Source organism: Aythya ferina (genome assembly GCF_964211825.1).
Source record: "Aythya ferina genome assembly, chromosome: 3".
In the NCBI taxonomy this organism is placed as follows: Eukaryota; Metazoa; Chordata; class Aves; order Anseriformes; family Anatidae; genus Aythya; species Aythya ferina.
In genome coordinates, this window is record NC_140298.1 from 97,554,546 (window position 1) to 97,698,724 (window position 144,179).

Here is a 144,179-nt window from a genome sequence, read left to right on the forward strand (position 1 = left end):
CCACTCCATTTTAGATCCAAATAGACTATGCATGGTGTGGTTTGGATATGTTTTCCTTGTTCTCTTTGTTATCCTTAAAGCAGATTGTACCCAACTACAAGGGTTGCATTAACTGACTGTTTGTGAAAGGGCCTGGGCCTCTGACTTCATCCTGTGCCTTGTACTTACAAGGTCTTTGCCATGTACTTGGTGCTTGCACTTTTGGCGATCTCAATTCCTTTTACTTCTCAACAACCCTCATCCAGTGGTTTCCTGATATTGCAAGTAACACTTGTTAATACAACACTGTTAGATATACAACACTGTTAGATATTTTAAAAATAATTAATTCTATAAAAACAATGGTATATCTGATTATATGAGCAGACACAATGCTTTGATAGTAGCTTTTAAGCAGTGCCTGATAGTTACAGCAGTAGCATTGGTGTATTCTCAGAATTACTCTACAAGAGCTAGTTATCAAAAACTATAGTCGTTTTGTGTTGATGTGAGTGGAATTTCACATCGTGACTTTAATAAGTGTGGAGAAGACATTGACATGCACTGCTCTCAGAGTGACATTAAACCTTATGCCACTTTGCAGGAACATGTAAGGTGTGACACTTAGAGACAAAATTCAAAGCTGTATCAATGTAACTTGATGTGAAAACATCTGAAAACAAGTTATGGTAGAGCAACAGTTAGATCACCTGTTTGAAAGGATCGCAAAGACAATTCAGATATCCTGCAGTGCCTGAATTCTTTTCTGTGTGAAAGTATTTCCTATCATATATCATCATGACAACTCTACAGTTCAACCCACCAAAAATTATGTATATATGTATCATTATGATAGACTTAATTTTGTATGACTGTGATTCTTATCTGATTTATACAATACAAAATATGACATTTCCATGATAAAGTATTTTGTTATGAAATTGCAAAAACAATAAGAAATCAAAATCTGCACTTATAATTTGCACTTAAATATCTGCACTTGATAATTTGGAATTTAACAGTGGATATAAATTGGAAGTTTACTACTGCTTACTTTGTACAATGTACTAATATAAAAATAGATGGATGGAACTTTCAATTTTTCAAAGTATCAACGATCAGTTGCCCTAGATATGATTTTCCAGTCAAAAGCAAATATAAATAATTAATGGTACTCATGGTAAAAGAACAGTGACAAACTGTCACTGTTAGTGTACAAGTCAGCTTCTCTTTTGTTCCATAATTCTGATAGTTTCATCTTTGTGAGACTGATAACTATGTTCCCTGCTGAGTCCCTATCTATGAGATCCCTATTGTACAAGAAGATTTGATTTACATTATTCAACCTCTAAGAGGTTCTTTAAAGACACAAAAGGAAATCAACTATAACAAATGAAAAGAAAAGAAAGAAAAAAAAAAATAAAGATTTCCAAAAGAAGTATTTCTCTTTCAGACACAGAAAAGTAAGTGGGTTACTCTAATCAGTTGGTCCATTAAAAAAAAAAAAATAGTGCTTAGCTCTATTTATTAAAACAAAACAAAACAAAACAAAAAAAAAAAACTAAACACCTTTACAATCTTAATTTTTTAAGAAAATCTTGGTATTGTTATTGTATAGGCTCAGCCGCCTGAACATGAAAGAAATATAAGAAAAATGCAGGCGTTTGCAACTTGTATTACAGAGTGCACTATTCTCAGATTCATAGAACAAATATAAATGAATGCACTCTGCATACTAATGCTTCAAACTGGTAAATAGTTTATATGAAATAGAGGAGGCAAGTGGCTGAAAATATTGTTTCCTTTGTCTGTTGTACGAAAACAGCCACTGGCGATACAACTCCTATATGTGCAGAGTGAGGGAACATTTGCTCCAAAGCATCCAAAATCAGCATCCAGATTATAGGGATGGATTATAGGGAAACACACACACACACAAGTTTCAAATGGCACCTTTGGTATCTCATGAATTTATGAGGTATGTTTAATTACTCCTCTGAATCCTTTCAGAGAAGAGAATTATTTGAGGTCAGAGAATGGGGAAAATGTTAATAATTATGATCTCATATACTCTGAGTGCAAATGATCCCAATGTTAGCACTGAAATCATTAATATGGATATTTATTTTGTAACAGCAGCTCATTTACAGCAGCTATAATTGTCCCTGGTATGTATTTAGCGATAAAGTGATGTGAAATGTTTCTTTGCAGAAAGTGTTGGTTATAACGTATATGAAGCTGGGAAAAGATATTGTTACAAGAGTTTGATGTATACAAAACTGAGGACGTGGTTTCATGTGAAAAAAAAAAAAATCAGAGGAAAATACATTTATAGTCGATATATTTTAGTCTAAAATAAAAAAAAAAAATACAAAGTAGTTACATCACACGAAACTGTGAAAAAGACATAGTGCACTTTCATAATTTATTAATTAGATTAGTCTTTTCTACACATATAAAATTCTTTAGGTGTAATCTGCACAGCTAGAAGATTTCTAGAAGGTGTCATCAATCATTTATAGTCACTGATAATGATAATATACATGGAATATAATCTTCAGTCAGAGTGAAATTCTCCATAATGATTTGAGATCGAAAAAAATGATATATTTTTTGGTTGTTTGTAAAAGAGAAAGAATTTAATCACTCTATAGGATTTTTTTTTTTTTTCAGACCAGGTTTTAAGTTCTCCACAAAGAAAATTTGAAATAGGCCTAGTGCATTTTATCCCACCTAACAGAGCCTGAACCTACTTTTTGTCATACATTTCTGTAGGGGTGGCAGTTATAACGGAGTTGGTGAGTTTTGTTCCAATCAGTCTGAGGTAGGCCTCTGACCACGGGATTTCTGCTTCTCCACCATGTCCACCAATATGGACACTGCATGCGCTGGCACCAAAGTGCCATGACATATTAGGACAAGAGGCACACAATTACTGCCCAACAACCACCTATGGAATAGGGGGATCCTATTGTGCACTTTCAGAGCCACTACTGCATTTCTGCATCTCGAACAAAGAAAAACATATGCCCTGAGGACAATAAATTTTGGACGGGCTAGAATAACCTAATTCCACCCATAGACTTAAATTCCAATACAGGTAACGGGGCAGCAAAGAATTGCACAGTCTTCACACACGTAAATGAAATAAGGTATTAATATATTTTCAGCTCTAAACCACAGTGAAATAATAGACATCTCTAACTCATTAGCTGTAATTACCTCAAAAAGAAAATTTGTATCTAAAAATTTTATCTTCCATTCTCCTATTTCTTACTTTCATCCTTATATTTCTCCATTGTTGCATCGTTCCATTTCCTTTACCACATGTTCATCACTTCTCTTCCTCATCTCCACATTTTTATTTGATTCTCACATGTCAATTGTAGCATGGGGTTTTGGATTTTTAAGTTACTCTGATATCACAGAATCACAGAATTTCTAGGTTGGAAGAGACCTCCAAGATCACCTAGTCCAACCTCTGACCTAACACTAACAAGTCCTCCACTATCACTACGCTCTACCTCTAAACGTCTTTTAAAGACACCCAGGGATGGAGACTCAACCACTTTCCTGGGCAGCCTATTCCAACACCTAAAAACCCTTTCAGTAAAGAAGTTCTTTCTAATATCCAACCTAAACCTCTTCTGGTACAACTTTAGCCCATTCACCCTCATCCTGTCTCCAGGGAGAATAGACCAGACCCCACCTCACTAAAGCCTACTGTAAGGTACCTGTAGAGTGCGATAAGGTCACCTCTGAGCTTCCTCTTCTACAGGCTGAACAGTCCCAGCTCCCTCAGCCACTCCTCGTAAGACTTTTTCTCCAGACCCCTCACCGGCTTTGTTGCCCTTCTCTGGGCTCGCTCGAGCACCTGAAAGAATCAGAAAAATAAAATAAAATAAAATAAAATAAAATAAAATAAAATAAAATAAAATAAAATAAAATAAAATAAAATAAAATAAAATAAAATAAAATAAAATAAAATAAAATAAAATAAAATAAAAATAAAATAAAATAAAATAAAACAAGTCTACTTTTTCTACAGAATTGGGCCTAGAGCCCTGTGTCAAATTACCTCTGAATAAGGTAGGAATAGAGTGCTGAGAAGAGGGAAGGGGAAGGGAGGGGAGGAGAATTACTGAGTCTATCTTACCAAACAGAGAACTTGATGTCTAAGAACATCTATCAAAGGTGGGATCATTAACTAGGTTAATATACCCTTTAAAAATTAAGAGATAATGCCTTTGACTCATTAAAACAGAACTTTAGATTAGATTTACTGAATATATGCCACAAGTGAATACTTGTCTTAGGGTTCCCAAAGTTAGGCCAAGGAAAGAAAAAATATTTTATATTTTTAAACTAATCTAGAGGTAATAGTCTACTAATTCTTCTCAAATTATTTGCTCTTGGATTTTGTTTAAATTTGCAGGGTAAAGTCATAATGAAATATCATTTAATATTGTCTCGAGACCACCTAATTTTCTAACACATCTGTGTTTTAAAAATACATTTTTCTGGTATAATTATTTGAAAAGATTTTTTTTAAGTTATTCTACTAAACGTATCAGTAGTGTATATAGAAACAGAATATTAAAAATTATCTATTTGACAGAAAATCTGAATAGATTTTTATAGCTTTCTTAGCCTTTTAATTTGAATATTTCCTAACCTTTCATCTTTACTAAGTTGATCACTTCTGCAGGTAATGAAATGTATTTAGAGGTTTCCCAATTTATTTCCTCGTTGTCCTGTTTACCTAAGCCATCTTGCCTTCAAAACTGTTTCTCTGAAGCAGCTAGTGTTCTCTTGAAAAAATATTGCAGAAAAGGAAAAGTTCTCAGAGCCCAGTTAGAAGGAAGGGTCAGTCTAATAGGCTCTTATAAAGAAAGGCAAAGTGTCTTATAACCCTTACAGGTGCTTCAGTTCTGCAGGTTCTTAAAGGATGTTCAGCAGCCTCTGAGAAAATGTTCCTAATTTGTTCTGTCTTGGGCTTTAGCAAGGTTAACATTTGTTCATCTCCTTCTTATCCATTTTGTTTTTCTTTGTATATATACTCCTGGCTTGAATGAATTGTTTTTGTTTTTTATTTCCTTTTGAATATAAACCTTAAGAAAACCTAACAAATGTTCTTCATCATGCCTTTAAGACAGGAGTTTCTTACCTTTTTTTTGGAGGGAAGTCTAAAAATATAAGCTCTTTCTTGAGAAAAAGGGTTATCTTATTTATTTATTTATTTTAAATAATTGAAATATGCTCCCATTTCTGTAAAGTGTGCACTTTTTGAAATGTTCTAAAAAATACATGAAAGAACATAATATTTTTGTTCTTGGCCTGTGTTATCCACTGCAAAGAACAAAACAGCACAGGGGAACACAAGAGAGACCTTATGATCAAATTGCTCATACTCAAAATCAAGATATTTCAAGAAAAAAGCTTCTGCAGAAGGAACTTTCATGTCAGTGTTGGAGTGAGAAGACAGTCAGCAAGGGAACTAGGTTTCTGACAGAGCAGCAAAGGAGTTTAGATCCCAAGATGATACTGCAATGCGCAAAAAGACCATACTGAAAATCATACCTGGAGGATTGCTAAATATTAATGGTAGGGACTAATTTGAAAGAATTGGCACTCTAGCAGCACCCAATTCTCTCCCTTCCTAACATTGTACAATTTAATTGGCTAGTCCCCATAAATAGAGGAATACTGAGATAAGGAGTTCCGGCCAATTGTATTGGTTTTATATGTCAAGGTTTTTGGAGTGGGTGGGCTGCAGGGATGGCCTCAGAGCCAGCAGCTGCCCCATGTCAGACCAGACCCAGCTCCAGACAGCTCCAAATGGGACCAGCCACTAGCCAGAGCCGAGCCAGTGAGTGATGTTCGGTGGGCCTCTGGGACAGCAGATTGAAGGAAGGGAAAAAGCTGGTATGCAACAGCAGCTAGGAGAGTGAGGAGTGAGAACCAGCCCTGCAGACCCCAAGGTCAGTGCAGCAGGAGAGTAGGAGGTGCTCCAGGCACGCAGCAGAAATTCCCCTGCGGCCTGTGCAGAGGCCCCTGGTGGAGCAGGCTGTCCCCCTGCAGCCCATGGGTCCCACATGGAGCAGATCTCCACACTGCAGCCCGTGGAGGAGCCCCCGGTGGAGCAGGTGGATGTGGCCTGGAGGAGGCTGCAGTCCATGGAGAGGAACCCACGCAGGAGCAGAGGGTCTGGGGGGAGCTGCCGCCCGTGCGGGACCCGTGCTGGAGCAGTTTGCTCCTGAAGAAGCGTGTACCCATTCCCTGTTCCCTTGTGTTGCTTGGGGGAACAAGGTGGAAGAGGGTGGCTTGGGAGGCAGGTGTTTTTAGTTTGCTTTTTTGTTAGTTTGTTTGTTTGTTTCTCACTGGTCTAGCTTGTTAGTAATAGGTTACAAATTCTGATAATCTCCCTATGCTGAGTTTGTTTTGCCTGCGATTATAATTGTTGAGTGATCTCCCTGTCTTTACCTCAACCATTAAACCCTTTTCCTCATATTTTCTCCCCCTTTCCCTTTGAGGAGGGGGAGTGAGAGAGCAGTTTTGATAGAGCTCTGCTGCCCACCCAAGTAAAACCACCACACCAGTCCTTATTCGTACAAAAATCTTATTAAGCTTCTGGATTTGTGGACAGCTGAGCTATAGAAGCTGTAAGCCATGCCAGTACCAAAAAAGTTATGTGGAAAAATAGCAGAACACTTGAAATTTACTGTATTTTCATTCTCTTTATGTGGTCAGAAAATACACAAATAAGCATAGTACTAGGCTCAGACAAAGTCATTTTGCCCTTCTAGCAGGTAGGGAAGAATACATTTTGGGGGATTTTTCATCTTTCAGTAGCAACTGAATGTTGGTTTGTGATTTTTCTTAAGGAATAGATCCTGAACTCTCTTCTTTCAAAGAGTTTTATTGTTAGGAATAACCATGAGAAAACCCTTTAATTTATCCTTTTAAATTTATTCAAATAACTACATGAAATTTAAAAAGAAAGAAAGTATTTCTGTATTTATTTTGGTCACCCGTGACATAGCAGTATGCATACTTAAGTCATTTCTTCTGCTGTCTAAGAACAGATTTACAAGCAGGCATGTGGTATATATGTTCAAACCTTACCTTTCTGATATCACAGGTAAAGCAGAAGTTTTACAAAGTGTCATGGGATCTAATATAGTTGGAGTGTCCAAATGAACAATGACTTTTTAATTTGATGGGTTTTTAGAACATGTTGAATTCTACCAACCTATAGCACATTACAATCAGTTGTTTTTCTGGTGTGAAAACAAGAATCTTTATGCTTTACTCTGTGTTGTGGTGTGACACTACCTGATGAGATCTCAAAAAGCTTAAAATAACAGTTGATAGAATTTATAACCTCTCATACTGGGTGACATTTCATTTCAGCAGGTGATTTCACTTCATATATGTTCTAGAAATGCATTTGTAAAATTAGAGATGCATTGATGGTTAATAAATGGTATTTGTAGAGTGAACAAGTAACGTTAGTCTTAACTACAAGTACAGTAAATAACTTTTCTCTTTCACGACTGTATCTGTATCAAATGTATTATCTGCAAATCATTAGCTTCCTAATCATGAGTTCCTCTTTCTCTAATCTCTTTTCTTCCATCTGTTAGTACATCCTAGGATCCTAAGATCTCTGGGAAACTCATGGAGTGGGTCCCAATAGAACATATTTCTGGGCACAGGAAAGATGATCAAGATCAGTCACCATAGATTTACCTATAGTAAATTTGTAAATAGTAAAGTCGTTGCCTTCTGTGATAATATGGTGATATTGACCTTGGCTAGCTACCAGACTTCACCCAGCCATTTTCTCACTCCCAGCAGGGCAAGGGGAAGAAAAAAAGAGGAAAAAGCTCATGGGCTCAGATAAGGACAGGGAGATTGCTCACCAGTTGTATGCAAATAAGACTTGATGCGAGGAAGAATATTTTAATTTATTGTTAATTAAAAATAGAGTAAGATAATGAGAAAAAAAGGCAAGCCTAAAAGAACTTCCTAACCTTCACTTCTTCTTAGGTTCACCTTCACTCCTTCATTCCTTACTCTTCTACCTCCTCCTGCCCCGAGCAACACAGAAGGATATGGTGGATAGTGGTCAGTTCAATGCTTTGGCTCTGTTGCAGCTTCCTTCAGGGCATATCCGCCTTCTGTAATGTGGATATCTGCTCCAATATGGTCCCTCATGGGCTGCAGGGGGAAATACTGCTTCACCATGGTCTTTTCCACAGGCTGCAAGGGAATATTTGCTCCATACAGACAAGGCTCTTCACAGCAGTGCATGGTGAGAAGAGACAAGAGGCATAAATTGAAACAGGGGAGATTTGGACTGGACATAAGGAAAATCTTTATCATCTCACAGTCAAACATTGGAACAGCTTGCCCGGTGAGGTCGTTTAATCAATGTCATTAGAAGTTGTTACAATTTGCTTGGACTTGCTTACTGCTTGAAAGGGGATTTGGACTATTGAAGGTTCCTTTAAGCTTCAGTTCTATGATTCTGTGATGTATAAAGTGTTTCTGTGATAGGTATAGCTCTGCCTATCTCCAGATTTCTGTCTACGATATATCCTGTGTTTTACTGGCTGAATACCTACATCGTTTAGGATCTAACTGTGAACTACATAGAATCATGGAATGTCCTGGGTTGAAAAGGACCTTAAAGATCATCTAGTTTCAACCTCCCGGCTCTGGGCAGGGTTGCCAACCACTAGAGCAGGCTGCCCAGAGCCGCATCCAGCCTGGCCTTGAACACCTGCAGGGATGGGGCATCCACAACCTCCCTGGGAAACCCGTTTATCCTACTTTTTCTCCTGAGTTTTAGTACCCTGTGCAAATTTCATTGGCATTCAATGAATGTGTTGATCATGCTTTCTATATAATTAAGATAGTAAATAAACTTGGAGAAAACAATGTCCTCAATATTGGCAGAAATTTATGTCCTTTCAATTTTTCTTCATGCAGACTCAGCAGACAGACATGTTTCAGTTGCTTCAGATGTGCCTTCAAACACAAAAAGAGTGAACAATGCTGAATATTAGAAGTTGTGTTTGAATTCTCTGTTTATTCCCTGTATCTGCTATTAATTAGAATAAGTTATAAAAGGAAGTATCTGAGAATGATCTAATAGTGATATATGTTTTTCTGGTGCCACTGAAGTCTGTTAAATCTTTCCTGTGTACAGCTAAGAGATCAAGAGAAGGAAACTTTCACAAAAACACCTTTCTAATATCTGGGAAATGTTATTTCTGTGTTTGTTTTACAAGCCAATGCTTCAGTGGAAGAGAGGCTAATGGAGCTTATGTATCTGCGTAAAGCTTTGAGAAATGTCACAGTACTATCTGTATGAAATTAAAATTGAGTTATAACACACCTTAACAATCCTGCAGATAGATTTCCTCTTTGAAGCTTATTGCCAGTTTAATTTAAGCTGACAGTTATTAAAATTCAAGTTGCTAGATACACTTTTCTCATTGCAAACCTAAACACCATGTCATTAAGTTGTCTCTTATGCCTTGCAACTGAAGCTAAAGCATAAATATCTTAATTTGTCTGATGAAGATTTGCATTGACAATGAAACATTAGATGTCTATAATGAGCTATGGCTTTATCCAAAGACCTCTGAAGTCAATTGGATTCTTTCCATTGACTTCTTTGACTTTGGATTAGACATTTTGTGTACTTTTACTGTTTGCTTAAATTAGAAACTTAGTATGTAAGAAGCCTGACAGACAAATATGTTCAAACAAATCAGTACATGAGAATATAAACCATTATCTTTCAAGATAATTTTGTACAATTGCATCAATTAATAGAACAAGTCAAATATTTCAGAGGATTAAGGAGGATACTGTGCATTAAAGGAACAGAAAGTAATTTGTGAGTCAGAAGGATTGAATAATCCTGCTACAGTTTCATGCTATTTTCTTTCCAAATAAATAAATAAATAATACTATATCGATACCAAGGGGAGAAAAATGTCATTGTTCAAAAATAAAAAAATTAAAACCAAAACAAAACATAGCAAGTTTAAAGAGAAATATAGTTGCCCATTGAAATATTTTCCAGGAATACCTATGAATGGCATCTGAAATTAAGCCTCTAAAAAGATCTGTCCCAGGTTTCAGGGTACTTGTTCCCATCAACAACTGGGGTTAGAAAGAAGTCGGTAGCTTGGAAAAATCAGACCTAACTTTAAGAAAGAAACTCTAGATTTAATTTTAGTTTTACTTTTAAAAGGTTATTATTTGAATTTTTTTATTAATTTTACTGAAATCAGAAGGCAATTTCTTAGCAAAAATAGACGAAATTATCTAATCATGGATTGTATATTTCATAGAAGATCATGTCTATGTAAAATGTCAGAAAGAGGTAGGACAACAAAACTAGGTAAGAAGTCTGGATTAGGAACCAGACAAAGAAAACAGAAAGAAGTATGAAGTGAAATTAGGTTGTTCTTAGCTCATGTATCCAAACTCTGGATCATGGAACCACATGCTTAATTATATTTCCTCAAAGTAAAGGAAATACAATATTAATATGTCAGTCATAATTTCATATCATCTACTTAGATCAAGACCCAAAAGGTACAGCATTGCCTGGTAATTAATCAGGTTTACTTATTTTGTGTAAAGATTTGGGATTTTGATTTTACATGTTTCTGTTCCTTCTTTCAGGTTGAAAATTAGGAGAAATTTCTTCTCAGAAGGAAGTAGTTAGGCATTGGAATGGGTTGCCTGGGGAGGTGCTGGAGTCACAATCCCTGGGGGTGTTTAAGAAAAGGTTGGACGTGGTGCTTAGGGACATGGTTTAGTGGGTCATAGTGGTGGCGGGGAGATGGTGGGACCAGATGATCTTGGAAATCTTTTCCAACCTTAATAATTCTATGATTCTGTGGTTCTAAGATTTGTTTTTCACCTGCATGTGTGACTAAGACATGGTTGTACATGGCTTTGTGAAATAAATTTCATATCTCTAAGATAAATTCACGTACTAAGTCAAAAATGAACTTTTTTTTTTTTTTCTTTGACTGGAAGCAGAGTTTAAGTTTTTAGTCTAGGAATCCAAGTTCAGTTCCCCTTCTCAATTAAAACCCACTGCCCTTGATGACTCACATCAAATCATTTAATTTTTCAGTGTTTCGTCCCCATCTGTAAGTGAAGGATAATAATATTTCCTATTTCTTGCTCTTTTCCAGGGATTTTGACTACACTATGTACTGTAATACTATTCAGTATTCGTCTAATTTACAGACTTCAGTCAGTTTTCATTGTGGTTAATCCCTGAGAGTAGAAGGTGATCATTGCAGACTGATGAGAAAATCTTGGATCAGGCCTAGTTAATAGAAAAATAAATAAATAAATAAATAAATCACCTTCCACAGAAGTGATTATTGAAGTGATCTGCTACTTATACTGCTGATTCTAAGGCAATAGGGAGGGCTTCTGATCAGAAGGACCTCCCCTCATCATAAGAAACCATTACTGCCTTTTTGCAGATTAAGTGTTCCAAAGTGAGTGCTGCTAAGTGACAAGCGGGCAAGTGAGCTTTTAAGGTGTTCTTCACACAATTTCATAAGCAACTATAGTTTATTCCACACTGTGCTTTGCTAGGAGTAATTTTAAATTAATTATTCATGCCTGCAAACTAAATGTATACCTATCTGAAAATTCATATCTTCATATCACTTTTTGTCATTGGTTAATTTAAATTGAAGAAAGGTAAAAAGGTATATCCTGAGAATGTCCTCAGTTAATAGACAAACACCTCTTCTGTTTGTCCAAATCTGTTAAAGTCCAACAACTTTTATACCTTCAATTGTTCTTTATACATTCTGTCAGGGGAAGAAAAAAAAAAAGGAAAAAAAAAGGATAGTGCATTTCTGCCAATCAGTATTTAATGTGGTACAATATACTGCCACACTTGTTCATTGTCCATCTGTCATTGGATTTGGTATTCTGTATTGACTTATAGAACTCAAACTAACCACCAGCAGTTTGAAAGTATAACCTGTCATGACATTTAAATCTAAAGTCACTTTGTCTAGGATCATTGAAAAAAAAAAAAAAAAAAAATTACAAAAAGTATATTTATCATGAAGATACCTACTTTAATCTGGTCATCACAGTGAAGAAAGTGAACTGAACTTTGCTGATTTTTAGTCTTCCAGGTGTTCCAGCATGAAGCTGTCTTAAAGCCCTGTACATCAATTACTTCTTCAACAAAAGTTAGTAAATTAAACAACTGAGCTTTGTAATATCATCTTCAGTTTTGCTGTTTATACAGGTTTGGCTTTGTCTATGCTGTTTTTGTGTATCAAAAATGGAGAACGTTGACCTCCAAACCAATTAACATAACCTAACATGTTCTTTCAGCTTAAAGTAAGTACTATTTGGAGTAGACTACCCGTATCTCCACTAAATAACACTTGGCACAGATTTTTCTGCAGAATAATGCTTTATTCTATTAACCTCAAGACATAACTCTGTGTATATAATTTCCATTTCAAAGTATCAGAATAGTCTCACATCAAATATTACAAAAATATATTGTGAGTGGTTGCAAAGGGCATGTTTTTCTTTTCCTGATGCATAGAATGAAAGCATGTGGAAACAAAAGTCTTACTGGGACATTGCTACAGAACTGTCCCTAGGTGCCACACCTAGCAAATGCATATCCATTAAAGTGTGTCTGAAATTAATTGCAGGGCAATTAATTCAGTCGGACATTGGTTTACTTTTAGAGGAAGGTAGTAAGTAAGGGAGCAAACCAGCATGTCTGCAGCACTGGAAAGTCAGTGGTCCAAAATCCTGGAACAAACTGCTAAGAAAGTTCATAGACAGAGAAAACCTATTTAGTCTTTACCCTTAGCTGTATTTGAGATTAGACAGCTGCCCTGGGTGACAGCTGAATGCCAGCTCCCACTATACAGATTAGACCTTGTTTGTGAAGATCAGGTGTCTCTACAGAAATCCGTGACTTCCAATGTAAGAAAAAATCTAGGGTGAAGATGTTTTTATATATGGGAATTACCAAGTAGACTTTACTATTCCCAACAATTTGAATATCTTTTTGAGAAATTAAACTGTAATTAATCAATAAGAACAAATAACCCACAAAAAAAAATCAAGATGGAAAATAAAGAATAGATAGTTGCAAATGTAGAAACAGAAGTAAATGCAATTAGCTAGAAAAGCTAGTGAATATTTGGTAGCTGAGTTGTTTTATGTTGTTCAATTTGACATTATATGCCATAATAATTTTGATTATGATAAATAGTTAACAAAATTAAATGTCAACAAAAATAAAGAGGTTTTAAAAATAAAGAAGTAAAACTATAGCAGTGATGGCACATCTATTTATATGCTTTTAAAATTAATTAAACACTTTACAATGTTATCTATCTATGTTATACCAAAGTTAGGTATTTTAGTCTGTTATTTCCGTTACTGTGAGTTTAAGACCTATTCTTGACAAATAATAATCTCTTGATGAATGAAGTTCACAGACATTATGGACAGAGGAACAGCTGGCCTGTGTACTCATACTCAGTATACTGTAGATGTTTATGTTTATATATAAACCAAAATAGGATTCAAACAGATTGCATCATTCGTGTTTAGTTTCTCACTTGTGTTGTTTGAACTTAAAAATTCAAGTACATCTATTCTCTTTAATATTAGCTTTTAATATGATTGCTATATGAATGTGCTTTTTTAATACATAAAATATTTGTTGACATTTCATGTTTGCAGAACCATTTTAGGACAAGCATAAACATTTTCAAGATGCTTATAATATTCAACAATGTAATGTTGGGCAACATATTTGAAATCTTTATTCAGAATGGACACTAAAGTAGCTTCATAGGTTTGTTAGATATGATCTCAATGTAATAATTATGAATTTGCCATCTAGCACATTCTGCACAGAATAGATACATGTAAGTTAAAATGATAATAAAGGGATCTTTTTCTCCTCTTTTTTCCTCTATTTAGACTTTATGAAAATCAGAATTTCATATGATAAAATCTTGTTTAACTGAAGTCCTAGATTAGCAGATTTCACTCTTACATTAAAGCACTGATTATCTAGTATTTCAAAGCACAAAATACCATTTTTTATTTTAACTTGGATTTTTGTTTTGCCTATATTTAAAGTTTTTTTTTATCCTGATTTTGACAAAAGACATAGCTTATTCTAAACTTTTAACAATATAAAATGTCCTGGTAAGAAAATGAGTTCCTGTTTTATTCTTTTCACATCTGCTTGTAATTCTAAACACTTTTGGTTTTGATAGATTATGGTTTGTATTCAAAGCTCATTGAAGTTCTAACAATAAAGTTTTCATATATTTGCATATCTGAAATGGCTTTTTTAAAGCATGATTGTTAAATTCAAATGGAAAGCATTGATAAGGGTAAGAATTAAGCATGTAAAGTTGGTCTTATTGTACCGTGACATCAGGTATCAGAAGTACATTAGTAATTTTAAGAATTATTGTTGTGTCAATGATTTTTTTTCTGTAATTGCAATTGAGGAAAAATGACAAGTAATATTGTTAAGAATAGTTGGTTCTTTTAATTTTGCTGCTATGCATAGACAATGAGAGAAGAATGGTTTTGGCAATCTTTTTCACGCTCTTTTGTCCTGTATACCAAGCTGTCTCTCTCTCATCAGCAGACCACTTATTTATGAGAGGTATCCTTTCAATAAAAGCATTTTTAGTGCCTAAGCTGCTGGTTCTTGGATAAAGAAAGAGGTATAACAAAATCATGAACTGAGTTTCTGAATGTAAGGTAAGTAATGTCTCCCAGAGCACAACCTAATTGAGCACTAGATTGTGGACACTGGAAGATTTAAGGTAATACTTGACATGTGAGCATTAGAGAGAGAGCTTTTCAATTCCTTATCCATCTGGTAGACTCTTCCTCAAAGAAACCACCTGCATTGCAAAAATGCTTTATTTATAACCAAAATTTTAATAGTGTCTGGTATTCAGGACTGACATGAATGTTCAGTCCCATGACATGGGTAAGGCTTACAAGCAATTTAGACAGACTAACATTAGGAATTATGTGATTTGACTGCATTGAAGATTAGTTCAGAAAGTGGAACTAAAATAGGGAACATTTTTATAATTATCTCATTATTCTGAGTATAAACTGGCCTGAAAGTTCTTATTTCATATTTTTATTTCAGAATACTCAGGAAACTTAATTTTCTGGAGGCTTGAAGTGATAATCTTATGGCTGCTTACCTACAAGATGATTGAATGGATAAATAATAGAAATTATCATTAAATATATAAAATAAATACTTTGGAAAATTATCTTAGATGCTTAAAATTAGCGTTCATCTTACATTTTATACTTCTTTTTGGTCTAAATTCCCCAGGTTTAAACACTCATATATTATATTTTTACTTAACCAGGTTTTGTATGAATATACTGCATGTATGACATTTTGTATGAATATACCGCAGTAATCAAGAGCCACAGGTTTACAAGAAAATAAAATACCTATTTTCATAGAATGCTTTGAATACCTGGTTTTGGTTTGAATATGGTTTGGTACATTAAGTGGGGACTGGGTCTTCAGCAGTGGTAAAACAAACTATTTCAATAACTTCTTCTGAATTAGGTACAACAAACTATGCAAGAAGCTCATCATGAAACCAAGTATCCAGAATCATTTCACAGTGAAGTTGCACAAGTTTTTGCCAACACTGGGTGGAACAGTACTGGTCAATGAAGGAAAGAAGTATTGGGAGCTAAATAGCAGCAAGTTAAGGTGAACAGAAAACATATCTGACATATGTAAGCATCATATTTCATGAAAATGCAGAGGTCTAAATGGCAGCTACTGCCCCTGTAAGAACAGAAAAAAAAAGAAAAAAAAAAAAAAAAGAAAAAAAAAAAAAAGCAGAGAGAGAAAACAGTCCAGCAATGTCTCCTCTGGTTAAAGATATGCTGAGCTTGATCAGTGCTGTTGGTTGTCTTCAATATTCCTTTCCATTTTGGTAGAGAAGGAAGCACTGCTTCTTGATTTGCCATTCACTGCATTTTACTATAATAACTCACCAGTGATAGAAAAGCATTTCTCTTTACTTCTTTGGATTAAGCAAACTCAAATTTTACGGAGTACTGTGTATGTATGTGTGCTTTTTCTGTTCCACTCTTCCCACACAATTGGACTATTACTTGAGTGAGAGTAAACCCACATACTACACAAATAGACACTTATGGATATGGAGTAATAGCAGTAATGCCCCTCATATGGTTTCAGCAACAGATGACATAAAGTAATTTTGTACTTTCTCATGAAACTGAGCAGAGAAATGAGTAAACAACTTACTGAAACATCCAAGAAACCCCGCTGTTCTAGAAATTGCTTGCCCACTAGCTGAAGAGATATGTTTCCTATTACCATCCTTAAATATAAAATTAGAAGCCATACGGAGAGATTTAAGAAGTTTGTATTGTCATCACTTGCCATCATTTAGGTGTGGATCCTGCAAACTAGAAGTGGTCTGGTTATTTTCATTATTTGCTAGAGATTCCAGAAAGCTATTGTGTTGAAGATATTATGACAATATCTTGCCCTCAGAGTGTCTGGCAGATTCTGACTTGAGGTGAGTTCATAGAGGTATCAATGGAGTGCAAAGAGGTCACGATACAAAATTGTTATTATCAGTTCTTATATAACAGTAACAAAATTCAGAAAGTCAGGGAAGAAATGAAGATCAATGCATAGTTCTCTTGATTTTTATATTTGTTATCCCTCAGCTATCTTAATAAGACAATTAAGATGTTCTAAATTGCCAGTTAACATTTCTTTAAAGCATTGTAAAATCTTTACATTGATTCTCTTGTATTAGGGTTTATATTAGGCAAAATGGAAAGTGAAATGGAGGATTTTTATTCTTTGTCATTCTATAAAGCAAACCAGCTGTAGGATAGTCATTGAAGAATTTACATAATAGTAATTCGTAAAAATCATCAGTGTTTTAACAGCTATTTAAGCAATTAAGGAGGAATTCTGCTATGCAAGGTTTTCTTAAGAAAAAGTGCATCTTCTACAAGAATATGCAAAATGGCTGTCTAAGTAAAAGGGCATTAGTGAAACAAACTTGCATCTTGTATTTTAAGCATTTCTGCAGCTGTTTAGCTGTTCTGTTGCAGCTCTAAGATGTCATATAAATATTGAAAATGATTCTTTCCACACAAGTTTTAATTATTAATCACTTTATTAATTTTTTTCCAAGCCTCAGAGTACTTCTTCAGCTTAATGACTCAGTATTTATTTTGATCTTTCTATGCTCTAAAAAAAAGTACATATAAACCAGATGTATCAGTTGTCTCATTTTTCATTAGAAACTGCAGATAAATTTATATTGGGTAGTCACTCCTCTGATACCAAGACAAAAAAGTTTATTTTTCTTCCTTTTGGCTGTGCTGAGTGTCAGGTTATGGAGCAGTGTGTGTTCATGCAGACTTTCAGAATCCCTTGAAATGGAAAGTGCTGTGCTAATATAAAATATGTACCATTAAATGCTACTTTCATGATAAAACTATGGTTTTCTTGTCCTGCAGCACTTTTGAGTTACAAAGCACTATTCTTTCAGCCCCCCAAGCAATGCATAGTCAACAATGTTTAAGTAAAAGTCTAGTTTTTGAGTACTTCAGCTGTTTCCACCATCAAAAACAAAAACAAAACAAACAAAACCACAAACACATTTATTTCCCCCTGGCAGCAGAATTAATTACCAAAAGTTAAATAAAAATGTAATTCTCCTGCCCTCAAGCTGGTTTAAATCTCTTTTTGGATATTTATTTCACTGCTGTGTGATTTTTATTTTTTTACTTTTTTTTTTTTTTACATCTATGATGACATGTGGCAATGCCTTAGATTTGTATAGCTGTAAACAAGCACTCTGAGCTGTCACCTTCCCCAAGAAACACATTGTTGGGAAATACTGCTCAGAATAATGATAGGGAGCCAAGTAATAAATTTTTATCATGTTTTATGAAATGCTTAATGTGCCAAACTTCTTCTGATCATTGGGACTTCACAACATCCAGAAACTGTCATAAAAAAGGGAAATGTTGAGTCTGAAGAAAGAATATCTTGAAGGTCACCTATCAGAATGCAGTATGGTTAACCATACCTGTACACTCTTCACAGACTCTACATGTATAGATATGAAACTGGCTAAACAATTAGTTTTATCAGGCATTCAAATGAAATTATTTTAAAATCCACTATGCAATATTGTAAGCTTTTGATCCTTCAGAGGTCGTCTATAGCAAATCAGCAGTGATTTACATCATGAGGTTAGAAGTTTAGACAGATTTATTTCAAGCCTAGGGTCATTGAAAATATCTAAATATAACATTTAAATTGTTACAGTTTTCAGAATTTCTGGTAGGCTTTAACTGGCTATGTTTCAATTTTTTTTGTTTGTTTGTTTTTCTTTTTTGTTTGTTTTCTTAATAGATTTTAATATCTGAATATTATTAAATTTTCTGAATATTACGAAATTTATTTAGAACCGGTGAACCAATTTCTTCCTTAGTCCTTTGTATGTGTTCTGTGGAAGTAATAGAAAAAAAAATAATTGGAAGGAACTTTTTTGTTTTCAGAATTATTCAAGACAAGGTGTTTATGCCTATAAGTATGGGACACAGAGCTTCTCTGCAGAAAATTACAGTCCAAGACCCAATCTACATGATATTTTCAGATTTCCAAAATTCTTCACGTTAATCCAGCTAGATTTGGTGCCTTTCTTGGAGCTAAATTAATATTCAAGCTATTTCTAAGTCTTTGTAGGACTGGAGACTAATATATTACAGCATATAGATCTACAGGTAGTTAGTTAAAATTTTTGTAGGACTCTACATCTAACAATTCATATTTACTGATGTGATGTATTTACTTGACCAGGTCTTTACCCAATCAATATTCTATCTGATAAGAAAAAGGAGCTATTCACAGAACAAGGAAGTTAGGAATCATGACAGAGACATTTTAAAGTGTCACTGAGGATTTATTTTTTCTTTAGGTACCTAAGTTCATAAATCATCTTCTCCCTAGTATTTGCCACTAAATCTGTTTCTTTGAAACAAAACTTTATTATACAAGTTGAAAGGTCATCTTTAGGTAGAGCTTCTAAATTGTTCTTCTGAAGTCTAATCTGAAAACTTTGTTTAATAATGCTTAAAATGAGGGCATGGTAAGTGTCAATCCTCTTGAAGGCATAATCCAATTAATTAACTAGAGCATGAGAACTCTCCTTTTTATATAATGTGTACAAGTCAAGTTACAATGTCTAACAAAGTTTTTCTGTGCAACTTTATGAAGTCTTATGAACAAAATCATCCTGAACTGCGTATTTGGAACTTCAGTTACAGAAGGATGTTCCATTTGCTTTCTTTTCTTATCTGAAAGTTAAATCTGGTCTAAGATATGTTTATTTTAATAGATAGCAATAGATATATCATAGTCCCCTGATAGTGAGCTGACTAGCAATCAGCTAAGAGACAATAAATAAATAAATAAAATCCTAAAGCTTTTGTTTGTGTGTGGTTCATATTTCAGAATTTAACTCACTTTGGAAAGCTACGTGACCCAATGGGATTCATCTAAGGGTACCCAAAGAGCTGGACTGTGAGTCCTCTTTAAAATGTTTTTGAGAGGAAGGAAGGCAAGGGGAGAGGAGAGAAGGGGAGGGGAGGGGAGGGAAGAGGAGGTGAAGAAAGGGGAGGGAAGAAGCGGGGAAAGGAGGGGAGGGGAATTTCATGAACTGTGATAGATATATAAGGACAGGTTAGATGATTGAATTGTCCCTTCTGTCTTTAAACTTTATGAATCTCTGAAGTTACGTTTTCCAAATAGTTACAGTAACTGTTATCCATGACTTCGTATTAATTGTCTGAAGTCTTATAATCTTACACTCACCATGTCTGTTGTGTTATAACTGATAAAACAACTCTTATCAAAGTAATTCATATCTGAATATTAATTAAAATGTCTGTTGAGGTTTTGTTTCTTATCTCAGAATGAGTTAATGATTTTTATAGCCATTTTCTTTAAAGAAACAGGTTTGCATTAGCATATTAATACCATCTACCAATAGATATTTTCAAGCAGTCAGCCAGAAATATGGACAGAGGAGAAATTGACTTAAATGTTAGAAAGTAATATTTAAAATGTGTATTTATTACAGCCTGACATGTTTTGCTCACAGACACCCAATGCCAAAGAGAGAGATAGTATTGTTTTCTGAAGAAACATTATAAATAGTATATAATGTAGTAAAAAGGGAAACCTAGAAAACAGTCCAAAATCTAACTCTAAGGATGATGTTTTCTTTAGATCAGGAGGCTGTTTCCTGGGCCCCATGATGTTGCTCTGTCCCTATCTGACCTCTGAACAAATTAGAGAATAAATCCATTTAATGTAACTTTCTACTGTTTCATACAGAGGTTACATATTTTCTACCTGAGAGTGATAAACCATTAGTTTCTGTTTTGAATAGTAACACATATGATATGGCTGGGGGAAAATTTCTAGGTATATATGAAAAAGGAGTTATTAGAAAAACAAAGTATTGTTCTTGTGAAACCTACACTGCAAAAGTATTTTTCTCATATTTTCATGCCCTCAAATGTTACAAATACAAACCAATGTATATTGGAAGTTCTCAGAAATTAGATAAAAGCCAGGATAAACCAGAATCCAAAACACTTGATAGATTTCTTTTAAGGGGAATATGCATTGTCAATTGCAAAGTGTTAACTCTAAAGTTGCACAAGGATAAGGGATGAGCAATACAAAATAACTGTCCCTGGAAATGGTCCTATGAATTAGATGAAAATAAAAATGAAGAATGAGACCATATTTTCTGTGCTGGATTTAGCTAAATTGATTTTGTTTGGGGAAAATCAAATACATTCAAAAGAAGGATTCCTGTTATATGATTTGCTATTAAATCATAGTATAATATCTCTGTATGTGTATATGAAGAAGATTTCTATTATGATTTAAATCACATCTAAATTAAAAGAAATGGAGCAAATGTCAATACATCTATCAGTACTTTCCCAGAAGAAAAATATCTTGGACAAAAACAGTGCACAGAAAAGTCATAATGTTTACTCCATCCTATCTCTCTTGCATGTTTCTTACAAGCCCACTAATGTCACAGACATTACAAGCAAAAGATTCTGTAAATCATCTAATCTCACGTTTTATAGGAAAAGACATTTCTATCCAAATATTCTAAACCAAATGAAGAATGCAAATTAAGCCAAACTTCAGTAGATCAGTGTTTGAAAACTTAAACATTTTTGCATGTAACAGCTGAGTGATTGAATAGAAGCAAAAAGTTCTGAATATTTCAAGGTCAAAAACACCAAGACACAATTCACTGATCTACTCATAACATGTCACAAAAAAGAATGCCAGTTATTACTGATTTATTTCCTCTTGGACACTATTTGTCTGTCAGTAAGTTTTACTCAAATATTTTCCAAATATAATCCAGAGAAGACTTCAATTTATTTCAATATGTTTTGGATTGTGTCCCAAAGTACATAAATTCACTCTGTCAGGTACACTGCTCAACAGCTTCTCATTTCTTCTTTCATTATAGTAATATGCTTCAGAGTTGGTAATTACAGCAGCTCATACAGCAATGCATGTCTAAGATCTAATGAATGTGATGTGGCCTTTTTCAAAATTTTCCTGTAGTAATTTGTTATACCCTTTCTGTCATTTGTTATAACTAATTATGAGGGTGGTAGGGGAAGAAGAGTAAAGGTTATTATAGGCATCTCAGATCCTATACATGTTGATACTGAGGAGAACATAGCTTCTAAAGAAGTCAGATTCTCTTTTAATGACTACTGAATCATTATTGAGCTAATTAACTTTGGAGAAAAAGAAAGAAGTCTGTGAACAAGTATCGGAAAGAGGAAAAGATGGAATTTCTCACAATAGATCTTTCAAGTCTGTCTTTTGCAATTGCAAGAGCTCTGTAGAAGACCCAGTAAGGTAAATTTAGAACTTTCATATCTCATTATTAAGAAGATGTCAGACATCTTTTTGGTACACTTTATCGACAAGGAATTATAACATTTAAGGCTTTCTGGGGGCAACAGGCCAACTCTGTCCTCTCATAGGCTCATATTTAACCATTTATCAATAGCTTTACCAAACAAAGAAAAAGAAAAAGGAAAAATATCAGAACAGTGTTTTTGAACGTGGATTCTCCTTCCACTCATGCAAGCTCCTGAATGAGGTAGCTTTTCTTGCATTTAATCTCTGTACTGTAATGGACACCCATCAGGATTAAGCAACAGAGTAAATTAAGAAATATTTAAACTCTAATCAGTAAAGAAAGTTTTCAAATATGTGTGTTTTGCTATAAAATGGTGTAGTAACTGATTATAGAGACAAAGATGTCTGCTATCAGAGCATATCTCCATTCCATATATACCCTTAGAGTACTTTGGAGGGCCCGATCCACACAGTAGTGGTGCCGTAACTTTCTTAAAATCAATAAATGTGATTATTCCAGAGAAGACAACACAAAATTCCATATCAGAAATGTATTCATTTTTAAACTTTGAGTTATTTTCTATTTCTCGTTCATGTGCATATATATTTAAACAGGTAAATTACTTTTCAAATATTCAAATAATTCCAGCAAGGAAGGAAAAATTAAGGAAAAACAAACTAACATGCAAACAAAAACTCTAGGATTTTTAATACCATAAGAGAAAATGTAGTGCAGTGCTGCTACTATCACCATTAAAAAATACCCTATTTACATATAATAGGGTATTGAGTGTAAGAAGGTTTTCCAATTTTTAATAGGAAATATGCTTAATTTCAGCACAAAATAACAAATTCAGTCATAGACATCACTTACTTATTAAATGCTGCATTTTTACAGTGTACAATGTAATGATATTTTCAAATAGAATTGGGGTACTGCTGAGGGAGGGATGTGAGCAACTAAAATACCAGATATATGTGGTTTCATTTTTATAAGGTGCTGACCTACCTCTCCATTATGTCTTAAGGTATTATTTAATATTGAGCATTTCAGAAATGATCCATGTAGTCCGAAAATATGCTGAAGGATATTTCTTTCATATCAAAACTTTGTAGGACATCCCTTTGTTAGTCATGTAGAAGATCCCATCAATTTGTGAACCTCAGATGCTTTCTGTTTCTGTGTCGAATGGCTGAAATGACCAACGTGATGTTTTTCAGCCATAAGTAGAGAAGATGTTGCAAACAATTTTTCTTGGATCTGGACAATACTTCTGCGGTCTTTAATTGGACTTCTGCAGTCCTTAATTAGACTTCTGCAATGTGCTTGGCCTGACACTACAGCTACAAGCAAACTGCAGAAAAATGTCATTAATTCATGGTAAGTGGAATTACTCTTCCACAAGTGTTAAGGTCATTGACTGAGATGTGAGAAGGTCTTACAGGAGTGCATTTTGGAGTTAGTTGAAATGCTAACCCATATTTCTGGATAGTAGACCCCTATTTATCAAACATATATAGACAACCTGTATGTATAAAATAGAACACTGGCAACAGGCTTCCCTCAAGCATCTGTTTACTTCATGGGAATTTTAAGAGCACCTTCAAAATTGAATAATGAGTTATCGTAATGTAGCTGTCATGCTGTGAATCATCAGTACATCAGGGTCTCAGATTACTATTGCTTTTACTTTTATTGCTATTACTATTACTTTTTGTTTGTAGGTTGAGACAGACTTATCTAGTTCATTATTTCCCACTTGGATCCTTAGAACAATCTGGTCTTCTGCACTTGCTCTGTAAACTGGGATTCTTTTGATCCTTCTTAAGCACCACTGATAATTAATCCATCCTCTTGTAAAAGTAGGAACGTTAACCAGGTTAACAAATAGGATATACTTGTGGAAAAAGTTTTGTAGTCTTGCTAACAAGATAGCATCCACCTTTCTTCTTTTAGTCTTTTAATCTTTAAATTTTCTTGATTCCAAGGTAACATGCATTTTGTTATTTTTATCTTTATCAACATTTTTTGAAACAGAAAAATGGATTTCTTTCCAAATCTGAATTTTAGTATGTAGCTTTATAAAGACCTAGGTTTTCCTCTGACATTTATGTGAACATCTGCAAAGATTGGGGTATTTCAGCTGTTCTCTTTCTAGTCATAATCAGATAGTGAGATCATGTTAATTTCACAAAGAATTATCCTCAGGATGTAAGTGAAGGCAGTTAAGGGGGGTGAGGGGGAGGGATTTTAATAAAAAATCAGCTGCCAAAGTGACCCAATCTTACCTCAGATGTGGATTTAACCTTATACGTCAAAGTAGTCCCTTTGAAGCAAGCATATGCTAGATCTGAGCATGCATCTTTTTATCATGATAGCCTTAATAACTGCTGACCTCACTTGCTACTCACCCCACTGCTAGGTCTCCTAAAAGATCACAAATACTCATTCAAACAACATAGCTATTTCTGAAAATATACAACATTTGTTAGGGCAGGATTGTGTTACCAGGGAACAAAATTAGTAGACAAATTTGAGTAGACAAAAAAAATAAATAAATAAATAGTGCTATAAGGAGTTGCTTGGTTTATTACATTCCTGGGACAAGGAGTTTTCCTTTCCATTCTGCTCATTTTGGAAGAAAAGAATGGCTTTATAATATATAGTGAGATTTCAGGAAATCTCAGGGACATATTAGTGAATTCACATTTCAGCTAATCTCATTTGCATTCCAGAATAAATATTTTTTACCAGTAAAAATACCTTGTAAGTCTACCCTGAACTATAAACAGAATATGTCAGGAAGAAAGAATACTAATTCATTTTTAAAAAGGATTATTTCATTATAGCGGGACTTTTCTATTCATAAGGAATAATACACTTGCTCTATATAATATACTTGTTAGGGTAACAAGAAACTGACATTCTTCATTACAAACCACTGCACAAGTCAATAACCTGTTACTGAAATATACAGCCCTACTGATTTCAACTTCTGTCTTACAGCATTTTCTTGACACCCTAAGATTCTTTTCTTGATATTGTCACACTAATTATAGCGCTATTTTTAAAATATCAAATGACATTTTTCATGCTCATATACATGATATAGACCCTTTACCATTTATTATTTGATATGGGAATCAATTTATTTGTAACAAGCTTCATAGGTCATTTTGGAAAATCTGTGAAAGCCTGGATAAATTAGTTTGCCTGTAAATGCTGACTTGAGAGCTGCTAAAATGGTTTGAAATATTAGGTTATGTTCCTATCTGTGCTCATATATAAAATCTTACAGGAAGGCAATCAAACAAACTGATACTTAGTTCAGAACAATACAGTGAATTTATTGGGATATGAGTTGTTCAAAAATATTCAAGAGAAATAAAAATAAAATATTATTCTTTGTTTTCCATGGTTGCTTTTTAACTGGAAGTACAAATACATGATGCGTCCCCTCCTAGAATCCAATCAGATTATGGTCAACAACTACTAGCCAAACTGAACAAAACTGCCTTCTGATCTTTCTTTCCCCTTAAATTTCAATTTCAAATTTTAGTGTACTTAAACAGAGAATTAGATTTTTGACAGAGTTCTATTCTTCTATAAACAAGTGTGAATTTCCTCTTGAGAATAAGAAAATGATAGGTTTATTGTGAAGAAATCTCTTACCTCAAAGAAATTGGTACATGGGAAAGGGTTTCTTCTTTAAATATTTATCATCAGAATATCAGAATATATAATTCTGTACAAGAACTGTTATAGATGTTATCATGGAAGAACTGTTATAGATGTTATCATGGAAGACACACTTTATTCAAGTACAGCTTTCACCAGTCTTGAATTACTAAGCTGAATATGGGCTAGTTAAGGGGATGGTAATGGCTTTTGACATGCAGGTCAGAGCAGATGATCCTTAATCATTTCTTATGGTCTTGAACTCTATGAATGAATCACATTGCACAAAGGTCTGATATAGTCAGACTAATGCTGAGTCATTTTAAGCAGGAGTAATGAGCTGTGTGCCATTTTACAATCTATGCATACCCTAGTTCTTTGCCCAAGGGTGGCAAACCTGTAATATTTATTATAGGCATATAAAGCCTAATGAGAAACAGTAAGTGTATAAATGAAAACTACACGTGGATTACCTTTTTATCAAGTTGTGCTGATCTTTTTTCACTGTCATTCAGACATTCCAAATTCCAAATTCCCAGTTTAGTTCTGATTTTCCTTTCACTCTCAGCATTGTTTCCTGCTATTTCTCTGCTTTTACTGTAATGGCTTTTACTGTGATTAATGAAAGAAGCTAGGAAAAATATAAAGAAAATGAGACAAATGAGCAAGTATATATATATTTATTATATATACATTTCTTCTACAAAGTTTCAGTTATTCAGTAAAACTGTAGACTTAAAGAAACATTTGAATAAAATATCTAATTATTGAGTCCTTCTAAATCCTGTCATCAAAAATGACTGAGGTTAGATTTTCAAAGATATCTAGATTACTAACAGTGCACAACAGGAGATATAAAAAGTTAGCAGCTGAGACCCCAGAAGTGACAAGTAGTGTAAGTGTGACAGAAAGATGAGAAAAGTATTATAACATAAAAAGAATAGTGAAGAGACATCTATTTCAGAGATATGATTTGTTATAGTAGCTGTAATACAACTGACAATAAAGGTCATATAGCCCATCAGAAGCTTTCAATTGCTAAAGGAAAAAAAAAAAAAAAGGGGGGGGGGAAAGAGGAGCGGGTGGGGGGGGAAGGGAAGGGAAACATATTCAAAGATATAAAAATATAGTAAGATTGTGGCCCTTGAAAACATAATGCTGAGTATGTTTCAAATCATGAAAAAATGCAAGGGGAGCCTAAGTCTATGCTACTGTTAGATGAAGTAAATTCTGTCTGTCTGCCTACAGTGAACTCTCTCCAGAGAGTTATAAAGTTTTGTTAGCAATTGTCTGAGTAATGGAATGACAAAAAGAAATATAGTTGTCATTTTGGACACCAACAGTAGCAAACTAAGCTTCTTTGTCATGAACTACTTTTCTTGCAGTCAAATTCTGCTGTCAGATACAAATAAGACCTTTTGTGTGATGGTAGTATTTTGACCAAAAGGAAAGTGAAAGAAAAGTTTAACAGAAACCTTAACACAATAAATATCATAAAAGACCACAACAGAAGAATGTGATCTTTCTGCTACTTTTAGAAGTGCACTTCCTCCAGAAGGACATGTTACTTTGGTCCAATAGATGAATGGAGTATATTTAAACTATTTACTTGAAATATTATGTTAGAATAAATGTCAGTAATGAAATTTGGTGGGGATACTGCATATAAGGTTAGATAAGCTGGTATCTCCATTTCCAAAATCTGTACATCTTTTTAATATACTTTTTTAGTATTTTGTGCATTTGTGATGATTATATAAACAGAACTGCCCATTTTATGGACAAGATGAGAACTTCTGTTACCTAGTAAAATCAGTAAAAATACAATGAAACTGTTGTAACAGTGATTTTCCATTACTTGGAATGCTCATCTTGTCATTCCTATTTCATATAGTAAGAAAAAGCAGACCAAGGTAGTAGATGCAAAAGATCAGAATTGTGGAAATGCACTGGGTTTATGTCACAAGGTTTTGGTAGCAGGGGATGTTGGGAGGAATGGGTTAAAAGCAGAAGGCCGGAGGAGGAGGATTCTAAATATGCTCAAGTGAACTTGCAGCTGAGAATACGTAAAGCCTGGAGAGCAGTAACATAGGAAAACACATATATCATACTTATTGCTGTTTATCCTGTGTGTGTTTGACAAGTAGAACATCTGTGTATAGATAAAGTAGCTATTTGGTAGATTTGAAGGTTCTGGTGCAGCCTCACCTCAAGTACTGTGTTCAGTTTTGGGTGTCACAATATAAGAAGGACGTAAAAATATTAGATATTCTCCAAAGGAGGTCAACAAAGGTGGTGAATGGTCTAGAGGGGATGATGTATGAGGAGCAGCTGAAGTACCTTGGATTGTTCAATGCAGAGAAGAGCAGACTGAGGGGAGGCCTCATGGCAGCCTGCAGCTTCCTCACACAGGAGCATAAGGGCAGGTGCTGAGCTCTGCCCTCTGGGGACAGCGACAGGACCCAAGGGAACAGCATGAAACTGCAATGTGGGAGGGCCAGGTTGGATATTAGCAAAAGCTTCTTCACTAAGGAGGTGGTCAGACAAAGGAGGAAGCTCCTCAGAGGAGCGGTTACAACATCAAGCCTGCTGGAGCTCAAGTGTTGGTACAATGCTCCCAGGCATACTGTTTGACTTCTGCGTGGTCCTGTGTGGAGCCAGGAGTTGAATTCGATTATCCTTGTGGGTATCTTTCAGCTTGGGATAATCTATGATTTTATGATTCTAGAAGTTCCCCTTCAGCCTGTGGACAGGACCACAGTGGAGCAAGCTTTGTCCCTACAACCCATGGTGTACCCTGGCGGAGAAAATCTCCTCACTGCAGCCCATGGAGGAGCGCATGGTGGAACAGGTGGCCTGAAGGAGACTGCAGCCCATGGAGATGCCACACAAGAACAGACCACTGGACAGTACCAAAACCCATGGAGACAAGCCTCCACAGGAGCAGGTGGTGTGACAGTAACTGCAGCCTATGGGAGACCCCATTTGAAGCAGTCCATTCCTGAAGGATGGACCCATATGGTATGGACTCATACTGGAGCAGGTCTTATAGAACTGCAGTCTGTGGAAAGAACTATGAGAAGCCACATAGGATCAGTTTGGGAAAGACTGCATTGTGTGTGAGGGACCCCATGCTGGAGTAAAAGAAGAGTGACCATGAAGAAGCAGTAGAGGTGAAACGTTAAGGACTGACAGCAACCCCTTTCCCCATTCCCTTGCACTGCCTGGAGGGAGGAGGTAGAGAAAGGTGAATTGGGGGAAAGGTGGTTATAATTTGCTTTTTTTCCTCACTGTTCTAGTCTGCTATGAATAGGCAATTAATTGTATTAATATCCCTGTGCTGAGTTCGTTTTGCCCATAACAGTAACTGGTAAGTGATCTCACTGTCATTATCTCAACCCACAAGTGTCCTTTCATTCCATTTTCTCCCTCTGTCCTTTTGAGGAGGGGAAGTGAGAGCAGCTGTGTGGTGCTAGGCTACCTGTAGCGGTCAAAGGATATCAAGAAAGACTGAAATGAAAGACATCTAGGAGAAAAAACAATTTATTTAAAAATAATAAAAAATAATGACTATACAAATATTTATTTAATTTAACATATATATTTATACCTTCTAATAACACACACAAAAAAAGGTAGTTAAAATATTTTTATTTTTGTAGTCTTACTACAGATAGGAGTAACTAAAAAAAACTTTCATCATACATACTACATTTATTATATATAATGTAATGCATAGTGTTACAGAATAATTCAGACCAAAAACAGAGTGGAGAGGAAATTGTATTCATAGCCTGAGGATACATGTAATTTTTATATATATTTGTTCACTCTGATGGAGAAAAAAAAGGTTGTAAATATTTCCTTTTACAAACTAGTAGAAGTGTTTCTCTGCTTTGCTGGAGAAGCAAATGAGAGATGGATCAGAGAGAATCTCTCAGTAGTTGAGAAGTTACTTAATGTAGGAGATGGATCTAGATTGTATTTCCCTGAAAAATGTGAACAGATTAAGCCAGAGAAAGGAAAACTCCAGTAGCATTCTGCACAATAAATGAGGCAGATGGCACCAAGATACTAGATCTAGTCACACAGATACTCCTTTGTTTTTGCTTTGCCATGAGTGCCAAAAGAACATCTCATAAGCAGGCTGATATAATTTTGCAGAAGTCAATCCTGTTAATGGTCAAAGACAAAATAATGGGATATGTGTACATTTATTTTGCCTCTCTGTGGTAACATTATGATATTACTTCATTTGCATTCTAAATTAGAATATACTGTCAGTCATACAAAGTAAAAAGAGGTTTGTTTGTGTTTTTTTTTTTTCCTTCCTTTTCATTTAGAAATTCCATCAGCAGACAAAAAAGTGAGTCAAGCAGTTGTGTACAAATGTAAATTGTATTGAGTTGAATTCCAACAAAAGAATCAAAACATTGCAACTAAGTGCCTCTGAATATAGTTCAGTGTTTCCTTTTAAATACCTGTCTTATGGTAGTACACAACTGTGCTAAACCTCTTCAAGAAACATATATAGGTAAGCTTTATCCACTTATTATTTAGTTACAAAATAATTCATTTTGTTTCAAAACTTTTGACATGGCTTGAAAAATTGATCTCAATAAATGTCAAGGTACGTAGAGATAGAAGTTATTTGTCTGTAATTAATTTTTATGTGCAATGGTGAGAAATGAATTTCTTCAGTAACACAAATCATTCTGAGAGACAGATAGATGTTGTAGATATTCTAGGCCTGTATGAATATATATATATATATATTTAGCGAAGAAAAAAAAAAAAAAAAAAAAAAAAAAAAAAAAAAAAGCAGTGGCAATTATTACTTTTCATAGTTGTAGAATATATGCTTTGCTTTTGTCTTCTTTTACACATAGTCTTTTCCCAAGGACCTGTCCTTTTTATGTTGATTTGCAGTACTCAAATCTTTACAGTGTACAACTGAATTACTTCACAATGTGTGAAACTGAAAACTTAGAGAATATTATTTTTCCCCTGGTGTTTTTCTTTCCATACACTTCCACATATGACACTTCAACAGTTTTGGATCAGAAAAAAGTCTTTCCCTCTAGACCCTTCACCATCTTTTTTTTCCTCCTTCAGACACTCTCTAATAGTTGTATGTCCTTCTTATATTGTGGCACCCAAAACTACACACAGTACTCAAGGCAAGGCTGTACCAGCACAGAGTAGAGCAGGACAATCACTTCCCTCAACCAGCTAACAATACTGTGTCTCATACACCCTCACCTGGTGACTCACTGCCTTATAAGAGCAATGACATACATGTATATTCCCTTCCCTCATTCTGCCTGTGCCATCTACTTCAGTTTGGGTCATCTGCTCCAAGCTCAGCAACTCAGTAACACTGCTGCAGTGTCACAGACAGACTCATAGAATCATTTAGGTTGGAAAAGACCTTTAAGATCTTCACATCCAACTATCCACCTCACACTACCTAGTCCACCACTAAATCACATCACATGCCTTTAAATACCCCCAGAAATAGCTAATCCTCCAGGCAGCATAACCACACTTTCTATGAATAAATTCTTCCTAATAATCTAAATCTCCCCTGATACAACTTGAGGCCATTTCCTTTCTTGCTATTGCTTGTCACCTGAGACCAACACCTTGATTGCTGCAACCTCCTTTCAAGTAGCTGTAGTCATGAGTTCTCTCCTCAGCCTCCTCTTCTCCAGACGAAACAAACCCAGTTCCCTCAGCTGGTCCTCATAAATCTTGTTTTCTAGTCCCTTCAGCAGTTTTTTGCTCTTCTCTGCACGTTTGAGCAATCAATATTCTTGTAGTGAGGGGCCAAGAACTGAACAAAATAGTGGGATCTCACCAGAGCCAAGTACAGTAGAACAGTTCTAGTTCTAGTTCTAGTTCTAGTTCTAGTTCTGCTGGGTACACTGTGCAATTCAGGATGCCATTGGTCTTTTTGGCCCTTTAGGCACACTGCAACTTTTCCGCATGCCCATACAGCTACATGAGGTTGATACGATCCAAATACAGCACCTGTCATTTAGCCCTATTGAATGCCACACAATTTGATATGGCTCATTGATATAGTCTATCCAAATCCCTCTGCCTGCCCTCAAGAAGATTGACACTTCCAGCTTGGTGTTATCTGAACATTTACCAAAAGTGCACTCAATCTGCTCATCAGTAACACTGATAAAGATACTTTTTAAAAAAATGGCCCCAATACTGAGCCCTGGAGAACACCGCTTGTGACCAGGCACCAGCCAGATTTAACACCGTCCATGGCAACTCTTTGGGCCCAGCCATCTACTTAGCAGCCAGTACATACATCCAAGCCAAGAGCATCCAGTTTCTCCAGGAGAAAGTTGTGGAAAAGAGTATTAACCAGTTTTTACTTGGAGGTTAACAGGAATCATGAATCATATGAATCATAGAATGGCCTAGGTTGGAAAAGATCATCTAGTTCCCCCTCAACACACAGTTTAGGCTTTCAACAGCTGTTACCATCCTGGTATTGGGCCTCTCTGTGTGTGTACTGAACGTAGGTGGCAAGGTGTTGGTAGCAGGGAGGCTGCAGGGGTGGTCTCTGAGAAGAAACATCAGGAGCTACCCTGTTCTTGTCAGAGAAGATTCCAGCTAGTTCCACATTGGACCCACCACAGGACAGAGCAGAACCCATCAACCAAGCTGGTGGTGCCTCTGGGAAAACTGTTTAGGAAAGAGCAAGATGCTGCACTGTCAGCAAACACATTTTTAACTAACTATATGCTAATTATAGAAAACTAAACCAGGTGCTCTTGCCTACCTAAATTTAATACCATCTCATCTTAACAAGATACTTGATATAAGTCAAATTATTTATGCCCTAGAATTCAATTTGTTTGTCTTCATCAACTCGGATTTAGTTAAAACTAGATTAGCTGAGTTTAACTGTTAATATAGAGGTAGAAGTAGACATTTTTAACCAAGTTCTGTGAAATAGAAGAAAATGATGAAATCAACTACTAGAAGCAGTTTTTCAAGGATTACTTATTTCAGGTTTTTTGTTTGTTTGTTTGTTTGTTTTATTATTATTATTAATAGATGCAGAAGCTCTCCCTCCTTAAGGAATAATCTTGAGACAAACTAATACTATCTGTGGACAATAACTTCAGATTAAATCCTAGTTTGTTTTTATTTAGAATAGTTATCAAAATTCTTCTCTCTATAAGAACACTAAGTTTAAAAGGAAAAATAGCTACCACTTTCCAGTAGTGCATTTCTAATACACTTAAATCATTTCAGGAAAATATTAAATGTAGTCCCTTAGTACTCCATCTCATGCTGGATGTGAAAATTTCAAATAAGTCATCACATAGCAGATTCAATACCAGACTGTGAACTACATTTTTTTTTCAAGTTGTTTTACACTTTTCCTCCTTGTCTTCTTGGCTACCTTATTACTGTTTTTCCCATGCTTGGGTGAGATGTAATGAACTGGCTGTTCTGGGAGAAGACAGTACCTTTGTATCACAGTGGGTTGAAAATGTACATTTTGCAGATGTTCCCTGGATCCAAATATTAATCTCGATGTATTTTCATTGTTTCCATAGCTATCTGAAGGGGCTTGGGGGAATCTTTGTGTCATGAAAGTGCCATTTCCTAATGCATATGTAGGAGACTGTTCATTCTTTTCCAGCTTTATGACTACACTATTTTTACCTTTATGTGAATAGATTTTTGGAGTATCTTTAAACGGAATGTTTTTTCCCCCTCCCATTCTTGTATCACGTTCTGATGCATTTTATCTTCAGGAATTAATAGCAGTGGAAATTCTGCTACCCCTTACTACACAAAAATCTTCCAGTTTTGAAAGCATTGCCTATGAAAGGATATATTTAAAGTGCTTTGGTCAGTGTTTCTTATTTTCTTATGGTTACTGAAGTTGCTTAAGCAATGCTAGAAAACACGGAATGTCTCAAAGAACATGAATTGTTGCATGTTCAAAATATCACAGTGACTGGGAAACTCCTGAAGACTGAAAAAAAAAAAAAAAAAAAAAAATCACCCCTATCTTCAAGAAGGGCAAGGAGGATCTGGGGAACTACAGGTCTCAACTCAATCCCAGGAAGATGCAACAACTACTCCTGGAAGCCACTTCCGGGCAGGAGAAGGACAACAATGTGACTGGGAGTAGTCAGCATGTATTTATGAAGGGAAAATGGTGCTTGACCAACCTGATAGCCTTCTAAAATTAGATAAGTGGCTTCGTGGGTGAGGATGGATTAGAACAGTGGTTGTCTTGATTTTAGTAAGGCTTTCAACACTGTCGTCCATAACAACCTCATAGACAAACTACTGAAATGTGAGGTAAGTATGTGGGCAATGAGGTACATTGAAAACTAGCTGAACCATTAGGCCCAGAAAATGGTAAGCAATGACATTAAGTCCAGCTGGAGGCCAGTCATTCATTAGTGAAGTAATACCAGAGGGGTCAATACTGTTTAACATGTTTGTTAATGACTCTGGGACAGAGTCTACCCTCAACAAGTCTGCAGACAACACAAAACTGGGAAAAGTGGCTGATAAACTAAAGAGTTGTGCTGCCATTCAGAGTGATGTCAACAGAGTGACTGCAGAGTCAGTGCAGGCTGACCAGATGAAAACCAACTTTACTGAAAAGGTCCTGGGGTTCAGGTGAACACCACACTGAACGTGAGCCACGAATGTGTCATTATAGAAAAGTCTCTGGGTCTGCATTAGGAAGAGCATTGCCAGCAGGGCAAAGGAGGTCCTCTACTCAACACAGCTGAAACACATTTAAAGTGGTGTGTCCAGTTTCAGGCTGCCCAGTGCAAAGGGCATGTGGACATGAGTGGACATGATCAAGCAAATCCTGAAATGGACCATGAAGAAGAGGGGGCTGGAGTATCTTTTGACATATGAGGAGAGGCTGAGAGCTGGACTTGTGCCATCTGGGGGTTGGGGGCGGGGGAGAGGGGAATTCTCATGGTGTACCTGGCAAAGTGAAGTAAAGAACCAAAAAATATGCAGCTAGGCTCATCTTGGTGGCATTCAGTAACAGTACAGGAGGAAATACAGGAGTTACTATGTAAACGTGAAAAAAAAAAAAAAAAAAAAAAAAAAAAAAAAAAAAAACTTTTTACTATGTGAGTAGCCAGACACTGGAAGAGGTTGCCCTCTGGCTGAGATTATCCATGCTTGGATTTAAAACCCAACTAGACGCAGCCCTGAGCAATCTGCTCTAGCTGACCTGCCTTAAAAAGTGTGTTGAGTAAAATGATATCCACATGTCACTTACAGCCTCAACTATTCTGTGATTCTGTGATTTCTAACATTTTTTCTCTTAATTTCTTCATTCACTTGCAATACGTCCATTTTCCATTCTTTCCACTTGCTTTCCTCCACATTCTTTCAAACTTTTTCTGATTTCCTAGGGTTTGTCTCCTACATTGTGTAAATCTTTCAGAAGTTTCAGATTTGTCCACTATCTCTGTGCAACGTCTTTCTATTGTATATGTCTCCCAACCAAGCATGAACTAAGCTTCCTGGCAGAACACAGCTTCATAATGTGGCCTACATCATTGGGCCTGTGCCCAATGATGTAGTGTGCCATCAAGCTGTGAATCGCCTATGAAGCCTACAGCAGCCTCAGTGCCCCGGTTAATTGTTTGTTCAATTTCCAAAACAGAGCTGACACCTGTGAAAACTTGGCTTGCATTTCTTTGTCAACACATATGCATCATCCATAAATGCCTTGTTGATGTTTAATAGAAGAGATTCATCCATGGCATATTTGTTACATACTTGACTATTAGGTGCTTTAACAATACAGACTGCAGCACAGGAAAGTATCCTTCCTTATGAATTACAGTATGTCTGTTTTATGACAAAAAGCTGTAAAATTGGTATCAGTGATTGATCAGTGTTATTTTATCTGCCTAAGATTTAAACTACACAGCTTGAACAACAAGAAAGAGAATTATCTGACTGGTCTAGGCTGTAAAATCATCTTCCATAGTGTTATCTCCTAGTGCATTCTAATATTTTAATAAATTTGTTTACCTCAGAATTTTTCATTATTTACCTCATTTACCACTGTGACAATTATTACTTCATTATTCTAAGCTCCATAGGCATATTTCCATTTCTTTTATATATGTAAGGTCAAAGAAAACAGTTTAAAGCTGAAAATTTTGAGAGGTACAAAAGGTGAGATGAAATCTTTTTCACAGTAAACCAAGTGACAGCTCAAAAAAAGCTTTTTTGTTGTTGTTGTTGTTTGTTTTGTATAACTGTCTGTCAAAAGAAATATTGTGAACTTATGATTGCTAACTGAATAAAGAAGAGGAGAAAAATCTGAGTATGATTGAAAACCATGAATTTTTGAGTTATTTTTCTTTCACTAATGTGGCTTGTTAATGGTTTTCTATTGGCATGCACAGTGTTTTACAAATATCAGCTGATCACCATGAGATCTTATAGGTTGTCTGTTAGGTAAGAAGCCCAGCAATGAGAATTTTCAACAGTAGGCCTAAGGTAGATTTCAACAAAAACAATTGTGTAGAGGACATGGGATAAAATAAAGCATATTATCTTTCAAAAGTAGCTTGAAATTTTGTTTCAGCTGAGAATGCCTGCAGTTCTCCGGAACACCTCCACGCTGTGGTTGTGCTGTTATGCAAGAACTTTCCTAGAAGACAATCCTCTTTTTCTTGAGCATGATTCTTAATGTGAATTAAACTAGTCATTAGGCCCTGTGTTTATGTTCAGCTAATGGTAATTGCCTTTCTGGATAGAGGGATATGTGCTGTTTGAGTTCTTCATTTCTGTGTTTATTTTTTTGTTTGTTTGTTTGCTTTTTTTTTTTTTTTCGTTTTTCTCATTTTAAATATGGTAAAAATGGAGATCTGATAGAAAAAATAATTTATCAGAGATCACAAACTGGCTTAATTTCACAGCCATGATTTGATGTGAACTCAACATTCAATTTATATGTAATGATCTTTAGATTCATCATTTTTTCTTTTATCTTATTTTTTTTTGACTTAAAACTTTCATATTGTTTGTATTAAAGTCAAAGGACTGAATTTCAGTTGCTCCTGTCTTTAGCTATTTAATATTTCCACTGAAGCAAATGCTCTCAGCATTTCAATCCTTCAAGGCTTGGCAGGCATATTTTTAAGGGTTCTGACACTTTTTTTTTTCTCCTTTTCATTCCCCCCCCCCCCCCCCGCCTTTTTTTTTTTGGTGTTTCAAATTCTTCTACTTCCAGAGACTCTTAGAAGAGTGAACTGAAACATAAGCCAATGCAATGATGCAGTCTGAGACCAAAAATAGCCCAAAACAAAATTCATCTAAAATCATCTAAGTCAATTTATTGATGTGGAATTAGATATTTTTCCATAATTCAGTATAAGGGAACTTTGTGGTATGACTTTGATGATTTTCTTCAACCTAATGCTCAACATGAATTAACTGAAGTAGTTCTACAGAGAACAATATGATCCTGTTCTGTTTTTCATTCCCCTTCACCTTCCCTTTTTCTCTGTAGCTGCAGCAAGCAACCTGTTTTTCCTATGTGTCTGACAGCAAAAATGTATTTTGGAAATTCAGACTGATAGAAGGGAAATTTCAGATGAAACATAGCTAGTAATAACTGTAGGCTATTTGGTTATCCAATGAAGGGAAAAATTTCTAAATACTGTAGGTCTAAAAATCCCACTTTATAGAAGAAACACCAAATTTGTAAAGAGATTATTTTAAAATTAGAAGCAAATTAGATGATTAAGGTGTTCTCCTACATTGTGCCACTAGAGATGGAAAATATCTCAAAGGTTCGATGTAACTCAAAAGTCATGGATAATGCTATAAAGTATGAATAGAATAGCCTCATTTTTTTCATTTTTTGCTATATCCTTATTTTTCTTGCCACTGAAGATTTTTCTTTTTTTGTTCTATTCTTTCTCCCAAATGAAACGTAAATAAATAAATAAATAGATAGATAGATAGTTTCACTAGGGGAGGTGGGGGAGAGAAACAAAAACGATAGCCAAAAAAAAAACAAAAAACAAAAACAAAAACAAACAAACAAAAAAAAAATAATATGAGAGGCAATTAAACTTTTTTTTTTTTTTTTTTTTTTTTTTTTTTTTTTTAGTAGTTGCTATCATGCAGCTTTCATATACTTTAAATAAAGATATGGGTGTTCATCACCAGACTTCCTTGTCCGCCAAACAGTTGTTAACTGCCTTCTCACAATAGAAATGCTGCGTTTGAGCCCAGAGGCCCACCCACCATCACTCCCTGGCTCAGCTCTGGCCAGCAGCGGGTCCCTTTGGAGCCGTCTGGAGCTGGCTCCGATCCGACAATGGGGCAGCTGCTGGACTCTGCTCACAGAGGCCCCCTACTACCAATGCCTTGCCACATTAGCCCACTATATTTCCACCATTTGCCTTTTTGAAATAAATAAATAAATAAATAAATAAATAAATATTATTAAAATATATTCTTTAAGATTCATCATAAAATCTTGAGAAACTTCACTTACATCAGTGAAAAGAATTCCCCATAGCAAAATCAGCATGGCTGCTTCCTTAAGAACACTTTGTTTCCCAGTAGTAGTTTTTTTTGTTTGTTTGTGTGTTTTCCAGAGACATTCTTTTCAAGGGTAGAATTTAAAAGTCATTTGTTCCTTCCCCATACCACCAATTTTATAACAAATATATGCAAAAGAGTTACCAGGGAGCCATTTCACACATAAAAGTTTGAAAGTCACTGTGTTAGTTGTAGTCTTTCTTTACAGAATATTGTAGAATGGAATGACTTGTATTTTTCTGCCAGTGTATTTGATAGAAGCAGCTGAAAGTCGATTGCTTTGAGAAATGAATGAACAGTGAAATGTATATAGAAAATGTGTTGCTGCTAAGTGGCTGTAGACAAGAATAAGAACTTCTATAGCTAATAATCCTTAAGGAATGCATAAAACAAAGTGCCAAAAAATTGCAATATGAGTAGGCTGACATGAAAATATGAAAATATGAAAAGATTCTGCAGAGCTTTAATGTGAACTAGAAGGAATTTGGTATTTGAATAGGGCAATTATTTGGCAAATTAAGCATAAAATTGTTCTATTTCTGCAGTTTGACATGATACTTAAGCATAGATGTCAGATAGAAACTTATTTTACCTAATGGTAATATTTCCTCCATGTATTTTTTAGCACTTAATTTAACTTACTATTGATCCACTATGTTTCTTTCCGGTAGCTTCCAGTCATTCCTTTTCATCTTGTATTTTGTCTAATGGCCATGCCACAGTAATACTGTATAATATAATCATAACATGTAGTAGTGCGTGATGCATGAAATGTTTCACCAATAGCAACTTGAATGTAGAGTGCCAGAATCAAAACAATTATAAAATGAGTGTGTATAGATAGATAGATAAATAGATAAATAGATAAACAGATAAACAAACAAAAAACAGTAATGGCAAGCAATAGTAAATTATCATGAATTATCCCTTCTCTTTTAAAACAGAAAAAAAAATGTTTAAAGATATTAAAAACATGTAAAAATATGATTCTTTCAAATTAAAGGTTCCCCTAAAATTTTAAAACAAGAGTGGAAGAAAGTTTTTACAGTGCAGAGATGGAAGGCAGTCTTATGACTGCAATTAGCACACCAAACTTTTGATCTAAGCCGAATACTTGTAAGGCAAAGGAGTTTCAGACTGTGTCATTTTAAACAGCTCTTCTGAACATGTTGCAATTTGTATAACTTCTGACATTATGTCCTTCACTCTCTTTTTATTCCATTTTATTCCATTGCTTTTGAGGTTGACCTAACACAGGTTTATCTGTTCTCCTGCAGAGTCCTGTCTGTATTGGTTTGCAGTCTTTTCAATTTGCCTCACAAAGAACAAGCTTACTTTGTCACTCTATACCTACAATTTTACTTTAGTCCAATCTAAAAAACAAACAAACAAAAAACCAAAAACTTCTTGGCTCTTTTTTTCTTCCTATGGTTGCAGTCATATATGTTTATCGTTTCATTTAACTTCAAAGATTTTGAGATGCAACGTTGTATTCCCATTTTATGTTTATGGATACATGGATTTTATGTTTATGGATGAATCCACATGTGTTCACACTAACGCAGGTCTTGGTCTGTGTTTTTTACAAAAGGCACTGTACCTACTTTTGGCTTCTGAGTCATGCTACCATTACCTAAAACTGACTTGGTCATTCTTGATTCACTGTCTGCTCCCCTCAGGAGACTACTTTTATTCAGCATTAAATAAATAAAAACAAGATATTTTGTGATAGACTGTATGATAGTCATGAATTTAGACCTTTTCTAGTGGTGAATTTACTTTCCTTTTTACATTGAATATACTTATATTAACAATATAACCTAACATACATATATATATAACAAGATATTATTTTTTTTTAGCATGTGTGACACATAAAACAGTAAATATGTGGAGAATCTCAGGACAAAAATCCTCCAAATATTCATGACTGTGAAATTTAGTTTTGAAAATCTAGAATGAAATCTGGGATGATACAGTGTACTCTAAGAGAAACTTTAGGGTCTTGTCTGTAGTGTGGAAAACTTAAGAGAAATACCAGTTCTCTGATTACAAGATCTCTCTCTGCAACACAGAATATTATGTTCCAAAGAGAGGAGAAAAATCAAATTTCTGTCCTCATATAAAATATTAATGCTGCTTCCATGGGATATGAAAAATTATAATTTCTTGGAAGCTTATTTTCACCTTTCTTCATCTTGGACTAGAGAAATCTAAAACATACATAGCTCAGAAGCAAGCAATGATGAGGGGGGTCATTTAATGGGGAAAGTCAGTGAGAAGAGAAAGGCAGAAAAAGTGAATTAAAGCATAATAAGGAGACACTACTCAGAGTGAGGGAGATGAAGCATAAGGGATTTTTCATAGCTTCTTGGACAGTTTGGATACTCTAGTTTTAGTGAGAATGTGTGGTGGGTTAACCTTGGCTGGGCACCAAATGCCCACTATACTACTTACTCTCACTCATTCTCCTGAACATGACAATGCAGGGGGATGAGGAATGGGGATTTAAGTCAATTCATAATTCTTTGTCTCTGCTGCTCCTTCATCCTCACTCTCTTCCCCTGCTCCAGCATGGATTTCCTTCCGCAGGACGTAGTCCTTCACAAATTGATCCAACATGGATTTCCCATAGGCTGCAGTCATTCAAGAACTGCTCCTCAGCCCTTCAGGTACAGACTACTGCATTGTGGGTTCCCCACAGTTCCTATCAGACAAGCTGCTGTGAGAGACAAGCTACAGTCAGTCCTTGCCTGGAGCCTGCTCCAATATGGTCTGTCCATAAGCTGCAGCTTTCCTCAAAGCATATCCACCTGCCATAGTGTGAGCTGTCCATGGGCTGCAATGTGCATTATCTCCTCTGGCATGATCCTCCACAGGCAGCAGAGGGACAACCTGCTTTACCATGCTCTTCTCTGTAGGGGTACCTCCTCCCTCTACTTCACTGATATTGACGTCTGCAGGGTTTTTTTCTCTCCTGATATATATATCTATAGATAGATAGATAGATTTTTTTTTTTTTTCACTCTTCCTGACAACTACATATACTTCAGCTCTAACCATTCATCAAAATTTAGTTTCTCTTAAATTTGACTGTTGTCTGTGATATTATTGGTCTCTGATAAACTTAGGCCCACAATCATCATATTTTACAACAGATTGTGCTCAAAACAGTGATATTCATAATTCATACAGGCAACATAAAAAGACTAGAGGGAAAAAAAAAAAAAAAAAAAAAAAAAAAAAAAAAAAAAAACCAAGTTCAGATATTATTTTTAAGTTTGTTGATCCATAATTAAATCAATCTCAATTCTGGGTCTAAGCAAGTCTTCAAATTTAAGCAAGATTTTCAAAATTTCTGATAGCACCTTCATCGAGACTAAGGATTCTGAAATACCATAGACTCAATATAATGTAATTAAAAACATATAGTTTTGAAAATTATTATATTAAAATATAATTAAAACTGTGGACAATTTTTGGTCATTTTTCCTTTTGATATGCCAAGTTTAGCCAACTGATGTGTTATATGTGAAGTAAAAGGTTAGCTCTTCTACTATCTAACAATGTTATTTCTGGAAGGATAGAGCACTTTAAATATGCTTTAAAAAATATTCATTGATAATTGAGCTTGTCAAAAAAAAATATATTTAAATATATTTGTGTGTAAAGTTACTGTTAAACTTTCTCATATATTTTTTTAAGTCGCCCAATTATTTTATATCAACAGGAACTGTAGCACTGAACTATGCCAGGAATCTGGATAGCACATTGATATTTCTACACTATAATATAGCTTTGCTTACTTTCCACTGACATTTTGTTTTTAAGGTTTATATTTAAAGTATAACATTCTGATTATAATTATTCTGAGACTTAAATGAACGTTTATCACAGTAAATTTTCTGAGTGATTTGAAAATGTCATTTGTTATATAACTACATTTGAGCTTCTCAGCTAGTCATTTGAGATATTCAGCTTCAAAATAAGGCTTGTTTGCTGAAATGCTCACAAACTTAAACTTGTCAAGTTTTCTGGATTTTTTAAGCACCTTAATGACATCACCCACAGAAGGAATTGTTCTTTTATTTTTCAATCTGAGATTTACATTTCCATGTTGAACTTGGCCAGGGTTTCAATTTTGTTATGATGCATGTAGATATCATGTAAGCTTATACATCTAGCAAAATTTTATACAGGATTATCTGGTTTTCTTCAGGAGAAGTATTTTAAGGGAAGTAATGAAGAGTTATTACTGTGACATCTCATGGCATCAAAGTGAGATATATTCTGTAAGTAAGTACTACCTCAAGCAGTTTCAGTTCCAGGAACAGCCCTCTGCAGATCTCATCTCTGTTTTCAATTTCATTACTTCATCTTTTCTTCAAAAAATAAAGCAAAGAAACTTATTTATTTATTTATTTAGGTACAACTTTTAAGATCAAACAAAAAATTAAATTATGTTCAACAGATACTAAGACCTACATTATAGTTCAGTAGCAAGCCCTCCAAAAATGTGTTCTTTCCTTCAGAATTCTACACCATATCACAGAATCATAGTTTGGAAGGTATCTCAGGAGGCCATCTGGTCCAACCCCCCTGCTCAACCAGGGACACCTAAAAAAGATTGCCCAGGACCATGTCCAGCCAGCTTGTGAGTATCTCCAGGAAGAGAGACTCCACAACCTCTCTGAGCAACCTGTACCAGTTCTCAGTCACCCTCACAAGTGAAAAAGTGTTTCCCGATGTTCAGACACCTTCTGTGTTCCAGTTTGTGCCCATTGTCTCTTGTCCTGTTGCTGGCCACCACTGAAAAGAGACTGTTTCTGTTCTCCTTTGTACATTGATAAGGTCTCCTCAGGTCTTTTCTTCACTCAGCTGAATAGTCCCAGCTCTCTTTGTATTTGAGGATGGTCCAACAAACACATATGTAAAAGCACCTCACTCACACCAACCCAAGGAGCACCAACAGCCTCGTCTTTTTCCCTTCTCAGGCTAATTTCCTTAGTGGAAAATATATATACAGCTACAGCAGCTGGTTTCAGGCACTCAGTCTCCCCAATAGCTGCTCAAAAGTCCCTCCAGTCCTTGTTGCCTGGGCCAACAGCAGTTACAAATATAGTTTAATCAGGAGATGGGACAGACTGCCATAGGCTGTGACCCCCTCCCTCAGTCTGTGAGGTGCTCCTGAGTTGTGGCTGAAACCAACAGGGCACCATGTTCAATTTTTAATGTGCTCTTGCTGTTCCAGTAATTTTATTTTACAGCATAAGTTTGGTTTCATTGTGTAAGGCAGTATAACTCACATAAGTTTACTGAGTAGCCTAATAATGCAATTTATCAGAATCTGACTGGTTTGTTTAAATGAGCATAAAATAACTCAGCTCTTGTGAAGTGTATTAGTCTTTTATCTGTTAGTGTGCATTACTTTATATTTGTCAGCTCTGCCTACAATGAATTTATTACAATCTCTCTTGTGTAGAGTTTAGCTTCAATAAATAAATGCTTTTTCTATCTTCCATAAAGTACTGTGTGAAAACCTTGATGACCTAGTTTAGTTATCTAAAAGGTTTAGATATTTAAGTCACAGCTTATAAATCTATGCACAAACAATGTAGTCATATCATTCTGAAATGTCTAAGAAACATAAGATGCCTTCTTGAGGTATTTGTATATTGCTGAAGTTATTTATGTTTTTCTTTTTGTTTGTTTGTTTGTTTGTTTTAAATAACCTAGCTGCCTAAATTACAGAGATTAATATCACATATTACATGGTAAATCCATAAGCCATTCTAGTTTTTGGAAAACTGTAAAAAGTGCTTTAAATACATATTTATATATTTTTTTTAATAAAGTAATAAATCATTTCTTTCCCCCCTAAGGCAGAATGCCTTGTTTGAACTGAAACATTTTGAAAAATCGTATATGTAGAAATATTATCTTATTGTGTTATATAGTATTCCCAGAAATATTTCTGTATGTTATTAAATGTACTGTCATGTAATACAATTAAGCAAATAATTAGTTGCGTTAATTAATTTTCTTATTCTAGTAATAAGAATAAGAAGAAAAGCACCCTTAGCTCCCCTTATTTTTCAGCCAATGCAGATGATGATGTAAAGCTTCTTATTTTCATTGACTAAATATACTCTCATTTAATACACTTGGGATTCCTTGATGGGAATAATTTTCGTCACACAGGAACTGCAAAATGATTGTGCTTTTACAGCAAGCTCGATCTACAACATTATTATGTAGAGTTTTTACAGTTTGTGTCAGTCAGTCCTCTTTACATGTAATGTGGCCAATGCAGCAGCATCTGATAAATAAATAAATAAAATAAGAAATATAAACTCTTACTGAGAAGTCTTGAGGAACCCATGTAAAAATCTGTAATAAAGAAATAAACAACACCTAAATTTCATTAAAAGAAAGGGAACACAATAAAAACTGTCCCTTTGTGGTCTGTTATTGATCTTTGAAATATTCTAACTTACCTCTAAAACAATTCTGGGGACTGATTCTGATTTTTAACTGAAGTTTCAGTGGGGAATCTCCCTTTGCTATAAATTTCTAAGAAGATTATTATTAATAAATGAGCGATGTTCCCAACTTAGATGATGCCTACTTATTTACTGGCTTCATTATTCCTTTGATATCTATAGAAATTAAACATATTTTCCAGCAAAATTAAATTATTTTTGGACAATGTAGATAAGTCTTTGCTTTATCCTATATCATAATCCAAAAATACAAGACAGTATGTTCATTTTATCTCTCATTTCTGCTTAAGTCTATAGTGATAAATAAGGATATGGTAAGCAATTTTCATTTTTATTTAATTGAGGACTGACAGGAATAAAATACTTCAATAATTACCATATTTAAAATACTATTTTTAACATAGATTCTGAAAATCAGATTATCATGGGTTTCAACCCCACCAATTCCTAGCTAAGCACCAATCTAATTAGCTGAATTTCTGCTTCATTTTTTAAATTTCTTTTACTGTATTTTTCTGTAATAAATTTAGTTAATTTGCTATCATTCACTTATGACAGTCACACAATCAAGCAAACATTAAGGTCTGATAATTTTATGTCAGTAGAGATGAATGCTTACAAATAATGTACTTACATGGCAAAGGGAAACACACATATACTGAACACCAAGACTTCTTGTTTTGGTTTACTTTTTGTTTACTGATGTCTTCATAACTATTGTACCAAACTTTAAAAGAAGTCTATTTCACCTCACCATTGTTAAAGCAATGTGATAATGTTTAAGAAAAAAAAATCTGCAGCATGCTAGTAAAGAGCATAGTGCCCAGCAACTCAAATAAAATAATCACTTTTACCAAGTTACCTGAGTATGATGTTAACTTTGTCTTCCTCACACATAGCATAGAATCAGAATCACAGAATATCCGAGTTGGAAGAGACACACACAAGGATCATGTTCAACTTCTAAGTCCAGAAAAGACCACCCATAAATAAATAAATAAATAAATACATACATCAGATTGTGTGTCTGAGAGCTTTGTCCAAATGCTTCTTGATCTCCAGCAGGCTCGGTGATGTTACCGCTTCTATAGAGGAGCCTTTTCCAGTGCCCAACCACCCTCTCAGTGAAGAGCCTTTTCCAGTATTAAAAAACAAACAAACAAACAAACAAACAACAAAACAAAACAAACAAACAAACAAAAACACCTTATCCAATCCACTAGAATATAGAAAATACATTTTTGGAACACATACTTTTAATTGATTATAAAACTGTATATAACATACTTAAAAAGTATGATATCAAAGATGTCTTGTGGACTAAGATATCCCTTAAGATATGTTATAGACTAAGATATCCCTTTCCTGCAGAACTGTATATAACATATAAAATATAGCTTGACATATATATTTACTGTTATATGTAAAGATTCACCTCAGATAAATCATATTAAGTAGGAATAATATAAGAATAGCATTGACTGTATGATAATGGTACAAATAACATGATAACAAGTATTTTTACTTAAAATTCTATACCATTCCCAGGGAGTAGACACAGAAGATATATCTGATAGCTAAACAGTAGCTTCAGTCCACCTAAAGTGGTTGGAGAGCTGCCAGGCAGAGAAGGACCTGGGAGTGATGGTTGATAGTCAGCTGAATATGAGCCAGCAGTGTGCTCAGGTGGCCAAGAAGGCCAACAGCATCCTGGCTTGCATAAGAAACAGTGTGACCAGCAGGGCTAGGGAGGTGATCATCTCCCTGTACTCAGCTCTGGTGAGGCTGCACCTCGAGTACTGTGTTCAGTTTTGGGCTCCTCGCTACAAGAAGGACATGAAGGTGCTTGAGTGGGTCCATAGAAGGGCGACGAAGCTGGTGAGGGGCCTGGAGAACAAGTCCTATGAGGAGCAGCTGAGGGAGCTGGGCTTGTTCAGCCTGGAGAAAAGGAGGCTCAGGGGCGACTTTATTGCTCTCTACAGATACCTTAAAGGAGGCTGTAGAGAGGTGGGGGTTGGTCTGTTCTCCCATGTGCCTGGTGGCAGGACGAGGGGGAATGGGCTTAAGTTGCACCAGGGGAGTTTTAGGTTGGATCTTAGGAAGAACTTCTTTACCGAAAGGGTTGTTAGACATTGGAACAGGCTGCCCAGAAGTGGTGGAGTCACCATCCCTGGAAGTCTTTAAAAGACATTTAGATGTAGAGCTTAGGGATATGGTTTAGTGGGGACTGTTAGTGTTAGGTCAGAGGTTGGACTCGATGATCTTGAGGTCTCTTCCAACCTAGAAATTCTGTGATTCTGTGATTCTGTAAAGCTATAAGTACAGCTTATAATAAGTAATAAATGCTGTACTTAGGTATCTTTATATAGCAGATATTTTGTATAGTTTGAATACACCCCTGTCACTATGCTCACAACAGGAAATTAATAAAAAAGCTATGGTCTTTTCTCTAGTCCTAAGGGTAATCAGTACAAATGCATATAACTTGTAACTATATAAATAAGCTCTCTGCCTTCATTTTTCTGTCCTAAAACAGGAAGTCTCCTTCCGTTACAGCCCACTGAGAACAGGGGCTCACTAATGCTCCAGAATTGCATGGGACAGGCATGATTTCACAGAATCATAGAATAACTTACTTTGGAGAGGACCCCGGAGATTGTCTGGCCCAATCCCCTGCTCAGTGCAAAGCCAATCTAGTTGGTGTAGTCTAATGAAGTGCTAGTGATCATGATAACAACTTTGCAGTTCAAATTGTTGCAACACAGCATTTGGGACCATCTCCTAACACTCTCTATTAGATATATAGTTTGTAGTCCCATGGCAAATGTTTTGGCAGGACTTGATGCATGCTGGTAAGATTTCAGATGCTAATACCAATGTCATCCGTATTATAGAGCAGAAGGTCTCAATTTCCAGAAAAAAAAAAAAAAAAAAAAAAAAAAAAAGCCAGCTGTTTTCAAGAGAACTAATTTCAGAAGCACAGTATATCTCTTATCTCTTTATTCACTCTGTCTAGTAGGCACTCCACATTCTGATAAAAAAAAAAAAAAAAAAAAAAAACAACTCTAGATATGGGCTCTTATCCTTTAGCTGGGACAGTCAGACTCTAGATATGGGCCCTTATCCTTTAGCTGGGACAGTCAGAATTTACAGTGGAGGGGCAGATATGATCTCCAGAATTTTATTAATAATTATTTCAGTTCTGGAATCATTATTTGATAATGGTTCAATTAAAACTTGTAAAATGAGAACTGAGTAATGCTATCAACATGTTTAGGCACTTCTATTATTTTGTAGCCAGCACAGAGCTTAAAATTGCTATCCTGTGATTCATTGCAGAATGACAGAGAGCTGAAATAGCTTAACAATATGTCAGCAACATCAGCTCTCCCCATTACATCTGAGATGTGCATGAAGGAGAAATAAACCAGCAATCTCACTCCATTCTGCAAAGATAAATAAAATGTCTTAGTTATTAAACATATGTCAAGAAAGAGGAGTTACTGTGTGTCCTGAACATATGCAACAGGTTAAGATTTCCTGAATTTTAATCAGGGTCAGATAATGAATCTGTGGAAATGCCACAATAATTATCTGGAAAATAGCAAATATAAAACCTGATTGTTGGTTGTGGTCTCTTTGAGAATCACTTGGTATATGTCAGAGAGTAAATCCCAATTTGATAACATGATAACAGCATGGTACTTGGAGGCTAAGGTGCTTAGGAGCTTTGAAGCTCAAAAATAAGTCAATTTACTTGTTGCTAAATTATAGAATTGCAAAAGGGTTATTCTGTCCTCACTTTCTCCTTCCAGAGGAAGGTTTGCTTGGCATATCTGTGTGCTTCTATATATTTTCCTTAGTGCTGGCCATTAAAAACACATTTCTCTGGAAGATATTTTTCATTTGTTCCTTTAACTTTTTCTTCTGCAGGGCACAGACCTTTACCAATTCAGATCAGATTAATCTCTGATTTCATTACTAATAACATTCAAAGTAATGAACAGAAGATGTATCTACATCACACATTAAAGAATGTTCTTGGTTTATATATTTAAGCAAACCCAAATGACATATATGCTTGCAATATTCCCTCTGTATGAAGATTTCGAAACAGTTATTCATTCTTTCAGTCTTTATTCTGAGAGTATATGTTGTTTGGTTGATATGATGCTTCTTTACATCAAAGTTTAGTTAGACAAGTTTTAACTTCTTGACTTATTTTTCCAAATATATATTTTTCCACAAATCCATCTGTCCTGATTCTTAGACCTTTTCTGACAATTTTAAGCTAAAGCTCCTTCATCCAGTTAGTCTAATATGAGATATTCAGAGGATAAAATGACAGATAAAGTTATTGTATCATGTGGATCAATAGAGTATCAATATTAAATTAATTAAAGTAATTTAATTAATTTAATTTAATTTTAATTAATTAATTTAATTTCAACTTGTTTCTTAGCTAAAAAAAAAAAAAGTCTAGGTAATATTTAAAAACATCAATTAACATTTAACCACTTATAATTTAATATCAAGTATGTGAATATCCAGTTTCAATATCATTTATTGTAAAGTGAAAATAATCATTCTTTGCAGAGTTATAACTTACACACCAGGCTTTTCCTCTTATCTTTCTCAAACATTTTCATCTACAAAGTATAAATATGTGAAATTCACAAACATTGATAAATTAGTGCTGTTCTATTGCATGTTAAATTAAGGATTTATTACAAAAATGTGTTTGCTTTAAGTTAGCGTATTCAACATGCTTTAAAATGCTTACAAATACTTTTAAGTGCTAGAAGCTATCAATGGATCAGTAATACACAAAAACAATTAAAAAGCATCATGAAAACGCAGATAGCTAATAGCAATATAATAACTCTTAGAAGCAATATTTACACCTAAATATATTCACATAACTGAATAAACTGACTTCATTACCAAATTTACTTAACACATTATTCATGTAATGGTCAAACCCAGACCTGAAAAAATGTAGCAAGAATATCAAAATATGTTATAGAAATTATAAAAACAAAACATATTAAATACATAAATATCTAAATAAAACCAAGTTAAATAAATTTTAAAATATTAATTTCAATTATCAGTGATCAATTTCTACTGAAGGATGAAATTTTGTTCTTAGGAAACAAACATAAAGTCCTGATCCTGTTTTATTATTATTATTATTATTATTATTATTTATTTATTTATTTATTTATTTATTTTTGTATTATTGTTGCTGTTGTTGCTTGTTGGATTTGTTTGTTTGTTTGTTTGTCTGTGGCATTTTTCTGTTTCCTTTGTTCAGTCTCCTAAGTCTAGCTTTGTAGTTTAAGTCTAGCTTTTTGTTGTGAATATATTATCCCTATGTATACCTCAACTATAAAAATGCTTTGAAGGCTCTGCTGGAAGTCACATTCAACACTGCCTGTTGAAATGAATAATAAGAAAAGAATAAGTTAGAGGAGTCAATGAATGGAAGATACTTCCATTGCAGATTGGAGTCCTGGGTTCTGATCCAGACTCCGGGCATTGTACATTGTCTCTATTTATTCTTTTATTTATTTATTTATTTATTTATTTATAATCACTCTATTCATTTAAGTAACAAATTAAATAATTGCAAAAGCTGTCCCAAGAACCTAGGGTCCACTGGCTTCCTAATCATCTTTATTTATTTATCTGGTTTATTCTATTGAACCACAACATTAGGTTTCCCAATATTAAATCTTATTTAATGTCATGATTATGATATTCACCATCCTTGTCTAATGTCTAACCTAATGCTTAGCATTTTGTCTGGTATGAACTAGCTATGACACAGTTATGTTTCCAGAAGTTCAGGTGAGCTAAGAATCCTTTATCTATTTACTTGGCAAATGCTGGAAATTGAAAATGGAAAGTCATTAACCTTGTAATAGATAAGAATCCCCTGATTTAAATGTCTTCTGGACCATTTCTGAACTGCTCAAACTTCTAAGCTCCAGCTCAAAATGGAATTCAAACTTCTAAGTTCAAATACCAATTTTTAATGGATGTACAAGAGCCTGTCCATAAGTACTTTGTTGACTTTGATGTCCAAAATGGAGATAGGAATATCAAGGCTTGGTGTATATTCTGAATGACAGCCTAAGCTTTTGCTTTCCACATGATGACATTTTTTTAAGCTATAAGAGAAGCCTAAATACTAGATAGGTCCCAGAGTTTTGATTTGAGCTAATGAATATATTAAAGTCATAGAAGGTAAAAAAAAAAAAAATCAATATGAAACACTTGCTTTCAAAATAGCCAAAATTAATAGATAGGAAATACAATAGGAAGTAATCTGTGTTCAAATTTCTACACTGGTTTACATAAAATGAAGATATAAAAACAAGTCCATGCATTATCAGATAGCAGCCATAATCCTGAGTTAATTCCATGGGGACAGTAACAGGAAACAATGCATTTGGACAATATCAAATTTTCTTTGTCCCTGAAATCACATCCCTCTCCTCTGCACTTCTAATTTTCTACATTAGTAACCAGGTATTTATTTATATTGCTCCTGTACTTGTTTGATTTCTCAAAATGTTGTACAGATGGTATAAATACTAGAATGAGCACCATGCTCTCTACTATCAAAAAGACTCCTGAAAGTGAAAGATTGCAGCAGTCAAATCATAACATTAGTCATTTTGTGACCTAGCACTCAATGTCTCTGTGATTAAGTTTCCCATGTGTAAAACAGTGATAATTGTATTTGCCTATCTCATAAAGGAGAGTGTAAGGATAAGAAGTTGAAATGTAAAGGTGCTGTGGTTAAGTATCAGACACAGACAGCTACAGAAGATGAAGAAATTCCAAAGGCAAAGGTCCTAAAATGATAAGAAAATAATGGATCACGAAGCAGTCACATTTAAGAAACAATGCAGATTTAGGAAACTACATTGATGTGCATTTCAAGCCCAGAGCCTAAGGGAGGAATGGTAGCACTTTCACATCAAATCTTATTTTTAAAATAGTCTTGATGCATGCCTACATAATGCATTCCTACCAAAACATGTGCTTAAATTAATACAGTACAAAAATGTTAAATATCTAAAAAAAGTGCCTGCACTTTTTTTCAGGAAAAAGGAATCCAAAAGCACCTACCCCTTTACCCCTTTCATCTGTAGACAACAGTTCTCTCTCTCCTTTTCTAAATACTAAAGAATTTTAGAAAGCATTGTTGTTAATAGCATTGATAATTACCAAAATAAATTAACCAATGAGGTGAAAAAAAAGCCATATAGATAAAATAACACCATGCACAGGACAGATGATATTATAATTACATCTGTGAACCTTAGATGAGGTAAACAAGCAATAATAATAATAATAATAATAATAATAATAATAACAACAACAACAACAACAACAACAAATGCCTAGATTTTTTGATGTAACCAATGGGTTAACTGATGTCAGCATTTTAAGCACTCTGATTTTAAGTACTTAAGGGTACTACCTGAAGAAATGTCAGTGATAAAGTACATTTATTACTTCAGTGGGGTAATATAGATTCTCTTGGATTTTTGAGCTCAATAGCTTTTACAGAAGCACAGATTTTACATAAATTATATATTTACTGATATATTTTAAATGGTTTCACCTTAATGAGTTTAAATAAGATGTCAAGATGTGCATTTTAGATGTTTGACCTTCTAATGAATTTCAGAACAGGAAATTACTTAAACATTTAAGGAGACAAAGAAATTGATTGTAAAGGAAAACATAAAAGCTTGAAAACATAAGAAGTTTGATTTTTTTCCACTTGTTATATTTATTTGGCTAGTGACTATAAGGAAAACCAGTAATCAGTTATTTCAATATTATTTTTTGCCAGTATTATCATGAACTCTTGGCACAAATTCCCAGTTATTCCACTGAGATAAAGCCACATTTGTTTATTTGAAAGTTTTGTCAAATCCACTTTTTTAGTAATTTGGGAAGAATATCATAGGCATATTTTCTGACACATGCAGAGCACTCTCTACACTTCTAAAGTGCTGAGTTTCTAAAATTTGCTCTACTAAGAATGTTTAAGACAAGCACTGAAAGATGATAAAAATAAAAATATAAAAAGGCAAGTTTGACAATTACAGTTATTAAAAGGTAAATGATTAAATCAATATATCTTGCTTTTCAGGTCAGAAAATAACTTGAGATGACTGGTACTAGTAAATGCGTAAGCCTGATTACCTTGAGATGAATGAGTAAAACTGAAGGAAATGACTTGATCAAACTCTTAATTGGAACATGCTTCATATTTCAAGAATTTCTTGTCATGGAGTAAGACAAGATGGTCAGTATTCCACTGGAATACTTGTGAGTGATTTGAAAGATGCAGGTTCAGGCTGAAATAACTCATGGGTCAAGGTAAGGACAAGGAGATCACTTAACAGGTACCATCACAGGCAAAACAGGTTTAACATGAGAAAAAAATAATTTAATTTATTGCCAATTAAAATACATTTGAGTAATGAGAAACAAAACTGAAAATTATTACACCTTACTACCACCTCCCTGTCTCCCCTACACTTTCTCAGTCTTAACTTCACTCCTACTTTCTCAACTCCACCTCCTCCCACTCTGGGAGCAGGGGGATTGAGAGTGAGTATGTAACAGCTCCACTCTGCCTCTTCTTCCTTCTCATCTTTTTCCCAGGCTCCAGTTTGGGTCCTTCCCACAGGCTGAATACCTGTCTTCTCATGTATGAGGTCTTTCATCAATGCAGTGCAGCTATGTGTTCGATCATGGTGCTCTCTACTAGCCGCAGGGAAATCTCTGCTCTAGAACTTGGATCACCTCATCCCTGACATTGGTGTCTGCAATGTTGATTTTCACACTTTTTTTTTTTTTTTTTTCACAAATGTGTCACCACCTTGGCTGATGGGCTCAACTGTGTTCAGAAGTGGGTCCATTTTGGAGCTGATTGGAAATGGCTCTGTCCAGCATGGTTTCAGCTCCTCATCTCTTCTAACAGAGGCCACCTATGCAGACCTCCTAACACTTTGCCTCTTGCATTCAATGCAATACCGATTTTAGTAATAACATATAAATTCAGAATTATAGTTTTGTGTGATTTTGATCAGTTGGCCTGCATCATCAAATATATATCTCCTACCTATTAACACACATCGTTAGAAATTCTCAGTACTGTTTATTTTTATGTTTATTTGATGGTTTTGCTAATCTAATATTAAGATGAATTTATTTATTCCAAGATTTGTTATTGTTTTATGCATGTAGAAATAACAGCCATAGGTAAGGATACTATAAATAGATGACAGTGTCCAAGAAAAGACATGAAAATTTATAGCAAGTAAATACATGTATATACAAGATCTTATGGAAATTGAAAATACAAATAAAGTGTAAATTTTTAACTCTATGGTTAGTTAAACATTGCAATGACTTATCACAGAAGAAATTTCTCTTACAGTAAATCTGTATATTGAAAATCAGACATCTATCACAGTAAGTAATAGGCAGGGATACCCAATATTTATTTCTATGTTATTTATACATTAAATATATTTTATTATTCCATTTCTTCTCTGAAATTAGTAAACTAGTCTGTACTTCAGGTATGGTGAAATACAATGGACTAAATATAACAACTCAAGTGAATGAAATTCCCTTTGAGAAAGGAACTCTGTTTTGTTGTTGTTTTGCACACAAACCTTCAATATGCATGGAAATAATCATGCATATCACTCCCCCTGCTCAGGAGGTACCAGAGCAGTGCCAGAGCATCAACAGTGTTACAAAGAGTTGTAATTCCTGATTAAATGAAAATTACATTTCAAAAGTACAAGCCAAGAGAGCATTCAACAGATGTGATAGCAGAAGCTTCTTGCAAGGCAAGCCAATGGAGAAATCGTACAAATTCTTTTTTCTTTCTTTCCTTTTTTTTTTTTTCCTTTTTTTTTTTTTTTCCTTTTTTTTTTCTTCTTTTAATTAAGAAGTGAGTGCTGCTCTTGGGGCACAACAACTCACAGCCACACCCCAGCTCACAACTCACAACAACACCCCAGCCATACTGGAGGAAGTGTGGCTGTAAAGCTGCCTGGTGGAAAGGGACCTGGGGATATTGGTCAATAGCTGGCTGAAAATGAGCCGTTAAGACATGGAAGTTGCTGGGGATTTGCTGTTGCCAGGCAAAATTGTTGACCATTGAACAGTTAGTGGAAAAGTACTTTCTAGAGAGCAAATGGTATAAGAAGGGAGCCTATCCTCAATAGTTGAAGTTATGTCATCAATAAATAAATAGTAGCAGTTACTGATCCTAAAAGAACCCTGGTGTCCATGTGATCATTACGCAACACTTAGGCCTTTTTGTTAGTGGTACAAGATCCATTAGAAAATCCTTATGCAGAGGACAAAGCTAACTCGTTTCCCCAAAAAAGGTTCAGATATTCAGAGTGAACTTGATCAGGTTTTCTTTCACCTCTCTGGTCATCTGTTTTATTAATACCAGTTATAAACATTGTGATATCAAAACTGTTATCATTTATAGGAAAAAGTTGTGTACCCTCACAAAACTGTGTACCCTCACAAGTCCATTGCAAATGTTTATAAACTGCCAGTTCTCCTACAGAGCTGCAGTAACTGTTGTCTGACACATTTATACCAGGAATATATTGCCCTAAAAATGCTTCAGGTGAGCTTCCAAAAAGTATTTGTGAAGTCCATAACCATTTATTTACGTAGGTTGAACATAAGGCTACATGGAGGTGTTTGTGAAGTGATTATTAGGAAGAATGTGAACGGCAGCAACACTTGGTAAGATAGCTTCAGATTGTCTGCATTATCACAGCCTTCCAACCACATACTAGCTGTACTCAAACTATTTACAATCATGATCCTTAATTCTAATTATTCCAAATCTTTTGTCTGAATTTCTCCACCAGAAATTTTTCCAGTCAGGTGCCTTACATGAAGCATGCAAGCTAGTGGGAAGGTAGAATGATAATCAGGGGCCTAACAGGAGTTCAAGACTAGTTAATATGCAAGAAAGTACCATGAGAAGGTAGGAAAACCCATATATAAATCTATATTATCATGGCTTCTATGAGGTCGCATCATATGATGTTGCTGGAACTGCCTCATCTTTGAAATGAAAGTAACTGATACAAAAAGATATATTTTTATGTAATATAAAAAAAAATAAAGAAAATAAAGTTGTCCATACGAACACACTGAAAAACTCTGACATCAGAATCATGCCAGTATGAGCAGTTAAGTGAGATACTAACACAATATAGAAATGGTATTAATATTACTACATTGTTAAGGTGAGGAAATATAAAAATACATTGGTTTATGTTTCTATATTGTTTATCTAAATTGTGAATTAACACAGTGCTCAGTGACAACAAGTCAAGGGGCTATTCAAGTATAAGCATTAGAGTACTCTGCGGAGACTTTTAACTTGCTCCTTCCCAGGTGCCCTTATGGAACAGGTATGAGGCACTGAAACTTGATGGACAGGTAAATGATGATGCGAGTGAAGGCCCATCCAGGTTGGAGCAATTGTCTAAAACAAATAATCCTACACCCTGTATTACAACTGACACTGTCAAAAAAAAATAAATAAAATAAAATAAATGTTGTCAAAAGTGACTCTCTTCTGGGGAGAATCCCTTCTGGGGGGAACAGAAGGTCCAATATATGAACCAGACCTAACCCATAGGGAAGTCTGTTGCCTCCCTGATGCTTGGGTGAGAGACATTATTAGAAAACTCATCAGCCTGGTATGAGGTATGAGACTCTGATTATTATCCAGTATTAGTTTTTCATGTTGACAGCAATGAAGTAGCAAAGAGAAGTCCAATGGGAATCAAAAGAGACTTCAGGGTTTGGGGGCAATTGGTTAAAGGATCAGGCACACAGTTGTCCTAGTTCATCTAGGATAAAGTTAATTTTATTCCTAGTAGCTGGTATGATGTTGTGTTTTGGATTTAGGATGAGAATAATGTAGATAACAGATGTTTTAATGTTGATGTTTTAATTGTTGCAGAGTGTATATGTTTTAATTGTTGCAGAGTAAACAATAAACAATATGTTTAATAATCATATAAACAATAAACATAAACAATATGTTTTAATATATGAAGAGTGTATGATGTTTTAATTGTTGCAGAGTAGCGCTAACACTAAATCAAGGACTTCTCAGCTTCTCCTTTCATCCTGCCAGCAAGAAGGCTGGGGATGCACAAGAAACTGGGAGGGGACAGAAACAGGACAGCTGACCCAAACTGGCTAAAGGGATACTGCATACCATGTGTTGTCATGCTGAACAGTTATAGGGGGTGGCTGGCCAGAGTGAAAGGGGACCACTGCTTAGAGATGGGATGAGTGTTGGACATCATGTGGTAAGAAAATGCATTGTGCATCACCTGTTTGTGCATAATATTATTACTATTAACATTATTATAATTATAATTATTATTTCTCTTTTATGTCCTATTAAACTGTCTTTATCTCAACACACAAGCCTTTACCATTTTCCTTCTGATTTTGGGGGAGTAGAGGGATGGTGAACAAACAGCTGTGTGGTGCTTAGCTGCCTACCAGGTTAAACCACAACAGCAGTGTTTTCCTGTACCCTTCCAGAAGTAAGGAACAATATTGAAAGGAACAGGCAGACCCAGCTGATCAATACATGACTCCAAGTCACCAGCAGAATTCTGGATTTCTTGATCATGGGATGGTCATCACCAGGCCTGCTGATGTATAATCAGTTGCACCTCTCTCAGACTGGGAAAAGGATTTTTGCACAGGAATTAGTAGGGATAAGTGACAGATCTTTGAACTAGATTTGAAGGGGGCAAGGGTTAAAACCAGACTCACTAGTGGTAAGCAACAGGGTGGCATGCCAAAATTAGAGGGACTGAGTGCCAGTAAGATCCTTCAGCCTGCTCCACAAGGTGCTGGGTACAAAGGAGCACATTTTAGATGTTTCTAAACCAATATACACAGTATGAGGAACAAGCAAGAGGAGCCAGAAGCCTTGTCTCAGTCCCAGAGCTATGGCAACACTAACATAAACAAAAGCTGGTGGGAAAGTCCTGTGATTGGTACATTACAATGGACAGCTGTGGGCTCATCAGAAAGGACAGGCAGGGCAGATGAGGCAGGGGTGTGGTGCTGTATGTAATGCAGGGGCTGGACTGCGTAGAGATTTCTGTTGGTGATGACATGGTTGAGAGCCTCAGGGTACGGATTAAGGGAAAATCAAATAACAGATGTTATTCTGTGTCATTGTGGGAGTCTTCTATAGACTATCCAGACAGGATGACGACACTGATGAAATATGCTTTGATCTATTTGGTGATTCTTGTGGGTCCCTTCCAACTGAGGTTATTCTATGATTCTTTCATAAAATCCAAACACACACTTTGAAGGCAATAGAAAAAAAAAATGTTGGAGTAGATGTCTGTAGTTAAAAGAGAATAAGAGGCAGTTATTGCTGAGGAATCAAGACAAAAATATTTAGAGAAACCATAGGAGGGAAAAAAAAAAAAAGAAGAAAAAAAAATTTTCTGGACATATAATCCTGATCTGGTTAAACCTTTATAGGGGATATATATGTATACCCTATAAATATTTCTTCAAATAACTGAAAGAGATTGACTTTCTTTTACTAATGGCATCTTACTGTGAAATGAGGAATATATATATCTTTGTATATGTTTTTAACCTTACTATGTAATGAATTATAAAAAATAAAATAAAACTGAATTTAATCAAAATTCTTGAAATGCTGTAAAACACTCTGACTCCAGTATTGTGGGAGGAGAATCAAACATATTACAGTTTTATGAAACCAATGTAGATAACAGAATTTAGTGTTGATCCCAGGGACATAAGAAATCCTTATTCAATCTTTCTCTAAAACACTTTTTTTTTTTTTTTTTATATATATATATAATGGAAGGAATTGTGCTGAAGCTCTAATTCTATTTTTTACTTTATAGCTAATCAATATTATTTCATTTAATCTTTTTCTTGAAGCTAAAATATATGTATATTTATATTTATACATATATAAATCTGCTGTGTTGTGAGTAATTACAATGGACAAGGCAATGGTGTACTGGTTTATTACTCAAAGAATAAAGAAATAAAGCAGTGTAGTAATAAATATTTTTACATTGGAAGTTCTTTGTACATTAAAAACAGTTTCAGAGGAAGGTTGATAGAAAATCAGAAAATTTAAAACTGATCTGAATATTCCCTGAAAATGAAGTTAGCTATATATATATAATACTTTTTTTTTTTTTTTTTTTTTTTTTTTTTTTTTTTTTTTTTTTTTTTTTGAAAAGGCTCTTACAAGGTCATCTAGTCCAATCTCTGAAAGCAGGACCCACTTGCTTGCTCAGGGCCTACTCCAAAGATCTGTTTATAATAACCAGAGATTTTTTTTCACACAGCAAACTGTTGTAGTATTTGACCACCACCACTGTGATTATTTTCTCCAACACCTAAATGGAATTTTTGTTGACATAACTGTGTCTACTGCATACTGACCTTTCACTGTGCACCTTCAAATGGAGGCTAGCTCTGTCTATTCTGTAACTACCTACTTGACTGTTAAAGACATCAGTAACACACTCCCACAGTACTTGTTTTTTTTCTACAGACTACAGAATTAATCTCAGTGTCTCTTAGTATATCATGCTCTTCACTCTCCTAATCATCTCAGTTACTGAACTCACTACAATTTACCAATAATTTATTTGTACTGCAGAGCTCCAAACTATATTTTAATCCCCTGAAATTAATAATTACACATTCTGAGAATCCTTGTTGACAATCATAAATATTTTGTTCTGGGAATTGAAGTAGCCTGAGTATTATTCTTCCTTTAGCATGTATGACTTATTTCTACTTTAAGTAGACCTGACCTTTAAAACTTCTGAAGCTGGAGATAAGCTAGAAATAATAATAATAATTAGTAGTTAGTTCTATGAAGCTGCATAGCATATAGTATAAACAATGCCTATCAGGAATATGTGTTTGTTAATATTTTTGTTATTGTTCAATAGCATATTTCTTAATGTTTACAAATTGCTTCAAATGCAACGCAAAATATTTTAAAAATATAAATGATGAGTTTATAATATTAATAATACAAAAGAAGTGTTTTGTTTTTCCTTCAGCCCCTTGCAGGGTTCTTTAGATGGGTAGATGGGTGTATGGGTTGATGTGTTTCAAAGTTGAGAGAGGTAAGCATGCCTTTTTGAGGTAACAACTAGTAGGATCTTTTAGAGTAAAGCAAGCTATATAGTAGTAGCTGCCTTTACTGCATGCAGCTCTTCTTCAGGTGAGTAATTTTTAGGGCATGCTTATAGATAGAAAGATGATGTTACTTTGTGTGTTTGCTTTGTGGTTCTAGATCTATTATGAGTTTTGCAGAATTATGGGGCTTACTGTGAATGTGACCTCATGCCTTCACTTGTATGTTAAATATTGTCAAACTTACCACCTTGGTGTTAAAGTGATGGAGTAGGGTTTAGGGGAAATGTATCATCCATATTCCCTGTGCCAATATGAAAACAGTAGAAGTAGACATGTAAGGTGTAGTCTTTTTCAGGGATAGGGACAGTTTCTTATATTTCTGGAGATTTTTTCTGCTGTTTTGCTGGCTGTAGAGTCTTTAGACCTTGTAGCCTTCTAGATATTAAGTGCTTGGAATTCCCTTAATAGAGGGATATTTAGCAGAGGTTGCCAGCTAACTTGGTTTTGGGATGTGATGGGGTATACTTCTGGCTTTGGCTTATATTTTGGTCTCTAGCTGTATCAAGGTATCTGTGTAACTCTCCATAGGATTTGCAAAGAGCTTCACTATATACCACAAGGGGCTTGACCACATAGGTGAAGTATTACCAAGAAACTGAGCAGGGTCACCTTTTTCATCTGTGAAGGGTAAGTCTGTGATTACACCTGCTGGGGCTGCTGTGCATTCTTCTCCTGTTGGAATTTGTGGACCTGAGGTTTTTGTTTTCTGGCTCTGGTCTCTGTGCTTGAGCCCTCTGCAAGGAGCTGTACTGTTTGTGTGTCCATCACAGATAAGACCTTCTCTTTTTGCTTCTTGCAGAAAGAAAATAAAAAAAATATTTTACCCCAAGCACTGCTACAGGCTGGTTAGAAAGCTGCCTGGAAGAGAAGGACCTGGTAGTACTGGTTGATAGTTGACTTAATACGACTCAGCAGTGTGCTCAGGTGGCCAAGAAGGCCAACAGCATCCTGGCTTGTATCAGAAATAGTGGGGTCAACAGGACCAAGGAAGTGGTTGTCCCTCTATACTTGACTCTGGTAAGGCCTCACCTCAAATACAGTATTAAATTTTGGGCCCTTCACTACAAGAAGGACATCAAGGTGCTGGAGCATGTCCAGAGAAAGGCAATGAAGTCGGTGAAGGGTCTAGAGAACAAGTTTTACGAGGAGCAGCTGAGGGAGCTGGGGTTGTTCAGTGTGGAGGAAAGGAGGCTCAGGGGAGTAATTATCACACTCTACAATTACCATAATGGAGATTATAGCAAGGTGGGGATCAGGCTCTTCTCCCAAGCACCAAGTGATAAGACAAAGGGAAGTGGCCTCAAGCTGCACCAGGGGAGGTTTAGGTTGGAAATTAGGAGACATTTCTTTACTGAAAGGGTTTCTTTACTGAAAGGGTTGTGTAGCATTGGAGTAGGATGCCCAGGGAAGTGATTGTGTTGCTGACCCTGGAGGTCTTCAAGAAACATGTAGATGTAGAGCTTAGTAGCATGTTATAGTGGTGGTGGACTTGTCAGAACTATATTGAAAGTTGGACTAAATGATCTTAGAGGTCTTTTCCAACTTGAATATTCTATGATTTTATAAGAAATTGGCAGAAACAAGTTTTTATGTTAGAGTGTTATCCACCGTGGTGAAGAACTTCTGTGCTAAAGCAAGACAGTTCTGTGTACTACACATGATAAAAAATGAAAGAATTTAAATGGTTTATGGAAATAGGTTAGGTCTTTCAGCAAGCACATCTGGAAAATCAGAAGTTCATGTGATTGTTTATAGCATATAAGGCTGATGACTGAAATTATATTCCTCAGCATGGACAGACAGGAGGAAAAGTGTTATGTAGGCAATAGAATTACTGAAAAGATTATGCTTAATATGTATATGTTAATAAGTACATTTAGGGAGAAAATAATCTAATGATTGTCTTCTAACAAAATAAATGCCCACTTAACAGAAGAAATTGAACTACCAAAACTGAGAATTCTAGTGCATGGTGAAACAGATATTCAGGTATTCACAAAAGACTCCTAGAAAATATTCATAAAGGAAAAGAAGCTGCATAATTAAGTAAATTTAATAATGGGAAAAACTGTAATGAGATGATAAAAAATAATAACATATTTGTATTAAAATACTGTTGCAGAAAATTTTAATAAAGTTAGTGGTGGTTTCTTGCTAAGAATTTGTTGAAGACGCATGATTAGATTTAAATACTCACAGATGCCTCTACAGAACTTACAGAAAAATGTTATCATGTACCAATACATTAAAAATTGTAGTTCTGTGGATGTGTAGCTCTGATTTCTCATAAGACACGGTAAATACATACTGCTAACAGCAGAGCATATTCTTGGAACAGTGACAGATGTATCAGTTTTAATTTGTCAGACATATTGTCAAAGAATCACCTCATCTACAAGAGATTATTTTTTAATGCTTTTTTTGGTGGTAAAGTGATAGAAATTAACACTGGATTGACAGATATCAAGCTTCTTATGTTACATAAGTTTACAGACCTATAACAGAGATTACTGATTTTCAAGTTCTACTTTAAAAAACAGTGACATTTAATTGTTATGTGGACTGAAATTGAAAGATGCAAACTAAATATTGAATTTGTAAGACAATTAAGAATTGTTTAGATCAAAGGTGCAAAATATAACTTCAACATATTTTGTGGGACAGATGAACTCTACAGCAAAACTTTTTGCAACTTTCTGTGTGAATAATAATCAGAAAACATAATGGAAATAAAATTATGGCTTTGAAAAAAATGGAACAATGAACTGATCAACACAATATGAAATTTAAAAGATCCTTTACTGACACAGGTAAAAAGAGCACAATAAATGTGATAAGTTGAAAGTAATTTAGGTGCAATTCCCAAACATTAAATGAAAATTTGATCTCATTACGTAAATAATCAGTACAAGATATCTTGCTCCCTTACCAACAATAATATGGTCACTCATGTCCTTATAAAGTGTGGGTAAAGTTAATCCACAGCTACTTTTCTTCAAGCATAAATTTCCTATACTGACATACTGGATTTAATAGTGCATTATACAGGAAATCAGGAAAGGAAACAACATTGGTAAAAGAGCTTTTTACAAAGCAGCAGAAATCAGTGACAACAGAGGTATTTGAGGTATTTGAGGGCTCACAAGGGCAACTTAACAAATGGCATGATATTATAAGATCATACAACATTTTTGTTTTATTGCTAAACAGGGAAAGTAAAATGTACAAAATTATATTTTCTAGAGGAATTTCAAAGAGAATAAAATTAATGATAATATCAAAATTAGTTATAAATAAATAAAGGCAAATGAAAGAAAATGTTTGAGCTTGGTCCAAAAAGTATAGAACAGATGGAAAATGGAATAATAAAATTTAGACTGCTCACTTTTCTTTTAATTCTTCACTGGCCTTAATAGGACTTTGAAGACTCACATAGGAAAACTACATGGGAAACATAAGAGGGGGGGGACGAGACAAAAAAAAAAGTTCAACCTCAATTAAAGGGTATGATTCCTGAATAAATGTGAAGGACTTAGATAAGAGCAGCTGGATAATAGTAAAAATTTGTGAAAGGAGACATGAATAATAAATGAGTGATTAACATAAGGAAATAAGAACACAATATTCAGGATTATATCAGTGCATAGCATAAGTATTTTATAAAAGGTTGTAATAGAGTCTCTGCAGATGAATAAGAATAGAGGAAAGGTTTTGTGTCTCTCCGGTGCCTTCTTTACAATGCTGGGTGTAAGTGAGTACTTAGACAAGAGTAAAAAAAAATGCAAACATATTTCAGTTTAATGTTCTATTTTCAGTTCAGTGACTTGCTAATCTTGACAGGGTTTCTATATATTTAGCAACATAAATCTATCCATGCAACTTCTTACTTCCACTGTATCCCTTGACAACTAATTCCATCTTTTGGAAGAACATTCTTATTTTCTTTGTTTTGTGCTGGCTTCATTTATTGTTCTCTAGTTTCTTTCTCGCAAGAAATACTGAAACCTCAAGCCCCATCCACTCATGTCTATGACATTCACACAACTTTGTCATATCCACCCTCTCTTTCCCAGATGTTTAAATTCAGCTGTTCTTTGAACTAGAGCTAGTTCACACTTTTTATCAACCCATGTGCTCTACAAACAGTTTCCAGTTTCACATTATACTCGTAGAGTTTGAGGAAACAACTGTATTTGAGGTATAGATTAACAGTCATATAATAAAGTTCTCTCATTTTTTCTTCCTTTTCTAATCATTTTGAATATTTATTTCTGATTGCTTCTGAGAAATAAATTGACAGTTTATGGAGTAATCTGTAGGGAAACAAGATCTACTCCTAAATGATATTGGTGATCTCAGAGCCTGCAATTTTGTGTAAGTTTTCCAGCTGCATATTTTCTCAATTATCTACACAGGATTTTATCTGCCATTTAACTTCCCAGTTACTCAGTCTCATAACTCTTCACATCTTCAGCTGACCCTTCTTATTACTGTAAATAATCTGATATCTTCAGCAAACTTTCATGCTTCTCTACTCTCTGCTTAACATCATTTATGAATATTTTGAACAACACAGGTTGTTCAAAACATAAAAACATAACTCTGCTTTCCTGAAATAATTTACTCCTCTTGTGTTTCCTGTTTAACCGGTTACTTACTGGATTTATGAGAACCTTCCTCTTTTCTTCTTCCTAGCAGCTTAAATTATGTTGCTGAGAGAATTTGCCACCTGCTCTTTTGGAAACCCAACTAGATTAATAAAATCCAAGTTAACAGTGACCCAGTCTTGCAGAATATGTGAATGTGTCACTTCTACTGTTTAGGAAGGTTTGAGCAGAAACACACACATACACACTACTCTTTAAAATGATAACATCATACGTAATGTAACTTTTTATGTATGATTGCTAAGTTGCAGAAAGAAAACATGGAGAATGGCAATACTCCCTTCTCTTCCAAGTGTATTGTGGTCTCCTGTAGATTAAAGGCATGCGGTGTTTTTACCCTGATGGACAGCTAAACTCCACCACAACAACCCTCTCACTCTCTGAGAGTGAGAGAGGAGGAAGAAAGTATGATGGAAAGGAAAAGGCTTATGGGTTGAGATAAGGATTATTTAATTAAAGGGAAAAGAAAGAGGGAAGAAAAAAATAAATAAAATAGAAAAAGCAAAGGCCAAATGGAAGCAAAGAGAGAGGGAAAAAAATATTCTCTACTTCCCATCAATGAGTGATGAGAGCCACATCCTGGGAAGCAGGGCCTCAATAAGCATGGCAGTAGCTCAGGAGGACAGAGGCCTTCATAACGAACCACACAGACACACAGACACAGACATACCTCTTCCCCAGCTGAGTATGACATATGGTGTGGAATATCCCTTTGGTCAGTTTACATCAGCTGCCCTGGTGATGTCCACTCCCCACTTCTTGCCCACCCCCAGCCTAGTGGTGGGGTAGAGGGCTGGAGAAAGTCTTGGTTCTGTGCCAGCACTGCACAGCAATAAAAAAAAACATTTGATATCAATGTTATTCTAGTTACATGTGCAGAGCACAGCACTGTATGGGCTGCTGCAGGGAAAGTTAACTCCACCCTAGCCAGACACAATACAAGGAAATTTACAGGCATGGCATCCTTAACAAGAAAAAACACTGCTGGACTAATTTTCCTCTCTGCTCTTCACTTTTTCCTCTTTTCATAGATTTGATATCGTCTTGTGCTTGTACTTGCTGCTGAATGATTACAGACCGTCTTGGAAGGTTTGTGAGTCAGGACTTCCCTTTTACAGAGGTCATTCTATAAAGGATTAGCAAGGAGATTCTATGATTCAGTTATGAGAATTAACACTCAGCACTGTGCTCAGCACCAGTCTCACAAAGGTAAACGCCTAATGGTAAGGCAGTTTGGTGGATAAAGTCATAAAAACTGGTGTTCTGTTTATCCTTGATAATCAGTCAGAAAGGCATGTCTAGGGAAACAATATAAATAACAGGAAAGGTATCTGTAGTTTGCATCTTTTAATTTCTAGTGATAGTCTTGTTCCAATTCATTGAACCAGTTCTGAAGAATTCAATTATTTCTAATTTCTGGCAGCCCCTTAACTTATATGTATGTACATGTATAAGTTTTATATATATATATAAAGTATTTCCTTTTGGCTTGATAATTTTATTGTTTCCACTGCATCTTGTATTCACTCTTCCCTATTCATTTCTCCCTTGTCATTTAGAGTTTTATAGATCTGAGAACTAGTTGAAAACTCACTTGTGGTGCCTTGAGTTTTCTATTCAGCTGGATTTTTGTAATTGAAATTACATGGGTGTGACAAGGATCCTGACTGCAATTCTCAAAATATGATATACCTACTATATTTGTAGCAACTATTTTCACTACTGAGCCTTTGTTTGGCTAAATATATCTAGATGTAGATATTGGTTCATTGGTTCTTATAAGCATGTTGCTGATATACATTTCTCTCATCAGAAACTGCAGACTTAACTAACAAATCAATATCTCTCTTTTTAAAAGTTATCCATATTTGCTTATATTTTATATGCATTAATCAAATCTTTTTTTTTTTTTTAACATATATTACGTTGAGTAGTGATGACTTCAGCAGACTTTTTAGGCAAAAATTAATATGAATTTAGGAGAAGCTATATATTTCAGCATAGCTCATATTCTACAGAATAATCTAACCACACTACAGATATGATTCTTCCTCTTGGATTGTTTGCTCTTTTCAGACTTGACATGAATATGAGCTAACTATTAATAGCCTACTGGGAGGGGCTGGGGGGTAGAGAGGAGGCTAAAATTTGTCCCTGTTAACTTAGGACTTAGTTCTGGAACTGAGATTTAGCCATAACTGACAACAGTTAGACTCTGAAACAGTATCCATTTAAAGCTCTGAAAAAATTATACAGGCTGCCCATGCTGCACAGCACTCTTCTTACCCATTATGACCATTCTGTTGAGGATATTCCTTCCATGAATGTCATGCCCTGGGTAAGCATACAGTTTTTGAAGAGAACAGGTATGCTCCATAAATTCTGCTGCCTGCCCCATCCCCCACACACATTCAGTCCTATCTCTTAGTCCTAACATGAGACTGTGAGTACATTTTGCTCCTACTGCACCGTTTTCATTTCCCAGCAACCTGACAGAGTTTTCCTGCTTCACTATAAAGTTCTTGTGAGGCCTATTCTAAGCCTACTGCATATTACTGCATATTCTCTACAAAAATTTCAGGAATTCCATTCCAAAGACAGTCTAACTAAAGACTGTATGCAGTCCCACAACTCCTGGAGAGGGAGACAGAGTTGGAGTCAATTCTTAGATTTCAGCACGAAAGACTGTTTTTATGTCTGAGAACTTGATATATTTACAAATCATCAAAAGAGTGAAAGATGAAAACACCCTGGGGAAAAAAAAAGGTAGGTAACTGGGAACATATAAATCAGTTTGACCTATTTTGTTTGCTTTTGATTCACCAGTAATGCAAGTAGTAATAAAACAGGATAAAAAGTAAAAAGGGTAATTATGCTTTTGTTCTAGGAAAAAACATTAAGTCAATAATTATCTGTGAATATGTATTTTAATGCTAGCAAAAGCATGTAGACTGCAGCCAGCAAAACATTAGTAATAAAGGCCTGATTGAGTTATCCTCTGTTTTTTTTTTTTTGTTTTGGTTTGTTTTTGTTTGTTTGTTTGTTTTTTGGTTTGGTTTGGTTTTGTTGTTGTTGTTGTTTTTTGTTGTTGTTGTTTTGTTTGTTTGTTTTTGTTTTTTGTTTTTAATGAAGATTGAGTCAATGAGAAAATACTACAATATTTTCTGAATCATACATAGAGTAACATAGATCCATGGTACAGCTGAACACTGACCAATCTACAAGACCATTAGCTTATGCTCATAAATAAAGACTATGTGTATGAAAGAGCAATGAAAACTTTTAGTCTAGAGATATCCATTAAGTCTGATCTAAGTAGATCAGTAAAGAAATGAAATTGAACTTCAAAATGAGCTTTGTGAATAAGGCTATTTTTATAACCTAGATCTTAAATAATTCACAGAATACTGTCTCTAGGAAAGCTGTTGAAATGTACAATGTACACCTTTTGGTGAACTTGTAAGATTATTGGAAGGACTTCTAAGGGGTACAGGGCTTTTTTGGAGGAAGGGGGTATTTTGCATATTGGCACTGCAAATGCTTGATGAATACTGCTCTAAAGGATCAATTGTATAGTGTGCACTAACCAAAACACTAAGCAAGGCATAAACAGGAAAGAGGAAGACAAGAATCTGTTTGAAGAGGTTTTGCACAAAGTTCCTGTTGCTAGGGAAACCACTTCCTTTATCTGTACTTCTTCCAAATGCATGTATCTCAGGGTCCCTCAGATAGTGCAGATCACAATTCAGTATCTAATGAAATGAGAAGAAAAAATCATCTATGTATATATATGTACATGTTATAGAATAATGTTTTTTAATAATCTATAGAAATTGTAGGAAATAATTTTGCAACATAGTTCAAAAAGAAACATAAACACAGCAGCCATTGCATTTTAATTTTGTAGAACTTCTCAATTTTACTTTACCTAACTGCTGCAGATTTCTTGACTATTTGTTTGTTTTGTACCTAGCATCCACCTTGTCATTGTAACACCCACACTCCGAAGTTTTAAATAATAAATGCATAACATATCCTACTTTCAGCAGTCACTGAATTTTTCAGCTTGCTACATATTCTTCAATGAAGAAGGTATAAATCTGACTATATATCTAGCTGTCTAGCTTGACCTCAGAATTTGACCCAGAGATGCAATAGACTTACCATAGTTGTGTCCACGGCAAACCAACACCACCAAGCCTCAACAAGCACCTCCTGTCATCACTATGCCTCATTTAATCTCCTGGTTCAGTGGAGCAGAGAAGTGAAATTCATATAACTAAGAAACATTTCTCTTTGGGAAATGGTGTTTTCTAGTTTCTGTCATCCCTTACACCAGGCTGAAGTTCCTCCATGTGCTTTCTTCCTCCACTGCATTCTGCCCTACCTTTGACTTAAGAAAAACTATTGTATGCCAGTACTGGTAGGGTGGATCAAGGAAAGACTGCCAGAATGATCTATAATGGATGGCAAAAACTACAATTTTTCTTTAAGGCTCAAACCCACCACCTCCACAGTGTGAGTGTAGTTCTGTCTTTCAAAAGAAGTGAGAACTAAAACACATAAATGTGTAAGGAGACAACTAAGCTCACTCTATGCTTAAAATGTTTGGTGTCTCCTAAGAGAAAGGAAGAAGGGCATTCCAAGTTGAGCTCTGGTTTCAGCTTGAAACTATAGGGTGGAAGTTGAGAAGCACTTTAAGGTTTTACCAGTGTGATAAAATCAACACAGGACATAAACATAGGTTCTAATCTGGTTTTAATGTGCAATATAGATATGTGATTACTATATTTTTGACTCTAAAATGTGTCAAAATTTGGGGTTCTGCCATTGTTCCATTTTTGTAGTATATGTACTAGTGGAATAGGACACAGTGACTTTTTTAGTACAATGTTTATGCGTATTCTTCAAACATAACCTTAGTCTCCTCCTGTCATTAAAGATAAGCATTAAATGTTTTGTCAAAAAAAAAAAAAAAAAAAACAGAGAGAAACAGGAATTTTAAATATAATAATCTAAGAAAGAGAAACATTTTGTTAAAGGTAAAAAACAGAATGAACAAGGAATAGGTCCCGAGTGAAAATTAACTTTGAAATATACTTTGATTTTGATTGCCATTTATATGTTAATTGTACATAAATAAAGGAAGTCACAATCACTGTTCAAGGATTTCAATGCTAGCATCAGGAAAATGTGTTTTTTTTATATACAAAATGTTATGGTTTGAAAACAAATATATTTGAAATTTGTTTTGGAAAACAAACAAAAAAATGCATATTGGTTCTTGGTGGAGAGTCAGTAACATGAATGGTAGGGGTCTGGATAGTAAAAGGCACTGAGGTGTTTGTAATGAAAAGGAGTTGTAAAAAAAAAAGATTTTTTTTCCAACATCTGCTTTCATTCATAGCTCATAGCCCTTGGATGTATTCCCTTTACTCACCCTACAGTGTTTATTTCCCATCATCAAAGCAAACACATACAAGACATTTAGGGATTCCCAGTGCCTGAGATTGTGGAAGGAAGCATAACTTGCATATGGCTTTCATGCTGAAATTTCTTCTGGTATTTTATAAAAATGAGTTTACTAGACAGACTCATAGCAGGTGCTAAACCGACAACCACAAACAGAGCAGCCACAACTGCAACTAATTTTCATGATCATCTAAAATAATCTATCTCCTGAAGTTCTCTATATAGCACTAATTATCACAGTACCTAGAAGCTTACTGTGTAGTTTTAAACTTGCCTACCTTGGCCACAGATGGGAATTCAGGTAGCCAGGCAGCAGGTGGAAGAGACACAAACTGTTAGTCTGACAGTGTGTAGCAGTTCTCCCCCTGCAAACTTTTTTTTTTTCCAATTAAAAAAAAAAAAAAAAAAGCTATAGAAATAATTTTCTGCAGCTGGAGTTAGTGTACCGAATGCAGGCTGGGCAGGTATCTTATTTTTAATCAAACTAACTGTTTAGTCAACTCTGAATTTGAAATTCATGTTGTATATATTTCTCAGCAAAATCATAGAAGCTGAGATGATGATCTAGCTATATTTTGTCACTATTGGTAGTTCAATCAACAACAAAGTTACTGCAATTTCTAAATGACACAAAATGTCACTTCAAGAAGATACCACGGAGAAAGTCTTCCTTAAGAAAAGTTGACTTATGGCTGTTTTGAGGTGGGTTCTGACACATAAATCAACATATGACATTCAGTTTTTTAAGCATCAACACTAGTAACACAACTGTGTGTTTTCAAGCATCTGAAGTAGAATCTTTGTCATACTGTTTAGTAGCTTACTTGTTTCAGCATTTAGTAGGGTTTGCTGCTGCTGCTTAATCTGTTTATTTTTATTTGTCAATTTCATATCTCTTTTGTAAATTAATAACTTGATTTCTGTGTAGTGGGCAAAGCCATGCTCCAGAGAAATCTCAAAGCCCAAATAATCTCTTCTGAAAAGAAGAAAGGATGATTGATGGTCCTGCTGTATGGTTCTGATTTATCTATAAAAATTAAATAATGGAATAAATTAATTTACAGGTTGGCAATTCTCAGACATCCTTGAATGGAAGAAAGAACCTTCATAACCATAAAATAAATATATAAAGGAGCAAGCATTCAGTCCTTCAGTCCTAAAAACACCTACAGAAACTGGTAATACAATAACCCCACAGCTCTGCCTTTCTCTGTTCTTTTAAAGCTCCAGCATTATTACAAAGACTGTCTTATTGAGGTCCAGAACCAAACACATGACATGGACCAAGACAGGTCAACCTAAGATCATTGCCAGCATGAAAACAGCATGTCTGCACAATGCCAAACAGCTATACTACAGTAATATACATATAGTGCACTTATATGGGGAGAAAAATGCCGGGAAGTCCAATAAGTCCAAGATCTGTCTGGATCCCCAGAGCAGTTCTGCAGAACCAGTAACTGTTCCTACCTTTGTACCCATAAATCAGTGGCATCAGTGTCTATCTGGAGAAAAATATGATCTCAGAACTCAGAGGAACTGATTTTAGCAGGCTCCAGAAAGCTGTCAGAGATAAATCAGTATGGCATTTTTCACAGGGACAGCTGGCTCCGTGGAGACTGTTATGACACTGCTCTCTCAGGGCAGCAAGTTCACGTTTCTTTCTGGAGTCTTGGGTTTTCCTGAAGACACCTTAAGGGCTTAGTTTTTTGCATGAATTCTCAAGAGTGAACTCACAAAGTAGTGGAGCCAAATCTCTATATTATAGGGATATATATATTGATTATAGTACTATAAAAAAATTATTATAGATAAATTAGAATAACAAAATTGCAACAGTTTCCTCATTTGGTTAATTATCTCCATATTACAAACCCAAAACTTGCATAAGCCAAGAATCTGGCTTCCCGATGATTGGCTTAAAGTTAATGAGATTTTTTAAAAATTAATGAGGTTTGGATTTTAGCTGGTCAGTACATATTCTTAATATTATGTCAGGAAACATGTTCCTAGAAACATAGTTTCTAGAAGGAACTAACTTTAAAAAAAAAAAAAAAAAGAAAGGGCACAAAATGGCACCACATCTTAGAAAAAAAAAAATATTTATGATATTGCTTCACTATACACTTCAATAAAAACAATGTGTAATAAAAAGTGACCATTGAAAGTGTGAAAGTTGACATACATATCCCTATGTATCTCTATCCCAGCTGTATTTCATTAAATACAAAAATGATGTGCATTTTAAAAGCTATACTTCTTTTACCTCATCTTTCTAACAATCCTTTGTGATGACTGAAAAGGATGACTGATTTTTGTTGTTTTTGTTGTTTTTTCCCAAGATACTTTTAATTGAATGTTTGACGGCTTTATACTCCTCTAAACACTTCAGATCCAATATTTCTGTGCTTAGTCTCTTTCTTCATTTTATCTGTCTTGTCAGTCAAGGTTGTGGGGAAGAAGTAGGTATTTTATAATCTCTTCTTTTAAAAGAGGGAAAGGTGCAAAGACTGCTTTACTGTTGCTTTCTAAATAGATTCCATTGGGTAAAAAGCATAACAAAATTATTCATATATTAAATATTAGCTTTATGTAAGACTGATTTCTATTCATATAAATAATTTAAAATTCTGAATTTGTCAGACATATACCTCACATATAATCCTTATGAACAAGTCTTTGCAATGTTAAGCAATGTTAAGACAAGCATGTCCTGGAATTTTAATTCTACCAAAAACTATTGCGGTAAGATGTTGGTTTACATTTTTCTCCCCAAGTAAATCTGTATGTATATTTACAGCATTACAATTTAACTATTGCAAATAGCCAAACTGGAAGTACTGCTTACACATAAAACCACGAGTAGGTTACAACTTAGCTTCTGAATGATAAATTTCTTTAAAAATTCTTTCTGATGATTTAAAACTAAGGAGTTTGCTGCACAAAAATGTATATCAATTCTATTTTATCTTGAGCTCTAAAGTTGAAGTGGAAAAGGAAAAGCCTTAGACTTCTTATTTTGAAAGTATGTTTGATTTGGGGCTAAGAGTATTGTTGTGGTTTTTGGATGGTGCATGAGAAAATATTTTAACAAGTGAAGGGAAAAGAAGGAAAGATAAGGCAAGGAAAAAGATGAAGGTCTTTTGTTATTGTTGTTTTTGTTATTCTCTTTAGTAGTCAACAGAACCGTAAAAGAACATCATTTCTGGATATAATGACTAAAGAAGAAATTCTTCTCTCATTTAACTGATGCAAGCCCCATTGACTTCAAAGTCTTTGACTTCAGACAAAACTAAGGACAGAATGGCTTTGGGACTTAACTCAAGGTCTAGTTGCACATAGGTATAATTCAGGTCATGAAAATTCTGAGCTTCTGCCATGTTGTCAGTCAGGTATTTTTAAATAGTTTTATAATCACCCCTTCTTATACTTACAATAGCAATGTACTACAGACTGGTTACATGCTAGGACCAGCAACTCCCGTGCAAACTTCTCCAGCTGTCCTTTCACCATAGCAGGTTCCCACCGATTACTCATGATGAGATGAGCAAATACATGATTTGACAAAGTTTTCCAGTATAGAACAATCATGACTATGCTACATGATATGGGAACACCTACTGCATTGTCTACTGTTAACTGGAGAGAGGAGGAGATAATAAATCTCAGCCTCTAAGTCCTCTTATCATTGCTTGTGGAACACTGAATATAGTCTATGCAGTAAGCATTAAATTCTACAAATCTGTCAACTCACTGTCATCATATGATGACAGTGAGTTGACAGATTTGTAGAATTTAATGTTTAAAATTAGAAGTTTAAAAGTTTAAAATTAGAAGTGGTCCTTTATCCAAAAGAACTGGAAAACATAGCACTGAGTCTCTTCTACAGAATTAGTTTGATAAACTTTGCAAAGTCTATGTATTTATGAAATGCAAAGTATTATAAAGTAGGAAGACAGAAATATTTTGGTCAGTTGCTTGTCTTCTTTCTCTGATTCATAATTTTTTAGTACTTACTGAGTAAATGAGGACAAATTCTTTCTTCTTCTTGAAATAATATCCATCAAAGATTCCTAAGATTTAAATCCAAAAAATATCTGATGATCATATATCCTGACCTTAAGAAAAATCATAAACCAGGCAGCTTTCATCAGAAATGCCTGCCTCACAACTTTTTTTATTTTTGCCTGCTTTTATTTTTACAGTTAGATTCATCTCCTATACACCTACATTATATTAAGTGCCTGCATTCATAGAATCATAGAATGGATTGGGTTGGAAAGGACCTCAAAGATAATCTAGTTCCAATCCCCCTTCCATAGACAATAGACAGGGACGCCACCCATTATAAACATTATAAACACCTACATCTAAACTAATTGTTAGTCTTCTTTTGTAAATAGAAAGAAACTAGTACTTTTAGGGTGTGGCTTACTTGACCTATTTTTTGAGTGTCAACATGAGGATAAAATAAACTGTGTTCTTGAAATGCTGGGTGTATATGCAATGCAGGCATACATCTTTCCTCAGAATTACATATAAAAGACTATTTATATAGTCTTTTATATATGTATATAAATATATGTATGTATATATGTATATATATGTATATAAAAGACTATATAAATTGTTCAAAAAGAAATTTATTGTGTTTATATTGGGTACTTGAATTCTTCAGCATCAATTTAGGTCACTGAGCATTGTTATAATCCTAGTTCAGAGAGATGCCAGCAACCTGCTGATCCTGTTGTTTCAGAAGCTTTTCTCCAGAAAGTCAATTTTCAGAAGGGTACAAAGCTTTGGGAGAGTTTTATTTTATTTGTCTTGTTTGTTTGTTTGTTTTCCATGTAATGTTTGTTTTTTTTTTTATCCTACTTTTATATTTTATTTCGAAAGATCTGAACATGGGGCAGATTGTTTTCTTGTTCCCACTATTGTAAAGATGGACTAACACTAGCAAAATAATGCTATTTTTATATAAAATATAAAATTTAATGTGCATTTTTAATGCACATTAGAGTTAAAATGAAGTCAGAGACCCTTTACTGGCAACTAAACTGGTTTCAGGTTTCTACTTGTTGAGCTACCTTGAGCATTTCCTCCAGCTCACAATATTAGACATCACTCTTAAGCAGAGTCGATCCTGAAAAAATGACCAGATGACCACTAAATTTATTCTTCCTATTACTCTTTAAACATCACAAGTGATTTATGACAGACGTCTCTGGTAGCCAAAGTTCTGTCAGAGCTTCCATCTGCAGGGATTTATACTGCTGTTAAAAACTGGTGGCAACTCTTCCAGTTCACAGCTACCATACCTCCATTAATTCACACATGCCAATATGCATCTAAGTCAGATGAGAGACATTTTAATTTAATTTTCTTTTATTTAAATTGGTTTGGATACTTTTGATTTAAGGATATTTAAATCATATTACCAGGCATGTCAAACACTTTGACAGAAGTGGACGGTTTTAATCTCTACCTCACTGGGGCTCATAGATAATTTCCCATAGGAGAATACAATGAATCCCTTTGATCTCAGCTAGTTTAGCCAAACTTCTGAGGTGGAGAATACTGTATCTCACATCACTAAAATCCCTCCAGGTAGATTATATAGGCATTCCCAGAAGCTTCCTGATGTATTAAATAGTATAAAATTAATCTAGCTAGAAAGTAACATGCTGTTTCAAAAAGCAGTAATATATTAATTTATAATTGTATCCTTATTCCTTTATTTTCTGAAATATGTGCAGCAGAGATATGAAAGAAGGTATACAAAAAGTATAGTGCTGTAGATTATAGAAACACATAAATACATAAGAGCTATTAAAGACAGAAAAAGCCATGCAAGGATTTAAAGATACATCCAAAATGGTAATTTATTTTAATGAAAAAATAAATAAACTATGATAAAAGATGTATTTATGTAATGTGGCAATTTTTTTAATTTGTTTTCTCAAGGGTTCCTTGCCAGCCCCCAGTAACATTTTAATTAATCTGTTCTGCAATCATATGCAGTAATTCCTCATATTTACTTTATAAATATTTTTTTCTCTTGTAAAAGTGTATAAATTTTAAAGAGAAATAGAAACTGGATTACTTATTACTTTTATTACTAAAAAATGAAATTAAAAAACGTATGTATGGTTAAACTTAAGTTTGACACAAGCTAGTCAAGCAAGAAAATTTGAAATCCAGTATTAAAGCACTAAAGCCTGCTGATCAACAAGTATTATGAAAGAGATGTGGTAAAGCAAAGAGCGATAGATCAACAGTTTGCATCTGTACAGAGATTTTTACCTAACAAAGTTTTTGACATTGTTATATTAGCCATTATTTTAGTCATTTGAAGCAAACAGTTATGACCAAGAAAAATCTATAACAAATGGGAGAAAAGAGAAGTAGGAAAATATCAGTGTAAGTTAGATCATATTTACAGATTTGTACAGAGATACTGTACAGAGTACAGAATACCGTATACAGATCTGTACAGATCAGAATACAGAATACAGATCTACACAGATACTGTACAGACTACAAAAAATTAGTAAGAGCAATAAAGTCAGCATGGGAAAAACTGTAGTCAGCAGAAAAAGCAGAATATGAAAGAAAACTAGTTATTTAATAAGTAATTTATTTAAATAAATTAATGACTAAACGAACCTTGGAAATGGTGTAAGCCCATTACTGAATGAAGATGATACTATTAACAGCGTACAGAAATGACAACCTTGTTCAAACATACAAATTATTTTTCTTTAATTTCCAAAGGATTATTTTGTATATATAACATGAAGAACGTGAGTACCAGAAAAAAAAAATAATCTTCTAAAGGTTCATTAAGGAATTATAAGTGATGATGGTAGAAAAAGAGTAGTCAGAAAGATTTTGAAAGGTGAAAGTTTTCCTAACAGCACACGGTACATGACTAGCATTCATTTGTCTTTTTTTATCTTGTTAAATTATGTGAAATTAAGGTTCTTAGGGCTTTTTTTTTTTTTTTTTTTTTTTTTTTTCCCAGTTCAGGTTTTCTTCAGTAATTGATTAGTTAAGCTTTTTCACTGATTTCATCTAATTGAAGAAAATAATTATGTATTAGCTTCTGAAAAAAAGCAGAACTACATGTATTAACCTCCCAAGTGCCCACATAATCTTTTTGTCCTTGTCTTCATTCTGTTCTTTTACTGTACTTGTGCTATTATATTCTGTGAGTAAAACAAAAGTGTGGAAAAGAGATTACATGGTCACTTAGGGCCCTATTGTCTTCAATGAACTTTAAATCAGGTCCTTGTTTTGTGGGAGTAACCCCTGAAAATTTACATGGTACCTTAGAAAAGGATCTAATAAATGCAAGGGAGCCAGCTGAATGTATAATTTAGAGAAAGCACTGACAGAATATGCTTCATATCTTAGAAAATAAAGCAAATAAATAAATAAATAAAGTCCTTATATCAATCACAGAATTATGGATTGGTTGAGGTTGAAAGGAACCTCTGGAGGTCACCTGGTCCAATCCCACTGTTCAAGCAGAAAAAGCTAGAGCAGGCTGCCCAGGACCACATCCTGATATTTTCCAGAGATCTCCAAGAACAGAGATCCCACAACTTCTCATTAATCTGTTCCATTTCTCAGTAACCCTTACATTAAAAAAACGTGTTTCCTGATGTTCAGATGGAACCTACTATTCCATTTGTGCCCATTGCTTCTTGTTCTTTCACTGACACCACTGAAAATAGCCTGACTCCACATTCTTTTCATCTTCCCGTTAAGTACTTATATGAATTGGTAACATTTCCCCTGAGTGTTAACTTCTTTAGTCTGAACAGTCCCAGATTTCTCAGCCTATCTTCATACATGAAATACTCCACCCCCCTAATCATCTTCTTGGCCCTTTATTGGACACTGTCCAATATAATGAAACATCACTGTATCTTTTATTCTGGGGAGCCCAGAACTGGACACAGTACCCTAGGTGTGTCTTCACCAGTGCTGATAAGAGGGGAAGAGACACCTCTCTCAGTGTGGTGGTTTTACCGTGCTGGGCAGCTAAACACCACAACGGCTCTCTCACTCCCCCTCTTTAGATGAGGAGGGGGAGAAGTAAAGCAAAGAACAACTCACGGGTTGAGATAAGGATAATTTAATTAATGGGAAATAATAATAAGAATTAAATAAAGATTATTATGAACTAAACAATTTAACTAACGGGAAATAAAAAGGAAAAGGGGAAAAGGGAGGGGGAAAGGGAAAAAAAAAAAAAAAAAAGGAGGAAAACAAACAAATAAAACTAATGAAGGCTATGTGGAAGTGCAGAGGAAAGAAATTACTCTCTACTTCCCACAAATGAGCGATGATTGACCATGTCCTTGAAGCAGGGCCTCAACGCACATATCCAGTGTTCAGGAGGAGGACTGACATTTCCACAACAAGAGCACACCCCTCCCCTCTTCTTCCTGTTTCCACCTTTTATTGCTGAGTGTGACATCACATGGTATGGAATATCCCTTTGGTTGGTTTAGGTCAGCTGCCCTAGTGATGTTTCTCTTCTCACTTTTTGCCCAGCCCCTAGGAGGGTTAGAGAGAGGCCCGATGCTGTGCCAGCGCTGCTCAGCAGTAGACACAACACTGGTGTGATAACACTGCTGTTCCAGCTACAAGTGCAGAGTACAGCACTGTATGGGCTGCTGCCGGGAAAGTTAACATTCCAGCCAGACCCAGTACACTCAGCCTTCTGGCAATACTTTGCTTAATGTGGTGCATGATATCCATCAGCTTTCTTTGCCATAAAGGCCCACTGCTAGCTCATGTTCAATATGGTGTCCATCAGGACCCCCAGTATTTTTCCTGCAATGATGTTTCCTAGCCACATGGTCCCCAGCCTGTTATCATGCCTGTGGTTATTCCTGCCCAGGTGCAGGACTTTGCATTTCTCCTTGCTCAACTTCATAAATTTCCTACTGGCCCATTTCTCCAGCCTGTTCAGGTCCATCTATATGGCAACACAAACCTCTGGTGTATCAAACACTTTTCCCAGTTTTGTATCATTAGCAATCTTGCTCAGGGTGCACCCTATCCCATCATATCATAAAGGCGTTGAACTGGATTGCAGCCAATACTGATTCTGAGCATACACTGCTGATCTTCAGCTAGGCTTCATCCCACTTATCACCACCCTTTGGACCTGTTTATCCATTTTTCAGCCTGTCAGCAGTGATGTCTGCTTATCCAGTCCTTCATCAGCTTCATTATGAGGATCGTATAGCAGACAGTGTCAAAAGCTTTAATGTTTAAAAACAATTATAGATGCCCCATATTGATTATATCCAACAAACCACCTAATACTACATGAAATAATTAGCTATTGTAGACTGGAACACCTATGTACAATAGCTTTAAATTACAAAATGCAACCTTCCTGCTCCACATTGGGATTCCAGATAAAAATAATTCATTTTGTATGAATAAATACAAAAATAAATGAATAAATATATAAATGAATGGCTAACTTCATAATTTACAATAATCTCATTTGTATTTTCTCTTACTTCATTAATTTGAATACACAGGCAGCTCATGATCTGAATCTTGCATCTGCTCTTACTAAAACTGGATGTTCAGAAATAACATGTTGGACTTCAACCTAAAGATTATTTTAAAATAAATTCTGACTCCTGATCTACAACTAGACTTTCAGGATGTTTCCCCTTTCTATTTTTCTATGTATCTATTGCCAGAATTCTATTCTATTTCTACAGATATTCCACCGTTGTAGGTATCACCTACAGGTACCTTCTTACAATACATATGTTGTATATGACATGGTTTGGGAAAGGTTAAGACTTGGATGAAGACCAGCAAGCTGAGACTTTACCTACCCTGATGTACAATGGGCTTCCTAGGGAAAACACTTTCAAAGGCAAGGGATACCTGGAACAGAAACAGAACTGATTGTCCGTAGTTTATTTTAAGGAGTTTGAACTACAGATAGTCCAGATGACTTCAACTCTTTCCAGGTGATCATATAAATGGTACAGACAGGATGAAAAAAAAAATAATAATAATTTATGGTCTTCTTGAATTCTGGGATAGTTTCTTTTAGAAGACTAAAAGACTAAAAGAAACTATCAAGACTAAAGTGATATTACTGCAGTGAAAGAGTGCTACATCTTTTGGCACTAGATATGATGCACTGTAGTGCATAATTTGCTAGTGTGTTTTTTGTTTGTTTGTTTGTTTTCCCTTTATGAACATATCACATTTGTAGACTATAATTTGTATTAGCTGTTGTCAGAGCTGTCAAGCTGATATTATAGTTTGGGTTTAGATATACAATGGCTGGAGATCCACACATGTAAGAGACTTACCCTTCCTTCACCCTCTGCTGCACCTCTATAATTCTAAGGTGAAACAAAGCCAACCTGAACTTTAGTATATACAACAGAAAGTGGCTGGCCTCTTTTTATTACCATTTCACTATCTCTGCCACTGTTTCCTGTCTTGGTTCATAACATCTGGAATCTGGTGGATTTTTGTTGTTTTATTGTTTGATTGTTTTTCAGAGCATGCTATAAAATGAATCATATCTTTCTGTGCTCACAAAAACACATCATTTTATTAAGGTTTGACAGGGATACTCTACAGATAATGTGGGAAGAATCATTTTTATTATTTTTAATTTGATTTTAAGATCTTTAATGTGAATGAGGCTGAATTTTAACTTGCTTTTAACATGATTGTACCCAGAATGCTAGATGCATTCTTTTCATTGCAGGACTGAAAAATTCAGATAAACAGATAAAATATGGAAATTGACATACAGATATTTTCCATAGACTGTGAAAAATAGTAAACTACTAATTTAACATTTATAGAGCAATCTGGTTCTTAATTTCTGGCTTCATAATGACTAATTGCTTTATTCAATCATTTTTATTGCTCCAATAATTTCCTTGATTTTATTGTAAATCCAACATCAACATACCATATCTATAATAATTTTATAGCTTTATTTAATGTCTTCTAAATTTGCCATATCCAATATATTGGCTAGAATGAATGGATTGTCATTTGCATGACTTTTTTTGGCGAAGAACTTTACAAAAACAAAATATGTGTTTTGTTTTGTTTTGTTTTGTTTTTAGTACAAAGCTTGGTTTGACTATTTAAATCATCAACTGTGAAATTGGTAGGTTTTATTAATCTGATATCTTGATTAACTTTTCTTTGGAGAGCCAATAAAACCCCACTTAAAGGAACTAATTTAAATAATGAATCAAAATATGTTTCTGTAATTAAAGTGAAGGAAAAAAAAAGTCTCGTACATACTTCCAGTTTGCTTAAACTTGGGTCAAATGAAATTTTTTTTTTGGTGAGAATAAGATGCAGCTTTACATATTATTATTACATATATTATATTTTAATATATATTTAATGATATAATAATCATATAGACATCAATAATAATCATATATAGATATCAATAGATATCTTCTCAGTATTATGAAATACGTCCATTATGGTAAAATCCTGGATCTTTAGTATTTAACAACACAGTGCTGTTAAATACTGTAAAAATATTATTATTAATAAAAAGCGCTCTGAAAGTTTTTGTATTTAGAAATTAAACAAATATATGAGATTAATAATTTCATAATGTAACACTGTTACATTATGAAATTATTAATCTCATACATTTGTTCTTGCCTTAGATGTTGCAGTCTGTAAAAATACAAAACTACTATCATTTTCAAATAGGAACTTTGCTTAGTTAAAGCCATAGTCATTTTAATCCTTCAGGATGAATCAACTTGTTGTTTTTTACATCTAAAGAATAGTCAGATTCATAAAGAATTTTCTTGGAAAAATTCATTAGACTTTACATCATAATGTACATTACATGATTTTATTATATGCATTATATGATTTTATGATATATATCAGGAAAAGTTGCGTACCTTGATTGATTTGTCTGTGGGTCGAGGTCTACTAAATATGGGAAGTTTCATTCTATTTCTGTCTCACAACACAGAGACACACTTTAAACTTACAATTGGTGGTTGTCCATATTAGGAATTTGTAATAGGAAGAGATGCTAAAGGAACTACAAGATTTAATACAGTGAATCAAGAAGCTTTGACTTTTTTTTCAGAGAATGACTTGAGCAGAAATATTTTTCTTGAGAGCTGAAGTCACAGCAGATCTTCACCATTATGTTACACCAAACAATTGCAAGGAAGTAGTCTAGCAAAGAGTTTAACTAAGGCAATGACCGAAATTTTTCAGGGAGAAATGTGAGGTAAAGAAAACCTATAAATTAAAATTTCAGGGATATATTTGAAAATACACTAGTTAAATTTTGACCCAAGCACAGTCGATGCTGTTTTTTATTTGGTTGTGGTTTGTGTTTGTTTGTTGTTTTTTTTTTTTTCTTTCTTTTTGGTTGCTTTGTTTTGGTGAGCTTGTTTGCTGAGGGTTTTTGAGAATAATTTTAACAAACAAAATGACGGCCCCTTTTAGAGGAATTTATGGAAAGATTCAACGATCAAGTTCATAATAAGAAGCTAAACTTTATCCTTAACAGTGGAGATACACCCTTCATAAAATGTCACCCAATGTCTCCTGCTTGAGGGTTGACTACGTAAATTAAGTGAGGCCATAGAAGAAAGATCTACACATACAACTCTCCCACCATTGTTTGTACACTTTGCATTCTTTGGTCATAGCAAAAAGATCAATTTGTATTTCACATTTTAGTTTCTGCCAGAAGTTAAAACACATGTTCCTATATTCCAGCACTGTTTTGCTGAATTTATAATGTTGTCCTTGTTTTCTATTACAAGACAAATAATAGAAATTCATAACATTGGGTGTAAATAAAGAGCACAACCACTGCATAGAAACACATGATGTTGTGTTTTTGTTTGTTTGTTTGTTTTTTGCCTCATAAAAAGAAATAGATGATGGAATATGTGATTCATAAACACTTACCAAACAGTGAATAAATAGAAAATGCCTTTAAGGTTCAATGCCATATATTGATAGTCAGACTGCTTCTAAGTGAAATCACCAAGTGAACAACTTTCAGTTCCTGATGTTTGCTGCTGCTATCAAATGGAAACCATGGCCCCGGTAGAGATCTGATCATGTCTGGGGACAGAAAGTGGTCCCTAGTGATAATATAAGAATTCTATATACTACCGTGGTTTAATGTGGCAGGCAGCTAAGCACTACACAGCCATTCTCTCACCCCTCAATGTTTTCTCAAGAAACATACAGGTTTGGCTTGCCAAGCATCTTTAATGACTTCATACTAGGAGAAGTTTTTTAAAACAGAGGACCCTGACATCTTTCTCTGTACTCAGAGTAAGGATCTACTACTTAAAAATCTGGTTATGGAAAGCGCTGAAACATTACTGGGACATTACGAGAAAAACATACAACATGCTAAAAATGGACAAACAAATGGAATATTGTAATATATATATATTATATATATAATTACATATATGTATAATATATATAGTATAATATATATAATATATATATTTTACAATATATTAAAAATATAAAGCAATGTTTTCTTGTATATTATAGATTACTCTGAGGATCAGAATACAAAAATGGGTACAACTCAGAAATATTCTTTGGTGGTGGTTACAAATATAATAGTTTAGCTTCTATCTAGCAAGGAAGTCTGCTATAGGTTAAATTTATATTAAACACTGAAAATCAGAGTGAGGCTTTTTGTAATAAATAGGCAGAGATTCCTTTTCCTAGTATCCCATAATCCCATATAACCTGACATCCTGTTGGTAATAATAATAATAATAATTTAAAATAAAATAAAATAAAATAAAATAAAATAAAATAAAATAAAATAAAATAAAATAAAATAAAATAAAATAAAATAAAATAAAATAAAATAAAATAAAATAAAACAAAAAAGCAAGATGATGCCCAACAAGCTGTTTGTTGGTGGAGATAATAATCAAAGGGGAAGATCTTCCAGACTTCCTTTCCCTTTCATACTAAAGAATGTTGAGATGGAAGGAATATCATCAATATTTTGTAGGATAGAAGTGGGATAGAAGTGCAAAACAAAAACAATGGATTTCAAGAAACAAAATTTGAATAACATCAAAGAATTGGTGGACTGAATATCCTGAGAGGTTAGTCTGAGTAGAAAAGATATTTTAAAAATCTGGCAGTTCTTTAAAGAAATACTTAAAAGGCTCAAGCACTAACTATTTCCCTGCAGAGGAAAGACACAAAATATCGTAAGGGACCTACTTGTTTAAATGAACAACACTTCATGGATTTTAAAAAGAAATGAGCAAAAAGGAAGTGGAAACTAGGCCAGACTAATAAGGATGAACATGAAAGTATTGCATGAGCATATAGGGACAGAATGAGAACCACAGAGGCAGAAAATGAGTGTCATAATTAGCAAAGGACAAGGAGAATTTCAAGTGCATTTGTGAGAGGGAAAGAAAAAAAAAAAAAAAAAAAAAAAAGGCCAGTCTGCTATTTAGCAGTGTTAAAGCTACCTTAGGAAATGACAAGAAGACTAATTAATATATTTACCACTGTTCTGCACGATTTTCAAAACATAGTTCTACTGCAATTAAGAACTTTAACAACTATTAATAGCAAATATAAATAAATAAAGACCTATTGACAACAAAAAAGGATTTATCGCAAATAACTATGTCAATCAAAACATAATTTCTCTCTAGAAGAAAGTAGAAAACCTTGTCAGAAGAGAAGAAAAAACAAATTATATATAACCTAACCTTAGTTAGGCTTTGACAGACCTTCTTAAAAGCAGCCTTGTGAGACATAATCTAGATGAAAATAATATGAAATAGAGACAATATTAATGTTTCTCTGTCAAAATGAAGTAGGGATTTTTCCCTATCAAGTAGGGATTTCCAGGCTTCTGCCCTAGGTCTAGTATTATTCAGTGTTTTCATATGTTTCTTAACTGTGCTGTCTAATAACAAATAAAGGATACTAATATTATTTAGGCAAGAATACATTGCTACAAAAATACAAGTCACGGTTATGACTCCAAATAAATATTACTCAAGGCCACAAGCTGGACATGGAATGACAAAGTCATGCTATTGTGAAAGCAAAAATCATAGTATTTGCATGAATAAATGGGACTACAAAAAAAAAAAAAAAAAAAAAAAAAAAAAAAAAAAAAAAGCCTGATTCTCTGCTAAAAACTCCTAACACCTCAGCTGATGTGGTCCACTGCTTTGGGCAGTATATTTCGTATATTTCCAGAGATATATGTGACTTAACATAATAGTTTCCCGGTGCAGAACAAGATGCTTTAAAGAAGGGAGCTATCCTTTCTCAGTGACCCCAACAAGGAAAGGAAAGGCATACTGAGAAAAATTATTTTGGAGAGATTTTCTAATTACAAAAATTGAAGCTGAAGTTAGCAAAAGTTGGCTAAAGCTGTCTGTAAAGACTGAATTATCTTAATCACTACATAAACATAAACTTGTATGTTTATGTGAGCCTATAAGCATAGGCTCACATAAACGTACAAGTATATATATCTTCCTGCCTAGAAGTAAGAAGGACCTCTGACATGATTCTGCAGTTATATTGGTGGAAGTTTTGTCACTCAGCTCAAACTTAAGACCCCTAGGGATAATTCATTGCTGGTTAGAAATAGATTGATAACCTAGTAAGCAGCCTGAAGTCCTGGTGAAAAAAAAATATATATATATATATTAAAAAATAATATATATATAAATATGTATAATATATATAATTCATTTGATTATTTGATTTGATTATTGCCAAGAAACTCTTAAGACCTTTTTTTCTCTTGCTTGGATAGCTACCATGCTCATTTAAAAATAAAATATTTTAGACTATATGATGTGAGAGTTTTTAAAAATCATGAATAATTGGGTTTTATAGAACTGGAGATTTCTGCATGTATTTATAAACAAATTAGTTATTAAGTATTCATAGCTAGCTACATTTCTGCTTTTTCATGAAACACATCCTCCTTTTTTGAACCCTTCATGTATATATGTGATTATTCAAATTATAAATTAAAGTATTGAGTTTATATTAAAAAAAAATCGAATGCACCATATTATGAATGTCATGTATTAAAAGAACATTATTTGATATAAATATAGAAAGTTAAGTGAGTAAAAAGCATAAATTAATCAAGATAGTCTAAAACAGTCCAAACTAATTTGTAAAGTAATATCTATTTTCTTTTATATATTATCTAATTTTAATCTGTAGTAGAAGACATAAAAATATGCAAAAAATACAAATAGAAGTGTAGGTAGATAGACCAAAGCCAAGCCACAAATGAAATAGCTGTTGAGGACAAACTTAGAAAAATAATATCAAATACTTCAGTCAAAATCCTGAAATCCTATAATTATAGTCAAATATTGTTGAAAAGTATTGTTAACTTATATAGATAACAAATTCTGCAAACTTTGTTTGATGGCATTTTAACCTCCCTGATTCTCTTTACAAAACATTTTTATCAGGCAATATTTGTTCTAAAAATGTCATAGAAAGAGAAGGTAGTATAAATATTCATGGCAGTGCAGATTGTATTAGTGCAAACGTTTAAAATAGATTTTATCTCTTTTTAAATGTTCTATTAGCTTGAAAAACATCCAGCCATACAATAAAAGCAGTCTTGTGTCTCAACATTAGCAGCAAATTTGGAAAGCAAAATATGCAAAATGGTTACTGAAAATTGTTCCCAAGTACTATATAGGCTGAAAGAGATTTGTATTTCAGTAATTATTCAAGTTGTCACTTAGTAATTTTAATTGCTGAAATTGTTCATGAAAACAACTGGACTTGAACACAAAGCCATTTTGCAAATACAGTGGTCTAAGAATTTAGATTTACTTTTTTTGCTTGTTGCTATCCATATAGGTTACTGCTCAACACAGCTGAAAACAGTGAACGAGAATGAGAGTGTATATCCTGGCATCACAGATGAAAATAATTTGATTCAATATGGTTGATCTAAATTCTGTCAAAGTCTGACTCTGCCAATGTAAATAAAGAAAAAGGATAGAAAAAGTACAATAAATTCTAAAACAATTAGTAGATATGTATTTGTTTATTTATTTATTTATTAGATCCTTCATAGTGCATAAAGTGTTTTTGATTACAAGCCAATAATATGTTCTTTTAAAAATAATATTGGGAAGAAAGATCTTAAGTCAAACTCAAGTCTGACTTTTCTGGAAGGAGAGAGAAAACAAGCAAAAAAAAAAGGAAGGATTTTCAGTGAGTGGTATTTACGTACCTAAGTTACATTACATGCTACAAAAGTATCTTTTCCTATTGTTGATACACCTTTGAGAGCAATATATCTGTCCTGAAGAACTTGCAATGCTAACAGGGAGGAATTTCATAAACTAAAGCGTTGTTAGTGGGGATAATGACTTCCAAAAACTAGTCATGAATGATGTCATAAATCATTGAAACAAATAAAAAGTATCACACACCAAAATGTCAACTTCATCAGAAAGCAGGAAAGTCAATAACAGACATCTTTCTACTAAAACATAACCAAATATTGCTGTAAAATCAATATGCAATATAAAAATAATGACAATCATTACAAATCAGATAAATGACAACTTCATTAGTTGTATTTAACAGATTTTTTTTTAAATCCTTTAAATCTGATTTACATCAGAAATATTTAAGAGCCTAAATGTTTTCTACCACTTTAATGGGTCAAAATAAAGATATGTTTGACTTCTTGCTTGATGTACAAATTACTACTAAAGCAAGTATTAATCTCACATCATATCAGCTTTCTAAAAATGAGTCACGCAGATTTAAATTAAACTCTTAAAGACTCTCTCTGTGATTGCTAAAGAGAGGGAGGATCATCCTGAAAGATATTGAACCTGCCTTTCTTAGATATTTGTCTCCAGGTAAGATGAGTATCACATAAAACTTCCTATACTGTTCACCATGACTTTACAAATCTGTGTATTTCAGGTTTTCTGTAAGTTTGTAAGAACTTCAAGTTCTTGCCATTCCTGGTCAATATTCAGAAATGTGCTTCAACTTAGGAAGGTTAAATGAGTTTTTACTCAGTACTACTGGACTACAACTACTGGAAAATATGGATTGAGTAAATCCAGAAAAATAGCATAAAAATATAGAGGTTTGTTTATTTAAAAATGTGCCCTAAATCTCTGCAGATTTGTATTATTCATTTTGTGAATTGTTTATTATTCACAAATCCCTTTATGTATTAATGAAACTTGACTGTATCATAAAGCATATCTACAAAATGGGTGGCACACTCAGATACCCACATAATGCTAATATTTTGTAGTTTACATATGATGCAGACTGACAGAAAGTGTTTGCACATGTACATGTGGATATGCCAATATTTATCCACCTTGATTTTTGCTGATCTGAGTGGAGCAAGCAGGACTGAAGAGGCATACAAATTCAGGAACTTCAGCTAAGAACCACAAGTGAACCGCAGCAATAAAGGTAAGGTGTGTGGTGTTGTTTTATGATTCAACTTAAAAGTCTAGGCACAAAAGATTATTTGGCTTTTTTTGCAAGTCAGGAAGCGAACCCTTAAGTCTTTCAATAGTTCCATGATCTTTAGAATGATCTTCTTAAGTAACTATTTTAAATAAAATTTTTAACTGTCTGGCAGTTGAAGATGGGAAACTGATTTATAAATGTACCCTCTAACGAATATCTTCATGCTATCCTGTAATACCTACTCATCTTTGAAAGTTACCAAGTTTCAACTTCATCAATCAAAAATACTTTGGGATGAATATTTTTAAGTATTTAAACACAGAATCTTTATTCCACTTTAGGTGTCCACATGCCAACGAACAGAATGCCTTTCACGTTTCTGCAAAATATGAAGAACTGTGGCAGCTGAATCCAGATGGTACAACAAGTAATTTAACTAAAAATTTCTTACTGTATTTGCCTTTGGGCTTACTTTAACACTGTATATTGTAATAGGGAGACACTCATCCATTGTTTTGACAGATGCAAACTTTTGTCCAGACAGATTTTCATGGCAGGTGTTGCAGTTTTGCTTGATTCAAATAAGCACACAGCAAGATAACCACTAACTGGAGACTTCATTTGAATGTACTTTTCACTGTCATTTTCAGCAGATGTGGTATAATGTTTCTGCAGTTGAGACACTATTTCTAAAACGAAGTTTTCACAGACTTTCTGTAGTGCACTTATGGCAGCACTGAGATGATACAAACTAAATTTTCTGCATTTAAATAACATGGATGTAGAGAACTAATAAATAAAATATTAAATTTAGTATTAGTTCGTATTTAGTAATACTAACTAATGAGTTAGTATTTAGTAATAGTTAGGTTAGCTACTGGAACAATATTCCTTCCACATCAGTGTATGTAATTCATGTGTTCCATAACCTACAAAAATCTGTTGGCTGTTATCATTGCTGCTGAAGGACACAGATAAAAGAACAATGTATCAGCTGTACAAAATTCAGACAAATGCAAGAGCAGTAATGTTTCATTAAAATTTCCTGTCAGAAATATTAGGAATTAATAAGAAGTAACTGTAATAGCCTATAAAGCATATTTTCTTGTGCTTTATTGTAGGACACTATTATGCAACATGTATTAAGCAACACAATATGACATGACAGCTAGAATATGAAGCATTGATTTTGTCTTTTAGGCTGGAGACATCAGCCAAAAGCTACATAATCAAGTAGAGATAATATTCAGATGTCTAACTTGTACATTATTGTGGTCATCTCAGATCAGTGACTTTCTGCATTGCATTATATATTCTGATACTACACTGTGAATAAAACCCAGCAGTCTGAGATTAAGCAATGGAAATATCACATAGTTCTAATACCCCTGATATCTCTACTTTCCATGGCTAAAACAGAAATTAGAGAGAAAAAGAATTCAAATAAATTAAAGAGAAGAGCTTTAGAGCAAAGTAAGCACAGTTGCATATTATGCAGTGGAGACCAAGGTCTGAATATTGGCCCTTATTTACACACAAGTGTCTCATCCATGCTATTTTAGTGATGCTAACTATTAATACCTGTCTTAAATCTACAACAATGAGCAGCAAGCAAGCTGTGAACTGGTGTAAGCAGTTTAATAATCCCCTGCTTGACATCCCTACACATTATTCATCAATTAAAAAGTACCTTTCTTTTTCAGTTAATGTTCTGAAGGCTGTGTTAGCCAGCAGCTTCTGGGGTGACCTCATCACTGCCTTTCAGTACTTAAAGGGGACTTATAAAAAGATGGAGAGCGACTCTGCTCAATCAAGTAATGGCAAAACAAGAAGGAATGGTTTTAAACTAAAAGAGTGGAAATTTAGATTAGAGGTTAGGAGGAAATTCTTCACTCAGAGGGTGGTGAGGCACTGGAACAGGTTGCCCAGAGATGTTGTGGATGCCCCATCCCTGGAGGTGTTCAAGACCAGGATGGATGAGGCTCTGAGCAACCTGATCTGGTGAGTGGCATCACTACCTATGGCAGGGGGGTTGAAACTAGGTAATCTTTGAGGTCCCTTCCAACTGGAGCCATTCTATGATTCTATGAATATGCACTCCACAGTAAAATCCATTTGACAGGATTTCTCAGAGTGTGCTTTTGTTTTCTTAATAAACTAGGTTAACACTTCCTTCAACACTGGAACAGTGAAGCCATTTGCAAAGCATGAGCATACAGTGAGTTTGTTAGAATAGCTTGCTCAGGCTAGGAAAGCACTGGATGGAAGTATCACCGTAAGCAAAAGAAGCATGCCTTGATATCGGTGGTGATATCCCAGTGTAGCTGTTAAGCAGTTGTAATGGCAGGTTCTCCATAGCATGGAAAGGAAAGCAAAAATATTAGGCATTTCCTGAAGGAGCTGAAAGTAGGTGCTTTCCTGGCAAGATTGTCAATCCAGTTAAAAATAAATTAAAAAAAAAAATATATATAAAGAGTATCATCATGGAGAAGGGGGAAAAGAAGGCAGGCAGGAAGGGAGGGAGGAAGAAAGGAAGCAAACAATTAAAACTACACCATAAGCAAAGTAAATGGAGAAATCCCACTTTAGCATCTTCCATGATATTTTCCTCATCTCCATGAATCGTTTAAAACCTCATTGCAATAATTTCCTACCCTCTTCCCCCATTCCACTCATGTCCTCCATGCCTTTCCACTTCACATAAGACAGCAGGATTCTTTTGTAATTTTTTACTATCCTACAGAAATAGCTAGTGACCTCCGTTCTTCTTCCCCATATGATCAGGGAGTGAGTTTAACCAATTTCCTCATTGAGACTGAGGCACCTTTTGAAAAATCCTCCTGTATTAGTGTGTGTGAGAGCATGCATTGGAAAGGCAGCAAGTTGAAGTCTGGGAATTCAGGCAGTTCCTGCCAATTCAAAGGTATGGCTATTATATGAGGTCATTACAAGTAGAGTTTACATAGTTTGGTAATCTTAAATCTGCATTACCATATCTTATTATATTTTGATGTCTTTGTGAAACAGTAAAATTACTTTTCCTGACTTTGTGTCTCATTATAATGCTGCCATGATCAAATAAGGATGTGTTTACACAATTCTGTTTTAGTAAAGGTTTCTAAGTCTGTTTTCTCTGGAGATACACGATCTCTATTTGTATTCTTGTCAGCAGCTGTGGAGAGAGAATATAATAGGGACATAAGCAGAGTCAAAGCAAATCATTTTATGAAAAAAATCCGACTTAATATTTTCAGTGTTACTCCAGTTCCACCTTTGAGTTTGATTAGCAGTGATGACAATAGCTTTATTCTGAGCTGACCCTTTACTAATGTAAGATGACATTTCTAATATCATGCTTTGTATGGCCACACTGTTGTTAGACAAAAGCCTGTCTGAACTGAGTCCTTGGACATAAAACATTCCCAGGTATCATTTTCTAAATTACAGTAAGAGAGATGCATCAAGCAGGATAGAGAGGAACCAATGTCTGCATTGAAGGGCACATCCAGCAGTAGAGCTTGCTGGCTGACTGATTTAATTTGACGTGATACAAAAGTTTGTGGTAGCAAACTGATATGTTTTTAAATGAATCTCTTCATAATTCTCATTAAGTAAGTAGCACATGTTCTGCCTCACATCCTGCCATTACACAGTGATGGAAGCAGGATGCATTAGTCATTGTGTTATGTAAATTATTTTAGATATAGCTTTGATGATGAAGAATATTTTAATAGATGCAGCAGTTTCAGTCACATTTTATTTTCCTTCCACTTCTGTATTAGACATCTAACATATATACATATATCAATTGATATACAGAAGGGAATTGAGTATATGTAGGTTCATGTAACAGAAAATTCTGATGCCACATTAACTTTTCATATCTAACAAAGCAGTAATCCTAAAACTCTGAAGATGGTAAAGCTCAATCTGACCATTCCTTGAGATAACTGGTCCTACTGAAAATAGGACTAGCCAGGACAAAGAAAAAAAAAAAAAAAAAGCATCTAAGAGAGTGTGACCAGGCCAGTGAGAGTTAGTCCTCACAACAAAACAGAGGGTCGTAGATGATGAAAATTTATGAACAACCTCTAAATATTTCTGTGTATATTTATCCAGACAATTTAGTTAAGATCATGAAGTGTGTTTACAATAGAGCAATCAATTAAGTGGACGTGTTTTATTTTCATGGCTAGTACTCTCATTATTATAACGTAATTTTTTATTTTTATTTTTCAGATAAACCAATAGATGTGTAGATAAGCAGGTGAAAATTATGGAGTATATTCACTAGATTCAATTGTCTACAAGGATGTCCTTTTCTTTATACCAAGCTCAATTTGTTATTTCTTCTCCTTTGCACATACAAAGACCTGCATTAACACAAGAAAATGTCCTCACAGGATCACAAGCTAAGAAGACTAAAAATATCAGGCTTATCAACAAAAAGAGTTAATCGTTCCTGCTTGTAGTGATTAGCTTAGAAGTACAAGGAGCTGGTGATAGACATAATGATCAAACTAGTGTATGACTTTATATCATTAGTACCATGTGACCACAAGGTGTATCTAATCAATAATAAAATTAACTGCTGTATACATAATCAATGTATAATTAATCAATGTTCATGTAATGGATTGGTTTATCCACCTTCCGGGCTTGATTGCTATCAGGGTGTGACAGACTGGTAGTGCAAGTAAGCCACTGAGAGAATACAGGTGCCGTTAGAGCTGCTGAAACTCATCGTGGACAGGAATTGCACAGCATGCCATGCCTATACCAGAGGTTCATCAGATGCTGTAATACCTCAGGATTCCTGGTATCAGAGGGAATGTGAGATTTTATAAATTGCTGTCACCTTTTCTATATCAAAAAATGGCTACCTGTCTTGAAAGAGTTTGTGCCTTTTTTGTTGGGATATGAAAAGAACTGGCACCTCCTGATTCTGCCATCTAATGAGGTAGATCCCTCTTGCTTATTTCCCTTTTATACACTATCTGCCTGTTTTTCCAAAGTGCAAATGAAAGATGTGATTTAGAAGCAAAACCGTTACCTTATGAAACTAAGAAATTTGAAATTAACAATAAGAAAAATAGGAGTTTGAATGCATGACATACATCTCTAGTATAGGATCTCAAATACAAATGTTTACCAAAAGATTTCTGAAACTGTATGGGTATCACCATAACAAGTTAATTTAATCAATCATTTATATTTAAAAACTATTTCTATGCTATTCATGTGTTTACTATTCTAATTCTTATGAAGGACTGTGAAACAAATGGTTGCGTGATTTAAGTTGCTTTTTATGTTAGAATAATTGCATTCAAATTTGAAGTTGTAGTTTAGATTGATTCTAGTCTGTCTTTTTCTGGCTGAGACTCATATTAAGAGGTGATTTCTGAGCAGAAATATGCCATTTTTAAACATCAGCATTTTTCTTCAAACAGTCAAGAAAAGGTCTTGATAGTCACCAAGTGAGAATGGAAAGTGTGGTTAGACGTGTGCGTTATCTTAACTCTTGTAAAACATTCTTTTTTAAATGTGATCAGAATCAACAGCACAAGTTCCCATCACTCCAAGAATCTTATCACAATGATTTACAGTGTTTTTTGTTTTGTTTTTTACAAAACACACTATTTCTACAATGCAGTACACATGCTTTTGAGTAGGAAACATTGCTAACAAAATTGCTGAACTCTATACAGAAACATTGATTACATGAAGTGTCTCTTGTCTGCAGGCTGCCTCAGCTCAGTAACACTTCAGAAAGACCGTCTCTTTTTAATGTAAATATAGCTTTAAAGTGAGGAACAAAGCTAACCTAAAAAGTGTTAAAGTTACCTTTATACATTGAAGGGCCTCAAGAGGCTGTTTGTTTATCTTATCTGGCCTACCTGTACCCATCACTGTGTCATCAGAATTTCTGCCTGTTAGTGAGAGAATATTTAGTTGACAAACAATGTTTAAACTTTACTTTTAAAGGACATTTTCCTTCTCTTTAAAGTTCTTTCCACCTTCCTGCTTCAGTGGAGATACAAAGAACATAGCCACACTTTCAAATGGAAGATGGTAAGATAACAGTTAAAACCAAAAAGTTTCTCAAACAGAGTTTTCTTTTCCAGATAAAATATTTTCCCCACTGTACACCTTCTTTTGTAACTATATGTCAAGTCTCCTCTTCTCAGAGTCAAAAGTAACCCCTGACAGCTGCCACCCAAGAGAGGCACATACACAAACAGAGCGATGTAACTACTGCAGAATATATACCCTAAACTTTTCTAATGATTTTTTTTTCTCACAGTTGATATCTAACAAATGAGCTTCTGTCCTGTAAAACGTGCTACCTAGGGAGCTGACAGCTGGCAGTTATGGAGTATGTCACGGCAGGAAGCAATGTGAGATGTGCTCTGGCTCTGACATGATGTGTTGTGTGTCATGTCGGACTACCCTGAGAATTTCCATGGGCCTCCGAGGTCCTAATCTTGTTTTCCATATTTAGGCAAAATCCCATTGAAACCAAGACAGGGCTTGACTAATTAGGTATGCAAAAATCAACAACCCACAGACTCCTTCATCTCAACTTTTAAACAATTCAAAACTCAATACCCGTTTTAAAGGTGAAAAGGATTATTATCTATTGAAAAAAAAAAAAAAAAAAAGAAAAGAAAAAGAATAAGGTCCCAAAATACCTGTAGGGTTTAGACCCCTGACAATTACTTCAGGAATCAATGATGAAAATTTGATTCTTTTGATGTTCTTCAGTGTTGCTGTCAACCCTTGAAGACAAGACTTAGAAACTTAATTTTCATCAATAAAGTACCTTACTCCACATTTGTAAAATGCTCAAACATCTCAGACCTAACAACTGCCAAAAGCCCAGAGCCTGAGCTTTAACCAGTGTTTTAAATGCTGTAATATTGAAATAAACCATAATTATGTAAAGAAAAAGGTAATGTTTAGTAGGTAATTCTCCCCTATCTGGGAATCTATTATTTATTCCATCCTTTTTTTTTTTTTAATCAGATGTTTTTGAAGACAAATGATTTATAATAAAAGAGATAAAATAAAGCTTCAAATATGTTCACAAGCTAATTAAATTTATATTGCTGCCACAAAGGAGGTTGTCATTGGTTCTTTCTCATTCTTCAGTGAAGTTTGCTTAATTTGTTCTTGACGGACTATGCTTACAGGCCTCACAATTTCTGGCAACCTGTTTCAGGACTTCATTATCACTCTTATTTGAATGTGGTTTCTTTCCTAATATGAAATTTTATGAAAATCCATAAATAATATGAAATAAACAATATAAAATAATATGAAAATCCATGAATTTTCATTATTGGAATTAAAACTTCTGCTTCTTTTTTCAGTTGGGTAATAGATTGTTTCCCCCCCCCCCCTTTTTTTTTCTTCCAGCAACCTTTTCTGTACTTAAAAATTGCTATCACTTTTCAAGCATCATTCCCTTCTCTCAACTAATAAACTACAGCTATTTTAATTTTTGCTTACCTGTCAGGTTTTGCAGTATTCCAGTTCTTCCCATTGATCTTCTGTGGATGCTTTTGCAGTAGCTCAGATTAGTCACAGCAGTCCAGCTGATGTTTTGCCCATGCAGTTTTAAGTGGATATTAATAGCAGCTGGCAGCAAAGACAGTGGGTAAGAATCCTATTCTAGAGAATCCAAACTATTTTGCTGTTTATCAGGAAGTCTCACTAAGCTGTTTAGCCTGCTTTGACATAATGGAAATGGAATTTCATCCCATACAACAGTGCTAATTTCACTACCCTAAAAACATCTAGAGCTGAAACTCTCATAAGGCATTTGGAAACACTAAACAAACAGCCCTCTGGATAATGTCATGTTCCATATTTAACAAGATAGGCCACCTTTTATTTCCCCAATGAGAGCAGAATTTCAAATCAGTGTGAGGAAAACTCATTCATTGAAATGTGATTGTCTCAGCAGTTTTTAAAGTTGGCATTTTTTTAGAACACAAATTTCCAAAAGAAAATAAAAACAGTATTTCAGAAAAAAGTTTGTCTCTCAGGATACAACAGTAATTAATTCAAATGTACCAGAACTACTAAAACAGAGAAAATCAATAACACCCCTCTACAATTACAGTCTGTGCACTCAATTCCTATGATCCATAAACAATATCAAATTAAAATAACTTATCTATAAATCCACAATAGAGAGACTTCTGATTTTCATAATATATCACGAATATTTTTAAATGCATAATTGTTGAGACTAATCCTTTGCATGCAGTGTACAGATATTCTGTGCAACAGATACTGTGACAACGATTTCTTACTTTAAAATGACAATGTTTGCATGGGTTTAGATACACTGAGACTATTGATCTTTGCCTTACATATTGCAGGAATGAAACCTGAAACACATTTTTTTATTATTACCTATTAGGGAATGCAAAATGACCCTTGTAATTCTAGTAAGGCATCACAGGGGAATTTTAGTTTTTACTTAAGGAATCATATTTTGCCTAATCAAAAAAGACTTTTGTGGCAGATTACAGTGGACTAAGAAGGCAAGAAACTTGGTTATAAAGAAAATATAGAAGTTCTCCCAGGCAAACCCAGAGCCTTCTTCTGTCTGCAGCAGAGGGGAAAAAACAGTTTGCAAATGGTGGTACTTTTCTTGTGACTTCATCTTTAGTTGACACATTTCTGATGAAAACTACTATCTGGGTGCATGAGAGAGAATGACTGTGTCTGCAGTTGCCTAGGAATTTGAATCTAAATAGCTCATTTTGTACTAATTGTTATCTGATACTCATACAAATGCGTTCATTTCAGTACTGATTTAATAATAATACTTAAGGATTTGAATTTAACTCTGAACCTGTTGGGATCAGCTATCCTTCTCAGTAATTGCAATCTGAACATCAGCCTTTGGGCTTCAATCATCTGTCATCAAGAGTTTTCTAGATCCAGGATTTTTGCCTGGGTAGTCAATATTTTTTTATCTTCATGCCCCAAAGTAGAAGGGAGCAGGCAGATAAAAGAACGGTGCTTGATTCTCTATCAGGCAAATGACATATGCCATGGTAGCATCACAACCTTGCTTTGACAAAGATCTGAGGATTGAACATCATCAGCCGCAGCACACAGGACAATGCATGAGATTTGGTAGATTCCCTGGACCAAGTGCTTCGAAAACATCACATGAAAAGTGTGTTGTGATATCACCATGGACTGACTTGACTGATGTCCTGTGCCAACATCTGGCCACAATCCCCTACTCCCCATGGATAGAGGCTGTGGGAAATGTTGCTACAAGGACATTAGACACTGCATATGAGCAGAGAACACATCAGGGCTAAGACACTGCCAGAGATCAACACCGAGTCCAACTTGGACAATCACCCCATTTCCTCAGGCTGAGCTGTACTAACCCACCAGACTAGTGCTAGGGTGGTGGGTCTTGGCTAACTCCAACACTGCACTCACTTGACTGTATGCACACAAAGTTTTTCCTGACACAGCCTATCCCTCTCTTGTTCCACTTCATAGATTGAGTTTAGCAGTGTCCATGGACAGGTGTTCCATTTTGCCTCATTATACTAGAAGTTTGTGTTGGGACTCTAACCTAGGAAGCCAGACCATGCACTTAAGCTTAAGTATGACCCTCTGTTGGAGAATCATAGAATCATTAAGGTTGGAGGAGACCTTCAAGATCATCTTCTCCAACCATCAACCTACTACCAATGTCACCCACTGAACTATGTCCTCAAGTACTAGGTCCAACCTTTCTTTGAACACCCCCAGGAATGGTGAGTCTATCACCTCACTCGTCATAGGACTTGTGTTCCAGGCCCTTCACCAGCATTGTAGCCCTTCTCTGGACATGTTCCAGGGCCTCAGTGTCCTTGTAGTGAGGTGCCCAAAGCTGAACACAGTACTTGAGGTTCGGCCTCACCAGAGTAGAGTACAAAGGGACAATTACCTCCCTGCTCCTGCTGGTTACACTGTTCCTGATACAAGCCAGGATGCCATTGGCCTTCTTGGTGACCTGGGCAAACTTCCTGTTCGTGTTCAGCTGAGCATCAATCATCACCCCCAGATCCTTTTCCACTGCACAGCTTTCAAGCCACTCTCCCCCAGTCCTGTAGCACTGCATGGGGTTGTAGTGACCAAAGTGCAGGACCCTGCACTTAGCCATGTTGAACCTCATCCCATTGGACTCTGCCCATTCACAGAATCACAGAACATCCCACATTGGAAAGGACCCACAAGGATTATTGAGCCCAACTCCTGGATCCACATAAAACCACCCCAAAAAACAGACCGTATGTCTGAGAGAGGTGTCCAAATGCTTCTTGAACTCTGACAGGCTCAGTGCCATGACCAGAATCATTGACCCATCCCGTTCCACTGCAGGGCCTTCCTACCCTCCGGCAAATCGATACTACCCCACAACTTGCTGTTGTCTGCAAACTTACTGAGGGTGCACTTAATTCCCTCCAAATCATTAATAAAGATATTAAAGAGGATGGGCCCCAACACCAACCCCTGGGGAACAACCACTGGTGACCGGTCACCAGCTGGATTTCACTCTGTTCGCCACCACTCTCTGGGTCCGGCCAGCCAGCCAGTTTTTAATCCAGAAAAGAGTGTACCTGTTCAAGCCATGGGTTCCCAGCTTCTCCAGGAGAATACTGTAGGAGACCGTGTCAAAGGCCTTCCTGAAATCTAAGTAGACTACATCAACAGCCTTTCCCTCATCCACTAGCCGGGTCATTCAGTCATAGAAGAAGATGTGGTTGGTCAGGCAGGACTTGCCTTTCATGAACCCATGCTGACTGGGCCTGATTCCCCAGTTGTCCTGCATATATTATAGAATCATAGAATATCCTGAGTTGGAAGGGACCCTTAAGGATCATCAAGTCCAACTCTCGACACCGCACAGGTCTACCCAAAAGTTCAGACCATGTGCCTAAGTTCACAGTCCAATCTCTTCTTAAATTCAGACAGGCTCGGTGCAGTGACCACTTCCCTGGGGAGCCTGTTCCAGTGTGCAACCACCCTCTCTGTGAAGAACCCCCTCCTGACGTCCAGCCTAAATTTCCCCTGCCTCAGCTTAACCCCGTTCCCGCGGGTCCTGTCACTAGTGTTAATGGAGAAAAGGTCTCCTGCCTCTTGACACCCCCTTACGAGGAAGTTGTAGACTGCGATGAGGTCTCCCCTCAGCCTCCTCTTCTCCAGGCTGAACAGGCCCAGTGACCTCAGCCGTTCCTCGTACGTCTTCCCCTCAAGGCCTTTCACCATCTTCGTAGCCCTCCTCTGGACACTTTCCAACAGTTTCATGTCCTTTTTATACTGTGGTGCCCAGAACTGCACACAGTACTCGAGGTGAGGCCGCACCAGCGCAGAGTAGAGCGGGACAATCACCTCCCTTGACCTACTAGCGATGCCGTGCTTGATGCACCCCAGGACACGATTGGCCCTCCTGGCTGCCAGGGCACACTGCTGGCTCATATTCAACTTGCTGTCTATCACGACCCCCAGATCCCTCTCTTCTAGGCTGCTCTCCAGCGTCTCATCGCCCAGTCTGTACGTGCAGCCAGGGTTTCCCCGTCCCAGGTGCAGGACCCGGCACTTGCTCTTATTGAACTTCATGCGGTTGGTGATCGCCCAGCTCTCCAACCTGTCCAGATCCCTCTGCAAGGCCTTTACGCCCTCACTTGAGTCCACAACTCCTCCAAGTTTGGTGTCATCAGCAAACTTGCTCAAAATACCCTCTATTCCTACATCCAGATCATTTATAAAAATATTGAAAAGTACCGGCCCTAAAATGGAGCCTTGAGGGACCCCACTGGTGACCGCCCGCCAGCCTGACGCAGCTCCATTTACCATAACCCTTTGGGCCCTGCCCGTTAGCCAATTGCTCACCCATCGTATGATGTTTTTATTTAGCTCTATGGTGGACATTTTGTCCAGTAGGATCCTATGGGAAACCGTGTCAAAAGCCTTGCTGAAGTCCAAAAAAATCACATCAGCTGGTTTCCCTTGGTCCACCATACGGGTGATCTTATCATAAAAGGAAATCAGGTTAGTTAGGCAGGACCTACCCTTCACAAACCCATGCTGGCTGGGACCAATAACTGCTTTGTCCCCCAGGTGCGCCTCAATGAGTCCAAGAACCAACTTCTCCATGATTTTACCAGGCACTGACGTGAGACTGACAGGCCTGTAATTGCTAGGGTCTTCTTTCTGACCCTTCTTGAAAATTGGCACAACATTTGCCAGCTTCCAGTCTACCGGGACCTCTCCAAATTCCCAGGATCGTTGAAAAATAATTGATAGAGGTTCCGCAATGACATCCGCCAGCTCTTTCAGCACCCGGGGATGAATCCCATCCGGACCCATGGACTTGTAGGGATCCAGGTGGAGTAGCAAATCCCGCACACGTTCAGGGTCAGTTGGGAGTTTGTCATCCCCACCATCCCGGTCCTCCAGCTCAGGGCACCCTGGGTCCCGACGCCCATCATCGGCATTGAAGACAGAGGCAAAGAAGGCGTTAAGCGTCTCTGCTTTGCCTACGTCATCGTCTGTGAGGAGACCTTCCCTATCAAGGAGCGGCCCTATGTTTTCTTTAGTTCTCCTTTTTCCATTTACATATCTAAAAAAACCCTTTTTATTTTCTCTCACAGACACAGCCAGCTTCAACTCTAGCTGTGCTTTGGCCACTCGAACTTTCTCCCTACAAACACGAACAGCATCCCTGTATTCTTTCCATGACGCCTGGCCCTCCTTCCAGTAGCGAAACACTCTCTGTTTCCGCCTAATCTCCATTAGAATGTTCCTGGTCAGCCACGCCGGCCTCCTGCCCCGCCTGCCTGACTTGCGATATTTTGGAATTGCCTTATCTTGTGCTTCTAGGAGGCATCGCTTAAAGAGTGACCAGCACTGGTGGACATCGAGGCCTTCAAGAGCAGTTTCCCAGGGGACCTTACTGACTAGTTCCCTGAGCAGCCTGAAGTCCGCTTTCCCCATATCTAGGGATGAGGTTTTGGTGGCACTTTTCCTTCTGTCACCATAAATTTTGAACTCAACCACTTCATGGTCGCTATGACCGAGGCGGCCACCAATCACCACATCTCCCACCAGACCCTCTCTGTTTTCTAGCAACAGGTCTAGGAGGGCACCTTTCCTAGTTGGCTCCGTTAGCACCTGTACCAAGAAGTTATCATCTAGGTGCTTCATGAACCTCCTGGACTTGCTCGTGTCAGCCGTGTGGCACTCCCAGTTAACGTCCGGCAAGTTGAAGTCCCCCATAAGGACAAGGGGAGTTAATCTCGAGGCCTCTCTTAGTTCTGTAAAGAATAATTTATCGGCGCTATCGTCCTGGCCAGGCGGTCTGTAATAGACTCCCACAACGACATCCCCTTTATTCGTTCGTCCCTTGATCCTTACCCAGAGGCTCTCAACTTTGCCATCGCCGACCTGAAGTTCCACACAGTCCAGCCCCTGCTTCACATACATCGCCACCCCACCACCTCGCCTACCCTGCCTGTCTCTCCTGAAGAGCCTGTAACCATCTATCGCAACACCCCAGTCACAGGACTCATCCCACCAGGTTTCGCTTATGCCGATGATGTCATAGTTGCGGGACTGGGCCAGGACTTCTAGCTCATCTATTTTATTCCTCATACTGCGTGCGTTTGTGTAAAAGCACTTCAGGTGCGTCTCCTTACACTCAGCACCTTGTGGATCTGACCAAAGGACCCCACTGGCACACAGCCCCTCTGATTCTAGCATACCATCCCTTAGGTCTTCACTGGCTCGCCTGGTTTTAGCCCCTTCCCCCTTCGACTCTAGTTTAAAGCCCTATCTATCAGCCCTGCCAACTCCTGACCTAAGATCCTTACCCCTCTCCGAGAGAGGCGCATCCCATCCGGTGCCATCAGGCCCGGTGTAGCATAGACCTTCCCATGATCAAAGAAACCGAAATTCTGCCGGTCACACCAGTCTCGAAGCCACGAGTTTATGCGAACAGTACGTCTTTCAGCTTCGATCCCCACTATCGGAAGGACAGAGGCAAACACCACCTGCGCCCCTGATCCTCTAAGTAGTCGCCCCAAATCCCTAAAGTCTCTTTTGATCGCCTTCGGACTTCTCGTTGCTACTTCATCGCTACCAGCCTGAAAGACCAGTAGCGGGTAGTAGTCAGTGGGCCGTACCAGGCGCTTGACTTTCTTGGCAAAGTCTCTCACCCGAGCCCCAGGGAGGCAACAGACTTCTCTGCGGGTTGGGTCCGGTCGGCATATCGGTCCCTCTGTCCCTTTTAGGAGGGAGCCCCCCATAACAATAGCCCTTCTTTCTTTTTTGAAGGATGATGTGGCAATGCGACGTGTAGGTCGCATTGTCTTAGGCGCCCCCTCCAACTGGGACGGGTGTTTGTCTACTTTGTCATTTAGATTGTCTTGCTCTAGTCCTTCATATCGATTATTTAAGGGTAGATGAGAAGGTGAGGTGGGCAGAGAGAGGGCTCGCCTACCACCCCGAATAGGCACCTGCCTCCATTCCCCCCCTTGATCTAGGTCTCCTCCCGCTGCCTGGCTGGAGGAGTGAACCTCCGTCTTCTGCGTAACAGGAGACGCCTGTGCCGTGGCAGTCTCGTGAACCTGCCTCAGAGAGGGTAGAGCGCACCTCCACCAGTCAATTTCCCTCTCTGATTCCCTGATGCTCCTGAGCCTGTTCACCTCCTCCCGGAGCTCCGCTACCTGGCCGAGCAGTTCTTCAACCTGGGCACACCTCCCACAGGCATACCCACCACTGCTGTCGGAGACCGACAGAAGGCTGGGGCACACTCTGCAGCCCAGGACCTGGACGGCTGCGTGTTTCCCCAAGCCCTCCGTCTGAGTAGCCACACTGGTGACCGTGGCTGGAGATGCCTCACGAGATGCGGAGGCCACGGTTTTCTGCCTGGTCGATACCATGGTCAGGTTCTACGCAAGCAGGTTACAAGCACCGAAGGGAGAGGCAGCTGCAAAAGAGTGACGATGAGCCCCCCGCTCGCCCTGCCCGCGCGAACTGCCGCGCAAACTGCCACGCCCTTCGACGTGCCACGCCCTGTTTGCCCGTCCTGTTCGCCGCGCTCCTGGTCGCTCGCGCTCCCTAGGGGCAGCTTTTAACAGCCTGGGAGGGGGCGCTGCTGGCTCCGCCCTCGCCTCGTCAGCCTCCCTCGCGAGGACAGCCGGGTTCCGGCGGCTCCCCCGAGTGGCCTCGATGCCGGACAAAAAGCCCTGCCCGCCTCGGTCCCCTGCTCCGCTGCAGAACACGTCTGCCCCGGAGCCGATCGCCTCAGCAAATGGCTCTAAAACGGTGGCAACGCCTGGTTTAAATAGCCCGCCACTGACGTTGCTGGCTCCGCCCTCGCCTCGTCAGCCTCCCTCGCGAGGACAGCCGGGTTCCGGCGGCTCCCCCGAGTGGCCTCGATGCCGGACAAAAAGCCCTGCCCGCCTCGGTCCCCTGCTCCGCTGCAGAACACGTCTGCCCCGGAGCCGATCGCCTCAGCAAAAAAATATTGTGTGATTGCATTCAAGATGACCTGTTCCATCACCTTTCCTGGCACCAACATCATGCTGACAGGCCTGTAGTTCCCTGGGTCCTCCTTACAACACTTCTTACAGATGGGTGACATTAGCAAGTCTCCAGTCATCTGGGACCTCTCCAGATGACCATGACTTCAGTCACAGTTCCCTCACTTACTAAGAAAGCATCTATTGCCATTTACTGAACAATCTTACCATTTATATTTTAGAGGTTTCATGGACTGTACATATGTGATAGCAATGCCCAGTTTTGCTATAAATACTGTTTTTCTTTGGCTTCCCTTGGTGTTTTATGTTATCTTTTCCTGTGTTATGCAATTATAATTTCTTACCTAAATTTTACACTAAAGTTTTCAAAAATCTTTCAGTAAAGCATTAAGCAACCCCACTAACAGGTGTCATGTATTCCTTTTTTCCTCTTCTGTTTTTTTCTATTCTATGTAATTTCCCTGTTATTTAACAGGATCTTGAGAGGTTAGGGGATGGAATTACACAGGTTTTGGAAAGAAACAAAACAAAACAAACAAATAAAAAAGAGTAACAGAATTTAGAAAGAGCTTGAAGAAAATCTATTTTCATTTATACTTTAATTGGCAGGTCTTCAGTACAGTATTTACATAGCTAAACTACCTAGATAAACTACATTTAGCTGTTCAGCTGATAGATTATCTATACCTACTCCTAACAATATCAATACTATTTTCAAAGTATTATGTATATTTTTCTTGTATGGTTTTACATCCATTTGCTTGATGCATATAAACATCTTTTTTTGCTCTAATAAAATTTGCTAAACAGTGAGGTCTTATGACTGAGGTCAAAACACTGTCATTTTCTTCATGGCATTAGTCAGTTTGATTAATGTTGTTTTCTGAAAGATGTCTGTTCTTATAATGGTATGCCTTCAGTATGAGATCCATAGCATGATAAAAAAAATTGATAACCCACTTTTGGCTTCCACAACCCATATTTTTTCCAGGTTATGTTGTAATTGTCTCTACCTGTAAAATCTTCTTTTTCTTACTTGCCTCACATTGCTATCAATTCTATTAACAATAATTATCATCATTCCACATTTCTCCTTTCTTTTCTGTTGTATACAACTGCTGCAAATGCCATGTAGGGTTAACATTTTGACATAAGCATAGGTTATTTTGACAGACTGAATTCTTGTAATTTACAGTACATAACAAGATGATAATGAACAATGCTCTGAACTAGACCTTTGGGTTGTTATTTGACTCACAGTTTGAATAAGAATGTGCTTGAAGTTATGATCTAAGAGAACACTTCTGCCACCTTCAAAATGAAAAATAATGTCAGGAGAGAAAAAAATATATAATGATGTTATACCAGTCAAAATCTTCCAGATACAACAAAGCCCTTTATCTGTGTGATAAACAATATTAAATGAAAAAAAAAAAAAAAAAAAAAAAAAAAAAAAAAAACTTTAATAAAATATATGAAAAAAATGGGTCACCAAACAGCTGACATTTATTTACTAACCCAAGGAAATATTTCCTAGAGTATACAATTACTCTTCCTGTTGACTGCCACGACATCTATTATGAGAAGTAATATTACTTGGAGAAGACCAGTGTTGTCCACTTGAAGAATGATTAAGTTTTCCACTGCTCAATAGATTACATCTTAAAGTACAACATAGATAGGCATAGAAAGGCAAGCTTATATCAAACTGAAATCATAAAAGGAAGAAAAAAAAAAAAAGGTAGAATTGCACAGTATTTTTTCTTTTAAATATGAAGGGCTTTTTTCCTGCTCTGGTGTCTTTTATTTCATTTTATTTTATTTTTTTTTTATTTGTCTTTGAGCAGCAGAAATCAATTACAAATTATTCATTTGTAGAAAACCAGTTTTTGTTTGAGTACATAAACCAACTTTAATCATACAGTATGTTATCGTGGACAAATAAATAAATAAATAAATAATTTCTAGCTTAGAGAAAACTAGCCACAGACTAGTGAAAAACGATTGGTTACATCATTCGTTTATCATTGTGTTTACAATAAATCTTTTTACAGAACTTTCCTGAGACCTGAATCTACACTACAAGTTAGAGGTCTGTTCAACCTTTTCTTACCACACTTAAAACTACTGTTACTATGCATTCCCATAACACTCCATTATATAAATAAAGTTATTGAACAACCTTCCTTCTGGGGTCTAGATGTCTATGCTATTGAACAGTTAAGTGCTTAAATACAATAAAATAATCTATCAAATACTTGTCTCACCTGAGAACTTGTGTTTATTTTTTTTCTTTATAAATACCCCAAACCCTGCTGTTATACAAAATCAGGAACCAAGATGCCTGAGCACTCTACACTGTTAGTGAATCACAGAATATGAGCAGAGAAAAATTACAGAGGTTACTTTGTTCCCTGATTCAAGATCAGATCAGCTGTATTTATGTTGTTCATTACAGATTATAACAATTTGTTTTTAAAGAGCTTTTAATTAACTAGAAAGAGTCTAGACTGGCTGCTCTGGATGTAGACATCTAAAACTAGGTGAGATGAATCCCAGTGTAAGGCACAGGAATAGAGAAATATAATTGAGGAGGAAGGGTAAAATGAGTAAAAGAAAGCTGTGATGACTGTGGGACTGCAAAAAAAAGCAAAGATCGTTTTGAGGTGTTAGCCTAACAAGTTGTAGATAGATGCTCACTGTCACATAATGTTAAGTGACCATTGAATGATTTCTTCCCAAATAATTGTGGCACTTTAATTATTGACTGGAAGAACCTAATTGAAAACTTTTGTGATTTTAGAGGTCATACCTAGACACAAGAAAAAAGATTGCAATAAAATCATGGGCATTAAAAGATATAGTATGAAGTATTATAAGAAACTGTTTAGGACTGCATGTCCACGCATGGTGGATAGGATTTGTTCGACTAAATCATTCTTTCTAGTCTAGATTACAAATACATATGTAATAGGGTTTATAGTATTGTTCTAAAGGGCAGCATTCTTTTAGATCAGCTAAGGAAATTACTCATGTTCCTAAGGAATGAATTCTCACAGTTGGATATTGATATGAATGTTAAGAATTCTACTTGAGACAAAGTGCCTTTTAAACTCCAAATGAAATTTTCTCTTGAAGCAAATGAGATGGAAACATAAAAAGTATCAAGACTTTATGATCACAAGACTTTGCAAGAGATATTTGGTGAACATGTAAAAATACCAAACAGATTAAGAATTTCAGTGCTTTTGTCTTTCTGTAAAGAGTAAAGGTAAAAAAAAAAAAAAAAAAAAAGAAAGAAAAAAAAAAAGATGACGAATTTCTAGCAAGTGGGGTGGACATTCAGCTGTGTGTCGCAAACTTCAGAGTCGTTATGCCTGCCTAGAAGAGGCTGAAGAAATTTCTTTCTGTCTAATATTGTAAATCCTTAAAACCAACTATCTGTTTATTGCATGGGCACCCATCACTAACAAAAAATGTTCAAAACGGTGAGAAATATAGACATGCTCTTGTCCAGAGCATGTCTTGCTCTAAAGACACCAAAAAAAAAGACGGGGAATGGTGAACCTCCAAGCATACTTATTCCATCCTGACACATCCCACAAGCATAAACTACCATACTTGGAAGTATTCTGAGTGAAAGCACTTTTAAGCTGCCCAGCTGAAAGAGAACACAGGAATCATAGTAGCAGGAGAGCATGTACATAAATAAACTTTATCCTCTCGTCAAAATCAGAGCACTTGATCAAAGGCTTAGGATCAACTCCTCCCTTCAGTAACTAGTGTGAAATGCAACAGCAGTATTTTTTTCAGTCTTGCCTTCTCTTTGGGCACATAACCGTAGCGCCGCTAGCTGCAGAAGGGTGCTGCTTCAAAAGGAAAAATAAAAGGTATCTTTAGCCTGCATGCTGTGGATTCAACCAGCTAAGGCTGAGGAGGACTTGGCTCCTACTCTCTCACCAGTGGGGAACTTTTACAGACAATAAGCAAATGCTCAAATACTGAGAGCATTCTTACCTCATCCCTTATTTTCTAACAGAACAGCATTGAAAGCTATGTTCAGAAGAGGGTGGATGGAGCTTCCTGGTAATTAGTTTCTACTGTTTTCTTATATAATCAATGGCAAGTGTTAGAGTCTGACTCTTGATAGGCAGATGTGCTGTCATTGCTTTATGAGCCATCCTTGGGTGTTACCTATTAACAGAATCACATTGTTCTTACCACATCACGGGAAACTCACTTTTGGGCTTCTCACTTTTGCATTGTGCTTCCATTTAAAACCCTCTTCAGCTCAGATGAACAGATTAAAGTGCTAGTGAAGCCAGAATAACCTAATAACAACAACACCTTCCCAAATTACTCAAAAATCCTTACAGTTATTAGTTACATTTAATTTACAGAATCATAGAATCACAGAATTTCTAGGTTGGAAGAGACCTCAAGATCATCAAGTCCAACCTCTGACCTAACACTAACAAGTCCTCCACTAAACCATATCCCTAAGCTCTACATCTAAACGTCTTTTAAAGACTTCCAGGGATGGTGACTCCACCACTTCCCTGGGCAGCCTGTTCCAATGTCTAACAACCCTTTCGGTAAAGAAGTATTTAAGGTCAGAAAATTGTATATCACAGATGAATAAAATCCCTAGGCTATTGTTTACTGGGTTAACACCATAGATGATAGCTAGCCTATCTTCCAATAAAACTGTTCTTCTGTTATGTGTTTCATCACAAGATTTTATGATTATGTATTTTTTATATTATGAGAGTCATAATAAAAACATACCCTTTTGATCATTAGATTTTTGTACTATATTTCTCAAGCTAATAATAAGGGCTTAATTTGAAACAATCTCCTGTTGGTTGTGACTTAATAATTTGAGGCATAGGGACAGTTGTTTATGAACTGATGACTGTTTGTGCTTATTCAGGGAAAATCATCCAGCATAAATAACTTGCAGAAAGTTTATAGCCTACTTAAATTTCGGGAAAGCATTATTTTAATGACTTAGCTGCTAACACACTGAAGAGCTTATGAATACTCTAAACTTAAAACACATAGACAAATAAGTACACATACATGTAGACCTGTGTACTTCGTTAGATTTTATTAGCAACTTCACTATAGTATTATTCACAGGCCTATAATGATGATGATAGGCAATCAAATTAACCCCCTTTTTGAAATTAATTCATTGGCCTAATCAAATTTTCAGTGTTATTCAACAAAGACTTTTAATGTGTCAAAAAAATAAAATAGTAAATGAGGTTTGTTCAAATACTGCTCACTTGGAAAAAATAGCCTAGAAATAATTCAGATACAGTCAGAAAGAAATCATCACTCATCAATAGAAATAATCTTGCTGAAGATTACATTGATTACTCTTTGTGTAATATAGAACAATCCAGCAGACTATGGCATGCATACTAGTGTTAGGTGTCAGCATAGCAGCATAACAAAATAGAGTGGCCACACACAATTTTAAACTTAAGCCCATTCCCCCTCGTCCTGTCACCAGGCACGTGGGAGAACAGACCAACCCCCACCTCACTACAGCCTCCCTTGAGGTACCTATAGAGAGCGATAAGGTCGCCCCTGAGCCTCCTCTTCTCCAGGCTGAACAAGCCCAGCTCCCTCAGCCGCTCCTCGTAGGACTTGGAGCAAGTAAGGAGCAAGTAAAAAGCAGACATGTGAATACTTCTGAACTAGTGAGATATATTATTATATCAAATTATAATATCAAGTTTGCAGCTTGTACTAACTGAACAAAAAGAAATACACAAGTGTGGTGTGACAGGACGAGGGGGAATGGGCTTAAGTTGAGCCAGGGGTGTTTTAGGTTAGATGTTAGGAAGAACTTCTTTACTGAAAGGGTTGTGAGGCATTGGAACAGGCTGCCCAGGGAAGTGGTGGAGTCACCATCCCTGGAAGTCTTCAAAAGACGTTTAGATGTAGAGCTTAGGGATATGGTTTAGTGGGGACTGTTAGCGTTAGGTCAGAGGTTGGACTTGATGATCTTGAGGTCTCTTCCAACCTAGAAATTCTGTGTGATTCTGTGTGTGTGTGTAATTGCCTGAAGTAACTAGGAAAATAAAACTTAAAGAAAACGTACAGCATTGAAGAGGCTTTCAGGGTAGGGCATAGCTGCATTACCTGAGTGTTCCCTAGGCTTCCAACCTTAGATGCTATCGTGCTGGGGAAACTTGATGTGCTAGCCCTAAGGAACAGTATGGAGCATAGAGTGGAGTGGAGACACCACGGCTAGGCTCTGTAACCAGGTGGAGACTCTATTGTTCTTGTGCACACCGGGACTGATAAGCTGCACTTTTTTCCACCCTGAGCCAAGGACCTGTCATGTTTTGACAAATGCTGTACCCTAGTGTACTTTTTGCTCATTATAGTATCATTATAATACCAAAACACACCTCCATCCCAAAAGCTACTTGCCTCCAAGGTGCGACCACCCCTCACCAAGCATGTGCTCTGAATTTCTTGGAGCCTATTACTTTAAATGGAGATGGGAGAACTTTTCACCAATCCTAACTAAGATATGATTGACTAGAGTCACTCAAGCTCCACCTAAAAGATAGAAAATAATATAAATTGGCCAAAGAGAGAGGGGATGTTAGGGAAGATACCACTGTCAGGGGAGATACCATCCCAAGGAAATACAACATCCTTAGGACCTCCTGACTCCTGGGATCAGTTGACGGGCTGAGCCTCTCTTCTCCCCCCCCCCCCCCCCCCATTGAGACACCTTTGGGTGAGATTTGAACACTTGCTTATAAATCTCTCTAGAGTCTTTGATCCTTTTAATGCCTTTATTTCTAGGCTGTGCACCTGTAACATCTGTAACACCTGTAATACCTGTAACACCTGTGTATTTCATGCATGCTAACTTGCTTTTGCAGACAGTCACTATCACCGGCAATCCAAAGAACCTGGTTATCTGTTGCTGTAATAAATCACACTTGATTACATTGTTGTAGCTCTCATTAAGTGCAACTAGGGTAAGGGTGGTTATCCGTGACCGTGATAGTTCAGTGTTCTGAATCCAACCAGACCCCAGATGGTTAATCCGTTATTGGTGAATATCCGACCGGACCCCAGACGGTTAATGCGTTATTGGTGAATCCGACCGGACCCCAGACGGTTAATGCGTTATTGGTGAAATCTGTGATTGTGACCGGACCCCAGATGGTTAATCCGTTATTGGTGAATATCTGACCGGACCCCAGATGGTTAACGCATTATTGGTGTATCCGACTGGTTCAGTACCCTGAATCCAACTGGGCCCATAACGGTTAACACCCCTTAACATGACAACAAGTCAGAAAGGCTGTTACCATGTTACTTTCCTGAGTCCATAGTGATGTTAAAAATTAAGAATGAAAATAAGCATACTGTTTTCAGTATATTAATGGGAAGAATCAGAGATTGATTTTAAAATGTGAAATCTTACTGGAAAATTATCACAGGAATTGGGCAGAACTACATATATAAATTGGTATGTGATTAAATACAGAATAAAGAGCAGCTCCATATATATCATAGAATCATGGAATGTCTTGGACTGGAAAGGACCATAAATATCAGTTCCTAGTTCCAAGCCACAGGCAGGGATGCAACCCACTGGACCAGGTTGCCAGAACCCCTTCCAACGTGGCCTTGCGCAGGGGCAGGACATCCACAGCTTCTCTGGGTAGCCTCTTGCAGTTTCTCACCACCCTCTGGGTGAAGAATACATATAAGGACATCAACTGTGTTTTAATCAGCAGAAAGTGATTATATATCTCATACTGCCACCAGAGGAATGTGCAGTTGTCCTGGTTTTGGCTAGGATAGAGTTAGTTTTCCTCCTAGTATATGTTATGGTGCTGTGGTTTTGATTTAGGATGAGAATAATGTTGATACCATGCTGATGTTTTAATTGCCACAGAGCAGTGCTTACACCAAGCCAAGGACTTTTCAGCTTCTCACTCTATCCTGCCAGCGGGCAGGCTGGGGGTGCAGCAGGAGCTGGGAGGGGACAGCTCCTGGAGCTCTTCTCCACCCAGGACAGCTGACCCAAACTGACCAAAGGGGTATTCCATGACACCTGATGTCATGCTAAACAATATATAGGGGTGGCTAGGTGGGAGGGGGGGGGGCAGCGGTTGCTCGGGGGTTGGTGGCGCATCAGTCAGTGGGTGGTGAGTAATTGCATTGTGCATCACTTGTTTTGTACACATTATTATTGTTAGTATTATCATTACTATTATCACAGAATTTCTAAGTTGGAAGAGACCTCAAGATCATCAAGTCCAACCTCTGACCTAACACTAACAAGTCCTCCACTAAACCATATTGCTAAGTTCAACATCTAAACATCTTTTAAAGACCTCCAGGGTTGGTGACTCCACCACTTCCCTGGACAGCCCATTCCAATGCCTCACAACCCTCTCAGTAAAGAAGTTCTTCCTAATATCAAACACCCCTGGCACAACTTTAGCCCATTCACCCTCATCCTGTCACCAGACACATGGGAGAACAGACCAACCCCCACCTTGCTACAGCTTCCTGTAAGGCACCTGTAGAGAGCAATAAGGTCACCCCTGAACCTCCTTTTCTCCAGGCTGAACAAGCCCAGCTCCCTCAGCCACTCCTTGTAGGACTTCTTCTCCAGACCCCTCACCAGCTTCGTCACCCTTCTCTGGAACTGCTCGAGCACCTCAATGTCCTTCTTGTAGCGAGGGGCCCAAAACTGAACACAGTACTCGAGGTGCGGCCTCACAAGAGCCGAATACAGGAGGACAATCACTTCCCTAGCCCTGCTGGCCACACTGCTTCTTATCCAAGCCAGGATGCTGTTGGCCTTCTTGGCCACCTGAGCACACTGCTGGCTCATATTCAGCCAACTATCCACCAATACTCCCAGGTCCTTCTCCGCCTGGCAGCTTTCCAACCACTCAACTCCCAGCCTGTAGCTCTGCTTGGTGTTATTGTGCCCCAGGTGCAGGACCTGGCACTTGGCCTTGTTGAACTTTGTTGAACAGTTGACCTCAGCCCATTGGTCAAGCCTATCCAGATCCTCCTGCAGAGCCTTCCTACCCTCGAGCAGATCAACACATGCACCTAACTTGGTATCATCTGCAAACTTACTGAGGGTGCACTCATCCCCTCATCCAGATCATCAATAAAGATATTAAAGAGGACTGGCCCCAGTACCAAGCCCTGGGGAACGCCACTAGTGACCGACCTCCAACTGGATTTAACTCCATTCACCATGACTCTTTGGGCCAGGCTACCCAGCCAGTTTTTAACCCAACGAAGCGTACACCAGTCCAAGTCAAGAGCAGCCAGTTTCTTGAGGAGAATGCTGTGGGAAACGGTGTCAAAAGCCTTGCTGGAGTCAAGGTAGACCACATCCACAGCCTTTCCCTCATCCAACAAGCGCATCACTTTGTCATAGAAGGAGATCAGGTTCATCAAGCAAGACCTGCCTTTCATAAACCCATGTTGACTGGGCCCGATCACCTGCTTGCCCTGCAAGTGCCATGTGATGACACTCAATATAATCTGCTCCATGAGTTTCCCTGGCACTGAGGTCAAACTGACAGGCCTATTGTCTCCTGGGTCTGCCCTCCGGCCCTTCTTGTAGATGGGTGTCACATTTGCTAGCCGCCAGTCAACTGGGACCTCCCCCGATAGCCAGGACTGTTGATAAATGATGGACAGTGGCTTGGCCAGCTCCTCTGCCAGTTCTCTCAGTATCCTCAGGTGGATCCCATCTGGCCCCATCGACTTGCATACATCCAAGTGTCGTAGCAGGTCACCAACCATTTCCTCATGGATAGTGAGGGCCACATTCTGCTCCCCATCCCCTTCCACCAGCTCAGGGTACTGGGTATCCAGAAAGCAACTGGTTTTGCCGCTAAAGACTGAGGCGAAGAAGGCATTAAGCACCTCCGCCTTTTCCTCATCTTTTGTAACTAAGTTCCCCCCCACATCCAGTAAAAGCTGGAGATTCTCCTTAGTCCTCCATTTTGCATTGATATATTTGTAAAAACATTTTTTGTTGTCTTTGACAGCAGTAGCCAGATTGAGCTCCAGATGAGCTTTGGCCTTTTTAATTTTGTCCCTGCACTGCCTCTCAACATCCTTATAGTCCTCCCGAGTGGCCCACCCTCTTTTCCAAAGATCGTAAACCATCTTTTTCCTCCTAAGCTCAAGCCACAATTCTTTGTTCAGCCAGGCCAGTCTTCTCCCTGCCGGCTCATCCTTGGGCACGTGGGGACAGACCACTCCTGCACCATTACGAATTCCTTCTTGAAGAGTGCCCAGCCTTCCTGGACTCCTCTGCCCTTCAGAACCACCTCCTAAGGGATTCTACCAACCAGTGTCCTGAGCAGCTCAAAGTCGGCCCTCCGGAAGTCCAATACAGCAGTTTTACTGGTCCCCTTCCTGGCCTCATCAAGAATAGAGAACTCCACCATTTTGTGGTCACTCTGCCCAAGACAGCTTCCGACCACCACATCTCCCACCAGTCCTCCTCTGTTTGTGAAGAGAAGGTCCAGCAGGGCGCCACCCCTGGTAGGCTCACTAACCAGCTGCGTCAGGAAGCTATCTTCCACGCTCTCCAGAAACCTCCTAGACTGCTTTCTCAGGGCTGTGTTGTGCTTCCAGAATATGTCAGGGATGTTGAAGTCCCCCACAAGAACAAGCGCTGACGATTTCACAACTTTTGTCAGCTGCCTGTAGAACTCCTCATCCGTCTCCTCATCCTGGTTCGGCGGTCTATAACAGACCCCACCAGGATGCTTCCCTTGTTGGCCTTCCCACTGATCCTAACCCATAAGGACTCAACCTTATCATTCCCAGCCTCAAGCTCCACAACATCAAAACTCTCTCTGATATAGAGAGCCACACCACCACCCCTTCTGTGCTGCCTGTCCCTTCTGAAGATCTTAAAGCCAGTCATTGCAGAACTCCAGTCGTGAGAGTGGTGCCACCATGTCTCCGTGATGGCAACCAAGTCGTAGCCTTCCTGCCACACAATGGCTTCCAGCTCCTCCTGTTTGTTAGCCATGCTGTGTGCATTACAGAATCACACAGAATCACAGAATTGTAGGGGTTGGAAGGGACCTCGAAAGATCATCGTGTCCAACCTGCCTGACAAAGCAGGTTCCTTAGAGCAGGCTGCCCAGGTAGGCATCCAGATGGGCCTTGAATATCTCCAGAGATGCACTTCAGTTGGACCATTGCATTCTCTCCCAGCCTTGCCATTGTTCCCGCTGGCACAACTCTAACAAGCCCTGTTTCAGCCCTGTCCCCCTTCTTATCTAGTTTAAAGCCCTCTCAATGAGCCCCGCCAGCTCCTGGTGTAGGATCCGTTTTCCCCTTAGAGATAGGGACCCATCTGCGGTCATCAGGCCGGGTGCCGAGTAAAGCGCCCCATAATCAAAAAAAAATAGAATTTCTGTGTTGGTGTCATGGTTCCGCTCAAGTGGGCAGCCGAGCGCCACCACAGCCACTCTCTCGCTCCCCCTCCTCAAAGAGGAATGGGGAGAAAATACGATGAAAAGGGCTCAAAGCTTGAGATAAGGACAAGGAGATCACGCAGTAATTATTGTAACCAGCAAAACAGACTCAGCATACGAAGATAGTAAGATTTATTGCTTATTACTAACAAGCTAGAGAAGTGAGAAACAAAGGAAAGAAACCAAAAGCACCTTCCCCCCAATCCACCCTCTTCCACCTCCTCCCCCCAGGCAGCGCAGAGGAACGGGGGAATGGGGGTTATGGTCAGTCTACAGCGCTTTTTGTCTGCCGCTCCTTCTCGGTCACTCTCGTCCCCTGTGCTGTGGGGTCCCACCCACGGGATGCAGTCCTTGATGAACTGATCCGGCGTGGGCTTCCCACAGGCAGTAGCTCTTCCAGAACTGCTCCAGATATGGGTCCGTACCACGGGGTCCATCCTTCAGGATAAAATTGCTCCAACCTGGGTCCCCCATGGGCAGCAGCTCCTGCCAGGTCATCTGCTCCTGCTTGGTCTCCTCTCCATGGGCTACAGGTCCGGCCCAGATTCTGCTCCGGCAGAGGTCTTCCACAGGCGGCAGCCTCCGTCGGTGCAGGGCCATCTGCTCCATCGTGGTCTCCTCCACAGGCTGCAGCGTGGAACCCTGCTCCACCGTGGTACTCCATGGGCTGCAGGGGGACATCCTGCTTCACCATGGTCCTCACCACAGACTTCTGCTCCGGCACCTGGAGCACCTCTCCCCCTCCTTCACTGACCTTGGTGCCTGCAAGGCTGTTCCTCACTCCTCTCACTCTCCCAGCTGCTGTGTGGCACAGCATTTTTTTTTTCCGTCTTAAATATGCTCTCACAGAGACGCAAAACAACATCGCTTATTGGCTCAGCTCTGGTCAGCAGTGGGGCTCTTACTAAACATGGGGCAGCTTCTAGATCCTTCTCACAGAAACCACCCCTATGGCCCCCTGCTACCAAAACCTTGCCATGTAAACCCACTACAGTTGACACCAGCCTCTGAGCCATGTGTTTATCAGGTGGGCTTTCCATGTCCTCTCTGTACCCCTCCCTGCCACCATAGCAATGGACGAAAACATTACCTGTACTCCCGCTCCATCCACTAACCATCCCAGTCCCCTAAAGTCCCATTTGATGGTCTTCAGGCTTCTCTCTTCAATGTCATCACTGCCAGCCTGGACTATTAAAAGAGGATAATAGTCAGAGGGGCGAACCAGGTTGGGAAGCTTCCTGGAAATGTCCCTGACCCTGGCCCCAGGGAGGCAGCAGACTTCCCTACAGGTAGGCTCAGGCGGACAAATAGGTCCCTCTGTTCCCCTGAGAAGGGAGTTGCCCACAACAATAACCCTTCTTTCTGTCCTGGTGGAGGCAGTCCTGAGGTGTGGAGTCAACTTCTTCGCCCTAGGCATCCTCCTGGGTAGACTTTCTACCTCTTCCTCAGCTACCAGTCTCTCAAGATCCAGGGCCTCAAACCTGTTGCGTAAGGGCACCTGGGAAGGTGGGGCTGGTGGGGGGGCATCACCTGCGATGTCGAGCAGGGACCTGTTTCTATTCCTCCTCAACTCCTAGGTCCCCTCCCTCTACCCAACAGCAGCAGGGCAGAGGGTCCACCCCCATTTGGGGTGTCTCACTCTGGCACCTGTCCTTCAGGCCACGCCGGGAGTCGCTCCACAAGTCTATCTCCCATTCACACTCCCTGATATCCCTCAACCTCTCGACCTCCTCCTTGAGTTCTGCCACGAAGCGGACCAGATCGTCCACCTGCTCGCACCTCATGCACAGTCTCTTTGTCCCCCACAGGTGGTAGCAACAGGCTCAGGCACTCCCTGCACCCGGAGACCTGAACTACCGCAGTTTTGAGCAGGCAGTCGGTCTGGGTATGTACAGACTTCCTGGAGAGTGCACTGTCCCTGCTGTACACCATTGCAGCTGAGCTAGCGGTAGACTGCCGTTAGAGGAGGTGTTCATATGGGTGGGGGGAGGGAACGCTCTGCCCTTCCTGCTCACCCTGCCTGCACAAACTGCCGTGAGAACTGCCGTGCTAACTGATGCGCTAACTGACATGCTAACTGAGGCGCCACGCCCTGTTTGCCTGTCCTGGTTGCTCGCGCTCCCTAGGGGCAGCTTTTGAACGGCCGGGGAGGGGGCGCTGCTGGCTCTGCCTACACCTCTTTCTCACCTCGTTCACCTCCCTTGCAAGGGCTGCCGGATCCTGGTGGTTCCCTCGAGTGGGCTCAGCGCCAGAAAAATTAGCCCTGCCTGTCCGATCCCCCGCTCCACTGCAGAACACATCTGTCCCGGAGCCGATCACTTCAGCAAGTCAATTATTATTATTTATTTAATTTCTTTCCTGTCCTAATGAACTGTCTGTATCTCAACCCACAAACTATCATTTTTTTCCTGATTCTCTCCCCAGTTCCACTGATGTGAGGAAAAGTGAATGAACATCTGTGTGGTGCTGAGCCAGGTTAAACCACAACAGCAGTCCAGTTATTTCTTTATAAATAGACTTAAAGTTTATAGAAACATATGTGAGGGCATAGACAAGGATACTCTAGTGAAAATAAAACTGACTGTATAATTCTTGTTTGTACAGATCTAATATACAGTCAAAGACGTGTAAATAATAATATGTTAAGGCACAGGTGGTTTATAGAGGAAATGTAATGGAAGACTTAATAGTAAATATTGTTCAAAATACAACTGCATCTGTAGTTAGATAAACCATTCCAAATTCTTCTAATAAGTTCTGTCAAATGGTATCTATTTGTAATAGTCCTTATGAATCATATGCAACACTGGAGTGTTAGGTCTGCACAGTTAATAAATCTTCCTCAAGGAAAAATTCAAGTCTGTATACAGAAATAGGACCTATGCAATACATAGATATCACCCTCTCAAATTCTTGCTGCAACGTAATTGTATAGGTGTCATAGGAAGATATTTTCTGCACGTGTCAATAAATTCCTCAGATCTACATTTGGGATTACATTTTATAAAATTATATTAAATGATTTAAAATGTGTACCAAAGATTATGGTTTTATGATAATATCTACAGAGAGAGTTTTCTTTCATATAACTAGTTTCAAGTAAATGGAAATTCATTGTTCCCTGAATTCTGATTACTGCATATATCGTATGTGCTATTAATGCAATAGTTTATTAAATAGACTAAATTGACAAGTTTAGTTTAGCACAACAGTTACAAATAGTGTTATATAAAGCAGCAGCAAAGCAAAACTTGAAATATTTGCATGTAGAAATTAATAACATTGTTTCCTATTGACTTGCTTTACTGTACCACATCTGCAGTACATGGTAAAAGCATATTTCATTTTGTACTGTTCATACACAACACCCAGAAGTGTGCTAGGTCATTTACAGACATAAAAGAATTGTGTCTCCAGGAGATGGCTCTTTTATTCTTCCTTGTTTGGCTGCTACCTTTAATCTAAAATTAAAGCCATTTAGACTGGTAATATATGCTTGCTTCTTGTATATCGAAAGCAAAACATCGACCCTGGTATCAAGCAGGCTGCAGGATCAAAAGCCCCATCACTGCCTGACAAGCTATGAAGTAGATACCCCTGGAGAAAGGCTGAACTTGTGCTCCTACCACACAATTCCTGGCCACAGAGCTTGGCAGACCTCCTCCCTTGCACAGTGGGGTGTATCGCTGCCAGCTTCCACTGCTAAAGAAAACAGAAGCAGCAGCAGCAAATTGCCTCCAGGCTGTAAGATGCATCATTTCAGACAAATAATCCCCATTAAGAGGGCTGTAGTAAAAGGCCCATTCTCGCAGAGATGTGAAAAATGTGAATACACTTTTAATTAAAGACCAGTATACAGTGACAGCAGAACTGAGGCTGTGTGATGATATTAACAGCATTTTGAACTGTTGTAGATAGAGCTTATTCGTGCCGCTTCCAGCTGAAGCTTGCTTCACAGAAATGAGGCCCCAGGGGCCTGATCTTGCAAGGTGTAGAGCCCTCCCACTAAGTGTTGTGTGCTCTTAACTGCCACAGAAACAGAGGGACTTGATCACACACAATCCCCCACAGGAATGCTCCGCATCTGTAAGATCAAGTCTATCTTGAACTGTGTACAAAAGGTGGATGGAAAACAGTCTTCAGAGAATGTCCAGCTTTGTCTCTTCCAAAGCACCTGTTTGATTGATTAAAAATGCACCAACATTACGCAATGCTAACTACTCCTGTGAGCAATGCAGATTTTTCTTTTTGAACATCTTGTCCTGTACCCAACAGCACCTCAGTCTGAATTCAGCCTCCAGGTATATTGTTATTCCTGTGATTTATAGCAGGAGATCTGAAACAGATTTCTATAGAAGTATATTGCTCTGCCTACTTCCTTCCAGACTGAGATTTCGGTCTCTTTCTTACTCTTAGGTATATCTGTCATTTTTCATTTCATTCCCTTAGATGCTAGATATAGTTTTGATACAAGTGGTGATACTCTGCTAGCAATTGGCAGTGAGTCTGGCTTGTCCTTTAAACTGCCATCTGTCTTTGCCTTCCCTTGGTCCCATTGATGCCAGCTGTGCTAGCTACTGGACACCATTTTGCCTGAATGATTGTCTCCCACAAATTCTCAGTATTTACACAGGAATCCAACAACCATGGGGAAAAAAAAAAAAAAAAAAAAAAAAAAAAAAAAAAGAAAAAAAAAAGTGCTTGTTAAACCAAATGTCTCTCACTGCTTCCAACATGCCAGTGAGGCTGACAGTGACACTTAAAGACAGGAGTAGCAGTACTGGGATATAGAAATCCAACATATGAACTCAGTAACTCTGAGTAAAATCGGAATAAGAGGCTTACTGGATGCTTACAATGGTTATATTAGGTCTGTTTCAAGGCATTTCTGTGTGTAAAACTTTTTTATTTTTAATAATTACTATGTTTCTTATGTGCAGTTTTTAGCATGCATACCCAGTGAAAATTATATGTAAAAATAATGTTTGGAAGTTCAAAGATCACTGTATAAAGCCTTTGCAAGACTGAAAAGACTCAAGATGCATGTCTGAAGATGCATTGCCCACTGCCTTACTCTGTCCATTGTATATACACATGTGCATATATTACCTAATAACTGTTACAAAAGATGACATGCCTAAATAGCTCCTGCATTGTTAAAGATTAATAAACTTTTGTTTTTCTCTTTCTGTTCTGCAGACTGCTTCCATATGTGCAGCTGTTTATGTACACTTAATTCCAGTATGGTGTTGATCCAAGTCTGCGTCAGGCTTGCTTTTCATGTGTGAGTCATGAATGCATCCATTTAACCACATTAGTGAATTTGTTTCTGTTTTAAAATGTGAAGCAAGGGTGAATCCAGGTGATGATTTTATGCTGAATTCTACATGAATTAGAGATTGTCATTCCATGTATCAATGGAAAATCTATCCTGGCTATCCCAGATGACAATCAATATCTGTGTGCTTATCCATTCTGTAGTGTTACAGAAATAGGAATTGGTATTATTATTTTATTTTATTTTATTTTATTTTATTTTATTTTATTTTATTTTATTTTATTTTATTTTATTATTTTATATTTTTTATCAGTGGTGATAGCAGTGATAGCAGCACTGTACTTAATAGCTGTTTGTCTGTAAAGCCAGGTGCAATATTTACCAGGAATTCAACTAGCTAAGACAAAGACAGTTCCATAAAAGCCTTTAAAACAGCCTCTATTAAAATGTCTTCACTGTGAGACAAGATAGAAGTACTCTTTTCTGAGACTAAAAGTGGAAATGTCATTTGTCATTTGGAAACTAGAAATCTGTCCTATCCCTGGTTTTAGATTATAGTTTTAAAGCTCTGACATTTTTCACTACAGCTTAAACTACCATGTGCATAAATACATACAAAGTTCTGCAGACGAGCCATTTTTCCAAATCAAAGCAAATCAACGACTGCTTAAAACATAATGCTGCAGATACTTGTGGGCAGGAACTGTCTGATTTGCCCATTGCATGAGTATTGATTTTTGATTGCAGAGGTTATTCTGCAGATGAAAAGATCATAATCATACTAAGAGATGCTTCACTGAAAACTTGCACTCCACAAAACCAAGAGGAAAAAACAATCCTGCTAACTGAATAAAAAAGCAACAATCATTGCTATCTTTGTCTAGTCTCCAGGTTACCGTTGCAAATGACCTTAAATGTCTATTCATATCAGTCCTACCTAAACAGCCAAAAGTAGAAAATGGGAAGCTGGGGGAAAGGGGGAGGGGGGAGGGGCAAGAGAGAGAGACGAACTATCTAGTCTAGTTTCTTTATGTGTGGCAAGGACTTGCCCAGTTTCTATCCATCCTTAATTACAGAAGCTTGGAGAAAAGATCTGTAAACAGTAAGGTGCAAGAGCTCAACAGGTCATTAAAATGGCTTTTCGGATCGTACAGAAAAATAACTAAAAAATCAAAACAAGAAAGTGCTCAGCTGCTGAATAGTGTCCTGGAAGCATGTCAGTGCCACAGACATGTCCCTTTCTGACTTCAAAGATCCTGAAAGCACCATGACTTCTGCATCAGTGCACATGTACAACACCCCCAGACCACTGGGCTCAGCTAATCAAGTCAGGATATGGGAGGTAGACTACCAATATCCTATAAAGCCCCTAATTCTGCTATACATACAAAGTGCTTTTGTAGCACACACAGGCTGTACAAAAACTGAAGGTGCAGCTTCCACCTTCCTCAAAATGAAGAAACTGTGGTTCTCCTGCTGACCTCTGGTATTTCAGTCCCTTGATCAGAGCACTTGCTCAGAAAACTAAAGACCCAAGGTCATTTTTCTGCTCAGCATGATCAGATTTAACCTCACATCTTCTGTCTCCTATGTGAGTGTACTAAATATTAGACTGCAGACACTTCTCCACATGTGACAGGGAAAGTATCATCCCCTCCTACTGAAATGGTGACTCTGCAGCATAAACTAAGATTCACCATAAGCGAGAGTAGTGAAATATAGAACTTCAACAGCATAACATCACAGTCATTGGACACCTTCACAAGATTTGAGCACCCACATATTTTGTGAATCCCAAGCAGCTGAAGGAATAAAGGTGGAAGCTGAACTGATGATCCTGAACTATCATCATGTCACTTAACTATGATGATCCCTATAGCAGAACTTTAACCTCTGATTTTTTTTTATTGAGTGGACACTCAAACATAGGTTTGTTGCATTCTTGGATTCAAGAATATAATTGTCTTTTGGATCTCATCTTGTTTTTGCCTCTAATTTGCACATGCACTTTTTTGTTTGTTTACCAAAAATTGCTTACTTGTTTTACACAGTGAAGTTTGTGTAATATCATTAATTACAGCTAGAAAGCAGGAATGGATAAGCAATAGCATTGAGTACTGCAGTGTAACAACGAACAATACAAAACAATAACATCACAATAGCATTTTTTTAAGATTCAAACTTCCTCCAAAATTGTTTCATTACAGTGAAAAGACCATGTTCAAACTTGCAAAAATAGGTCCTTGCCTTAGTAATACTGCCTTTTTTTTTTTTTTTTTGCTCTGCTACTGTCTTCTCCCCTTTCATGTTCTAAGGAGTTGTTTTGTCTTTGCTCTTTAGTTGTCATTTTGGTCAGTTCCTCTCCTTTGGAAGAAGCCTGTACCATCATCTTCTCAAATTGCTGCAGATTTTCTATGGATAAAAAGCTTTGAACATAGAGGTAGTGGTTTTATATTGTAACTGAGTCCAGCCAAGCTAAAATGTGGATGCCCCAGTCCTTTCCTGTGAACATAGAAAGCTGCTTTCTTCACATTTATTTGAGTAATATAAAAGGAGGCATTGACTTTAAGAAAATCTTCAGTTGAGTCTGTATTTTCTTATGTTTCCACATTTAGGAATTTCAGTAATACACTTTTTTTTCTCCACCATCAGCTTTAATACACAACAGTTCTAGATGAAAAGGATAAAAGTCAAAAATAGTTTATAAATTATGAGTTGGATGCAGGTTCTAAGTGCAGATGGCTGGAGATGTGATAAAGCTACATTTTTTCATCTCCCCATGGTTAGCTTCATAATACTGCTAGGTATTCTACTCTGGGTATATGTTTGAAGAACTGGTTCTCTCTCTGGTGGGGAGGAAAATGGGCAGTATTTCATTTTCACTCCTATGATATGACTGTTTTTCTTGAACTGGTCATTAATACTAAATTATACTACATAGTATTAATATACTATATATATATATAGTATATATATATTGTGTATATATATATGTATATACTATGGATATACTTCTTCCATTTCTATTTTGAGGAACAATGGGCCAGAAAGATGAAACTTAAGCATTACTTAAGCATAATGCAGAGTACACAGGGAAGAAAAAAAAAAAAACTGTTAAATATGGAATTATAAGGCTATTAAGGGAATGGCTATGACAGATGAGGCAGTTTCAGCTTTCTAACTAAAATAGCAGAGGCAGCATGTTGTGAAGTGGAAACATATGTACCAGCATGCATCAAAAGAAAATGTCAAAACAGTATTTTGCCCTTTCGCCACTGTTACTGAGCTAGCTGCACCTTTGTCTTTTCAGTATCTCTGAATAAATTCCTGAAATTTTTGGTCTTTGTCTTTGGGTAGAATTTAAACATTCTTCACTCAAACTGAATATAAAATACTGACACATCTAGTCATAGCAACATATGTATTCTAGTATCCTGTGCCCAGGATAGGGAAAAACTATACGAAATTGGGCATGTAGCAAGTGACATAGTCCCTTCCTGGTTTTAGCAATCTTCTAGCTTTTACAGTCCTGGCTTTAACAGTCTCTCTGAATGAGAGACTGCATCCCAAATACCGTGCCCATTCCTCAAAACAGATAGAGGACTTTTTTTGCCTTTTTCTTTTTCTGTTTATGTAAATTCTTACCCCAGTGATTGTCTCTCATAGCCACTTTCTGAAATCCCAGCATCACATTGCTGATCAGCAGCTATTAAACAAAGTTGTTTGAGGGTTTGTTAGCTTGTTTGCTCAGCAATTGGAACAAAACAGCAGGCAAAGGGCTTTTAAAACAATCAGCCCACAGGCATATCCAGTCTCACCTTATGTTTTCCTTCAAGCATCGTTAGATAAGCTTTTCTCCTGAGTTATGGAAATGTAACCAAGTCAAATGAGGTCCATGACTGCCTGTCCTAGTGGCCCCTGCCTTTCTTAGTTTGCACGTCTGGCTCTATGAATCTCTGTATTTGCTAAGACTTTCTGACCATAGTTGCCATAAAGATCAATAGTTTATATGTTTGAAGCCCCAAATACGAAGTCTAAGGGGCTTGATTTTTATTTTTTTCCCCTTGGACTGACAGGAAATCCATCCAGCAGAAATTTATGAGAACATCATCTGATACTTGGTTGGTGACTTGAAAAGCTACACCTATATGTATAAGATCCTTCTTATGAGCTGTCTTTGCACTTCTGAGGGCTTGGTGTCCACTGTTAATAAGAAGGTTAAAATTATTGTAGCTTACTGGCCCTATACAAAGTCCTTTACTGATTTTATCTTAAATATGATCTTAAAACATATGGCCTTATTTATAAAAATAGTGAAAATATAATTTCCAAGAGAATGTATTTGTCAACTTATCAAACTAATGGAGCTGGCAATCATGGGAGATTTGAAATTTTTCATCAGGCTTTTTAAAATTTCATTGTCTTTCCTGAAGCTTTTCTACTTTGGTAGTTTTCAAGGGATAACCAGCATGAGTTAAGAATACACATTCTTCTGCGTTCATAGAGTATTCAATTCTGTCAAACGACACATGAGATATATAATTTCAGGTATAACTAGGTCTTCTTATACAGAAAGTTGCAACTGTACTGACTTGTACAAGATGTCTTCCTATAGAAAGTTAAGGTGCTGAGATATTGAGAAGTAAAGGGAAAACAAACAAACAAAAAAACAAATGCTGTTAAACAACACAAATATTATGAGGAAATGAGAGAAAAAATACATAAAGAAACTGCACAAGAAAGAGACAATGCTTCTCTTTGTGTACTAGCACTGAAAAGTCAAACACAGAAAAGGATCTTGCATAAACTTATTCATTGTAAGTGGACTCTGACAAAGAGGTTTGGAGCCAGCACGCTAAGACCATGTGACTTAAGTCCTGTTAATGTACTGGAATAAAGAACCAACCCTGACATAAGACTGACAGTTCAGAAATGTTAGGCTGTCATAGATGTATTTACTTTTTACTGCATTTAATTTTCTTTATCAGGAACAAAAAGCTCTCCAATAAAAACTAATACAATAAAAATTAAAATCCCACCAAAGCTTGTTTCTGGTCTCATATAATACAGATTGTAATTCTGCATCACTGACCTATTTATTTTCAGAATTGTTGGTTCCTGATTGTGAGGAACACAGCTTTATTTGCCATGGAAATATTCCTCCATGGTGCAGCCATGAAGTGAAAAGAAGACTCTGTATGTAAACCCAGCTAACTTAAGCTTTGGGAAACTATCAAAAATGAGCACATTTTCTTATTTATTTTTTTTCCAATAAGTAAAAAATAGTGAGCTTCAGTTTTATATAAAGGTATATTAAAGATTTTTTATTATTTTCTCACTGTTTTGTTTTGTTTTTGTTTTTGTTTTCATTTTCATTAATCATTTTTTATTATTTTCTCACTAACAGAATATTAGCAGATAGAAGCTACTCCAGTTACATGTAGACAAAAAGATTTTCAGGCTGCTTTGGAAACTCTGCTTTGGAAATATTTCTTCACATAATTTTAAAAACATTTTTATTGTTTATAAGTTAGGACTTCTTCTGTCTGCTGGAGTTCAACAGGAAGCTTGAGCACATACCTAGCTTCCAGCTTTATAGCACCTCCATTCACTTCACTAGGATGTGTCATAGCCCAAATTTGTAACATGGATCAAAACTTAGCTTGGGGACAGAAAGTAGAAAGTGGGATTAAATAGCCAATTTTCAGTCTTATCAAAAGGTTAATAGTAGAGGCCTCAAGGCTCAAGAGTAGGTGTCATGATGCTTAATGATCTGGAAAGAGGATGAGTAGTGAGAAGCAACATTTGCAGATGGCAGAAAGATGCATAAGATGGTCAAGTCCATGCTGTACTGTCAGCCTCATCAGAGGGACCTAGAGAAGCTAGATGGATGGGCAAAGTGACAAAAACAAACAAACTACAGAAACACACACACAGAAGAAAAAAAATGCTTTTTGTATTGAATATTGATTCATGGAAACTATCTTTGAAGGAAGAAAAAGACCTGCATGAATATTTAGCAAGATTCAAAATTCATTATTGTATCATCAACACAATTAAGCAAATTATCTAACCACTATTGTAAAAATTTAATGTGAGAAGAGGCCTGATGTATAAATACACTTAGAAAAACAAAAATGTTAAGAATGAATGAGGAAAGGGTGATCGCTATGGATACTAAGCTAGATAAACCCTGTATCTGATTCAATACCGTGAAGTCATGTTTAAAATAGACAAGGATCCTCAATAAGTTAGTCTAAAAATTATCTAGTAATGAAATATTGTGGATTTCTTTTTTAGTATGATTAAGACTTAATTTAACTTTCATAATTATTTAGTTCAGTTGTGAATATCTTTCTTACTCTGGTAGCCCTGTTGAGCAGGAGAGTTGGATCACGTGGCACCCAGAGATCCCCTCTGACCACAACCATTCTGTGATCCTGTGATCTGTGATCTCTAAAAATAAAGGAAACTAAATTAATTCCAGAAGTGGAAATAACCAATGCAAAATTGTTGATACCTTTTGAGAAAATGTGCGCTTCAGTGTTTCAGGTGATTGAAATGGAAGGAGTTGAAACATTTTACATTATTAACAGTCAAAAAAAAAAAATGTATTGAAGGTGCAATGGAAAAAATAATGTTATTATACTAGTCATTTGATGGAAAACACTGCATATAGTGATCTAAACACTGCATACTAGTGATCCAAAACATATCAGGCAAATATTAGCTAGAAAGACGCAAAATCCATAAAGAGAGGGAAAGTCTGCAAAGCAGATAGAATTCAAGGGCCTCTCTGGCTCACATTGAAGTTTGCCAGTACACTATTGTTCAGTGATTACAGAGCGATGGTGCTGGAAGGCACATCTGGAGGTCACCTGGTCCAAGTCACCTGCTCAAGAAGAGTCACTTAGAGCTGCTTGCCCAGGACCATGTCTAGATCGCTTTTGAATATATTCAAGAATGGACACTTCACAACCTCTCTGGACAACCTGTGCGAGTGCCGCATCACCCACACAGTGAAAAAAAAAGTTTCCTCATGTTCTGATGGAACCTCCTGTGTTTCAGTTTGGACTTGTCCTGTTACTGGGCACCTTTGAAAAGAGTCTGCCTTTAATGACTGGAGGAAAAACAAACAAACAAACAAACAAACAACAACAACAACAAAAAACACCCATCGAAAGTAGCATTTTATAATGACATTTAACATAGACATAAGCAGTAAAAAGATCAGTAATAGTAACTGCTGCTTTCAGTAATAGTAACTGCTGCTTTTGAAACAATGCAACTCTTATTTTATAATTTATTAAGTTTAAGCATATCTTATTTGTAAATTTCAATATGCTCTTAGTGTATTTAATGAACAATAGCAAAATTAATTAATTTTTGTAGTAGTTAATAAAATTTTGGATTGTCTAGATTTCCCTATCTGTCAATGAGAGATTCATTTCTATTTTTTATCAAGCAAACAAAACATAATTTATGAAATGACATTGAATCCAAAATATGTGATGCATGGCCTGATCCATGAAGGAAAAAAAAGAGAAGAGAAGAGAAGAGAAGAGAAGAGAAGAGAAGAGAAGAGAAGAGAAGAGAAGAGAAGAGAAGAGAAGAGAAGAGAAGAGAAGAGAAGAGAAGAGAAGAGAAGAGAAGAGAAGAGAAGAGAAGAGAAGAGAAGAGAAGAGAAGAGAAAAGAAAAGAAAAGAAAAGAAAAGAAAAGAAAAGAAAAGAAAAGAAAAGAAAAGAAAAGAAAAGAAAAGAAAAGAAAAGAAAAGAAAAGAAAAGAAAAGAAAAAATATGCACTAATTCACAACCCATGCTTCAGAGGGGAAGGGTGTTTAGTGGTAGCATAGAACAAAATCCAGAATCTCTGTTGGAAATGGAAAATGCCACAGCACTGAGACAAAGACTGGTGCTGGTTGCTTTATAGTCTTCTTCAGTATCATTGCTCTTCTGGTATCTATTACCAGATGGAGACTTGTGTAAGTTGAGTCCCCAAATCAAAGAGCTGGCCAAAGGAAGTGGGAAAACTGTGGCTACAGGACTGCAGCTATGACTGCAATATCACAAGGGATATAGCAGCTGCATGATGGTCATTACAGCACCCTTCTGCAGATACAGTCTATTTGATTGAAAATCGTTCCAAATTCTTCCTGAAGTCTGTCATCATTTGACCCGGCCATAAACGGGTGTTTGATTGCTTATTCTGTGGAGCCAAAGGCAGTCATTTATGCTGCTGGCCTTATCACTTGCTTTTTGCTGGCTAGAAAAGCTGGTATGCCTGAACCAATTAAACCAGTGAACCGTTTGGGCTCAGACAGATCTTTGACCTCCACCTATGAAGGCATGTTGGTCCTGCCATCCATCAGTGGAAGTGCTGCAGGGCCCAATTAGGCTTCACTTTGCCATTTAGACTGTTAACCCAGTACCATTGGCTGGTTTACTTTTCAAGTTGACAGACTCAAACTCACAAGCCCCCTTCTTTCACTACATGCTTGGACAATACTTTGTAGCCAATGTTAGTAATGTGTTAAAGGAAAATATTTATTTCAAGTATATGTACTCACTGCACTAAACCTCTGAGTAGATTAAATTTCATGTGTTTTTAGACTTATATCTGCTGACTTTAGTGACAAAAAATAAATACTTACTGCTTTTTTATTTCTCTTAGCCCTGCGGAAGTAACATAACTATTTGAGACAGCTGGATACTATTCCATCTTGAGCATCATTGGCAGAATTGCTCACTACATCCCAATAGCTACACCTGTTCAAAAGCCTTGCAGGCAAAACAATTGCACAGGTACCACTAAGGGCATAATTTGGACCTCAGAAACTTTGTTACTGGTGATCATATGTGATGTGGAAAGAACCCTACCTGGCTCCTGGAGCCCAAAATGAGTTGCAAAGACTGGCACTCAGAAAAAGATCATTTCACTCTTCAGAAAAGCTGCTGCACTGTGGAAATAAATGTGTTACCTGGGCAGAAGACCCTCTCTTTTAAAATACAGCTAGTTTCAGTGATAGTCTGGTAGACAGTCTGATAGAAGGGCTGACTTGAATTTCACTGTGAATACTGTTCACTACTCTAGTGATTGCTATCACAGTTAGACAGCTCATCAAATAAGTAAACATGTGAGCTGATGGTATTTAGGTAAATATTATGACAGAAAACTTTCTGGAAAAAAAAAAAAAAAGAAAAGAAAAAAAAAGGCATCTTCTGCAAGCAATTTAATATAAAAGATTACTATTTCTATAACATAACCTACATGAAGTACTTGGTGTCAGCAGTTTCAGTATATCCTTCATTGGCAGTAGTAAGTATGCCTGGAAACTCTGACTCATAGTATGACAGGATTAAACTGGTGAAACCAGTGGGAGACAAAAATTGTTTTGTAGTCTGTTTGGTGGAATATGAGGTACTTAACGCCAGTTTTCATCCCGCCATCACCATTCCCGCAGTGCCATCTACCGGTAAAATCATGAGATGTACCGAAAGTAATTGTAATTTACATGTGTTTCTATTATGGATTAATGATTTGATCCTCCATTAAGACACATAGAAAACAGTTATTATTATTCTAATATATTTTATCATTTTCCATAATTTTAAGTTACTCATGATTTCTTTCATAGACAAATATTTAGTATAAAGGGTTCCATGTGGTACAGAATCTTTTCAAAAATACATGCATGTACTACATCTGATCAAGAAATAATTGTTAAGCTTTTATAAATGCAGAGAAAAACATTTCACACTTGTCCTGGTTTCATTATTAAAATGCAAATATGTATCTTATTTTCAATGAAAATATGCATGCATGCAGGGCTGCATCAAAAGAGATGTGGCTAGCACATGGAGGGAAGTGACTCTCCCCCTCTGCTCTCCTCTCACGAGACTCCATCTGGAGTGCTGCATTTAGCTCTGGGCCCCCAGTAAAAGAAAGACATAGAAGTATTAGAGCAAGTTCAGAGGAGGGCTGCAAAGATGATCAAGGAGCTGGAGCATCTCTCCTATGAAGATAGGCTGAGGGAGTTGTTTGGGTTTTTTTTCAGCCTGGAGAAGAGAAGGCTCTGGGGAGACCTTATAGCAGTCTTCCAGTACCTAAATGGGAAGCTACAAGAAAGCTGAGGAGGGACTATTTGTTAGGGAGTTTGGTGATAGGGCAGGGAGTAATGGTTTTAAGCTAAAAAAGGGTAGATTTATGTTAGATATTAAGAAGTTCTTTACTAGAAGTTATTTTACTAGAAGTTCTGGGAGAGTGGTGAGGCTCTGGAATAGGTTGCCCAGATAATCTGTGGATGTCACATCCCTGAAAGTGTTCAAGGCCAGGTTGTATGACGGCTTTGAGTAATCTGGTCTAGTGGAAGGTGTCCCTGCTCACGGCAGGTGCCTTTAAAGTAGGTGATTTTTAAGGTGCATTCCAAACCAAACCATTCTATGATTCTATCTATGTTCTTGCATGTAAACATATTTTCCAAATCTGCGGGCTAATTACTCTAAATGTTTTGAAAGCTCCATAGCTTTGTTAATGTTTAATGATCCTCTTAGAATTTATACCAATATTTGAGAACTCTACTGTGGATTTCATACAGTGTGGGAGGGTGATTGCACAGGTATATATCCCTAAAGATTTATTAGGGTGCAATAGGACTTTCCATTGCAGGAACCTGTGGGGAAACTTTTTGGTTCTCATTCTGTTGGACCTTCCCTTGTGTTCCATTATTATTGTTCCCATATATTTTGGCCCCACTTCTAAAGCTGCAGGAAAGCAAGACAAGAATTATATCACAACTTCTTCTCTAAGTTAGCTCAGAGTATCATTGTCAGAATGGTTCTTCCATGCAGCTCCTCAACTATAGAGTCCTGCAAGCTTTATTCTTATCTTGTTTAACACCTGTATAAAGGTGCTTAAATGCATTTTGAGGCAGCAAAAACTGAAATGCCCAAAAGAAAATGATAACAAAGTTTATTTTATAAGGAGCATAAAACAACACCTTATCTCAACAACTAGCTGCAAGTAACATCTGGATGAAAAGCAACTGGCTGAAGCACTGGCTAGGTGTAAGTAAGATTATTCTGATAATATGAGGACAAAACTTGTCATTCTTACAATATCCATTAAAGAAATGACCAGATACCCTCAGAGATAAATAAGTTTTGTAGCACTAGTCGTCCAAATAGTCAGCAGAGAAAAAAATATCCATGGATATCTTATCCATGGATATAAAAAATATCCAAAAAAATCCTGGTTGCATAGTAACACTTTTTCATTTTAGACAAAGATTCATCTCAAATGTGGGTGTTTGTCAATGGTGGGAATGAAGCCCATTCTCTATATTAATACCTCAGAGGAAGCTTTCCAGTAGTAGTTAGCAAACTACACAGAGGAAGGTAGAATGACCTAATTCTGCATTCTTTGAATGTGTGAGTTTCTGCCTTTTACCTTCACCAGTGAAGGGACTCAACGGTCATATATTCTAGTACCAGTCAGTTTCCACACTGTATATCTTCTAAAACAGGGCATTTGAATGCATTAACAGTAGATATTGTTGAGAAATGTTATTTTACTTCCCAGTCATCTTCAGAATAATTTCAGTTATTAACCAACAATGTGTCTGAACTGAACTATCACTTTTCCTTTTTTATCTTTAATACTTAGAAAGAGGCTTTCTGTCAGTCTGCATCTGTGCTTAATGTTTGCATCTAACCTCTACTTGTCCTTACACCATAAGGTTTCATCAATTATCTTGGCAATATCTGTCTTTCTTCCTTCTTGACCACATGATTTTGTATTATTCATCATATTTTGTATATATGATTTTGTAAGTCAAAGTTATCAAAGATGGATTTATCACCCAACAAACATTATCCATTTTTCTTTTTCTCCTTCCTGGTTAGATAGACATATTGAATGTGAATGCCTCTACAAATCTGTACAGTGTATTGCTCAGTCACTATCCCCAAAGATCATAGTGATTTTTCTTACAGTTCTGATATTTTCTGATAGTTAAATAACAGAGAATTATAGAATGGTTTGGTTTAGAAGGGACCTTAAAGATCACTTAGCGGTAGACTTGGCAGTGCTATGTTAATGTTTGGACTTCATGATCTTAGAGGTCTTTTCCAACCTGAATTATTCTGTGATTCTATAATTCTTGTATGTCCCCTTTATGTAGTGGAAGGTCAGCATACAGCCTCCCCAGAACTTTCTCTTCTCCAAGCTGAAAAAAAAAAGCTCTCTCAGACTGTCTTCATAAGAGAGGTTCTCAAGCCCTTCCATTGTCGTTGTGGCCCTCCTTTGGACCTACTCCAACAGATCCATGTCCTTGTGTTGAGGGCCCTAGAGCTGAACACAGTACTCCAAGTAATGTTTCATGAGAGACATTACCTTCCTCAACCTGCTGGCCACACTTCTTCTGATGCAGACAGGATATGGTTGGCTTTCTGGACTGCAAACACACATTGCCAACTCATGTTGAGCTTCTCCTCAGCAAATATCCCTAAGTCCTTCTTTTCAAGCCTGCTCTCAATTCATTCTCTACCCATCCCCTGTTTGAGCTTGGGATTGCTCTGATCCAGTCAGGACCTTGCACTTGGTCTTGTTGAATTTCATGAGGTTTGTACAGGTCCACCTCTCAAGCCTGGCCAAGTCACTCTAGGTGGCATCTGTTCCCTCCAGTGTATTGATTGCACCATACAGCTTGGTGTCACTGGCAAACTTGCTGAGGGCGCACTCAATTCCATTTTCCATGTCACCAACAAAGATGTTAAGATATTAAATAGCACCAGTCACTGATAAAGATGTTAAACAGTGTTGATATATATATTAATAGAGCATCAAATATATATCAAGATCAACTTCCACTGTTGGTATTCTTGTGCCAGCATCTCCATTCCACCTCCACAATTTTAGTTGTTCTTTCTGAAAACTCTATTTCTCATTTGACTTTATATGTTGTCATTGGTAATAATTTTGTGGGTGCAGAGTTGCAGCCAGAAAACTATTGTATGAGGAGACAATGATCTACATGTTTACTTCCTTCTCATGTATACGGGTGCACTTTGAATAGCCTGTGACCACATACTAGCCAGCTATGGAAGAGTATCCATGACTTCAAAGCTGTATGCCTCCATAGTATAGACCCCATGTAAATACTGTATGCAATAGAATAATTAATCAATTAATTATCCATGAATACATAATCAATGTACGTGTATTCAACATATATTCAATCATAAGGACAGTGCATTTTGTCTTATACCTGAAATATTATTTGTACCTGTTTGGGAACTATATCTTTATTGAGGCAAGTGTATTGAAACAAATTGTTCAAGGTTACATACACACTCCATATATGGCTGCTGTCAGTGACTGAAGAACCTATATTTAGGGCAAAAAAAGCACCAGTGAACTTAGAGCTGATGAACCTCACCATGGATGGGAACTCTGTTCCACATGTCATAATCCATGAGGAGGAGCTCATCCAGTGCTGTGTGAGAATTACAGGTGTGTTTTTGCAGTGGAAAATTCCACCAACCTTGCATACTCAAAAATGATTGTGCAGGCATAACAGTAGGGGATATGTTGAGCAGATAAGGGGACAGTGGAAGGTCCTACTGTCCCAAAATAAGGAGGACAGCTAAGAAAACCAAGGCAAGCTGTTGCAGAACCAGCAAAAACAAAAGAACATGGGCCCCTTCCATCATGAGAGAAGGGAAAAAGGGGGGGAGGGGAAGGGGCAGGAGAAGAGGAGGGAAGAAGGGTGGAAAAGGAGAAATTAAAGGCTGGTCAAAGAAAATTGTACATATATGGTATAGTAACAAGCATTGAGTAGGTTGTGAACCTGTGGTACTCAGTCAATGAGGAAACAGTGGAGGAATCAAGCATTGGGAAATAGGGGATATAAGGTTATGAAACACTTCTGCTGTACACTTGTGGTTGCAGAATGCCCGCCATTGCAATCACAAATAAAAAGGTTACTTCACCGAGATCCTCACCTGAGCCTGTGTTATTGGCCACATATTGTTTCTCACAACTGCAACATCAGCATTCCAAACACCAGAAAGGACATCAGATCGCTGTCACCGTTTCTGTAATTTTCATAATTTACTCAGTAAATTAGTTAAACATCTTGGAGTGTCTGTGTCCTTCTTACTGACAACCCAAAAGAATTGCAACCTCAATACAAAACAGTAGGAAATTACTATGCCTTCATCCACAATATAAGGAAAGAGAAGAAAGTTATTTTCCTATATGAAAACAGCTTCTGAACATCCTATAAATATGTTCAGAATGTCCTGTAAAGAAGTTCAGAATGTTCAGATGTCCTGTAAAGAGAAGTCTTTTCCTGACAACGTTTAGAAAAAAACAAAAGGATAAGTACACTCTTAATAGTCACTAATAGAACAGTCACTAACAAATGGATATGGGCTTTAGGGGAGTGCTAGTCTTTCATTTTACTTCATAAAAGTATTCCTAATTCAAACAAAATCTGTGACAAATGAGGGTTTTTTTTTTTATTCTTTAAATATGACTTATTTTAGCAGTTTCACAAACTTGTCATAAAGTTCAACTTATACTATTACAGATTTTAATCAACCATTTCTCTTCCCTCTATATGCCAATGTAAAAAGAGAAACTATTCATTCAGGTGGCATTGACAAAAAAAAAATATATGAGATACATAGTTGTGTCTGTGGTGCTAGGAATATATGTGATGTGTAGTTTCACTAAAATTATATGTGGGGGTTGTTTATTTTCTGTAAAGAACTCCAGAAGTTAGGCAGAAGACTGGGTTTTGTTACTGCTGATGGTCCGCTTAGTGGGGGATATAATGAAATACAAAAAGGCATAAAGGCTTTTGTGCATGTTCCTGAATCAGGAGGTAGATGTAGAGCTACAAAGACAGGAGAAAGTTCTGTCTGGAAAGTACAGAGCTTGTTAGGCAGACAGGATTTTCTGTTTTCACAAGTTAACTAAGATTTCATTTCTACTTATACACTGTGCTCTGATGCTTATACCATCTCATCACTTCTGTGTTTAGAATCCAGCCTTCTGGAGAAGGAGAAAATGTGACTAAATTAGTTATTCTCCACAACATTAGGGTGTTCCAAAAGGGTGCACTTCAACCTTATATTGCTCCTTGAGAAGTTCAGATACTCAGGAAGAAGGTGCACATAGCTTGGACTGAGAAAAGAAAGTGCAAATCAAAACCATTTGAGTGAACACGTGATCCCTCCTAGTTCATTTCAGTGCAAAACCAAGCAAGTGAGTTTACAAAACCTCTAGTAGCTGTTTAACCTGTTTGCTTATGCCTTTGGAGTCACCCAGTCTATACAAACGTGAAACACTTTAAGGACTTAGCATTTACTGGGTTTACTTAGTCCAGGCACAAAGTGCTTATTCTGTGAATGCTTTCAGTCAGCAGTGGTGCAGTCAGACTGGTGAAACTAACCCATGCTGGTTTAAGCAAGCCTGTTTGATTTTCTACTGTAAGATAGGATAAGCACTCAGAAATTCTCATCAGTGACAAAGTGACAAATAGCAGCTCGTGGTGGTAATGGCTATACCTGACTCAGAGGGTTCTTCCTATCCAGGGTGAAGCTCAATAGATTAATTTATCTTCTGACAGTGTCTGCTGCATCCTTATTTTCTGTATAATGCTGTCCTTCTGTAGTAGGAATAGAAACTCATGGCTTAAGCCTTGAGTGACATAACTGGCTGCCAGGAAATAGAAATTGTTGTTTAGCTATTTATTCCTATGTATTTTGCATACAGCTTTTCCTTAAATCTAACACAATTTGGACTGAAGAGCAGAAGACTGATCTGCCCAGGACTCTGATCTTACAGGAGAGCTAAACACATACCAAAATTCAATTCTACTGTGTTAAAATTATTCCCTTACTGATACTTGTGCAATACCACTCAGTACAATAAATTCTGATCAGGAAGGCAACATTTGTTAGCCATATTTTCCTATATTATATTTTCTCATCAATAACCAAAGAGAAAGACCAGACTGAATTTTATCTTTTATGTCAGATGTGTAAATTTGATATGGAAGTTGTTGTAACACAATGAATATGGAACAGTGTCATTGTTCAAAGTAGGAATGCCTTAAATTTTGGCTCACAACAGCCCTTTTACTCCCTTCCGTAATTATGCATTATGCCATATGGAACTAAGAGATAGGACAGCATGTGAGGAAGAGGGATAGTATTCCTTTCATTTGGCTTTGACCTAAATCAAGCGGACAAGTCAACTAGCCTTTTTAATTCTGTGATATTTCTGAGCAAAGGCTTTCAAACTCTAAAGCAGTATTCTGAAAGAAGTTGACAATCGCTAGCTACCAAGACCTAAGGCTTAGACCTGTGAACTCATCATCATTTATACTTGAATCAGATATGCATTCATCACTGGCCTAGTATTATTAAATTTCCAGAAAGATGCTGATTCTTTGATCAAGTATATATATATATATATATATTTATTATTATAATAATAATTTTAAAAAAGAATGAGTTATAAGATTTAGTTGGTCAATTTTCAAATTTTAATTCATCAATCCTCTTCACACTTTTTGAGGAATAAATATGCAGTAATTACCGGTTGCTGGTTAACTTTTGAAGCAGACATTCTAGACCTTAGTAGAAATAAGACACTAAAATCCCTGTAAAGACATGTTCGTGTCTGTGTGTGTGTATATATATATATATATATGTATATGTATAGTAGTGACTTGTCCACATTCAATTGGAAGATTGGTGTAGTAACAGCACTGAACTTGGCTTTTTGCAAACCCAAGTTCAGCACACTAACATTAGAGCTTCTGTCATTAGAAATGATCAATACTCACCTTCTTTGTATGACTAAGGGATTGCTGAATTCATTAGACAGACTCCAGATGACAGTTTAGGAAGAGAACTGACCTTGTCAAGAAACTGTAAAAGTTTTAAATATCCCCAACTGTAGCTATCATAAGACCATATCTTGTAACTTTCTGATAATTATTATATATGCTTTTTTTTTTTTTATGCTGAAAAAAAATGTTTTAAATTTTCTTTTTGCTTACCAAATCACTTAAAAACATGGGCAGTTTTTTGGAAAGTCACTATCTTATGCTTGATAGGTATACCAGAGGGGTTTGTAGCTTGTGCTCAGGACTTTGTGTGAAGAAGGCTTGGGGTTTTGAGAATAAGAAAATCATGAAATATGCATCGGAGGAAACGTTTTAAAGCAGTGCAAAATTTGTATGTGAAATCCCCTGCTGAGAAAGATTCTAAATTGGATACAAAATAATTCAGAGGAAGTGGGAGGAAAAAAAAGGAGGAAAGGGGAAGAATATCTCAGACCACAAACTCCTTTGCAGGTGAAATTCAGAAGTTCATAAATCAATTATAAAAATGTGCCCCAGGCTCCAACTTGACATTCCAGCTACTAGATTTTAATTGGAGTTTCTTTGTTTTATTGTTTTAAACACAGACATGGGAAAACATTGCTTGTTTTTATATCAGAACTACAATGGTAAACTTTTTTAAAAAATAATAATAATTCTATAGTACGTTTTAAAATGAAACTTTAAGTCAATAATCTACAAATTAAAAATGTACATCTTTGTAGGAATTGTTGCCCTTGGGTCAATATCTACTTTTAAAAAAGTATTAAAATATTTATTTTTACATGATGAGACATAATGTATTATTTATGGACTGAAAACACCATTTAAATAACATTAAGGGTTATCTTTGCAAACTAATTTAATGTATATTTTATACCTCTGATGGAAGCCCGAGCAATAACAATGTCCCCTTCTGCTGCATAGTCACCAGCAAAAATGGTTTCCAGTGAAAGCTTTGAAGACTAAAATGTCTCTGAAAAAAATCCAAAAATATTTGAAAAAATAATCTTCAAATAGAGAAAATAAGAGTATCTACAACATTCTGCTCAGATACTGGCTAGACATCAGTCAGCAGGTGCTGAGCAATTACATTGTGTATCACTTAATTTATATATTCTTTTATCATTATTATATTTCCCCTTCCTTTCTTGGTCCTCTTAAACTGTCTTCATCTCAAACCACGAGTTTTGCCTTTTTTTTTTCCTGATTTTGTCTCTCATCCCACTCTTAGGGTGAATACATGAGCAGCTGCGTGGTGCTTGCTGGGTTAAAACACAACATAAGAACAGCATAAGAACAGCAAAGGGGCATATTTCTATATGCAAGTCAGTAATTACTAAGTACTAGACAGGAACCACTGCACGGATGCTGCTTCCAGTTCCCATGGTGCTGCAGAACAGATGCTTTCACACTGTCTCAAAACAATGGTTTGCATAGGTCAGAAGCTAGATGCTTCTAAAATAGAAATCAACCAAGAAAGCAGTATGATGACATACCTCCCTACTTCAGGCATAGGACTGCTTCCCACCATTCAGATAAATTATTTGTGGAGGAGAAAAGGCAACAATGGAATTCTAATACTTATTAGAAACATCATACACTTCATAGGCCTCCAGAAGCCCAGCAAAGCTCATACAGTAAGCACAATCCTCATTTTTGGCTTCAGGCTATCACTCTCTTATCATAGTATCCAGATGTTACATAGTGCCCGAATTTCACAGCCATGCTATGGCAGGCTCATATGTGCACCAGGAGTGCAAGCAGAAGAGAGGAGTTGGCAGGACACAGAAAGAAGATGTTGCATCACTAACATTTTCCACAGTAGCAGCATAACCCTGGCACATGTAATCTGTTCCTCCTCGTGGACATGCAGTGAGGAGATGTGAGACCTCAGGCACATGTTTTACATGTCAAGACAGCAGGAGGTTTCTGGCCAGTCTACCTTATTTTTCTGTTCCACTCATGACAAGTAACATGTCTTCAGCACCCTCAGAGGACACTTAGAAAATCAGACATTAATGGCAAGATAGAAATTCTCCTGCCTACATTACAAATCTTATTTCCATGGCCCCCAGGGTTTCCACTTGTGGTAGGGCTCTCATCAGCTCATTTGTTGGCAGCAACAGTTAGGTTTCTTTGAAAATGCCAGCTGTAGAAACACAGACGCCTTAGGGAGCTCAGGCATCTAGGGAGATTAGTGCCAGCTCTGAATATGTTACTGTTGCCTACCTGGTGCATTTTTGTGGCTGTTTGCTTGTTCAAGTGACAAAATCGCCTCTAAAAGCCGAGCCAAAGGCTTTTAGTGTTCAATATACAAACAAGCAGATTAAAAGACTGTCACTATTGGACTGATATTCACAGCAGGGTTTCCATGTATGCAACACAGCAGGGTTTCCATGTACACAACTAATAAATAAGTAATGAATAGAATAATTTCTGTTCTACGTTTGCTTCTCTAATATTGTTCTGCAGTACTACTTCCAAAAAGACAAAATAGGGAGAGATCAAATAATTTTTTTCCCAGTCCCACAGAAAAATGTTGGCAGAAACAAAAATCAAATCTCCAGTTTAGTCCTTGTTTGTTTGGACAGACATGTTACCTGAACAGAATTACAAATCTAAACTGGATTATTTATATTTTTATTTCATGTGTGTGAAAGCAGCAACTTAGACAAATAATATACATGTAAAAACAACTATTAAAGTGTATTACAAATCAACACATTTTTCCCTTATCATCTGTGTTCATGCCAAATACTGTCCTTTGGAACAGTTGGAAATGAAAAGAAAATAGGGAGTGTCAATACACTTTACACTTTTTATTTTGTGTTGCCAACATACCTCCAGAAGGCAGTCCTGAAGTAGCTGTAACGCTGGCGCAGCTGGTTTCCAGCACACACTCTCTGCTATGGAGGTAGGAAAGAGTACGTAAGAAGATTAACAGTCTTAAGTGGATTCAGTTATGGTCACTCAGAAAGTATTTATCAGTTAGTACAAACTGGGGCAACTCTTATGATGCTTTGACCTAACTATGAGTCTTTTGGATAGCGCACATATATTAATTACCATCACAAAGTTCATCCTCTTTGTTGTACCCAGCACAAAGAACCCAGCAACAAATAATTAAATAGGGCTATTAGCATTCAGAGACAGCATCACCTGATGCAGTGGCCATGGAGCAGCAGACTACACAGATACAAGAAGTATGGATGGAATAAAGCTTCTGCATCCCAAAGCAGTAGATAATCTTATTCTGAACTCCAGAGGTCTAAAAACTCCCGGAGAAAATGAAGCAGAGAATACAGTTTATATCCCATAACAAAGAAAATCTGAAATGTAGTGAAGCCTTTCGACTTTAAATAGCGTTAATAATGGGATGAAAGAAAAACAAAAGAATGCAACAATAGAATTCTAAATATATATTTAAATAAGGGGGAAAAAGGCAAGGCTCAGATGATACGGGCTCCTAGATGATGCTAAGCATTTATTTAACTTATGAAACATGACCAAAGCAAAGGGGATGTGTGATCAAGCCAGGAATAAATAATAATTAATTAAATAATAATAATAATAATAAAAACACCAACTTCAACAGTGCTATGGCAATCGAAGAAAGTAATAGACTACGAAGAACAGTACTTAGTTCAAAACAAACTGTCACACTGCTGAAGTAGAGTCATAGAATATCCTGAGTTGGAAGGGATGCACAAGAATCAAGTCCAACTCCTAGCTCCACACAGGACTACCCAAAAATCAGACCATATGTCTGAGAGTGTTGTCCAAATGCTTCTTGAACTCTGGCAGTCTTAATGTTGTGAACACTTCCTAAGGGAGCCTGTTTCAGTGAGTGTATGCAAGCAGAGCATAGCCTTGTTATTACATTTATTTTTCCCCTAACCTACAAAACAGAGGAAAGACTATTGCAAAGATGCAAAAGAACAACCACTCACCTGCTCATGATTCATTCTTTCTATTCTCAACAGTTCTTTGCTACTTACCCAGAAGCAAGAGGTCCCCTTATTTTTTTCTACCTATGCAAACTTCTCCGTATTGTACTGAAAAAGGAGAATAGGTTAATAAAAATAAATATAAAAAGCAAATAGACATAGTATTACAGAGAAAGACAGACTCCTAAGCAGAACTATATATAAGAAGATATATACTATATATGTATCTATCTATATATACTATCTATATATACTATATATATAGAACTATACATATCCAACTCTGTGGATGATTTTTTTTTCTTCTTTTTTTCTTAAATGAAACCTCCAAGGACAAAGGATAACATTTTGATTACCTATATTTTTTTCCTTTTCTTTATCTGTTTCCTACCTTCTCCTTCAGTGTTCTCTATCTGGGTCCCAACATATGATTCAGTTACAGATTGCATCACAGTTTTTGCATAATCACCTCAGCTAAATCTGCTTTCCTGTAGCACTTACATAATTGCAGAAGTCTTCAAACTTTCTTCACTGCTCTCCAGTCTATTCTAAGTGATCATCCCCATAATTCAGAGTGTTTCTTTTCATTGCCTTTCCAACAAAGAGCAATGGCATGGGGCTCTGTCTGAACCCTGGTTTGTGCCAGGTAGTTAAAAGATTTCACGTGCCACAACACAGACTGCCTACTTCAAACTCAGAAAACACCACAGACAGAAATAGAATTAATCAAAAGGAAAAGATTTGTTAATACCATCAAAGAAGCATAAAGAAATCAAGCCTGGTACCTGTAATACAGGCAACTTCACAAATGAAGTTACCAAAATGATTGCATCAGAAGGCAGGTTTAACTGATGAACAAAATAGAACAGTGAGCCATCTTAGGGTGAGGAAGAATTTTTCCTCTAGTAAAAGCTTCAGTGGAATGGATGGGTGCAATAGAGCAAATATTTGCAGGAGTTCTCTGGGACTTTCTACCACAGTTAAGAACTCAGATTCTTACACCAAGAATTGTCCTCAAGAAAGAAAAGACTGAGGAGAAAAAGGATGTACAAGTGTCCTGGGAAGATTTATATCCTGTATTTTTCACAATACATAATTAGGGAGTTCCTGATGTATATACCTGGCACCTCATAATGTTCCTTGTCCATTGTCTCTTTCTTTTGGCAGTTGTGGTTGTTTTTCATTAGCTTGCTCTTCTCCCCTCTGTTTATAAAGTCATCCCTAACTGGGCTGAAGTGTCTCTTCTACAATGTTACAGTGAATTTGTGACTGAAAGAAAAGCAGCTATTTGAAACAAATCAACATTGAAACCATTTTGATATATGTTGAGTGGTCACTAATACTGTGTGGTTTGCCTCTTTTTCTTAGCTTTTTTTTTAAAAAAAAAAAAAAGTGTCTTCTGTCTCCTGCTGGTTATCTGTTTGTGTGTTTTTTAACTGAATTTTCGTCTTTTTCCTTTTCTTAGAACATCTTTACTATGACACAAAAACTTTGTGAAACACTAGGATTCACTCTATTCTAACCAAATGGAAAAAAAAAAAAAAAAAAAAAAAAGGAATTTCAAATATTAAAAATGTTATTTCACATTTCCAACTTTTACTGCCTTTTTCTTCTTAAAAGTTAGAAAGATTTTCAGCAGTGATTATTTGCCATAAAATAACTAGACTTCATTCATTATAACATCACTCAAACATGGCATTACATCTCATTGGAGTCCCAGCAACACCCAGGCTAATGTCAGGGTAAATTCCTGTTACAGACAAGTATCACCAGCAAGGCTTTCACAGATTTTCATTGATAGTTAGTGATACGATTTAACATACTTCACTCAAGTTTATGTTCCTTTTTTGTGTGTGTCCTCTTTGAAGAATCTATAACCTGGATAAAAACAGTAGAAATAAACTAAGGGGTACAACCTCTATTCCTGCCTCCCTTCCTGGAGAACATTATCACTGAATAGTTCTTACTTGGTTTCTCTCTTTCGACAATTAACTCTTATTTTCTTGGCTGTAAAACTTCCCTCCATGCAATCCCATGGTGACTAGGAACAACTGTAGGAAATTTAAAATATTAATTTATAACTGTTACAT

At 36.7% G+C, this 144,179-nt stretch overlaps 2 long non-coding RNA genes across 2 annotated transcripts; both read right to left on the reverse strand.

The window, feature by feature from the left end:
* Window positions 1–26,267: 26,267 nt before the first annotated feature.
* On the reverse strand, window positions 26,268–96,464 carry LOC311433364. Its single transcript, XR_014690711.1, has 4 exons — window positions 96,382–96,464; window positions 45,868–45,987; window positions 42,659–42,733; window positions 26,268–26,385 (listed from the first exon to the last, which is right to left on the reverse strand). It is a non-coding gene; the product is annotated as an uncharacterized lncRNA (long non-coding RNA).
* A 39,549-nt stretch (window positions 96,465–136,013) lies between these two features.
* Window positions 136,014–142,199, reverse strand: LOC311434696. The gene is made up of 5 exons (XR_014691654.1): window positions 142,141–142,199; window positions 140,984–141,048; window positions 139,020–139,115; window positions 136,815–136,965; window positions 136,014–136,299 (listed from the first exon to the last, which is right to left on the reverse strand). It is a non-coding gene; the product is annotated as an uncharacterized lncRNA (long non-coding RNA).
* Between the last annotated feature and the right edge of the window lie 1,980 nt (window positions 142,200–144,179).